Genomic DNA, 144,179 nt, shown 5'->3' on the forward strand with positions numbered 1-144,179 from the left:
ACTGTGCATTATAACCATAGCTTCCACTCCACAGACCACAAGGCTGGGCTGATCAGCTCTACATTCAGAAAAAATCAAATCACATTAACCTGTATGAAATCAGTGTGGTTCTACCTGCAAACTAGTAGCAGTTCAGCAGCTCATGGAAGCGTGGTTTTGGTGTTCATTGATGGAAAAATCACTTCTATGCTCGCTTGTGATTTTGTCCAGAATCATAGTGTACATACAGACGAAGGTCTGAGTTCAGAAACCTCTCCGGAAGAAACACAACTGTCCTGATTACGTTCTTCAAATGACACAAAACATTGCACCGCCAGTTATCAAGATCTTGTTTGCCCAGAGGAAAACAATGTATTTTCAAAATATACATAGTAACCAGGATGAGTGCTCTCGGAATTGAACGTGAGGGTTTTAATCCATGAAACGGTACCTAGGCTGCTCTGGACAGCTTACCTATAAATAGCAAACCAATTGTAGTAATTCCCTGTCACACAGCGCCAGCGGAAAAGTCTTGGGGAGCTCCATGATTTGGCTGAAACTGAGCATCAGTCCCCGAAACCTCACCAGGAGTGGGGAATCGGCTCTTGTCAGCAGGTGCTGAGGAGCCCCCCTGGCCAGTGGAGGTTTTTTAAAAAACTGAATTCTTTCACTTGTGCACATTTTCGTTGGTTCTACCGCATTTAAACAGCTAAAACTTTGGCAGGTGGTTTAAGTTTAGGAAGCACGAGCTGAGGCCGAACACAAACGTAACCCGCGGGACTTGTGGAAAGGAACGCGAGTCCGAAAGCACTAACGGGGAGAGAGGGTTCTCGCCAAGCCCGAGTTTCAAAACCTTGTTTTGCTTTGTCCCGGCGGGTTTCTCGCACCGGGGACGGGGCGCAGGGAGCAGAGGGCTTCCAGCCGTCCGTCGAGACGCGTGAGGGAGCGGCGGCGGGGGAGCGGCGGAGCCGGCCGAGCGCCGCGGACACCCCGGCGGGCGGCAGCGGGCGCTCGGGGCGCGGCAGAGCGAGATTTTCCTACAGACGAAGCGATCGGTTCCCCGCGAACAGAACCGGGCGGTGCCGGCTCCGAAATACCTCCGGGGGGGGGGTTTGGGGGAAGGGTGTGGGGGGTGTGGGGGGGTGTTAGCGGGCGGGTCCCCGCGGCCGGGCCTGAGGCGCCGCCGCCACCGCCCGCCCCGCCCCGCCATTGGCCGGGTTGCGGCGATGACGCCGCCGGGGCGCGGGCGCCCCCTAGAGGCGGCGCCGGGCCGGGCCCGCCATGCCGAAGCGCTCCTGCCCCTTCGGGGAGGCGGCCCCGCTCCAGCTGAAAACCCGCGTGGGGCTGCGTGAGCTCAGCCGCGGCGTGCGGGGCGAGGAGTACCGGCGGGAGGTCTGCGGTGAGGCGGCGGCAGGGACGGGGGCGGGGGGAGCGCCGGGGCCGCCGGCCCGCCGGGCCCGGCCTGTCCCCGCAGGCCTCTCCCCGCCGCCGCTGCCTTCCCCCCGGGCCTGGTGGCGGCGGGGCCTGAGGGGAAGCCGCCCCTAACTCTCCTCTCCTCTCCCGCCGGCAGAGAGGACCCGGCGGCTGCTCTTCAGGGGCGCCCAGGCGTACATGGGGGGTGCCTGGCCCGCCGGCCCCGCCGCCACCTGCGCGGTCGCCCGCTCGCCGGAGCCGGGCGGGGAGGCCCAGGACGGCAGCGCGGGGCGCCGCTGGAGCGGGCAGCTGCTCATCGGCCACGACGGGAAACTGCTGAGGCGCCCCGCCGCCGCCGCCGCCGCAGAGAAGGGTGAGTGGCCCCGCGGCGGGCGGGCGACTGGCGCTGCCCGGCGTTGTGGCGTGGGCCGAGCTGCGGATGCGGCTCTCCGCCCCCCCTCACCCGGGCTTCCAGGCAAACGTTGGGGCGGGGGGTGCCCCTCCGTAGTTCTTCCGTATTGCCTTTTTTTTTTTTAAAGAAAGTGTTAGATTTGAGCTTCACTGGCGGATTTAGAAACTCTTGCGCGTGTGGTCTGCGTGAGAATCTCCTAGTGGTCTTGCCGTCGAGCTGAAAAAGCACCAGCAAAGTTTCGAGCAGCGGGCCCCGCGCTGGTGCCGGCGAGTGTGTTCAGTGAAGTGCTGCCACCCGCGGCCGCAGCGCTGAGCGGGGATACCCCGCGCTGCCGCCCTTGGAGCTTCCAGGTGCTTTCTCTGTTTTGCTTTAAAGTACATCTCGTCTTAATTGCATCTTTCCCAAGCAGTTCCACCCGTGGGAGTTTCCAAAGCCTGCTCATCGTGTGTGAGAACTGCTGATGTCAAGGAAGTGTGTACACAGTGCGACCAGTTCGTCTGCCAGAACTGCAGCAAGCTCTGCAGCTGTTGTAACACAGTTACCTGCTCTTTGTGCTCCACTATTGAGTAAGTGCCTTTTGAATTTTTAAGATTATTTTAATTCTATGTGCTCTGGAAATTGGCTGTAGCAGGTGAAAAGCCAACAGATATCTAGCTTATCCATGTAAAGGACTTGGAACTTTTCTCATGTTGCGTTAGCAGCAGTAAAGCTGTCTGAAACATGGAAGACAAAATGCCTATGTGACATAGTCTAATCAATCTTAGTGCAAATCTAGTTTTGCTTCTCATTTAAATGTTCTAGGAGGCAAAAATTCCTCTTGCTTGCCCACCAGCAATAGAGTATGCTGGCCAGTGATGAATGGATGAACTCCCAAGGAGTAATCCTAAGCATTTGCCATCATTGTTAACAGTTCTACAATATAAAGAAATATTGAGTATGTTGTGTGGGAGTCCTGTGGTTACAGTTGATAAGGGAATAGGATGGCATTCTTTGTTATGTTCCAGAAACAGGTGACACACTGACTTTGTTTCTTTCGGTTTTCTTCTTTTTTTTTTTTTTTCCCTAGTTATGGTGATGTGGGAGAGCAAGTTCTCTGCAATGGTTGTTCAATATTTCAAGTCTGAAACTTGATGAAATAGCCTTTATGGCTAAGATGTCCATAAATTTCATGAAGTCTCCTCCTTACAGCTGGTCAGTTAATCCTTTTAGCATGTGAATTAATTATGGAATTTCTATGTTTTATATCTTTATATTGTACTTTTTAATATTGTAGCTAAATAAACTTTTATATTTTAAGGCTTTCTAGATTATTTTGAGTCAATTTTCTCTTTTTCCATAGTTGTGGTATGCCTATCTGAAAGGAGCCACCTCGTGCTCTTACCTGGTGTTCCTTATGTGATACAGAATTCAGAACATTCACTCAGTGTCTCTCCACTTGTTGCTCATGTTAGGACACACTTTTGCGGGATCAGAACAGAAATCAGTTGCTCCTTGTGTGCTTTCAGGTGAGTGCATCTATTCTGGACACACAACATTTTCTTTGTCAGCTAACTAGGAAAATCAGCCATGCCTGAAGGCTTTTCCATTAGAGAATTTGCTGATTTCTGGTTAAATTTTTTTTTTAAACTGTTACAAACATTTTAAGATTACTGACAGCTTAAATGGTTTTAATTGTTCTTTCCATGGTAACTTTGATAGAAAGAACAATGGTACACCAGGCTTGGAGCAGAAAAGTTTTTTCTTTTCAATAGTTAAGTGTCAAATACTAATTTTCCTGTACTCTCCTTGCAAGATCTTTCTTGGAAAGCAGCTTGTTTTTGTAAGTTGATCACTTACACTGTAAACTTCATATTGTCCTGAATACCCACTCAAAAATACCTCATGAAGTGGTCTGAAAAATGGTCAGCACTCAAGTGTACATCTCCATAAACTAGCTCATTCCTCATTTTCCTTTCCTTTCACTGCAGAGAACAGTTTGTTTAGTATTGTTTGTGCTGTAGGAGTGAGACTATCATTAAGTACTACTGGAAAAGTTCCTCATAGTAATTTTCTTTTTACTATTTTTGCTATGTTTTTAAAAATAAAAACACCAGACTTTTCATCTTGCAAACCAATCGTGTATAAGAAAACTAGTGTTCTTTACTTCAGGAAAATAATGACTTAAGGGGCTGATTTCAGACTATAGGAAAAAAGGAACAAATTTGAGAGAAAAAATAAGTTCTCATGGCACTCATAGCTAATGTTGTTTTCCAGATTATTTGCCCTGAATTCCCAAAGCAAAGTCTGCCACTCATGCTTCCCAGTCTTCTCAACTGTGATTAGTATGTTTTGTGTGGGGTAACTTTTTTTACCTCTTCCCTTCCACTCTAGACATTTCTATTTGAAGAAATTGCAAGGCCCTTTTGCCAATGCAAGTTGAGAGACTTACTTCTGTCTTGTGGGGACATCTTTATTTGACATGCTGTTGAAAGCATAGGGGATATTTTTTCATTTTGGAATACTGCAGCTAACTGAACAGAACAGTAACTGCTCTAGCAAAGGGTGGGCTGATAGCCATTGCTGAATAGCAGTACTTCGTCATAGCTGCACGTTGCGTGGCTTTGGATACATCTGCCACAATGAGGTGCAAGATAATGTTTTTTCTAGCCCCAGTGTAATACTTTGTATAACTATGCTGAGACACTTTAAAAGCATTTGTGCCCTTTAGGGTATCCTAGGGGTGGTCACTTCTCTGCTAGGTCAACCATCTGTGTGCTAGCCTAGTCTGGCTGGTGGATCCAGTTTGTTTGCCTGTTCTGCATGCTTTGTAGCCAGTTAAAATGGGAGAGTTTACTAGTTCTTGCCTCAGTCTTGATTTTGAGCAACTGTAAAATGTATCAAGAAACAAAAAAAAAAAAAGTCAAAGTCAGTCAGGTGAACTAGTAGTGATAGTATTAGTCAGGGTGCAGTAATTCCATAGTATTATTTATCTTTTAAAAACTGTAATAGATTAAGTCAGGATGACAGCAGATCTCTGGTGCAGTTCCCTGCTGTCTGGTATCATAGGGCAGATAAAAATGTTGTTCCTGTGGTGATCATCTTAAAAATTCTGAGCTTTATGAATGGGAAGAATCTGTGTTCTGCATGTTCTGCAACAAATGCAGAATCTGTTACTGCATTTGAATGCTAGTTCTAGGAAAGAATTTCAGAATTTGGGTCTGTTTCATTTGAAGCTTTAAGCAGTGAACAAAAATGTTTTTCAGTCAAGCATATTTTTCATACTGTCTGCTTTTTCTCATTCTCTCCTGAGGTTGAGAGACTGAAAATATTGTTTTGCTTCTAGGCTCCTGGAGAGATGAGACATGTTGTTTACAAATGATTTGTGTTCTGAAGTAGTTGATAGATACGTGGTTTTGGCTCATTTAGTCACAGCTGTATTTCATAGAAAGCTGTTCTCTGTAAACAATGACATGGATTTCATGGCTTAAAGTTCTTATTTGTTATCCTCTAGCCTGTCCCTTGAAAGATGGTTGTTCATTAAGGTAGATACCCGATGCGGAGTGAAGAGCTGGGAGAAGAAAGAAGCAGGAGGGCTGGAAAAGAAAGGTTAGAGGCTGGGAGGAGCAGGGCAGGAGGAGCACAGGACAGCGTGGTCAACTCTTGCATAGCGGGGGTGCATCATACACGTAAGAAATGTTTTTTTAGTGGTTACCAGCTCACTTGCTTCTCTGGAGTTGTGAAAAACTGCTTCTCATGTGCTTGCATCTCCCAAAAGACTCAAATATTATTGAGGGAAGTTCCTGCTCTAGTCCTGTGGTTCTTAGATGAACAATGGAAGGTAGGACTGGGGACTGGTTTTAAATCTTTATATGGCCTTCAGAAAAAAACTATGGGAAGGGAAGAATCATTGGGTGAGAGATCCCATGATTTTTCTCTTTGTCTAATTAACTCCTACTCACAAGGCCTGTCTGTTGGCACTGGTCATACAGCTGTACACTGCGTACCCCTAGGACTGCGTGGGAGAGCCAGAGAAATTGTCTGGTGTGCTAATTGAGCAGGAAAATGGTTTTTATACTGTGCTTTGTTGTTATTATCATATGTTCTTCCCCTCCTATTCCTTGCAAAGTGTCAAAAATCAAAGTTTGCCTGGTCTTCAGAGGGAAGGAGATCCTCTGAGGAGCCAGCATGTTGATGGGTGAAAATATCCTACAGTAATGATTTTACAGATGGATGAGAAACTTCTGAAGCCTGTATATCGTTAGTGGCGAAATAACTTTCAAAGAGCACAGTTTTATGTCTAAAGGGAAGTCAACTGATCTGATCAGGATGAAACAATTTCTTTTAAGCGTAATATGTGAGTAAATACTAGAAAAGTATGGTTTCAGAGATACCAGATACTCCTTTAAGGACAATCTAAGGTGGTAAATGACTTCAGTAGTATCCAGTATCTACAATCTGCATTAGAACAAAACCACAAAATATTATGAACTTCAATAAAAAGATCAAATACACTTGAGTTATTTCTTTCAATAGCATTTATCCATTACGTGCATCCCTCATAACAGTGTTGTGTTCTTGGTGGGTAGATCAGATCTGGTGGTCACAAATAACCTTAGTCCTGTGTTCACAGTGAGTAATTCCTATATGTTTTTCAGATCAGGTCAGAAGCCTGTTTGCTTTCAAAGAGAGAGGTGAGCCATTCCACAGATGATTTGGGCAACCTGGTCTAGTGGAAGATGTCCCTGCCCCATGGCAGGGGGGTCAGAACTAGATGATCTTTCAGGTTCCTTCCAGCCCAAACTATTCTGTGATTCAGTGATCCAGACAATCTCAAAAAAAAAAAATCTTAGCTCAGGACACAAATCTAACCAGTGCCATTGTGTGATTGGTGTGTCTTTTGTTTAATACAGCCAGCATGTAAGCCTCTTCCCCTCCTTTTGTTTTGGTGTCCTACCCATTTGGACCCTGACTTGTAGCTGATTCATAGCCCTTCTCTTTCTGGGCAGGTGATAATTAGATGCAGCTGTATTTTATTTCAGGACAGGGCACAAAACTCAAGTTATTTAGGTGTAAGAAAGTTTATGTCCTTTTTTTCTTTATGAATATGGTATTTCTTTGACATTTACGCTTCACTTCCGTGCTAAATTTGCTACCATCAACTGTGAGATACTAAGAAGTGGCAGCAATCTACAAATGGTTTAAATCTTTTCTGAAGAGGTGCAACCAAGAAGTAGAAATGGAAAGAGTACTTTTATCCCTCGGGTTGTTAGGTCTGGTTCTTTTGAAAATGCATGACTAGCCTCTAGGTGAATTGGTTAGACAACAGCAAATGCCAGCACTACGCAACTAATACATACTTCTCTCTTCCACTGTGCGGGACCCTACTAGTTGTTGCATGATGGTTTTGTCTTTTGCCAAGATCAGACTGGATTAAAAAATTGAATCCTAGCAAAATTTAACTGATACTAAACTCCCACCTATGCTGTATGTGTACAAACTTGCATATAGTGCTCCTTTGTAATTTTTGGTTAGTGGTAATATTGTTTCATCATGGCAGATGATGCAACTCTTAGCTATCTCTGCTGCCTTTACCTTCCATCTAGATTCCAGTAGTGCTGACTACCTAGACATGAAATCCTCAGTGCTGGGGGAAGCTCCAGTTGCTATTGAGCATGGCAGTATATCTCAACAGTTTATTTTGTATATGTCAAGTTTGTCCTCTGTTCTATGCAGTGGTTTACCATCAATTGTCAGACTAAGCTTAGATCCCAAGCTACTATAGAAATGTGTGGGGTTGTCCAAGCAGAGGGAGGAAAACCTCAAACCACCCAACAGAAACACTCTACAGATGGGCAGAACAAAACTGCTAGAGCAGCACAAAGCTTGTATAGCCAAACTTTGTAGCGTGACATTGGGTATTACAGCTTTGGAAATGTGAAATGAGGAAGTTGGTGGGAGGCTCTTCCAAGAGAGCATCTTTTTTCCAGCAGGCTTTTGCATAAGGACAGCTAAGTCTAAGAAAGACCACATGTATCCCAACATTGAGTTTCCTTGTGCTGCTTCTTTCATTCTCTTTAGGGTTTTTTGTTACTGAATCTTACAGGTGAAGGTAGCAAAGCTTTGAACACTGTGGGTTTTTTTGTATTGAAGCAAATTGGTTAACCTACTAAAAGTAGCCAAGAGGCTTCAGAAAATGTTAATGCTTCTTTAAAAAAATAAAGAGGAGTTATGTAATTCAAAGACCAACACTGCTTGTGGGTAGAAAATCAGAAGAAAATGATTCTAAATCTTACTTTCTCTTTTACATTAACAAAATTGCAATAGAGTGAAAGTGATCAGACATTGTATATTTTAATGATTATCACAGTTATATACATGACTTCTACCTTTTTCTTTTGTATAGATACTTTATTTCTGAAGGTATTGAAATACAATACTTCTTACAGTTGATTCCATTTTGAACTGCTACCATTGTAACACAAGTTTTAATGATATTTGCTAATGTTGTGTATTCTGGGATTTTGTTATTTTATTTTTTCGTTTAGGAAAAGCCTCAGCTGGAATCAAATTATTATAGTTTACACTTCTATTAAAAGTTTTTAGTTCTCGTGGTTGTGATTTCTATTAAAACCTAGTGATAGATGTATTAATTATCCCTTGCAGAGTTTATTATTGTAACTATTGTAACAGTTGAGATCATGATCCCCTTCTCATTCGTTCTTTTGTCACTTACTCTGTAGGACGTGGATGTTTTTCTGTTTCTTCTTTCCCTGACAAATACAGTTGTAGGTAGCGGGGCCAGATGTCTGCTTAACCTGCACAGCAATGTAAAAATCGACACAGTATCACCAGGTACTATCTTGATCTGTTCTACATACATATGCTCTTAAACGTGCACTGAAGTTCAGAAAACTGCCAGCTGCTCCTTGTGCAGAAGTTTGCTTTAATTTGATTGGAGACTTAAGATAAAAATCATAACTGTTTATCCTACCTTTTTGGTAGAAGTTTCATGTTATAGCCACAGGGTGGCATCACTATGTTAGTTTTGTGTAGATTTGTTACCCAAGTTCTGGGTTTTTTTTCTCGAGTCCTTGCAGTTTGGTTGATGCTGTTATAAAATTGGATTGCTAGTTTTGGGGAGGGGGGTTGTTTTGAAATATCCCCCTCATAAATCTGTAGGTCCAAAACAAATGTTTCCAGAACAGAATTTTTTTTTATTAAAAATACTTTGTACCATTCATACAGCCTGAAATTCAAAATGGACCATTTTGCTGTCTATAAAGACAAAAGGAATATGTAAATCATATGCATAAATGTAAACTGATCACATTTTTTTCTTTAAATTTTAAGGTGTAAGTATCATAAACAAGGGTATTTATATGACAGACAGTGTAAGTTATATCCCTCTTTTCTTAAAAAAACTGAATCCTAACAGCAACAAAAAAACCCAAACAGCCACATTCCACACTTTGTTGCGTTAAATTAACATATCGCACACAAGTTGCTTCTCATAAAGATGTGAAAGAGTACGGTGATGGCTGTGGCAAGACTAGGACTGTAAAGCTGGACTTTGAAATGTTTGGGAAGGTGCTGAGCAAGTGGGGTAACGTCCCTAGAAGGCTGTTGTCTGTCACCTTGGCATGGCAGTGGCAACCGGGGGGATGGTCCTGATGATTGAGCAAAGGTGGGGGTTATGCCATTCCCTGAAGAGAACAATTAGAGGAATTAAGGGCTGGTCAGTCTGACCTCAGTCTGCAGGAAGATTATAGTGTGAATCCTCACAAAATCTGTGTCCAGCATTTTTCATGTGTCATATCCAGGCACATGAAGGGCAAGAACATAATTTGGAACAGTCAACACGATTTATCAAGGGCAAATTATGTCTGACCAAGCTTAACTGCCTTTTTTGATGAGCGGCATCAGATGAGAGGAGAGAAATGATGTCATTCACCTTGACGTTAGCAAGGCTTTCAACAGAGTCCCCGACAGTACTGTTGTAGAAGCTCTGCGGGAGAGGTATGGTTTGGACAGGTGAACCGTAAGGTGGGTAGAAGCTTTGCTGGAGTGTCAGATACAAAGGGCTGTGGCAGGCAGGACAAACCCAACCAGCAGCAGATTAGCAGTAGTGTTGCTTGGGGGGTGTTAATGCAACTGATGCTATTAGATGTCTTTGCTAATGACCTGGATGATGGGACAGACCCTTACTCAGCCCCTGGCTGGGTGCCAGACTGACTAGAAAACAGCTTTGCAGAAAAGGACCTGGGTGTCCTGGGGCATGGGCTGCACCTGAGTCGGTGTGTCCGTGCCAAGGGACAGGCAAACTGTGCTGGGCTGTGTTGGCAAGAGCAGAGGCAGCAGCGTTCCCCTGTGCGTGACAGCCAGAGGCGTTACTGTTGCACACACAGGCTTTAGTTGTCCTGAGGACCCTACAGTGCAGAGAGACAACACTAAGGGACAGGAAGCCTGGCAACCTCCGGTTCACAGGTGGGGCATGTCTGTGGCCTTCAGAGTCTTATCAAAAGCACAAGTATTTTATGATTTTTCTTGAGATTGCAAGGGTGTGTATTCATGTATGGTGCTTTTGAATACATTAGGAATTTATAGTACTGTTGAAACTCTCGAGCACTCAGACCTGCTGCATTCTTCTTCTGTTCTCCTAAGCGTTGATTACTGCTTGCTGTCAGAAAGGAGGAACCGGTAGAAGGATATGTGGTCTGAATGTGTCCACTCTTACATCCTGTTTACTCTGCTAGAACTACTGATATGATGAAACTTACTCATGCCCTTAAGTGTTTCGGTGGGCTGTGGTGTAGAGTGCAGCACTTTGCAGAATATAGATTCCTGAGGCTAAAGAAAGAATTAAATTTTCAACCAAGTAGCTTACATACAAAAATGAATGCACTTTTGTGTATCTCGGTCCCAGCGAGTTTCGTTTTAGGAGCTTGATTCTCCCACGCTTTCTTGCACTGAGTAATACCTCGCTACATGAGTAATCTGATTGTTCTGATTTCTCTTTCCATGATAGCAACATTATTTACTGCCCCAAACTAGATTTTAAAATATTTTTAAGCTCAGTAAAAACAAGCTTAGAAACCTGAGACTGTAGTTACTTTGGAGGAACAGTATAAGGAATTATAGTAAAATGTAAGGCTGAAAATATATAGTCAATGTGCAAATTTTCACCATCTCCTCACAAAAATGTTAAGAAAGCCAGCTCAAATACTTCCTTCATACCTTGTTTCATCTTTTGCTGAGTGGTTTAACCCCAGTTTGTTGTGGAAGTCCTTGCTTCTCTGAAAATGAGAGAACTTGGTCAGTTGGGTGTAGTCCCATGATTGGTACTTACACAGCTGGTTTAAGATACCTGTGTATTTAGGTGGGTCAGATTTTCACATGAATGCAAGAGCTTTCTTATTCAGCCATCACATGGAGTAAAGTTGTATAGAAAACTGCTTCATTCATGTAAGTTCATATCAGCACTGTTGAACACAAGTATCTGTATATCCTGAAAGTATCTTTTGTTCCTCATCTATCCAATACTGGAGTGCGCTGTCTTAGTGAGACCAAGAACTAGAAGTTACTGTAAACCAAGTTAGAGGGACTTTTCCTCTTCACTGGTACAAGTCTTCCACTCTTTGTTTACTTCATGCACTTTCATATATCCACATATTTGTGTTTAGATCATTGCTATAACCTTTTTTCTTACGTCTTGTACTGACTTTGTCCCTTCTGTGCTGATGCTACCGATACAGGTACATCAAGAGTGTGTGCACTTCTGCTCACCTTAACGCTAATAAGTTTTCCATTTGTGGAAGTGTAGTGCTGTCCTTGCTCTGTTGAAGAGATCTTTGAAGCTCACGATGCTGTCCCTTCATTGCTGCTGGTGCTTGTAATCTACTGCAAAATGGCATGATTTGGGGTTATCTTTTCCTTAGTGCCAGGTATTGTCTTTTGTTGTGTTTTACATTGCAAGTATAGCATAATATGCAAGAGTTGTGGCTTTGAGCTGTATCTGAAATGTCTGTATTACTATTTTCACACATAGTGTCTTCTGCCCAAGTTAAATGAAAACTTTCATGAGTGCTTCAGAAACACTGTCCAAAATGAGACTACTCTTTAAAGTTGAGTGGCATACATCACTTGGACATTAAAACTAGTTCAAACCTCAACACTTGTTCTCTATTTTTCTCGAGAATTTCAGTTCTTGCGAGGCTTTTAACTTTATTCCTCCACTCCGAATATTTTCTTAGTTTGCTTAACTCATGCTACCATCTGTTGTTCAGTAACTACTCAGAGCCAAGACGGGCTGATGGAGATCTGAGTTCTCTTAGATCAGCACTTGGCACCGTGAGCTTTTTCACAACCCAACAAGCAGTTCCAACAGCTGCATGCATGAATCACTTAAGTTATAGTACCCTGCAGCACCCTGTAAGAATGGGTTTTGACAATCTGGTCAGATGCCACACAAGCAAAAGTGCTATGAACTGAGCTCCTTGGAAGGTGTGACATAAATTTAAGATCATTATTTTGATACTTAATGTAATGTGCTCTGAAGTTTCATTACTGTTCAGAAAGCTTTGGGAATACCTAGATAGCACATAAGAATTTACCATTAATTACCAAAAAAATTCAGTAGGCTGGGGGGGGATGTGTGTATGTTTATTTGTTACAGCAAGCTATTCTGACACATTCCCTATGGCATTTCATGTTACTGAGAGACAGTTTGCCCCAGCAGTAGAACTGCTCTTTGCATGCTTTTGAGTCAGTCTATATATAAACCTGTCTTCAGCAGTATTTTATTTCAGTTTTAAGTCTGGTTTGCTTAGCTGTGTATACATTCTTGATTATGCTGTGTGTCTATTGAAAGATTTGCTATCATAGAATCATAGAACTGTTTAGGTTGGAAAAGACCTTTGAGATCATCAAGTCCAACCATTCACCTGCCGCTGTCAAGTCCACCACTAAACCATGTCCCTAGGTGCCACATTTACACATCTTTTAAGTACCTCCAGAGATGGTGTCTCAACCCCTTCCCTGGGCAGCCTGTTCCAATGTTCATGTACTTCTTCTGCAAACACTACAAAACATCATTTCATTCAGAGTTTAGCAAGCTGCAAGAGCACTTCTTGAAGGTTTGCAAGAGGATAGCGTGGATTCCTTGTTGGTTTTGTAGCAGTTAGGCGATTGCACCAACACCAAGCCTGAAGGACTGGTGTAAATCAGCCTAGTGTCATTGGGCAAACTGGGCTACACAGCTGAGGATGTTGTCCTGCATGTAATTTGTGTTATGCTCTGGTGGTGTCATTATTTGTTTAATGATAACCATTGCTTTGGCTGAGTTTTTAACACAAGGCCATTCACAAAAGAATTTATGTAGTACATATGTTTGTATTTCACTGGGCTGCCTAAATAAAGGGGGGAGGGAGCAATGTGGAGGTTGTATTGTCTTGATTGTATATTGAAGCTGCATCTGCAGACTAGCTGGAGCCAAGCAGGGTAACTATAGGATGGGACAGTATCATCCAGGAATAGGGTGTTGAAACTTCTTAGCCAATTTCCACAGAGCTGCCTGGCAGGACTTCCCCCCAGTTCCTCTGAGCAAACTGCATCTGTGGGTACCCAGGGGATAATGAGGGATGGGTGCCAGAGATGGAAAGCCTCAGCGGTTCTGCAGAACTAGGATGGGAGAGGACATGGTAAGTTTTGTGTTCCAATTTTGTTGAGTTGGACTACAAGCCTTTCACACCACTAGAAAAGTGGATTACATAGGTCTCACAGGATGTACAAGCTGCAAACTGAGGCAGTGAACTTGAAGATGCTGAAGAAGGTTGGTGTTAGTTTCCCACATTTTAAAGAGTTGGTAAGAGTTTTAAAGAAAATATGTAAATGATTTTCATCAGCAATTTTCAGTTAATGTCTTGTCAGAGATTTAACTCTATAGAGAACTTTGGATAGGTTAAACTTGATAGTTCATACCACGATGAAAAGATAAGCTTAACAAAGAGCAGAAAAATGGTCTGTTTTGCTTTCCCTGAGTTTCTTACATTTATCAGCTGGAAAACCACACAAATGCAGGGATGTCCTGGAACAGAAATGGATCTGGCATGACCAGATTTTTTTTTTTTTTAAAGCAACTGACTCCCTTCTAACTCCATTAGAGAAATAAGAGTGGGTGACAAAAGGCCCCAGGCAATTATCTCCTTACCCTAGTGATTTCTAGTTGTGCTTTCGCAGCAGAATTGATTAAAAATATCAATAGGAAATCACTTTAAAACTCAATAGGACACATGTTCTTTTCTTTGGTTAGGCCAGTATTTCATGCCAAAATGCAGCAGTCTGGATTATACCAGAAACTTGAGGATGTAGGTTTATAGAGACCATATGAAGTGGTCCTATAGGTTTAGATCCGATGACAAAATTCAACTCACCCAGCTTCACTACAATGAACTGTAGTATCCAAAATAAGATTTCATTGATAGAGTACATCTCATACATCCACCCCTTAAGTCAAACACTTGGTCATCTTCAGTATTTTACATCTTCTAGGAAACTCACCACACCCAGACCAGTGGCAGGCACAGTCCTGACCCACCCCAGAGGCTGTGGCCAAGACTTTCTCCCAGTCCGTGTGCCATACCAGATAGTGCTGATGGGAGAAGGAAGGGCTACAGGCTTTAACTGCCATACCTCCTCCTGCTCATTAAATCCACACTTCTCCGAGAGACCAAGGAAAGAGGGTCTTTTACCAGTTAGAAGGGAGCTTAACTGTATATTCGGTCTCTGAAGTCTCCACAGCGACCCAAGGGGCATCCAGCATCAGGAGACTGCCCAAGAGAAAATTAAAAGTAAGAGACATTATGTCAGTTTGTAACACACCCTCTATAAGGGACTACAGAAGATTAGGCTAAGGCAGCATAAAAAAGAATGAGAGAAGGCAGGGGAGAAGAGGGGGAAGAAATCCTTTGTTTCTCGTCTGCTGGGAAGAGCCAGGGGATAGAGGAAGGTGTCGTAAGGCAAAAGACAGAGAACTGCAATTCAGCCGAAACTGACTAAAAACTGGGAGAGGGGACAGAATAGAGCAGCCTGGTCCCTACAGGTAACACCCAGCAATCTGCATCCAACCTCCCTGCAGCAGGGAAGTGAAAGCCCACCTCCATGTGCCAGCTTTTTTTCTGCTCCCAGGAGAGATCTGCTCTGCAGAAAAAAGACAGATGGCATCGCCATTGCCTGTGCTCCTGTGGGGGATTTTTCCATATGGGGAGTTGGAAGCTTCTTTGTGCTGCTACAGCCTTCCTCTCCAGCAGCCCTCAAATGCTTGGGGCCTCCACCAGTCTGCGTACCCGTATCATATGCTACTCAGACATGTGCACACATGCATCTCGGTACTGTGAACGTTTCAGCTGAACCCGTTAGAAAAATAGGTGTATTTATATCTAGGGTTTTCTTCATGTTTGAAAAGTATCCTTGTTGACCTTTCCTTTCTAGTCACATGTGCCTGTGTTTTTTCATTATCAAGAGATTGCTAATAAACGCTGAGTTACCAGCAGTGATCTGAGAAGAAAGTTGACACAACTGTTTTGCAGAGAGGAACCCCAGACAACACTGCATCACTCACACACCGACTTCAGTCAGTCTCAGTGCCTTCCTATACTCCTACCTCTGACAAAGTACAGGTGTGGCAAGTTTCTCAGTTACCTGGAAAACCACTGGGCAGCCTAGGAAGCATCACCCTCATCACAACTCAGTGAGCTGCTTACTAGAATTTAAAAAAAAAAAATCCATTTTAAGTAACAAGCAGCCACCTTTGATCTCCACTTCCTTAACAGCTGAGCACATGAGCCCAGGAAGTAAAACTTTGGAAAGGCAATGTGATTTCAAGTTTTACAATCAAGTAAAGGGAGATACTAAGTTTAATCCCTTTATCTTAGTTACACATTAAATTTACAACTTCACCTGTGTAAATAAGTACATTTTGTTCTGCTTTCTTATACTTCCCTTCCTCTGCAACTTTCCAGTCTGCAGTTACACCAAGTGACCTTGTTCTTTCCACTTTGTTTTTACTCAGTTTCATTTTATACTCATTACTGGACTGTCAGCAGGTATTCCTGTCTTCCTGTTTAGTTTCATTTCCCTCAATAATATCAGAATAAGGAACAATTGCAGGAGCTGAACATATTGTATGGAAAGCTTATTGTACGCTGCAACCATCTTAAGAATAGTATCACTCCATTTTTCATTATTAAAGTTCATTAAAGGGCTTATGTTTTGATCTTTCTGCACATCCATAAAGCCTTTCAAAATAATTGGAGCAATTTATCAAATACATTAGAAAAGTTCATTAGCTATTTAAAAAGAAAAGTCAAGCAAACGCTGTATCATCTCCAGGCCTGTATGTGGAAAAGGTGTTGCAACTGTTCTCCAAAGTCAGATCCGCACTTCACTGAATTAAGAACAAGCCAATTTCAAGGTAAGGAGCCTCTACAGCGCAGACCTTGCCCTCTGCCCTGCTGGGGCTCCTGACAGAGGCACTGCTGAGATGTGGCGAGCTGCTGGACTCAATTCTGTCAGGAGACTGAAGTCAAACTGGCATTTTTAACAGCAGTCAGCAATCTGGAAGCATATGCCAATCCACGGGGTACAGCTTTGCAGCTCCAGGTACAAGCCACCTTACAGGAGCTGGCAGCTCCAGCCTCCACTAGAAACAATTTCTGAGTGACTTGTGTCAGACAGGTGAAAAGAACATTAAAAGAATCCATTTTGGGCATGAAACTGGAAAGGAAGAGCTGCAACCACCAAAACCAACCAGATACGAAAGTGCCTGGTGGTGATGCTGTTAATGCATCACCAACAGTCAGAGGCTCCGGTTAAGAGTGCAAGTCCTAATGCAAAGCAGACATCATCATTTACCCGAAAGAGTAAATACCACTCAGGGTTTTCTCTTCTTGGCATGCCAGGAGGAAACCTAGAGTGTCCAGCCTGCCTGCACCCTCTCAAGCAATGCAAGGGCAAGTGTTGGTGTTCCTGCTTTAGACGAATGTGCTGACAACCTCCAGGTCAGTGACAATATGCTACAACACACCATGCTCTTCATATCCTAAGAAAATTACTTACAAAACTATAATGCAGTAAAACATGTATGAATTCAACAAAGATACGTACTTTGCTTAAAACGGTAACTGCAGGGAACTTGGGATGACCAGGGCCAATGACATAAAAGAAAATGAGAAAAATGCAGGATTTGTACTACTGGAAGCATCTCAAAACAAGGCTGGTGCCTACACCAAGGCTGGTGAAAGTCGTAGACAGGTTGTGTCAGTCTGGAAGTATAGAGATGATAGAAAAAAAAAAAACCAAAACAAACACGAAGTACATCCTTCACTAAAGCACATGCTCTCAAATCCAGGACCTAAATCATTAAATGGACTCACAGACTAGTTGAGCTTTGCAGGGATTTCTGGAGGTTGTCTAGCCCAGTGCCCCTGCTCCAAGCATGGTCAGCAAGGCTTCCCCCAAGGAGTCCAGTTTGTTCCTATTGCTGTACTTCAGTAAGATGAAGGAAGAATAGCATTACTGGTTTTGGTATTTTCAAAAACAATATAATGTTTAAGCATATATTTTATGATCATTTTAATCCAATCTTAGTTAATTCCCAGGCACTGTGCTGAAGATCACAATCATTATTTTTTGTTCTGATACAGGTTTTCCCAGTAATACAAAGCAGTTTTCTGGCTAGCAGCATCAATAGTGCAAGGAAACAGGTACAGTTGAGCTTACAAATAACTAAAGATCACAATATTTGGGGTAGGGATTGCGTCTCCTGTTTCTGCGAAGAATTTTCACTTTTGTACTCAGTTACAGTATCTTCTGTGGGGTGAAAGTTATGTATTATTTTAAAAATGTGCAGAATTAGAGAGACCCTCAGAATTCAGAAATTACAGCAACTGCTGTTGGTGTTATCATTATCTTCTTGAAACAAACTCTAAGACCTGATGAAGATGCAAAATACAAGCAGATACAGTCATATGACAGAAGACATGAAGAAACAGTGTGGAAAAATTAATAAAAATGGAATCTTAGCATAGACCAGGGTTACATTTAACACAGGAAGAAGTTCATAAAAGTCCATTCCTAGAGAAACAGGTAGTGAGCAGTAACAGGCAGACAACCACATGAAGCAGTGCTTCAGCGAAAGAGAAACTGAGAACTGAGCTACAAGCACGCTGAAAAACTATAGTGTTTTCACATACAAAGTCCTTGATCTGGTCCTCAAGAAAGAACCCACCATGCTCAAAAAACCAGGATGGTGATCAGCAGTTACAAAAATAAAAAAAAATTTTTTAAAAAAAGGAAAAAAGTGGCATGCAGGGACTACTGTAACAAAATGGTTTTGTTTAAAATTATTTCAGAGACAGAGCAACTAGTCATCACCTGATTAGAATGCAACATATGTTCCATTAGACAGAGCTACCAAACGTCTGTACACTCAGCTGCATTGGGGATAATAAGCTCCCATTTGCTATAGGCACTGTGTGTTCTTTTCGTTTTACTTCTAGTGGCAATTAACCTCCCTGTTATTAAGAAAATTGAGCTAAAAGTAGAAGACAAACACTCATTTGCAACACTGAAGAAACAAGATCCTTTTACATTCGCCCATTTCTTCAAATGTGTTTTTACCTCTGAAGCTCTTTTAGATACAGTAAAATAAATCAAACCTCCCCCCTAAATTACCATTTCCCCAACTTCTCAAGCAGAAAACCCATGCAGCTCCCAGGCGCTTCACGTGTCTGGGCTTCTCTTCTGCAACTCCATCTCGTTGGAGCTTCATTCCCACTATAGGTTGTGACCTCTAATTTGGGACCCCCATTCTAAACCCTGCTACTGCAGATAAAAATCTGACTTAGCATATGCTCTCTAAAATAAAAAAGGGTATTTTCTCTGACAGACATTTAAAATAATCCCCACAAACACTTAGTATGAATACAGTATTCTGGTACTGAGCATTTAAATGCATGTAAGCAATCCAAAGCAGCAGACAAGAAAATCCACCTCCGGTTAAAGCAAAGATCATCCAATTCAACCAAGGAAAGTTTTTACCCTCAAACCTGCAAAAACTATGGTACTTTGTTTCTCAGGTGGAAAACCATGCACAAATTCAAATAGCAGCCGAGATACTCGAGGCCTGCATGAGAGCAGTGTCGCAGCTGGAGAGCACGGGGAGGTACCTGCTGGAGGGGTGGGAAGAAAATGAAGAGCGAGCAGTTTATTTTATAGTGGGGGGTGAGAGAGCATAGTTTGTGCAGAGTTGGGAATGCTTTAAACCATGCCCCGTTTGAAGGGAGAACAGCCTGTCATATCCCAATGGGATTGTAGTGGATGTTTTTAACAAGAGAATATAAAATGGAATTCGCAGTTACCTGGCTTCTGCCAGTGTCTCTTAACCCCAAACAGCACAAGCATCAGTGTGTCTGTTTTGACCAGTGCTCAGCTGACCTCAGCTTCTGACTGCAGTCAGAGGCACGCGGAGAACTGCATGTTACTTACTTGCTCTTGCCAAAGGTGTGGTTTTTTTTTTTTTTCTATTTTTCTCCCAACCTGAGTTTACAACCAAGTTCCTGGGCTCTAACATACCTACACTACCAGTGTCCTGCATTTGGGATGCACCACCTTTGCTGCAATGTACAACACCAGAGCAAGAGGACATCTGTCAATGCCAGAAGGAAGAATGAGGAGGTTTTGGCTGTACAGATAGAAAAGTCTGGGGGGTTGAAATAAAAGAGTTAAAGGAATGTACAAGATTTAAGCAGTCTCTGCATATATGGCACAAAGGCAATCCAATGTGAACGGGTCAGGTCACAGACTTTTGTGATAGGATTTTCCGTGCTAAATCAAAATTTAAAGAACACATTTTATGTTTGCAGGGAGACAGCTGTAACACCAGTAATCATTCAATTATAGACAACAGGCAAGGCGTTTTGAATAATCACAGGCAAAATGAGGGAAAATAGCCAGAAGACTGTATTCAGGTGTGGCCCTCTCACAGCTCACTGTTGATAACAATAGTAAGATTCCCAGACTTTTTTGACAGCTTTTTTTAAGTTCCATTTTATATATGGGAATTAAAACAAAAAACCATTAGCAACAACTTGCAGAAAAATACTGTTCTGAGACAGAATCGGCCTCAACAGAACCCCCGGGTCCATGTCTGTTCCTGCATTTGAAAGACCAGCTTTTCCTGGGGCAGATTATGGTAACCTTTGCTCATTCGTGTTGCCTATATTTGGATGTACAGAGTGGGTTAGTTCAGTACTTGTCAGGGCTTGTGGACTTGCAGAAGAGTTCTTTGGACTTCGTCCCTGGGCTGGCTGGAAACTCAGATGAAGGCTTGGAAGCAAAGAAAGGAGAGCAGTTAGAATGAACAGGCTGTTCAGCATCAGTCCCTCCAGAGACACAGAGCCCTTCTTTCACCTTTCCTCCTTGCATAAAATGTGCAGTAAATTGTACTGGGAATTAGAGCTTATTTCCTTGAACCAAAAAATGTTTAGGATGTTTAAGGGCTTACTACAGTTGCAACTTCTGTGCTTAGTTTGAAGCATACTGCAGTTGTTCTTGGACATTTTTGTATTTTTCTCTGTATTCTTGTTTGGAAAAGGACATTCCAGCCTTGTAGAACTACCTCCTAAAAGCAATTAATATTAGTCCCTAGAAAGGAAACGCAATATTATATATTGTACGCTGGCCCAAGTGACTGGAATAGAAATACCTTTTAAGATTAGGGCCTCAGTAACACAATCTCACTGGCATCAGGAGGACAGGAAAAATGAGGCCTGTCCTCATTCACCTCAAGACAAACTATTTCTGGGACAGAGTGTATTTCTTGTAACAAACATATTCCAAAATTACCTTTGCATAATGATCAGCACAGAGATGAAACAACTGAGGAGGGGCAGAAAAGCCTAAATCCCTCAGTGATACACACATCAAACTCAAGAAACTGGAGCAGTTGTTGCATCTTTACAAATTCAGAAGGCTCCTACCACGAGAAATAAGAACCTAACTTGTTAAAGCAATTTTTATTTAAGTAGTTGGAGGGAAACTTTCATATAATGAGGAAAAATACTAGAGTTGAATGTTGTTAAAAAAAAAGTCCAGATGATGGGCTCTCTGTGCAAACACAGCAGTTTCTGATGGAAAGGGGAAGTGAGGGTTTTCATAACATACTCCCTTTCAAATAAAAAAATTAAATGCTAGTTAACTGCAGTACATGTCATCATTTTTTATACAGCCAAGAGAATGAAAAACAAAAAAAAGCAATTTAAGAGAACGCGACCTACAATGGAATAAATTCATTCGCAGCAGAGACAGAGTAAGACTGCTTTTATGAAAATTACAAAGAAACATGATACAACAAAAATAGGGTGTGGGGGATTTTCCACTAAGATTAAAAATGAAAACCAAAAAAAAATTCACTTTTGAACACCATTATTATTCAAACACATATGAAGATTCAACTTAGTTTTCTTCTTATACATGGGAAACACTGTTAAAGTGAATCTTCAAGAGTGAGAAGGCACCATGAACTGTTGGCTGATACCTTTAATGCACACTCAAGAAAGAAGAAATGATCTGGCATGATGCAAAAAATCATTAAGTGTTTATATATATTCATATATCTTTTCATAAAAAAAAGCGGCAACAAGTCATTACTTCAGTGCCAAAATGTACTTTTATCTGGCTGACTCACTCATTAAGATGATTTCTCACTTAGACCTGTACGGTATTTTTATACAGTGGTGAAAGTGGGTGATTTTGCATTGTTGCATTTCGTATTAGATTGGTAAATCAAGCGTTTTCTAGGTTCTGAGAAGCCAATCCTATGAAGTATTCCTAAACCCTATGGAAATGGAATAATTAAATGCACTGTCTAGAATGGAATACTCATCTGTATGACGTGGCAATTCCACTGGATTCATTTTGATATGTAATGTCTTGTAGCAGATGTTATAACAAAAATAACTTTTGCTTTTTGATTTACCTCACTGAGGCCATTAATGCTGTTCCTATAGTTGGTTTTCTGGAGTTGGATGACACTTCACTGCTGTCCAAAATGAGTTTGAACCTTAACCCTCCAGAGTTTGTTCACTTTGTTGCTTATATTATTGCACTAGCTACTAAAGTCTTATATCTTCCTATATAAATCTAATTGTTCAGAGTGCAGATTCTATATTTAGATAATGAACTGTATGAAATAAATAAAATAAGGGGATTTTCTGGTCAGAGTTGCTGATATGTTGAATACCTTAATTATTTCTAAAGTAAACAGTTTTGGTGTATATTCTTAAAAACCTATGGTCATTCAGCATAAAAGCCTTGACGTAATACTTTAAGAATGGATTTGTTTTCCTTCTCAAAAATGCATCAAAGAATTGTTTTAAATACAGAATCTGTGAGGCTTCCTACAAATTCATCTAAATCGTAATACAAACACAGTTTGTAATTCAGATAATATAGAAAGTTCTCTAGTGTCCATTGAAGTAAGGTCCCCAAAATGCAGTCTGTTTTGTTTCTGAATGGGAAAACATTGCAAAACGTTAAGCGGTTCCACTGGCTGAATAGGAGAACTGAGGAAAATGAGGTCTTCTCTCGTTATCTACACAATCCATGCTGTCATCTGAAAAATGAAAAAAAACAGTAGAAAACATTTGCTACATTTTTGATTTTTAGTAAGCAAACAACAAGATAATGCATGGTAAAGTTATTTCAGAAAATTTCACTGTTGCCTTTTTCTTCTACAACCAGGACAAAGAAACAGGAGGTCTTAAATCTCACCCCATTAAATGTTATCACAGAAGATCCTGATTGTTGGAGGGAAACAGTTGTTCAGATGTCCATTTAAAATTGCTAGGAGCTGCATTGCTTAAATTCACACTCAGTGTTCTGAATTTCTGGCAATTACTATTTCAGGGCATCAAATGTGCTCAGTTACCATGAAAATAAAATATATTTTGATTGAATATGGACATTAGTCCACACTCAGTTGACTGCTTGCACATACACAATGTGTGTGCAAATGTACACATGCAAAACTCACGAACAGAATTTTCTAGTGGGAATGTGCAGAGTTGGAAAAGACAACACTACAAATAATTTCACTGTCTTCTAAAACAGGTTTTTCATTTCCCAAACTAGAAAGACATGTGGAAAGTTTCACATCAATTTACCAACTTCTTGGTCAAATACATACATGGAAAACGAGCAAGTTTAAACCGATGTTTTTTCACATGGTCTGAAGAGACCAGATAACATTGCAGCAAATTATTTCTGGTGGTCTGGAGAACACAGTGGGAAACATTTAGGAAAACTTTACCTTGGTCAGGAGGAGTGATTGTTATCATCTGTGCTGTAAATTCTTCATCAAAGTATCTTGTATCTGTTTCAGATGTAACTTGTGGCTTAAACAGAGGTACAAGCTATGAAAAGCAAAAACAATACTGTCCATTTACAGGTTCTTGCAGTACTGCTTGAAACAGAATTCGAAATAGACTTATAAGCTATAAGCATGCCTTCTCCTACATTCCTAAAGTAAGTTTAAAAAACGCCAGTTCATAAAGAAGGAACCCTATACAGTAAAAAATACTTATGTAGGTGCGCACTTCCTACTTATGGGGAGTTTAAGACATTTTGTCTCTAGGATTTAATTGCACAAAGAAAAACCTAGACTCTTCAAGTAATAAATCACATGCATACAGAGGTTTAAAAGTTTAAACTGGTTCCCCACCGAATTATAGGGAAACAGTCAACTGCATCTAGTCAGATTTATGCTTGAGAAGGCTGAAAACGAGTAAGACACTTAGTGATACCAAACTGATCAGCTAGACCTGCCTATCGCCACAAGGGTTGAAACGTTCACAAAAAAATTTCAGCTGCAGAGCTACCATGCCCATGCAGCTCTGACTGCAACTGTGCTGTACGTCTGACCAGCCCAGGAGAATTTAGTCCAAGGCAGAACCAACATTAAGCTTTTATACTGCTGGTCCCCAAAAGCAGTTTGATACCAACTCTGAACTTAGAAAATCTGGAGTGCTTACAAAAAAACCGAGCACACTTAGCAGGGAGCATCCTCCTCTTGTTACACCATGAGTTGCACTATTTGGGTTTTATTCTTGACACTCGCTTGGGCAGACAGGCTAGAAATCATCCATGTGTACCTAGGCAAGCTCCAGCAAGAGGAACTCCAGATGGAGCGGAGCTGCTTGACTGGGGCTGGAGGAGAAGCGCGCCTGGGAAGCAGGGTGGTGGAGTTGGCTGCATACAGATGCACGGAGTTGGAACACATACAATTTTGGAGGGCAACGGAGCTGGGATTCAGACCTCGCTCACCTCCCCACTGCACGGTGCGGTAGAAACAGCATGTCAGCACTGTTCTTAGCCCTCCCACAGGGGACATGTAATAGCTCTCAGCGCTGGGCTTCAGTTCGCCCACCACTGGGGTTAAGCATGGCCATCTTTTAATAGCACAGAGCCACACCAGGCAACAATTTAGGAGCGTGATTGAGGAAGTACACAGCTTCCAACCTGAAACTGCAGGGAAAGGTTTACCCAGGCAAATGGTAAATTGCTCCAACTGGAATTAAGCAGTGACCCCAAGACTTGCACTTCTGCTCTGACAGAAATAAGACCGACACTGACAGAAATCACTACCTGGAAAACATCAGCAAATCATGAACGTACAAAATACTTCTTCCCCACCCCCTTCAGCTTAAATCTGAAGAATCATTTGCTTGGCAAGTTGGTAAATAAGAAAGCACTAGCTTCAAGCTCCCTATCGCCAGGATCATCTTTCTGATCTGTTTTGAGAGCACCTAATAGAGTGTTGTCCTGTCTTATAAACAGCAATCCAATAAAGCTCCCTCATCTTCAATGTAAAGATTTTAAGAAATGTCATCTACACATATGGTAGTATTTCCAAACACAAAGAAACATTTACTGTTTAAACATCAATGGTTAAAAATTAGGACATAAAAATTCTGTTTATTATAAGAGAGTACAATTATAGTATACTTTTTTTTTTTTAATTACTAATGATCCTCTATGCCCAAGGATGGCTTAAAGGAGCCTGGCAAATGTTACTGTCAAAAAAAATTAGATCCTTAAAAGTGGTCTTTATGTCCTGAATTTAAAAAGGAAAAGGAAACTGGATATCCCAAAGTCACAAGTCACTCTGACCCTTACCGTCCTCCTGAACTACTGAAGAGGGAATGCTTCACATTTTCATGTTAATAACACTATTTTCAATCAAGTCACACCAACATATTATACGTAAACACCCTGTTGAGGATGAACATTTTTTCTTTCACGTTTTAACTCTATTCTCTTTCTCCTTATAGCAGTTTTCTGCCTACTCCTTAAAGTGAACCTTGTTTGTTTTTGACAAGCTGTGTGTGCACGCGTGTCTGAAGTTCTATCTGTCCTTTTAAGCTAATGGTGGTTTTGGCACTCGCAACGCTCCCAGTTGCTCTAGCTCACTGTGCGCAGCACAGAGTGATTTAGGACTTGGGCATAGCAGCAGACACCTGAACTATGCACATCAGAGAGACTCGGAGCAGCAATCCTAAGTCAGAACACACGTGTAATGGGCTAGCGCTGCCTGTATCATTTTCCCTTTTATTTTAGTATCTGTTAAAAGCAATTTGAGACAGATTATGATGCACCCACAAGACAATTTCACCCCCCTCCCCCAGCTGTCAGATTCAGAATGTTAAGCTGGAAACAGAGGGGAAGCTGCAGAAAGCTATAACGCTGGCTTTACCAAGCAAATATGCTGCTTTACTGAAAAGCTGTCACTGCAATAGCTCTGCAGTTCAACTGGCAGAAAGGTGCCACCTGTAGCCTCCCACTGCTGCAGACCAGCATGATGCCCACAGGCTTATGTTGGTTTAAAAGACAAAAAAGACCAGAAAAGAAGATGTGATTAAAATGTCACTGCGTATGTTTCGCTTGTGGGTGGGCAAAATACTGCCAATTAAATCGCACCTTTCTTTGCACCAGAGACAAATAACAACACTCTTCCAGAAGAGTCTAATGAATATTTTAAATTCTTAGGACAACCCCAGTTATTCAAAACTCCTTATAATTCAAAGCAAGGCTATGTTTCCAAAAAGCTTAATTACAAAGTAAGTGTTCTCGATTACCCCAAGCCTATATTCATAAACATATTCACCGTTATCTGGAGATAGTAGGTAACCAAGCTTAGCATATAAACACCTCTAGGCAGCTGACAAAATTCAGCTTTTATCTGTGAGACTGCATTTCAGGTAAATGCTGCAAGATCCTCTTTGGACCACCCAGAACGTAGGCAGCAATTACTCAGAGGCTTTTTGAAATCTCTTCATCTGCACAGCATGGCTATTTCAGATGAACATGCTAATGGGTCAGGAGCAAACCAGAATCTAGCCTCCTTGGATATGCCAGGGTCAGAAATAGTCTCAATTAGCACGCTGTTTTCGCCAAAATATGTATCATTCGGAATTTCCTGGTAGTTTCCACAACAATCTAAGTCAGTACTACTATGGGACAATTTATGAAGGCTTTCTCAGTCCTATGGATAAATAAATTGCCTCCAGCTTGTGTGATTTGTCCTCCATTCAGGGAACAAGGACTACCATCAAATAACTTCACTGAAGACATTTGAACCCTGTTATCAACTTTTTACCTTAAAATACCAAAACCCAAAGTATTCAGCTTGTTAGCTGGCTGAAAATGGGGACAACCTCCTGTTTAGAACAGTAATTCAGATATACTTTTTACATTATATTGAATAAACTCCACTCAACTCCCTCCTGCTCGCATGACCACATGCAGCTCTCTCTCAAGGGATGCTTTGAAAGGACGGAGGTCTACACTCTATTTACACTTTCAAGGCACAAAAACTTATTTTATGATTTTTCAGTTCCCTTTAGCCACACCAATCTGTGAGGAAGTGAAAGAAGAAAAGGAAACAGAGCACTTTTTGTAACTGTATACAGGCACAGGACAATTCTCCCACTACGGTATGGAAACCAGGGGTGTAATGCTCCATTTTTTTTAGGAATACAAACATTGTTAATAGATCACTGTATTAAGTTTTACCAAAAGAATTCAAAGAATTAAAGCTCAGTTTCTGCTAAGTTTCTTACCTGCTCCCACCAACTGGAGGGAGAACTAAACTGTATTTAGAGATCAAATGAGATCTGATTATCACAGGTGGCTGCAGGGGGAAGGAGAGAAATCAGGAAAGGCTGGGATTGAGTGAGATCATGTGGCACCAGTAGATGGGCACCTTGAATCACCACTCCCATGTTCTAGTTAGCTGCATTTCACGTGAGTGTTACGGAAAACGTGTCTGGTGAGGATCAAATGGGAGAGGACAACAGCAGATTGCCCTGAGAGCATGAAGCAGGGCATCTTGGAGGAGTGGAGTAAGTTATTTGTGAACGAAGCAACAGTGAGGCAAAGACAACTGATGAAACACACTCATACGGAAAGGGCTGGGCTCTCTGACTTCAGTGGCCCCCACTGGAAAGCCTACAAACTCAGTGGGTCACAAGGAAAACCAATGAGAAATACCATTAAGTGCAGACACTTCACATCAGCCCTCTGTCACAAAGGAAAAAAAAAATAGTATTAGGCTGGGATTGATGTAAAAGCCTACACTTCTCTGCACTTGCCTATTCAGTCTAATTTCATCATTCAAGACAGGAAAAATGCAAAGGGAACAATCAGCCCATCTTCCACTACTGCTTCTAGGAAGTTTTGCTTCAGGTGCTCAGAAACCAACAATAACTCCTGGGCTTGCAAGGGGTATATCAGTTGACAGCAAGGAATGGCAACAAGAATTCACAGGAAAAGCCATTTTAAAAGCCTATATACTGTCTAAATTTGGAAGCAATTCTGGTTATATCCTATTTATTCAGACACAGAAACAAGTATCTCATTGAGAGATCCTCCTCTCAATGTGAAAAAAAGGCTTTGCTTCAGAAGTAATCTGATTACAGTATTTTAAGAAACATGCAGCAATTTAGCCTTGTTAAAAACAATTGCAAACCTCTTCGGTGGAGGGCTTCTGTGTACCTTACTGAGAGCAACAAAATTTGAAACATTCAGTATATCCACAGCTACAATTCACCTTGGGAGAACAGTTGTATAAGTACCTTTTTCTCGTATACATCTTGCCAAACAATGCCAGCAAAGAATTTGTGCTGCATAATCTCCTTGGCATCATCAGGACCGCCACCTAACCTGTTTGGGGCAAAATAAGTAATTAAATGTTTGAGTACAGTTATTTTTCTCATACAATTTTTATTAAACAGTAGTGAAGAAATTCTGAGTTTATATAATACGTTTGGGAGCAGTTCTAGCATTTGCTTTGTATTTGTTTTCTGTGCAAGGGCTACAGGATAGCTTATTTTAGGCTTTGACACAGTTCCACTAAAAGACTTGAAAGCATGCTAACAAACAGAATTAGAATAAAGGTCTCTCAAACAAACAAACAAGGAGGGGGGGGGGGGGGGGGGGGGGGGGGGGGAGACAAATTCAAAAGACCTGCCCTTCAGGAAAGATGCTGTTGTAGGGACGACAGCAGATCCTGCTAGTAAAAGGTCTGAGCCACACAGCCTTCTCTTTCTAAATTAAGAAGTGACTACCCCTTACAATTTTCTAGACCAGAGTGATGCCAGCAGTAAAACTGAATTTGATTTTGAAGTGTATGAGAGGCAAGGATTTTTAAGACAAACTGATTTATGCAACCTGATTTAAATTTCCATTAAAGCAAACAGTTGACAATTGAAGTGATAATATCGTGTTGTATGCAAATCTTTCCTCCTCAGCTTCATGAAAGCACAAAGACTGTTTTATTGACTTAAGGTATATCAAGATAAAGCACTATTATTCCAAAATAAAACTGTCCACACAGCTTATAGATGCAATCAGTTTAGTTGCAGTCTTGAGCTAACAGATGCTTAAATTTTGCTGTGGAGGTTAAAATGTTCTCTAAAAGGTTGAACCACATCTGCAAGCGAAGGCATGCACTGAGAAAACAAAACACACACTGAGTAATCAGCAGGAGACTTACTTTCAGGTAACAAGGTTAAGACGATGCTCAGGATTTTAAGTACAAGAGGTGTCACTATGTTCGTCCAGGCTGACCTCTAGTATCTGCCTGTTCTCTGATTCTTGGTGCCACTGGCAAACTGAGATATTATTCCTGTTTTATGAGCTTGGAACAATGGCTCCATGTGCCCAAGGCTAGAGCTATACTGCTACAGAAAAAAGGGCCAAGGACTGTTCTTTTAACCTGAAGACAAGCTGCCTGGTCAGGCCTCATCTGTGCTGCACAGCAGTTGGCCCTGAATCTCCTCTGCGCCACATGCAGCAACCCTGCAGCCTTAATACATGATTATTTGGGGAGAGAGGGGAGGGATTTTGGTTCAAAATATCAGAGGTAATGTGAAGGCTGTGCTAAAGCCCATTGAAGTGGTATTTTTACAGCTTCAGACTGCACTGCATACTCTGGGACGTAGCTTGAAGGCACGTTATTGGGACAGCATTGGATGATCGTTTAGCACGGAGAAGTGAAATACGGTGACACTTTGTCCATACTGCTGGCCGGGAATGAATCCTGGTGTGGGCAACCCTCAGCCATGCCCAAGCACTGTCTTCAGAGAATGAAAGCTGGCAGAGGCCACAGCTGTGAGACCAAGCAGCAGAGGTGCCTGGCAGTTCAGCATCCATGCCTGCTTCCCAGCCCTCTTCCATTTAGTGGCACAGCAACCTAAGGAGTTTGCTCCTTCACATTCCTTCAGGAAATGTGCAGTGTAACAGGGAACGGGTCCCCAGTCTTCCAGTAGCAAAGTGTTGAGTCATGTTCTCCTTCCCCAGGTAAGCTCTAAGACCAAGCCTAAGTTAACCTTAGAGCCCCACAGGCCAAGCCAAGCCAGATGATGGCTCTCCCATCTGCCCGGCAGCACATTATACAGCTGCAGAGCAGCCTGGAACAGAGACAAAACTCCAGTGCAGCCTGGGAAGAGACAAAGTCTGTGAGTAATCATCTCTCGGCTGGCTCCCCACAGGTCTAGAGGCTTTGCCAAGTCTCTACCAGGCTCCTTGCTTCCCCAGCACAGATGACGATGGCCAGTGAAGAGGAGGTTGGAGTCAATCCTCTTTATCCACAGATGTCAACAGACTGCACTTCTGCACAGAAGTTCAGGGGTAACTGTGAGCCAAGAAGAATCTGAATCGTGTTTTGCAGAAGCATATAAGAAGACTGGCTGGCTGCAGCCATGTACGAGTGCTTTGGAGAATACAGAATCTAGCAAGAGCCTTTGTTCCATGAAGGGCAAACACATACTCAAGGAAATGCCAAGAAAAAACCCAGATGTTTTACTTACCTTTAAAAAAATCTATACTATTAAACAAATCTATTCAAAGTGAATGGGAAAACAATAGAAAACTCATATTTTGGATATGGACTTTTCAGAATTATTATGAAAGGACCCTCTCAAGGAGAAGAAAATTAAATCAGCACCTAATGTAAAAATCATGGTTAAGCACCATTGAGCACTGAAAGAGCCACAGGTTTGTCTTTTGTAAGGACATGCAACAACTGAAGGAAAATATAGCAGGAAAAAAAGTCTTAAAAAGATTCTTGTACAATAAGAGTGAATTCTGTGCATTTAAGTCTTCAGACAGAACCAAAAATAGTATAAATAGGACTTAAAAAGAAAAAGTTACTGAGATTTACAGTATACAACGAAATATAACAGAAAGTGTAGAGGCCAAAAAGCAATTAAAAAACAAAAAAACAAAACAAAACAAAAAAAACCACCAAAAAAACCCTCAAAACACAAACTTCTGTCTAAATTGGTCTCCTCAGAAAATACCTCCCAAACAGTTCTGGTTATTCATTTAACTTCCATCTGTATTTGAGAGCCTTTGTTTCTGTATTTCAGCTAAATCCCAAGGAGAAAATGTATTAATAAAGTGCAACATCAATATTAAACTGAAACAATTTCCACATTTTTAATTTTTTATGAAACTGTGTACTGCTTGCAAGTTCCTTTAATCATTTAATGACAAATGTCTGTGCTCCACAAATCAAGGGCAATCAGCTATCATTCCACAGATAAATAATGTGCACATATTTTTAAAAATTTATTTACTGTAATTTTATATATATATATATATATATAAAATAAAAATATAGTGTATAAACACACAGTCAACAGTGAAAGTAGTATCACAGGCCAGAAGATTGCAATTATTGGATCAAGGGAAAAATATTGTTTCTCTAATTGTCCTTGTAAAAGTAACAGTGCTCAGCACCCAGGTCCTTTCCCAGCTCTTTAAGAAAAAACCCACAAACTTCTAGTTTTATAGTTAAAAAGTTTATGCAGTAAGGACAGCCAGACTCCAATACAGGAAAGCAGGCAGCAACCTCCTTCACTGCCCTGCCAAACAATACCCTTCATAAGCTCGCGCATCACCACATTAGGAGCCACAATACAGATTCTGAGTGTGGACAAATCCTCATCTGGAGAAACTGCCATACTTTTAGAGGTGACAGATTTCTGCTGTTTACAGATTTCTGCTGTTCACACACACCATTCTCATCTGAGGAAATGGCCACAGTTTTACGCACCACTTTACTGCCATTCTGTCTCCATATGAGTTCTCTGACTTCCCTCTGCCCCCAAACCTGGTTCTATAACAGTGCAAATATACCCACCAGGCTCAAGAAAATCAGCTCAGCAAAAATCGATTGGTGTTCACCAGCTCAGAGCACCAGACGCACATTTCTCCTTCTCTGATACCATCAGGATGGAGACTAGAAACTTATTTTACTATGGCCCTTACCTTCAGAGGCCTCTAAAAGCCACAGGAAGGATTTAGGGACTGCATCTACATCGCTTTCCTGTGACCAGCACTATCAGCATGGAGAGGTTCTGGCTGGCTTTGGGAACAGCACCATTTGATTACTCCAGATTTGGAAGGAAAAGGCCACATTCTTCCCAAAGCTGTATCTAAACACACAGTCTTTGGGGGTTTTCTTCTCAGAGATTAAGACTTTTGGAAAGCCTAATGCAACTCCTAGCTCTTGGCTGAGTTTTACTTCCCTACTTCTTCATTAACCACATGCATGAAACACAAACACACTGGATCCAGTAACACTGGAAAAGCTCCCACTCCCCAACATTAGTAACCACAGAGGAGTCATGTTTGAAGATGCTGAGGCTTGGGAAGTCTCTAAACTACCAATTTCTAGAAAGCTGGGAAAAAAAATCTCATTTAAATTTGCCTTTTATGTTTTCCTCAGCTTCAATTCAGATCTCTTATGGGTGAACTGCTTGAGTTTGTTCAAACTCATTCTGAATAGCTTTGGACTGAACCGATTTAGACTAAAATTATCATACACAACAGCTAAATCTCAGTCTACCTCAAAGCACTTGGTAAAGCATGTATGAATACTTGATGAGCACTCTGCAGTTCAAGTGATACCCAAGACACCAGAGTTGTCTGGAGATAGAAACACTTTTGTACTCAAGAGACACAAATTTCAGAGCAAACATAAGACACCTGTCATGTGTGGTTTCAAAACTCTGGACGCCCACAAGGCATGAAGTCTGCTGCCTAAGAGGACCAGCTATTCAAGGTTACCTCCTCCGACCTGCCACCAGTTAGCTGGGACCACCTCCAGGCCCCTGCAGTCCCCATGACTGTCACCTCTACCTCTTCCAACTCTAGCAGCGGCTGCGTGGGCTGCAGACCTAGCTGTGTCTGAGAGCAAGTTTGCTCAAGCCATCTACACTTCCAATAGCAGAGCACCACAGAGGACACAGACATACACTTTAACTACAAATCACCTCCTTTCACAAGGAAAAAAACCCAAGGAGCTGGTTTTCATGCAGATAAAGGCTTGATTGACGCTGATCCTGAGCATCTGCAGCCAAAGTTGCACTCTGGATGTGGAAAGAATCATCACCACTAGAAAGAACAAAGTGCCAGATCTCTGTGTGGCTGTAAGAACTGATCATCAGTTCCCTGTGACCACCTTGAGAACTCCAGAGCCACAACTACAACTCTATGAAGTCAGTAAATCTCTTAACAGGCATTTGTGAAATGCTGCATCTTCTTCCTCTCATTCTTGCTGAATGGCAAGGTCCAACAGCACCACAGAAGACAGAAGTAGATGAAGCAGCTTGTGACAAACCCCATCTGAAAGAGGCTGAACAACCCTGACCTACGACAGGGAGCACTAAGGCACGTAGTGAAAACACATGATCAAAATTCAGATGAAACCATCCTGAAGTTCTCTCAAGTTTAAAACCTGCCAAGATTCAGAGCTTGCAAGACACTCTGCTGATTACAAACCCACCCACCCATCTAAACTCAGCCCATTTACATGAAACGCTCTGATCCATGCCCTCTTTCACAGGTTGCAGTCTCCACAGCCAGAGAAAAAAAGTAATAAAAACTTTGCTGGTTTATGGGTGAAAAAATGCTGATTACCTCCTTCCATTTGATACATGTCACAAAGCAGCGAAGGAGAATTTCAGGTCACATTAAAATGAAATATTTGCAGAATAGATTTTTTCCTTCTTGGGAAAATTAGGGCTCACGTTACAAGATTAATAAACTTATATCAATCCCAAAAGAAACTTCAAAATTCCTTTTCTCTTACAAAATGGATTTTCTATGACCCAATTTAGGAAACAGCCATGATTAAAAGCAGAATGCAATTTATTGTTCTTCACATTTTCCCCATATGCATGGGAGTTTGAGATGGAACTGGTATTACCGAATGCAGAGAGCTAAGACTGCTTCTATAGATCCAGCTCAGGTACAACAGGTTATTTTTAAGATTTAATTCACTGATGCAGGTCACAATTCCCTAGCTCCTTGATATTTAACTTAAAATATCCTTGCCACTGAACTTCATTCTATCAACCTTTTTTGTTGTTGGGTTTTTCTGAGGATTTTACAGGAAGGGACAACATCTCCCAGTTTCCTTTTTCTCATGGTTTCAGCTGTCTCCTCCATCCCACTCTGAAGTTCATCAGCAGTTACTAAATGCTGCCAATTCTGATGTTTTCTGCCACAGACAACATTATGACAACACCAACTTCTGTCCACCACTGGGCTTTGTGGAAGGGGAGATTTCTGCTGAATTACACAGAGGTTCCTCAAAGCATCATCAAGGGGCTAATGTAAACCAAATTATCGCACACTATTTAACTTTTCCACTAAATGTATTTTTGTAGCTATCTGGCTGTTTTTCTTCAATATGGCTCAATGAACTCACTATGAGTCAACTACCAAGTATGCCAGGCGCCCACCCCAGCATGCAGACCACACAGGAAAAAGAACATAAAACTACAAGGCCAGGACTCAGGACTTCTACCACTAGTGCTTCCAGCTCAGTCCTTCACACTGCCTCAAACACTATGAAATGCAGGGGATTTGCAGAACCACAGCTTCAGTTAACAAGTTGGGTGAACGGTGATTGGTGAGAAACCAGTATTTAAGAATGGTCCATGATCCAAAAAGCCTGGGAAGCACCAGTGTAATTAGCAAGCTGCAGGCATGTGTGCAGGCTTGTCTAGTCTATAGTTATTGCTATCAGCAGCATGAAAAATCATCTGTCCAACAGATCAGAGCATCGTTGGTTCCAAGCCTGCAGAAGATACATGTGAAGAAGTGGCTATTTGTATAAAATGAGCATATTGTCGAGTAATTATTGGCATTGGGAAAACCTTATAATTAGAAACAAGTGGGCGTTCTTTGTTTGTAAACAAACTGCATTTTGGTTCATCAGAGATGCTCCTTTAAGAACAAATTACAGCAGATGCTGCTTGTGTTTCCCGTGATTGAAAGGCCCCACCTGAATAAGCTACAAAAGGGTCACAATTGTATTTAACCCAGCACTTTCCTGGACAGGAATCCTGTTGGCAGGGGCTGCAACCACACTCGCAAAGCACAGTGCCTGGGGGGCTGCTAATCACTTACACAACCTTCTCCTGGGGGTTCCCTTGCAGGCACCAGGTTCAGGAGGGGTGTGCAGCTGATGCCACCTAGTACAAGGCTGCCCATGTTCCTGACTACAACTGTTCCTGGTTCCTCATCTCACCACGAAGTTGAATCCTCCAGTAGTAAAAATTGTGGATTTGCATTACAAGACCTCTCAGCAGGATTTTCCATTAAAAATAGTGCTGGAAATAGCCTACAGTGATGACAAAAATCCTTGCTACAAGTATCCACGTACTGGCAAAACCCATTTTCCTGCTATGTGCATGCACACACACAGACTAAACAATCATCAGAAAGCAAACCGGAATACTCTGCTTCACCTCACATGAAAGATTTCCTATTTGGGGCCCATTTACAGTGGAAGGTTCAGGACAGGAGATCAGGGGCAGAGTCACAATACTATTTGTTTTAAAAATGTCTGGGTTGACAAGATGGCAAGTTTTTAAACTGATGTTTATCTTTGTGCAGAGGTCAACATCCTTTTTGGATCTTGTTCTGTTTTCTGTTTATTAGCCATTAAGGGCTGGGAGGTTTTTGTTTTGTTTCGCTTTTTCTGTTTTTAAATCAAGGGCTAGTTTTTAAATAATACAGCATAGCAAAAAAAAAAAAAAAAAAACCAAAAGAAGGAAATAGGAAAAGTAGATTAAACATGGTATAAACTCCACCACAAACACGGTACACACACCACCACCTACTGTCCAGAGCAAGATGCTAAATTACTGGCACAGATTTAAACAAAAATTCAGAAAACCGACAGCAACATGAACTGGGACAGAAGGTGAAAGCATTCAGTGTAGAGCATCTTAAAACCCACAAGAGCCATTGGATTTGTTATGGCTGGAGGTAGGGTTAACTTGCTTTGTCTCAGGCTATAGTTTTGCGTTAATGGCAGCCATCATATTCTGAAGTTCAGCCTTCTGATCACAGCTGCTTCATGTCATTATTTGTGGTGCCTGCTCATGTCAAAAGTTAAAACAAAAATGAGTAGGTCCACTTGCTCCATCTTGGTGGATGATCATTTTGAATGGATTAGAAACAAAACTACAATTTTGTCTGAAATACCTTCCTCAATTTTAAATAAAGAAAAATGGCTGGCATGCCTGCATGCAATACTGCACAAATAGCCATTTGTGCAATACCATTTTCAATTGTTTTCCAATGATGGTGATAATGGGCATTTCATACAGCAGCAAAGAAACAGTCACTTTTAAGTCACCTGTCTTGAACATAGTTCCCTTTCATAGATATGCCTCTGCATAGCACAGTTATTAACTTCTTTGTGAAGCCTTTAACAGAGTTTGTTTTCCTTTTGTAATTTTTTGGTATTTCTGAGGGCACGAATGCTTAAAAATGCAACTATTACACAACAGTCTCACCTTTGCTTAGGATCTTTCTTCAGCAAACCTGACAAGAGAGATTTTGCTTCAGGTGACAAAGTGCGTGGGAATCTAATCTCCTCCATAAGGATGAGTTCAAAGAGCTTTTCATGGTCCTGATTGTAGAAAGGGAGCCGGCCACACATCATTTCATACATCACAACTCCTAAACCCCACCAGTCCACTGCACGACCATAGTCATTATCTTCCAGCACCTGCAGAAATGTAAGGAAAAGGCTTTAGAAGACATTCCCAAACTAGGCATGAACACAGAACTTGAGAGGCAAAATTTACTCCAGCAAGGTCATCTTTTCACATGTCACAGCCACAGCGGAGTATTTGCAGAAGATCCATTTGAAAAGAACTGGCATCCACGTTCACCATGCTAGGTGAGCAGAAGGGGAAAAAGGAGGCAGTGGGTACATTACAGCAGCTCCCTTCTCTTCTTCCTCCCACCCTCCCTCACATTATGGTCATGATAAGCACAACCTTTGAAAACCCGAAGGCTGAGAACTGTTCTCACGTTACAGAGCCAGCTGTTAAATTCTCACTTATTCATCACAAACCATTCCAAATGGGATCCAATTTTTTAGAAAAACCCCAAACCACCAAGGTGCCAGTATGGGGAGAAAAGACCGTCAACCTGTTACTTCACAAGCGACAAGCCAAACATCCCCATCATCTTTCCATCAACCTGCGCCCCCCAAAGCGTGGCTCGGTGCAACCTGAAAGACCACCCACAAGTAATAAATGACTAATCTACATTAAACACTAAGAGCCAGAACACCACTCCTAACGTTTGACAGAGTTGTATGTAGGACCATAAAACGGCAGCCAAATTGTCTGGAAATGTTTCCTCTCCTCCCCTCTGCCTCTTTCCAAAGGCCTTGCTTATAGCTCTAACACTCCTGCCTCTGCTTGGGCTGCAAACCCAAGAATCGTCAGTGGGGTGGACTTCTGCCAGGTCTCACAGAGGAAGGAGTCCTGCACAGCTCATTTTTGCCTTGCCCTGGGCACTTCTACCTAACAAAGCCCCGGCTGGTGCAGGGACTGGGGACCCCAGCAGTGCCCTCCAGCTCTCCTGCATGCTCTGGAGAAGCCCTGTCATAGTGCATTTCTGATCTTGTGCACTGCACATTGTGAAGGGAGCTGGGAGTGTTTTGTGGCTTGTGGAGTGGATGTTACGAGGACTTCTCTAGACTTTATGTCTCCTACGCAGTTGTCTGTAGCTGACACCAACAGTCTCATGTTCCAGACCCTGTCCTCAGGTTTTAGACGTCATCTTTACTCTTTTCACGGGGCTGCACTGAACTGCTTACTCTGGCTAAGAGCACAAACCACGACCACACCACCATCATGTTTTCTTGTTGCATGGTGTCTGTGTGAGCTTTACATTGCTACAATTCAGAATACTTTACACTCAAAATTAAAAGGGTGAAAGAGCCAAACGAAGTCGCCACAAGTTTAACAAAAGCAGGACCTGAACCTCTTACAAACCTTGATAAAGGTTTTAGACATAAAAAAGAAGCATCGAGACACTCCACATAACAACTGTTTGCACTCTGCCTCTCTTTATTCACTAATTATTCCCCTTAATTATCTGAATGAGGGAAAGGGCCTGCAGTAAAAATCAAAAGGCTGCCAGGTATTAGATTACCCTGCATTGGTCTATTTACAGCATCCCCTGCCGTATGATTCACACCAAACGACAGCTGGCTGTGCAGCTGCCCCGTACATGTATACGGCCGACACAGCTGCCGGCCGGACAGGATTCCAGGAGCCGGCCCCGTCCTTCCCGAGGCATCGCAGCCCTGCAGCTCGCAGGAGATATTGTGTGACAATGCAGTTACCGCTCTCTGAGTCACCCCCGTTCAATAAGCACTTCCTGTTCGCACTCCCCTACACTTGAGTTACCTAAAATAAAACCATCGTGGGGCCTCCAATTTTCATTTTTATTTTTTAAACTGCTGCAAGAGATGCAATAGGAAAGACTAAAAGAAAACCACAAAGGCCCTTCTTGTGTATGTAATAAATGCTACACGTACTTTCAAAATGCAGAAAATATTTCAAATGTTACTTTAGTAAGCATATTAATACACTGTATTATAATCTAGATTCCTAACTACAACTCTTTCCTTCATCTCCATTAATTCTAAACAGAATATAAAATGCTTATTTCGTCAAAGTTTTTTATCACAACAAGCACTCCTATTAGTGATTGCACAAAACAGAGCAACAGCATTAGTATCAAAAATATACCACAACGAAAAAGGTATTGTACTCATCCATGATTTATTTCAACACTCAGGATAGCTGGGAGGCAGTAAAGTGACAAGGTCATTTCACTTAAATTAAAGAATCATCATTTCTTAACAAGAAGCTCTAGACTGCTGTGAGTTGGAATTTGAAAGAGAAGGCAGAACAGCTGTAAACATCACAGCCATCGATGCATCTGACACATCAAAGTTGACATGGTTCAGTCACTGTCATCCATGCACGAGATTCCAGTATGAACCTAAAACCAACGATGCAACAACTGTACAAACACGCTGCTATGCCGGATTCAAGTTACAAATGCAGACAAGAAGATTGAGACCCCTGCTTTTAAGGATGTATGACCTTAAACACACGGAATACCGCTCACGCACAGTTTCCAGATTTTTTGCATGCTATCGACCAGATGACAAAAGCCTCCAGAATTTAACACTCCAACTCACAGATGGGATTTGCAAGTAAGGGAGAGAGCTGGGTTAATCAAAAGGATCTCTCCTTCAGGGTTTTGGATGAGCCAACTCATCATAAATATTAAAAAGAAAAATAATAGCAAATAATATAACAGAAAGAACAACCTAACGCCTGCACAGGGAATCCCCACATTCCAAGTTAGGAAAAAACAAAACCAAAACAATAAATATTTTAGTCTCCTTGAGAAATTGAAGTTCGCCAATTGATTTTAAGAGGGAAGCTAAAATAAAAGCCATGTTTATGAATAATAAAAACTCTATTGTGCTGCTAATTACTCCCTCCATCAGTAAATCTCAAACTGAGGTGTATGGACCCCAATTTAGATTCACTGAAAACTCTGGTGATCCATGGAGAGCTGGCAGCTATTGTGAGACTGGCTCCACCTCCTTGCTGCAAGCTACTTTGACAGGTGCCCACGTTCTTCATTATTACAAAGAGACTGGAGGACCTTGAAAGCAGCTGGGAATTAAAAAAAACAAAAACAACCCACAACAAAAAACAAGAGCACACTGCCACCGCCACGCAAGAGGAGAGCGCAAAAGCACTGATCAGCAAAGACATCAGCTCTCGGTAGAAATATTCCTCCTCCACTTTGGTTTTCCACACTTTGTACTTCTGCATAATTCAACTCAAGAAGGGTTTGCGATGCTCAAGTCTCCCATCTCGGAGAAAGGCTACATTCCTGCCTGTGCCAACAATACACAACCTGCCGGCAGTCCCAGGCTTGCTTCTGCCTGTGCTCCAAGCTGGATGGAAGTCTTAACGCCACGGGTAGCAAAGCACCCACTGCAAGGCAAGCAGCCCTTCTGCAAGGCACACCACGTTAGCTCAGGCTCGGTGCCCTACTAATACAGCGAATCTGCTTCCAGACAGCTCAGAGCGTGGGCAGAGAAAACTAGCGTCTGTCTGCAAAATACCATGTATACATATATCCTCTATCACACAATTTCACTTTTGATCTGCCCGTAACTAACTCACAGCTATAACACCACCTGTGTTGCACAACTCAGAAGGAGTATTTCCAGGATGAAAAGTTGCAAGCACACATTTGCATTTTACTTTAAAAAAAAAAATAGTACTAAAAACTCCCAAAACATACAGTTTGGGGACTGAGATCCCCTACTTGGATTTAGTTCGTCTGAAACTTAAAAGTTCAAATTAATGTTGAGAAACATCTCGTGCTCTTAACAAAACAGTCGGCACTTTTAATGCATACCACACTAAATACTGCAGAAAAAGCTTGGTCTGTCCTGTTTCTGAAAACATGTCGCCTTATACTGCCTTCAAAGAGTAAAAGAATTGGACAATTCTTTTACTTCTTAAGTGAAGTCCTGTTGAGAGCTTTCAAACAGGCCAAGACACAGCAAAGAAATTGCAAAACAGCCACCAATCCACCACGTAGTATTTGAAGCGATTTAAAAGTGGGTTTTTTTAGTTAGATTTCTGACTCAAGAAGCGAGCACAGTTCCAGTAAAATGTAAATATTCCCTAAAGTGGAAGGAAGATACTATCCTCCTGAAAATTATCACATACCGTTATGCTAAAGATACATCCCAGAACATGATGAATAAAAGATTCTCAGTATGTGCTGTTATATAACAGTAGTTACTGTATGAACACATTATGGCACAGGAATTACTCTATATCACTACTGCTATCACGGATGGCATTTAAGAAGATAATTTAGTACAATAGCCAACATAAACATACCTCTGGTGCAAGATACTCTGGAGTGCCACAGAAAGTCTTCATTGTTGCTCCATCCTTGATGCCTTCTTTACATAGTCCAAAATCTGTTATTTTTATGTGTCCATCTTTATCTAGCATAAGATTTTCCAACTGAGAAGAAAATCCAAATGAAAGACATTATTACGTATAACGTACGTTGCTCCCGAGCAAGTCAATGAAAGACATGAATTTCTGCAGATCAGTTTTCAACCTCGTTCTCACTGGGGTCAGAACCACAGTAGCTGCCAAAGCACGTATGATGTAAATATACATTTATATCACTTTCCTTAGTTCTTTAGGGAACGTTAGGTAACTAATTTGTAGTCTTTGGGTAACTGATCACGTATACAGAAAAACACAGAATGCAGACACTGTATTTATGCTTCTACAACATTATCACCAACAGAACACCAGCTCTTTATTAAGTAAGTATTCCTCCTCACACAACTTCATCCCTGCTTTTACTCTAGGTGTTTTTATGAAAGATTCTGTACCAGTAAAAGATAGCAAATGAAACAAAAATCAAATGCAAGGCTAAGGAACCACTTCCAAAGAGACCCTTTACATGACAATCACTTTATACATTTACTCAGCACGTGGTATTCATCCCAGCCTGTGCCACTAAATTTTGAGAAAGCCATCCAGATTTTAGGACAGAGTTTCCACTGTGTATGAAATAAAGCACCTTCAAAGGAATCATGCTTATATGGGAGACAAAATCCCAGCAGGAATCCCAAAATGACTTTGACGTAGCCTGAAAACATTACACAGCGGGCTTCATTTTAGATTGCTCCTAAATGAACTACCAGTATCCTCTCATCCTCTCCTGAAAACACTTGTCAGGAAAAAAAAAAAAAAAAAAAGCTATTGTTGCATTTTCCTCAAGAATTTCCCAAGTTTGTTTGCTCTGAGATTTCTTGTTTGGTTGCGGTTTTTTTCCCTTCTGTGCTCACCAAACAAATAAGCAACGTGAAGCTTATCCAATTTTCTAACTCAAGCAGGTACTATGAAGATAGTGCTATGCAGCACATTGCGAGGAAGCACAACATCCACAAAGTTATGAATTTGCATCTATCTTGTAAGACCTGGGATGAAGAGCCCAGGATTATGTTCCACCATGCAGAAGAGCAGCAAGGTTTCTCTTGGAACATAAGCAGGCAAGTGAAAATGCAATCCAAGTACCTCTGTACCCCTTCATATTCTCTGAAACGCTGCCAGGGTCCTGATAAATGCATTATACAACCTCTTAGGCTATAAAAGTGTTTAGACATCCTGTAAAGTCAAGTCCAACAGCTGCAATAACTGTTATGTTAAAGTTCAGTCAGGAAAGGCTTTCTTATAGTTCAGGCTCATTTGCTTTTGTTACTAACAAATAAAAAGCCCAAACCCAAAAAGCCTTGAAATTATTTTTCTACATACCTTCAAATCTCTATAAACCACATTCTTCTCTGAATGCAGGTAATCCAGTGCTGAAACAATCTCAGCTCCATAAAACCGAGCCCGGTCTTCAGAAAAGACACGCTCTCTTGACAGATGGAAAAACAACTACAAGAACAATAATTTGTTACCGTTAGATTGCACATGTTTCTGAGTTATGTCTTGCAGTTCACAGGCCATCCTGCTTGGAATGCAATATTATCAAAGAGAAAACCCCTTCCCCATCCTCACCCAGCTGTGTTCCCAAATGTGTTAAAAAGCATCATTAATTAAATGATTAGACAATTATATCTCATATTCACAGATGCACACTGATAACCAGTTTGTGTGCTGCGTGTTCTTGTATGTACAGAAAATTATAAAAACTCATTTTGACTGAACTACAATTACATATTAAAACTACAGCTTAATGTAGGATTTAGAGATGTTAATATTCCAACTTTTCCTTGACTGTCTAACAGTGTTTTGCTGTTTCTAGTTCTCCCTCCCAAGTAATATGTGCTCACAATATTCATTAAAAAGTGTTAGAAGTTGTCTGAGGAGCAACTAGAAAGCAACCCTGCCTTCTTGAACTACATCAGATTACGATATGTTGCTGTCATGTAAAATATGAACCTACACCCAAAACCTCTATTCTCTAAAAACAGAGTTAAGAAAATTAAGAGTCTTAATTCTTAATATTAGTTAAACCTGGGACAACTTGGATTAATTAGAATTGCAAACATGGACCTTAACTAAACAATGTCAAGCAGAATTAGTAGTAGTACAGGAAAATCCTGAAGTATTAAACATTATTACATTTCCCTTACCTCCCCTCCATTAGCATACTCCATAACAAAACACAAGCGATCATGTGTCTGAAAGGAATACTTTAAAGCCTGAAAGAGATTTAAACCAAAACTTAGAAGACAGATCACACTGACAGTTATAAAAGCATTTTAAATGATTTTCAGAAACATAGACAGACATGAAATTGTCTATTTTAGTGGACTTTTTGGTCCTTGGATCTTATATAATACTTACACTTTCCTGTGGCAGCTGAGGACTGATCCACCGCCAACTTACTTCGTTAAATAGATTTAATAAAACATTAAAACAATCCCTTGCAGAAGCTATCAGTAACGCCTATAATGCTGTGAAACAAAGTCCTAGCCCATTAACAGTGATACAAAACATACCAATAGTGGCTCTGAAGTTTCCTCCCCAGGCCACAAGCTCCGACGGTTTCATCTCACAGACGAGAGGCCACAGTCAAACCCCAGAGCACAAAGTTTTACCACACTAGTTACAAGCCCTCTTATATGAAACACACATATATTTACCCCACACAGCCCCCTGGTCTCTGCCCTGCTGCCTACAACTGCTCCCTGTTGACAGCCTGCCAGAGGATTGAGCAATACTGTCAGTATCAATTTGTGAGCAATTCACAAAACCAGACTGGACAGAGGGTGTGATGGAGCGTCACAAAGTGCCTTTGTACAGTCCTGTCACGTGTATTCCTGTGGCAAGTGTAACATCAACTTGTTTGCCACAGTCTTAAGTTTTTTGGTCACAACCCAGTCTTGTAGCTGACTTCTCAAGACAACCTTTGTTTTGGATATTTGGGTTTATGAAAGCATTAAAAAGAAAATACCACATATGATGTCTTCATTACTAGGGGTGGCATTTTTAAACCAGTCATATTTTTGTAGAGAAAGGGAGGATCAGGTTTTAGACATGTCAACAAACATTTACTGATTATACCCAGTACAGCCAATATTTACTTCCAGAGGCCACGCTTAAAAGGTCTAAATTCCAGCTAAGCCCTTGTGCACCTGGACAAAGGAAAGAACCGGGATCCTACACAGGTCTCTTAGAGTGCTAAAGTGGTTGGAAAAAATTCAGAGCCAACTTGTAATAAATACTGGAAATAAAATCTTGAGGTGGAACTTGGGTATCTGAACTCAACCCTGAGAAACTGCTTGTGTTGGGAGATCTAAACTGAGAATATGGTTTGATTTTACAGCTAAGACAAGCTGAAAGGAAAGCAGCAGATAAAGCACGATCCTGTTCTTCCCTGTCCCATCCCACACGCTCCCACCAGTGTCCTTTGGCTGGCATTACCAGCACTCTGATTCCACAGTGAGCTGCTTCTGGGAGCTTAAAAAAACAACAGAGAGAGGCAAAATTAAAGGGTTTTTCCCCCACTATATCTTCCTGAACTTGTCTGTCACAAGATCAGGGTCACCCTGATCTCTGCTACAAAGAGGAGACCAAGCATTTGGAGGACAAGGAAAGCAGATACTTCTCTCAGAGATAGAAAGCCATTAAATGGGTGAGCCATAAAGTCGAACCACACCCTGAAACACTGTCTTCAAGAGGTACTGAGGACCTGCTCTGCAAGAATCAGAAGACTTAAAAAAGCATTTTAATTTATGCTTCCCAAAAATGGAAGGGTTCAAAAATACCCAGCCACTCCGAAAACACTGATCTCAGATGTATTATATAAATAACAAAAAATAAGGAAGGTCTTGGTTGTCACGATGTCAAGTTACACTCAGCAGAGAGAGAAATGCTTACTGTTAGGAATGGATGCCGCGAGTTCTGTAAAACACGGTTTTCTGTCAGCGTGTGCGCTACTTCATCCTGAAACACAAGCAGGAGGAAATCAGCAAAGTGATTCCCCAGATCAGGGGTCCATTTCAATCAGAAATCAATCAGAGCAATTCTTCACAAGTACTCAGAGAATCCTTGGTATGACTTTCCCGAATGCTGTATCACATTCCCAAGTTTCCCATCTACTCACCTTTGCTACAATAACTTCCTTCTTCAGAATTTTCATAGCATAATACCGTCCGGTTGCTTTTTCTTTAACTAAAATGACCTTTCCAAAAGTGCCTTTTCCCAGTAGTTTAAGGTATTCAAACTCATTCATGGTCTGTTAATGATACAGATAAACAAGAACTGAATTACATGAACTAACAAAAAGTATATCGTTCTCGGACTAGAATTTCTCATTCACGTGAGAATACATTGCATATGCCGTATACATGGGATTTTTAATCCTTTTGCTTAGTAGAATTCAGGAGCAGAAATGATTCTTTCATAAAAATGAATACCGGTGCACTCCCAAAGACAATCAATCAAACTATGAGGGAAAACCATAAGCTTTCAATTAACAGAACACTCTTTTACATGACTCAACACTCAACTGTGCAAATACCATTCAACATATTACTAATCCAGACATTTTGATCACTTTGTCAGTGCATTCATTAAAAGGCACATGTTGCTCTGATTTCAGGGATTAAACTCATACCTTTTTTCTCCTGTTTCCCACCTCTCTAGGGGACCAGCTTTCTTGTGCTTCACTGAACAGCACCAAAACCCACAGACAAAATGACAGCTTCACAAATTAGCCATTTGCTCTTATCTGTTTCACCATTAGGAAAAATCTTGGGAAAATCAGAATCTGTTGCAGACTGAGGATAGTCTCTGGACTCTCTTATCAATGACCATTGCCAACATGGCAACAGTGAGACTTATAGAGCGAAAAGCTACTGCAGCTTCAGTTGGGGAAAAATATTAAGATGCTCCCAACAGCAAATTTCTTCCATATTCTTCCGCAGGGCTGGCTGAGGAGGCTCTCTGCTAATTGTTCAATACAGTTGATGCCAGGACCCCCATCATCATTTTGGTTATCTTCCCTACCATGCTCAGAGACAGTCGCTGTCTCAGAAGAACATGTATATTTGACTAATGAGGTGGTTCTTGCATTTCTATGAAGAGCTGCTCAGCAAGAGAGGTACCTATTCAGTCAAGGACACAGAAGCCTAATGGTAGCTACAGTTCAGAGTGACATGTAAATAGCCACCCACATCAGTCTAAAACCACTGACATAACACAAGGCTGGCACACATACTTAGTGCTGACACTGGTGGATGGCTATCTTTTTTCTTTAAAAACTTCACTGGTCTTCCCAAAACTGAAACAAACTTATGAAAGTAAGTGGGGATAACAACGGTGAGATAAGGACACAAAGAAGTGCCTTGGTACAGTTCACAGACAGCATTTGCATGGGAGAAGGTTCTATCAATTCTTCCTTACAAGAGCAGGTGGGAACGCACTGGAAAATGGAAACCCAAACAGGAGACCATGAGGGGGTAGAAAGAAGTGAAGGCAGGTTGAAGATACATACTAAAAGAGCTCCAAAAGGCAAAGATCTCCTTTGGCACATACTCCTTTCATGGAAGGCCATTGCTGAGCTGGCCCTGTGCATTCAGACAATGCTGTGCCTGATGCAAAAACCTGAGCTCTAGGAACACTATGGACAGACACTGCAGTGGCTGTCTGGGAGTCAGCCTAAACCTTTAATACGGAGCAATTAAATCCACTGGACCCACCCTAAATCCTGCAAATCCACTGGACTATCTTTGCACCAGCCTGTAAAGAGTTTACACAGTCACACAGCCCAGCAGGAGCTATGATTTCAGGCTCTGTACCACAGGAAAATAAGCAAACCACATACAGACCTGAGCTGGCCTTGAAAGCCATCCAGTGAGGACATCTGAACTCAGAACTCCAGTGGACCCAGACAGGCTTTGCCTGGTACCTGCTCAGCTCAGACAATTGTTTCTTCCAGAAGCTGCATCTACAACCAACTGTGTAATTGTTATGGGAACAGATGTGTCTTGTTGGCTATTTCTTGTCTACATTCCAGAAGACCTATAAAAATATTGTTATTCCTGCTATGCTCACTTACCACTTTGTGTTTTGGCTTTGTCATAGAGACTTCCATTTCTTCAGCACCTGAATTATCACTAGGAGAGCCAGATCTAAAATCCATCATCTCTTCCTCTTGTTTCTTGAGGCTGTCTGCTACTGTTTGGATGGCTTTCGTCCATTCTTCCCTGGAAAAATAGAAGCAAAGACATCCGTTACTTGTGACTTTAGACTACCATCTGACATGGCAAGGGTGATCAAGGAATACAAAGCAACTAATGCTCTCTGATGGAACAATGCAACGTACAATGAATTATGTGCATTTTCATGTAAAAATGAGTTTTTAAGAGCACTCTTTAACATGTATCTTTATTAATCATACTAGAAACAAGAGACAACTGAAGTCCTCCCAGTCTAGATACAATATAAGGCTTTTCAGAAAACAGAATTTCTAATAGGCATTCAGTCAGCAGCTCAAGATATGACCTGGTGATACAGAGATTTACATAACAAAAAGAGACTTGCCAAAACCAAAAAGCAAATGGCTTCCATGCAGCACAAAGCAATTAAACACAGCTTCTCCATTCCTATGGTGCACTGAAAACACATATATCTAACTGCTGGGGGCACTATGCCACGTCTTCGCACACACATCCCAAATTTTAATGGCAAGGGGTGTTCTAGGAGAAAGTATTAAAGCCCAGGATACTTAGGTTATTCCTCTGTTGTAAAGATAATGATAGAAGTACAGCAATTCCTGTGTAAACTTTAGCAGAATGTCAGCAAAAGCAGTGGCATTTTATCTTAGGCACAGGTCTTGGTTACGATAGTTTCCACAGCTGTTACTGCAATGGGTACCCTAATACTGACCCCTTCAACTCCCACAGAGACCACTTCCACTCCGGCATCGTTTGGGAAATTTCACACTTTTGGTAACTACTGAAGTGAAAGTTCTTGGCCTTCACTTCATTTCACTGCAAATTTACTGAACACGAAGGATATAACTTGCAAGGGCTTACAGGGTTTTGGGACAGACTTTAAGGCATACAGGGGCTGAAGACATGTTCAGAGGACTGTGTGAATTTACCATGGTTTATTATCTTTTCTATCTGTAGGGAACTGGACATAGTGGTTTAGTTGATAGGCACCGGCTAAACGCTTCTTCCAAGGACATCCCAGGTAAAACACTTTGCTACTACGGCAGCAAGAGAGGTAGTCAATGCTGAACAACTCTACGCACAATCTGCAGTGAAACCATGACATCCTAATCAATGGCAAATTTTTCACTGGTTCTATGAAATTATTAAAAAAAACCCATATCTGAATATGTGAATTTCAGTTTGTGATGGATGGAAGAGGCAGATCATTCCCCAGAGGATGCAAAGTCCATGGGAAAAAGCACCCAACATAGAATTCTAACAAAAACTGCACCAATTACACATATGGTCTTTCCTGCCCTGTGCATTTTTTATTTTGGATTTTGTCTGAATGTGCAATGTCCAGCCCTGTCTGGGGCAGCAAGGTAATGCTAAAAATTCTGAACATTCTCCTTATACTCCCAGCACAGACTACTTCATTCACCATCACAAAGACATTCCTTTATTTACTAATCATTTTTTATATTCGGAATGATTACAAAAAGAACTTTTTCTTCTGTATTTTTATCTCTTCATCTCTCTCAAAAAACAAATGTTGGTTGGCAAAGGCACAGAGAAAGGTAAAGGCGTATCTACCTTCACATCTCTTTTAAGATCTGTTACTGACTTGGTTGAGATCTCAGCTCTCCTGAAGTGAGTAACTTTGATTTCTGGGAGACCAGAATTTCACCCTCAGCTTTTATGTCTCAAGCATACACAACAGAGGTGACTAACACTCTGAGCCCTGAAGTGTCACAAAGCTGACTTAATTGGCTAGGAGGGAACAAAACAAGACTGAAATACAATCTTCCCCCAAGTAGAAACTGTTATTCACTCCCTTTAGGGTCACTGACCACAAAGCTACTAAAAGAAACAAGGACTAGTTTCTTTTTCTTTGCTTTTAATTTGATATCACCTTCTTCTGATCACTGTAATAGAATCAAAAGCAATAAACAGGAACCTTCTTTAAATCAGTGCATACAAAGGCTATGAAAGAAAAAAGCAAAGAATATTAGGCAGAATTTGCTGATCTTAAAAATCAACATGTGCCAGTACCATACCTAGGGAGGACAATGGTTTTAAAATACCCCCTCCCCTAGGGCAATGGTACTCAAATAATTTAAGTTCAGTTCCTGAAGAGCAAGTAAATATTTAAATACTCTGTAGTTGTAGAATAGCTGTGCTGGAAAACTGTTCTCTCAGGAGGTAAGAGATCAATTCTCCAATGATGAGAGCACAGGATGCATGCTCTTAGCTTTGTTTCCTAACAGCTGAAACAGAAATCTGCACCTGCAGCAGATAACTATCACTTTTATTATCTAATTTGCATAAAACATTAGCAATCAGCAAATGATACAACTAACTTTTTTTCCCTTTAAAAACAAGGTGTCTAAAAAGACTTTAAAAGGTCAGTATGTTGATAGAACTCCATTTTGCCTGAATCTCTATTTCACTTGTGCTCATCCTTCCAGAAACTCCCAGGTCAGAAACCCTTCATTTCACATACCGCGACATTTCCATTGAGAAATGAACCTTAAGTTCCCAGAAATAACTACCTGTGTGCTGGTACACACCTGCACCTGTCCATTCTGGATACCCAACCTAGCAACACTTCATTTACAAATACCACTCAAAATCCACTCTCTGAAACCCCCTTTAAGGTACCTGTTATACTGGAACATGCACTAAAACTGAGGCACTCAAAAATTATTTGTTGCTTTTCAGTCTAGACGTACATCATCTGATAAATAAGAGCTTCAGCAAAGGACTTGCTATTAATGCTGAACACTTGCATCTGCTTTTGCAAGTAGTTTATGTATTAAATATGAATGAAACATACCGCTCCTCTGGAGTCTCCACATGAAATGTTCTTTCAATTACTGTGGTCCACTGGAGGCATCTAATGATAAATGTGTTTGGTTTAGGTCGTTCTGTCTTCATCAGCTGGCACTCTACCACAATCAAGGAAGAAAGAGTCATGGTACATAAGCAGGTTTAAATAATCATTTGTCTTTATTCTTATCTAGCAAACTGTTGTGATTAATCAGCCATAGAAATCTCTGTAAGTACTTCTTTAGGAGACTTGAGACAATTTACTGTGTTGATGAAACCAATAAATAGCTTGGGAGATAGCCATCTAAGCAGCACTGAAATCAAATTCTGCTTAGAAAGGCTCCACATTTGGTCTGCCCATAGAGGTAAGTAGAAATGTGATGACACAGAGGCTGCTCAGACTCAGGTCCTACACTCCAAAGGTCATCCAGAGCAGAACACACGGACAAAGTCAGCTGATAATGCAGCAATTACATCCACTGAAACTAAAGCCAAGCCCCCACATTCCCTCCCTTTGACTTTCCTGACACAAACCCCTGTCCTTGGCTTTCAAGGAGTTGCTAGAGAGCACGTTTGGTCATTTTGCAGCAACCTGATGAAGATTAGACTCAGCATTTCCAGCCCTCAAACACTAGAGGGAACATCAAACTGCAGTGGCACCCCCAGAAAAGACCCTGTTCAAAACGCCTTCGGGACAGCCGCTGCAGAGTCGGATGCTGTATGGACACGCAGCTAACAGTTTCCACCACTGCCAGTATCTAAACACAACCTTAAAAGGCTACAGAAGTATAGCTACATGCAAAACCACTGCTTCCTTCATAAAAATGCTCTCTTGAGAGCTGAGCGCTAAATTTTGGGTTTTTTTTTTTTGTTTTGTTTGTTTTGGTTTTTTTTTTAAATCGCACCTACTATTTTAAGCTTCATAGGATGTTATGAGTGTTTATCCTTCAAAATCTGGACCTGAAAATGCGCGTGATTAAGGGTACACTAGCTATACTAAAAGAGAGAATCTGAAAAACAAAATCAATGAAATAACAACAGAAGCCAAACCACCACATTTTTCAGATTTATATTAATAGAAAATGTAATGCTAGTTAAACAGCTTCTGTTAAAGGAAAATCAAATGAAGAAATCAAGTGATCAGAGGAGATGGGGGAGGAAAAAAAAGGGATAATTGGGGTTTTTTTCCTTAAACTCTTTTCCTTGCAGTTAATGAAACCATAAGCTTGCTATTATTTTATCTTCAGGTTCTCAATCAACTTCCAAGTAAATAAAAATACACTATGAAGACAAGAAGAAATTTCTGCTTACTGCTAGAGCTATGAACATCCTCCACCATCAGCAACGTGCAAGTCGAGGGCAGAATCCGGCCAGAATAACAGTGCACAGTACTAAAGCTACACTGGTATCGTTAGGTTAATTTTATTATTGTGAAAATTTAAAATGCTCAGTTTTAAATTCAAGCTCTTAATTAGCACCAAGATAAAATATTTACTGCCAGTGTTTTTGGGCGCCGTATTTTTGGCAATATATTTCATGCCTCATTTGCTACTGGAATTATAAGCTTTTCAATGAGTAACTCTGCATTTTTCATGACAAGAAAATCTAATTTTTCTTTAGCGGCACACTGAGGTTATACTGCATCCTACTAAAGCACTGCAATTAGATAAGAGAAAGTTTATTAATGAGTCATGAAAAGGTTTTAGTGTGATAAACGGCACTCCTTCATTCACTGAGATTAAAGAACTTCCACACAGCGACGCAGCCGTGCTTGCAGAGTGCTGTATTTAGCCTTCCAGCTAAGAGGAGGCATCCTCTTTCACAGAATGGCAATGAAAGCCGAACACAACTGCACGAACTGGCGCAGCCCAGTAAGCCCAGTTCAGCTCAAAAGATCTCATTCCTGCTCCCGCATCACCCACCTTAGCTTAGCTGCTCTTCTGGTTTTTTGTTGTTTGTTCTGTCTCCCATTTTTGTCTGCTTAATGTGATTGAGGCTGGGGTTGTCCTCTATGAGCCTGCACAATGCAGCCCTAACAGATACTGAATTTGGCTGAAGACTCAAAGAAGAAAATCAGGCTATTTCTAACCTCGTGCTAATCCAGAGCTGTTCCCCTATACTTATCCAGAAGTGCAACATTATGAAGTAGTAAACTAAAAGGCTTTGCTTACTTTTTTAAAACAGACTTTAGATTCACATTTAGTGCCTCAGATTAAGTATTCTGAAGTAGCAGCACAGATATTTAAACTAGCCATGAACTCTAAACTTTAACCATTTAATTTCAGCATCATAAAACATACAAGGCATTTTCTGTCATAGAAGGGGACCAATTAAACATCACCACTTTTCCCCTAAATCAGCACTGTCCATTGGTATTTGTTAAGCTTGCTGATCCAGCAATCTTTTAAGGCATACAGCAAGATGAATAATAGAGATTTGTCAGTTAATAACCACTATAATTCAAGTATGTCACATAGAAGTGTTTTGTTTCGTGAACAATATGCTGTCTAATTACCCTGCTCAATCATAACAGCACATATCAAGAAATACAGAAGGCTTTAAATTGCTTTACCAAAGTGCTGTACCATATAGGTTTCAGAAAGTTTGAAGCTAGCACTTAGTTCTCCCCATATACAACAATCACGTGGATTTTATCAATGAAACGACGAAGCAGTAGGTTTCTTCTTACTTTTAAAAACAGCTCTGTGCTGTTTACGGCAGCTGGCAAGCTAGGGAAGCACCAAACTTGACTTCTATAATCAGGTAATGCAACATGCACCACTACAGCAGAGCACAGATACAGATGCTGTATCATATTAGGTGTGATTCATGACATGTTTGGGGGTTCTGCTATAAAAACATTCACATTTCAAATATGGGCTGAGGGTCACTTACCCACTTTGAAGACAGTTTTTTCTGTCAAACAGGCCAACGTAATTATCCCCATTTGCAACAAAGTAAGTACTATAAACAGCAGCCTGTTAAAAATTATTTAAATTGCTCTAAAGAACCTCTTGATTCTTTCCTGGCTTTGGTCTTTTAAAGTAAGTAGGACAGAGAAATTGTTCCTAACAGGAATAGACACCAAGGCATTCAAATGTAAATTACCATTTTGTATTTGAAAGACACTTAGTATTATCCCAGTGACTTTCTAAAATGTCACAATATTTGCTTCCCCAGCACTTAAGCTAAAAGGCAGATTACTTGCGATGGAAGTGTCGAACTCTGCTCCCTATATAATGACATCACACTTAAAACAATCATGTCAAGGAAGAATCCTTCTTCCTGCTTTGGTTTCTTTAAGGAAGGGGATGGGGAAAAAAAAAAAAAAAAGGCAAATCAGGCAAGAAGAATGATGAATAAATAAAACTTTGGAAAGGCAAACAGGAATATTATGTTGAAGTGCTCCTTTTCTGCTAGCACCACCTGATAGATTCACCCCCAAACAGCTCAGCATGGCAAAAACGAGGAGCTGGGAGCCCCGTGCTACAGACCTGGACTAAGGTGGCCGCTAGTAACAGCAGACAAAAAATTTGTCCACTAATCTGGCCATCCTGAGGCCTCTGATAAATGCTTGACTGCAGACACGCAGTCCTGTCCCAGAAGGAACACACATATTGTTGAGCAATTATGTTTTCAGCTGTGTAACAAAACCACCACGGTCCACCCCCCTTTTTGACAGAGAAATAATCCCTTCTTTCTAACAGGAATAACCTCTCTCTCCATGTGGTTTTTCACAATATACTGCTCTTCTCAGCTATATGGTTTTAAAGGCTTATAACCTAATAGGCAGACATACATGATAATCCGAGATTACAATCGGTATGAAGGCTACTTATCTCACAGATTTACAACACAGGCTCTATTGGTTATTTATCTGCAGGGTCTCTGGAGCAGAACTATTTAAGTACAGGCTTTTTTTATTCCTTCTATCTTACTAGTAGTGAAGTACAGAACACGAATACAAATAGGACTCAAAAATCACAGCTAAATGCTCAAGCACCATCCTTCAGAGATTTTGCTTTGGTTTTTGTTGGGTTTTTTAAAATAAATCACCAATAGGTAATTTACAGGGAAAATAAACTCCTTAAGCATATAATTAAATTGCAAACATAGATATATAGATATTTTAAATGGAAAATTAGGTGGAGAAAGAGGTACTTAAATAAAAGTAAGCTTCTTTTTACCCATGGGGGGCCATAGAAGCAAGTTTTCAAAGATATATGATCAAAACCCTCATAGACTGAAAGGAAAAGGCTAGTATAGGAGAAAGAAGAGACTGTCAAGCACATAGAAAGCACACTATTTATTGCTAATATTTTCTTCACACCTGTTAAGGGAAAAGACAGATCATCATTAGACGTTATCTTCTTTCACTGTTTTCTCTTGAATTGAGTATTTCCTACCTCTCATAGGTTGACAGAATCACTTAATATGAATTTTACACTACAAATAAGAGTCCCCTAGTCATGAAAAAAAAAACTTTTACTTACAAAGATAAAAAAACCTACATTATTTTACAACAGAAGAGGGTAAAGATTTTAATCAGAAACATGGGACCACTTCCAAAGAACAGACTGACACAGACAGCCTGCCATCTCATTAAAAAAAAAAAAAAAACAACAAAAAAACCCAGTTCACTAATTAACAAAAAAGTCAGGGCTATCATGGTCTCTCGGAAAAAAAAAAAAAAAAAAAAGAAAAAAGTATGAATTTTTACAGAACATTTAAGCTATATTTTCTCCACCTTTCACTGGCAGGAGGTTTCTACAGGCTGTCTCTGCAGCGCAAGGCTGCCTTCTGGCCTGAGCCTTCCTCCAGAGGCAGCTCAAGTTCATTCACGCTAGCTCGACAAGTTAACCCAAATGAAAGTACCAGGCAAGCAGGTTCAAAGAGAAAACTTGTGGTGCAAAACACATCCAAACGATACAAATGTGGAGGGTACCCAGAAGGGAACCACACATCAGGTGCTGGCAGCACTGCATGCCAGTGCCTACATGAGAAATTAAATCCTGGTGGGGCAACAGCTGCTTCTGTGAGCCCAAAACCACAATAATGACTTCTAGCAAGGAGGCCCCCCCCCACTAATCATCAAGGCCTTCCCGACCTGCCACTGGTTCACCAGGCAAGAGCCACTGCTAGGAACATCCTTCCACCCACTACCCTCCTCACAATCCCTCTTATGGGGGCTACATATTACTCTGGAGGCATGTGTCATGTCTTTTTTGACAATGCTCCGATACTATGGTAACAAATTTGTTTATCTATAAATGCCAAGACTGATGGGCTCAATCTGCCAAAAAAAGTACCATATTCCTGTTGTGAAAACTGATTTAAGTTAACCCATTCTGAGGCCAACTTGGACAAAGAGAAGGCAACGGACACATCTTTTTTTACTCCTCAGCACTGAGCTGCAGTAAATAATTATCGTAAGTAATGCAGTTAGCAGCAACAGGATGGAAGTGCCCTGCAAAAAGTGCATTTGTTAACAGCCTCTGGCTACAGACCAAGTACTGAATTAATTTATGAATTAATGGCTTTCTGCTGCTTTTTTTTACCTTCTTGATCCATAAGGAGATACCAGTCTAAAGGGGAAAGTACCATGTCATTACCAAAATGAAAACACTACGACAATTCTCTCTCTAAAATGAGACAAAAACCCCCAAAGCACTCTTGGCATCCTGCAGAGAGGCACCAGGCAACAGCACGTCCATTATTTATACCCATCATCAGTCAGAACAGGTAGGTGTTATGTTGCTACTAGTGGAAAAAAATGAACATTTGCGTTAATTCCTAGTGCTGCCCAGTCCTCTTCTGGGCCCAGGGTGTTCCACAATAAATCTGTCTGCTTAAAGGTCAACTACAAAGATGAACCCCATATATTTCAAGCTACCATGTAATGAAAAGGGAAAGCCCCTACCCTTCTCTATGCAGAGCTCTGCTTCCACTAGACACCAGGAACAGATCGTTGTTAATAACAGGTGCCACAATGATCTATTTTTAAGTGGTGGAACGAGACACAGGCACATCATGGGACAGGAAAGAGTAAGAACAGGAGAAAATAAAAGCTGGAAGTATACAGCGAAAGGTTAAAAACACGAGCAAGAAAAGGAAATTCTCTTCAGAGTCTTCTATCGCATCCTGTGCTGCAGCACCTGAGCAAAGTCGGAAATGTTTGCATAGGACAGAGTGCAGAGGTTAGGAGATATTATTTCCAAACCCATTTGTTGGCTCTAATATAAGAAATATGGTTTTATGTTCAAAATTAAGAAAAACTGTGTGTGTTTCATTAAAACCAGTGCTCACTCTGCATTCTCTTACTCTACTAATCAATTAACTTTGACCTATGTCAATGCCACTTGAATCCAGATCTGGTGGCAGAACAAGAGTCTGAAATGTTTCGGCTGTGCCTACCTGCCAAGTATCAAGAGACGTGCCTGGGTTAATCTTCACTTTAAAGAAAGCTGATGACATGCAAAATTTTAACAGATAAACCCATTTTATTCTATAACCACTAACAGTAAATTAGTAGAAAACTGAAAAAAAAAAAAAAAAAAAAAAAGGCAGAACATCAAACCTCTACACCACAGTCATTCCTGAGAAACACAGTGGGATTTTACTGTCTCAAATAAACACATACATCATACCGGGCAGATTCAAATGTTACTGATACATCTTACCAGTGCTATGACTGCAAGAAGCCATCAACCCCCAAACTGGATGAGGGAGCAGGTAAAAACACTTACGAGCTACCGAGAAGTTATTTAAAGGTGATTCCCGCTGGTCAACATCCTGCGGTCGTTCCTTGTAGCCAATGAACGTGCCATCATTCTTTAAAAGAAAATACCGCGGCCTCCATGTTTTTATGTATTCTCCTGCAAAGAAAGGATGGGCAAAGGGAGAGAACATCAGAAAACAACCTGAAATACTGACTCGCCAATATTTTTTTTTTCATATTAGAACTATATGTCATCATGACATAGCAGCGGCTTTAAGAACATTCAGTTCATTCTGATACAAACAGTGGAAAAATACAGGCACTGAGTCAGATATTGCTAGTGATGTTAACCATAAAAATGGGACTTGATAAAAGGTAAACAGCCATGTTTTGTTCTTCCATCTACTCTGATTTCCATTCAAATTCTGCAACATCTGCCTTAAATGCATTTTAAATTTTAAAAAAATCAGAGCAGATGTCCTATGTATTATTTTTGCTATTGTCATTTTTCATACTGACAAGTGGAGAAATTTTTTTCATTTACATTTTGCAGCGCAAGTATTTTAAACAACAATGGGTAATTTACTAATTAGTCAACTCCTTTATCAAACCAACAGTCACTTTTAGAACACAAGAAGATAATTCTCTGCTTAAGTTACATAACATCACTCACTCCTCTCACAACATCTCAAGCATGAAACATGAGATGATATATCACAATATGAAAGGGAAAACACTGGATGATGTATAGCCACCAAAGAGGAAAAAAACCCCTCTATTCTGAAAGATATTCCACCTTTCTTTGCCAAAGAAAACACCCCTTTCTCACACCATGCTACTGCTCATCTGAGTAACCTGCACAGGTGACAGACGCATGACTGTGTTACAGCCACGTTCAAAATGTCCAGCAGTAAGAAGAGAGTTGATCAAAACCTGTTATTTACTGGGTTTATTCAGTTGGGTTTCGGGGAAGGAAGACGGGTTCCACCTGTGGCTCTTCTGGGTGACTGTCAATGTGCCCCAGTTTCCCCCTTTGCTCACTGTCCACGTTATGTTCTCCAGAACCTCAAATAGTTTTACATGGTGTCAAGCTGGCCCTCCAGGTCCTGCAAGGTCCTGCATTAATGTTTCTTTTTGGCTGAATCACAAAAGCCTCGCTCGAGGTACTATTCAAATCAGGGTACCAGCCACAATTTCCCAACTCTGCTCACCTCAACAACAACTGATTTAAAAAACATTTTAAAAGCAGTGGCCACTACAAAGCAGCCACAGCTGGGCAGCAGCTATAGCCTCCTCCCTCCAAAATAGTTTCTCACTTGTTTGTCGAACGACAGGGAGAGGACAAGGGAGCAGGCTAGCAGCCCAGCTTCTTTCTGGTCTGCTGCAGCAGGAGCACGCCTGCGCACCCTGCGATGCTGCCCCTGCAGCGGCTGGTACCCAGTGCCCACAGTTTCATCTGCTGGCGAGCTCCTCAAACAACCACCGAGAGTGGTGAGAAGAAAAGGCTCCCCAGATTTATTGGCTCTGGCAACCTTCTGCTGCTCTCCTGTTCTCCCAGGCTCTGCTCACACCCTCTCTTCCTGCTGCTCGGCTCTCTTCCACTGGTAATTTCTCTACCAGCGATGTGCATCCTGCCCCAGGAACTCCCCTGCAGCTGCTTTGCCTCCTTCCTCTCCACACAGACCTCCTCTCCTTCTGCGGTGCAGTTTCAACCTGCTTCAAGCACCAGCTGTGTCATTTCTTCTCCGTTCAGACTCATACTTTTCTATCCTGCGCACAGAAGCACAAGCAACCCCAATGCCCACACCACATGGCCATGGGTATGCACACCCTCAGCTGTTGCTTTCACCTGTTTAGCCTTCGTTAGGCTTTTAATTTTCTAATCTAAAGCAAAAAACTAAGAGTTACCAAACCAGTGGAGAGTGTCACACCTAACTACCTTTCCAACAGCAGCCATGTCTACAGAAAACATCCATTTGCACTGAAGAAACAGGAAACGGGGCAAGAAAGACAAGAGGAAAAGAAATGAGCACAAACCTTCTCAGTCTTTTCGAGACGTCTGTTACAACTGTAAGTGTTATACTAACCTGTAAGGGGTTTACAAAAATGTCATCGTTGCTTTAGGAGTTTCAGAAGAATTTGCCTATAGCTGTCATGGCTTAACATTTATAAGCAAGGCAGTAAATGTAGAAGGTTTTGTTGTCATCTTTTTAATTCTGACCTTAATTAAAAGCTGAAAACTTTCTGGGATCAGTAGGAGCTTATGAAGCCTTTCACATTTAAATTATCAGTCCAACTCAGCCCAGATCAGTGAGATTACTCCAATCTCATTACTATTACACCACAGATGTGACTACAGGACAAGAAGATACATGGCACACTCAGCCTAGCTCTTGATGAGAGGTTTCCCAGGTAAGCAGGTCGGGGAGGTGGCTGCCCAGACCATCAAGATTTTGGAACACACTGTTACATACCTGACTCGTTGGTATTTTCTTCTCTTGCATAAAGCACACGCAGGAGACCTAGGAACCATCACACACCCTTTATCATATCTGCATTTAGTACTAAATCCAGATTGGATGGGATGAAAAATACCTGAAGAGGGGCAAGACAGAGTTTCCATTTCCCTTACTCCCTAATCTATGCTACATGTCTTCCCCATTGGTATTTACTGAGGGCACATTTATTTTTTGCAGATTCTGAAATTACTATCTGGTTATTTGCAGTGAAGTGTGCATAATTTTACACAAAATTACACCGTACTGTCAAAAGAGACTCTTCCTCTTAGATTAGATGCTTATGTTTGGCTCTCATACTTTCTTACAGCTTTATTCCACCGATCTGTTTCTCTGTTAGAAACACATCATCTAACAGGATTAATCACATAGTCTTTAAAATGGTGTATTCCATACATATATAGCATCCTCCTCCACACTCAGTCTTTCTTCACTCTTTCTGGTGATTTCTGGATTTCATTACTGCCAGGCATTCTGCAAGGACTATTCTACTTGGAGCTTCCCTTACCCACTGCTTTAGCTGGTTCTGGTTCCTGATCCACCTTTTTAATTTGCAAATAAGTAACAGGATTTTAAACGTCTTTTTCCACATCTCTGAAGCTTAATGAATCCTGTAATATGGCAAGCATACATACTATTGATTATTGCTCTTGCCAAGGACAGTATGAGGCACACTGCAGCATCTGTGGTATAAATTTTATTATATAACATGCTGAGGTTATACTTCTGCATCTTGCAGCAAAGTGGCAAGACACTGCCTGGTATGCGACTTCCCAATCAGATAATCTGTAAGTATAATTTTACATTCAAGCCTGAGCAAACTATTGTTCCTCTACAGAAGTTCTGAAACACAGATTTACCAATGCAGTCATCAAGAAAATGTACAAAGTGTGTATTCTTAAGAAACGAGTTTATATTTTTATGATTAGCTAAAACACTATAAACTTCCTACAGCCTGTGAGGACTCCCATATTGATCACGACAGTAAATCTGAGTACTTCAGGCTGAAAAAGTGTGCATCAATACAGACAAAAAATAATTATGTGGAACCGCTGGGACAAAGCTGACTGAAAAACATTAACACCTTTTCCTTCCTCTGATATACTCAGTAAGCTGTCATGCCTGAAGAGTGAATTGAGCCGTTTCAATTTTTGCCCTGAGTTTTTTTGTTCCTATTGCAGCTTTGTTTTTAAGAATCATAAGCAGTAAGTTACTTGAAGTCACTAATATTAGTAGTTACGTAGTCACACTAGAAGAATTGTACCGAGCACAGTAAATGCACATATGTGTGGCAAATTCTATCAGACAACACTAAAAAAAATAATAATAATGATCCACCATGGAAAAGTGAACAATTTACAAAGCAAAACATTTTTTCCTCTGTGATTCATTGCTTGTGTAATGCCCTGGCAGAGCCTTCTTTGTTTTCAGTAACAGAATGCTAACACTGCAGAGAGAGGAAAGCAAAAGCATGGGTTATAAATCCTACATATAAAATCCTGGAACCAAACAGACTCCTCTGTAGCTTGCTAGCTTTATTATTTAAAATCTTTATGTACCATTCTGTTTACTCCAAGCAATTTCCAAATTGCAAAGATTCCCAAACTGTATATATCTGGAAGTATACATGAAGATTGTTATAGACCGATTTCCCTTTATTGCCTTGTGTCTGCCCCCACACGCTGCACATTAAAATACTTAACACACACTTAGAATGTAAATCCATCTCATGCCAGAAAAGCTTTTTCACAGTAACATGTACTGCAAAGCATGCTTACGCCTGAATATTTTAGAAAAAGTTAAACTCTCTTGGTTCATGAAAAGTTAATTCTACTGAGGATTTACAATAATGCAGGGTTAGGTTATTTTCCTCTCCTCCCCACAACAGTATCTCACCGAATCTGGAGCTGTCTACCACTGATAGAGTGTCTAACATCAGAAACAGCTGCCACTCCCTGGGAAGCTCACGGGGTAAGTGGAGAATAATGAGCAGCAAGCACCAGCAGAACAAAAGAAAATCCATCTTTATTTACCAACTGCTGCATGCTTGTTGCTGCATCAAGCTCATTCAAAGCCAACACCACACCCTTTAATTCAGAACAGACTATATTTAAGAAGTCTCTGCTTTTTTTTTTTTTAATCAACTCATACATACCAATGGTTTGAAAAAAAAATCATTAGGTTAACCAAGTCAGCATCCAATGATACCCTTGATATTTACAAAAGCACTGGACCAACTATTAACTTTCTTATGCCCCAAAGTAGCCAGAACAAGCCCAGGAGCACCGGCTGAAAACAAGGTCTCAGTTATATGAAATGCACTCAAGTGACTACCACAAATCTATGGATAAATAATGCATTAAACTTCCTGCTCTGAGCATCAGAAGTAGCACCATTAATTACAATTACGGTTAACACTCAAAATATTAGAGCTTTTCAGTTATGCAAGTCCTCTCTACGCTCCCTCACACTCTGAAGATGTACGACATTCCTTGATTGTACAGCTCTGAACCTTCCGAGGGAAACACCGAAGTTATGCGCCACCGGTCAAAGGCGGAATGACTCATTTCTGAGACTTCAATGGCCACGAGAAGTGGTCTGCATCCTGTCGGCCTAATAAGGCTTCAGCGAAACAGATGCCAGCTTCCTTAAAGACGTGAAGCTTTCAGGAGCTGCCACCTCCTGCGTGCTGAAGAGTGGGACAGGGATTTACAGCTAGCTTCTGCTGTTTGAGTAAATAGGGTAAGTGTCCACTCGCTTCAAAACCAGCTGAAATTAAAACAGATTTGGAAAAAGCAAGCAGGGCTTGAAAACTTGCCTTTGCATTTCTAAAGCACTCGGAAGCAAGTCCTTTCCAAAGACAGAGAGCTAATTCTGGATCTTAACGACTTGACACCAAACAATTAAGTCTAGGGTGACCCAAATGAAAACTCTCAGTTCAAATATGTATTTTTTTTTTTAAAAATAGCTGCACAGACACCCACCAGGCTGGTGCAGCACTCTTCCCTTCCCTCAACAAACTGTCAAAACAAGATATTTAAACACAGTGCCAGATTTTCGGTAGCTTGGGGAAAGGAAAAAGAAAAAGAGAAAAAAAAAAAGAGGTTATGCTAATGTCTTTCCCAACAGGCTAGCAGAGAGAGAAGGACCTCTGGTTTGTCTGCCTATTCAGAGGCGCAGCGAAGGGGGCCGGTTCTTTGATGATTTTTTTTTTTTGGCCCCTCTCTGGATGCCTCCTCGGCCGTCGCCCCCAGCGTACAGCTGCGGAGGCACTGCCTGTGCCCTGAATCTCAATGAGGCGGCCGGGCCTGACGCCGGGGCTGCTCCCCGGCAGGGAGGTCAGCCCATGGCCCACAGCTCGCCTGCGTCAGGCCAGCACTCCACAGCTCACAGCCCAGCTCCTCCACGCCTTTCACGGCCCTAACACGGGGTCCCACGGTCACAACAGGCTAATTCGGGGCACGGCAAATTCGCTCCCCGCTTTGTTGTTCCTCGGGCAGCTGGACGGTCTTGCGGTGTGGCAGCAGTCCGCATGGCCATGACTGACGTGACTACCAACAGGTTAAGAAGAAATGCCTCCTCCTCCAGCTCAGCTCCGGCTTTTCTAAACCTACAGCCGTTTCTCACGCTCACAGAAAGCTGCAATACAGGGCACCTGCTTCATTATCATATCTTGGGGGAATTTGGGGAGGGAGGGAAGGAAGAGGGGAGCCGGAGGTGGGGCGAAGGGGTATGGCTGAGCATTCTGGCCTTCGAGCGACAAAGGGAGCCCCTCAAGGACTGGTCCTGGTCACCTGGCACCCCACATCTGTAAATTAACTTCAGAAAGCAGCAGCCTTGGCTCAGCGCTTCCCACAAAGCTCTATGGGAGCGCTGTGTACAAAAATAAGTGTATTGGAAGCTACCCCTGTCTTTAGTTACAAAACAGCGCAGATAGGAAACACCTAATGAAGGCAAGGAATGGTGTTCTGATTCACAAAGCTAGACCATGGGAGAGATCAGAAGTCAGATTACGGAGAAAGAAAAACAGATTCTCACCCAATACTTTCTCCATGCAGGGGATGGACAACTACCACGTTCTCCGATTCCATCTCTGTCAAAAGGTTTGAGATCACCAGTCAACACCACCACTACAGAAGATGACACCTCTGTATTTTTTATCACTGTATTTCAACTGTATGGTTATGTAAAACTGAAACATGGATTTTTATTTTTTTTTTTTGCTGAGTTTCAGTTTAGAAGGTCAAAAATGTTGCCATATTGCTTACAGCAATCAATTTAAGCAATACCAGATATTCCCGAAGGAGCGAAAGAGAATTAATCAGCATGTAAAAAACTCCTTACTCCTACCTTTGGCACAGCTTAGTCAGGCTAGTCCTAACCTACAGCTGTCTCCAGTGGGAGAAGATGTAAATGAAGTTTCATTAAAAACAGCAGTTTTAAGGATAGCTACATAAATTACAGGAAAGTATAAAGCGTTTTCTTAAGCTACACTGAAAACAATTTCAGAGTGAACTGTGTCTCCACTACCTCATGGTGGGAGCGAGAGGACTAAAAACTACCACAAGGTGTCAAACACAATTAGAGAAATCTTTTCTGTAATATGCTCACAAGCAGCTACAGCATTTTAACAAAATAAAACGTCCCTGTAACAGAAAGTGCCACCACATATTCCTCTGCTTTTGACAGGTGCCCAACTCTCTCTCATTTTTATAAGTAAATAAAAGTGACAGAGGAGATGTCAGATTCACTGAACTGAATTACGCATGATTGGAACAATTATTTCTCCCCAAGTAATTTCTACCTTGACACCATGATGGAAAATAGCACAAGCAGCTAACATGGCACTTAAGCTAATAAGCCTCTGCAACTTTTTAAATACCTTCCTTTAGAGGAGGGAAGTACCCACAACTATTCCTCGAGCTCATTCTGAAGTTAATACAATCAGTATTTCTGAAAATCAGGCTCTTAAATACACTGCATGTATTTATATAAAGGGTGTGACTTAATCCTCCAAAGATTTTATGATCTCTACTAAAAATACAAAGAAAAAAAACCAAACCAAAAACACCACACGCCACACCCTGTGTATTTGAACAAGGAAGGGCTTTTCTAGACATCATTTAAAAGCTGATTTAATTATTTTACCTCTTAGCATAAGCATCCTTAGCCGTGACTCTTGTGCTTATCTGAACACATGCCTTATTTGAATATGACATACCCAGTTTTGTTCTTCAGTAAATCCTGTCTAGAGACTGACAGTGTAGAGACTGATGGTGTAAGAGGGGACAAAGCAAAGAAACGTATACAAACCAAAGCTCTTCCAGAGATGAAACAAAGTAAGTCCAAAAGCACAGTTGTAGCTTGTATTCCTAGGGCTGCCTACACAAGGAGGATGTTCAGGAAAAGAATCATTAATTGATTAGAAACTGATTCTAGGTCCTTTCCTCCACTCTGCCCCATTAAAAAAAGATTAGGAGAGCCAAAGACTCAGGTGAGAGTGATTTTTATGATACATTTATTTGCTCTGCAAACATTAAACCTGAGAAGTACTCAGCAGAAGCTCCCCATTAAAATCCCAAAGCTGGTGAAGCTCAGAGGTGAGCTGGTAACTTGGAGGGTGGGTGCACACAGGAAAGCAAGAGCAGGGGAGGAAAAAAGCAGGACACAGCCACACAGAAAACATCCACAGTGAGGACTCATGAGTCCCTGGCTCATTCTTCTAGGCTCCCATTACTAGATCATTGTGTCATTCACAGAGCGAATCAAAACCTCAGGGAATTGTAAAGAAATGGTGAAAAAAAGGCTAAGGGACATTAGGGGAGATTTATGGAAACAACAGCTTTTCTAAAACAGATGATACGGACCAACCTCAGAGGTGCTTCAAAATGGAAAGAAAAAGCTCTATTTGTAGAAACTAAGATGCAGAACATGGACTTTTATAAATAAGCAGTTTACGGAGGGTAAGAAATTAACACATCATATTGTTATCCTTTAGCTTCTGGGTTTGAGTCCTAATTTTCAACACAAATACAGAGTTGTTTTAGGCCACTTACAATAAAAGCTCTACCAGTAATTGTGTGATCATGCTGTGCATCAGGAAATTTCTTCAAAGTGCCAAGAAAAAAAATCAATGCAGAATTTTAAACATGTTTATACAAACAGTTTCTGGGTAAATATTTCATCGAAAGATGTATAAAAGTCAATATTTCAATGGCAAAAATAAGAAGCAACATTAAAAAAAAAGGGGTGTGCTGTTTATACGGCTGGGGCTACTTTGGATTTCCCTTCTTCATTTCGTCACTAGCAAGTCTGCAAAATCCTGGAGGAACACACAGAGACCATGTTAGTTCTAATAAAAAGTTTCGTTTATCTTGAGCCATTTAATGGCCATCAATGGAAAAATTACAAGCACTTCCCAGAAAGCAAGTTCTAATATTTGTTATCATGGCAACCTCCTGGTTACGCCTCCAAATTTAGTATTCCACAGATAACTTCTACTGAGTCACTACCCCAAACTCAGCAATGAAAGTCTCCTCCAGATAACAGGAATGCCTGCCTCAGTTCAGAAGAATTTTGCAAAGTAACTTAATTGCATACTGAAAATTTATTAAAGCAACTTCACCACTGGGTAACATGAGAGCAAACAGCCACTGTAGCTCTGGTGCTAAACTTAGCCGAGTAACACAGGCGTAAGAAACTTTGCCAAGGATTTCTGTGCCTTGGAGTGAGGTGTGTCGTCACCATGAAACAGAGCACAATCCACGCTGCTGCCTCAAGAGGGTCACAGGCTCAGCTACACACTTCTGTCACTTTAAAAGACTATTAAAATTAATTTATTTTTACAATACACAGTAAAAATATTGAGTCTCAGTATAGTCAAACAGCAAAATTCCTGCTGGATTTCAGTGGTACCACAATTTAGCCCTGTAATATCGAAATATATGTATGTACTACTAAAACCACATACATATAATCATGGCTATTATTTTTTGAACCCCAAAGTCATCTATTATAGTAAGCTCATCATACCTCTCCCTAACAGCTCCAAGCTCCAGGAGAGATGCATTCCAGCCAGTCACATGAAAATCTGTTTCTTACACAAGGAGGAATGAAATAAAGACTCACCTGAACAAGGACTGAATAAAGACCCACCTACCTTGATATTGTTACCGTGAATTGATTTTCATGTTGCAACAGCATCTTGGTATGTTAAAGCCACTTTTCATTTTTTAAAAAGCATGAAAAATGAAAGGTATACACCACACAGAAGCAAAAAGCAGATGGGCACAGGAAGATGGAAGCTTGAATTACACTTTCCAGCCTGCAGTGCCCTATACCGTCATTTTGAGAAGACATGGCAAAAATTCCAATCTCCTCTTTTAAAACTGCTCCTATTCCCAGGGGAAAACCAAACATCACCCTCTACCCCCAGCCAACCCTAAACTGACACTAGTTTCCATGGGCATCAAACCTGGTACTTGTCCCACAGGATCTGCAGAGGTCAGGGACTGCTGCATCAGCCACACCTTTCCTCTGCACCTGATTTTCCAAGCACAGAACAGCACACCACGCAACTGCTCCTCACCATGCACACCCCCTCTAACACCTCAGTCCTAAAAGCCCTGTCCCGTAACTGAGCACAGTCTGCTCTCTGTAGTTCATCTTCCCACTCTTACTAGCATGTCCCCAAAGAACAGAAGCAAAAGAAACACCAAAACACATCCCTTGCCTAGCTGGGTTACAGCTACCCTTCAGGTCTGTAGAACTTGCAACAACTACAGCAGCTGTCCAGGAGAGTTAGATTCCCACACTTTAGGCGTGAGAACATCAGAAAGCTATAAATAAAGCTTTAAACTCATATGAGTTGGTTTTTGCTGTTTATTAAAAAAAAAAAATAAAAAAAAAAAAGAGAAAAACCTACAGGTCACCTGGGGTAATGTTCCTGAAGAAGGTCACCTGGGGCCATGTTCATGCCTCAGGGACTTCTGCAAAGGAAGGTACATGCACACGTACAGAAAACCCTGCATGCAAAGCCTGCTTTGTGTTCAATGCTTAGCGCATGCTCTGGTTACAGCATTTTCTTCCACTGGTCCCTGATCTGATGCTATCAGCTCAGGCGGCAGCTGCTAGGGGCTCCTCTGCTGCCCCAGGGGTCAAACCAAGCCAGGCCACCCTGAAAACCCTGCTGCTGCTGGCAGCAAGGCAGGAGGGGAGCAGGAGGAGAAGGGGGGGAGGACAGAGGCACCTTGTGGAGGGGGAAGAGTGTGGCAGACAAGAGCCAAGATGTGGCTACCACAACTATTGCTTGAGTCTGCTGCATCAGAGAAGAGGATGCTGGCAAAGGGACAAGCCGGGGTGTGTCCCCAGTGCTGGGTCTCTGCTGGGCACACAGGGAAGGCACTGGGCTGCTGAGAGCACAGGCAGGGCAGGGAAAGGTGGCAGCCTGACCCTCACCCCAGGCCATGCCAGCTGGGCCTGTGGCCATCATCAGTCCTGGTCCTGGTCCTGGTCCCATCCCAGCAGCAACAGGGACACAGCTGGAAGGGCAGGTTGTACCCAGCACACAGGGAGAGCATTGCTCCCCATTCAGAACCTCATTCTTGAAACATGGCCAAATCTGAGCAAGTTCAAATAGCGAAGCTACATCCTTTAAATACACACACACACACGTACGTACGTTAAACAGAGCTAATGCAGAGCCTGGCTATCAGCACATGACATCGCTGCACTGACCCCGCTCCTTCACAGGCAGAGCCAACGCTCACAGTGAAATCTTCCAAAAGTCAGGCTGGCCATGAAACTCAGCCCACCCTCTGGTTTGGGGAAGCTATAAAGTTTAGATTATTCCCAAATTAATGCTTTCATGCATTTATTTCCCCCTCCCCCTCCATACTGTGAGAAAACCACTTTAACACTAGGATTACAGTTTCAGTATCAAGCTAACAGACAAAAAAAAGTTTCCAAAAAGCCATCACTGTGCACTTGCAGTGGCTAATCTGTAATTTTCATTTATCCACAGCATAATAAATGGATCTTTGCAGTGGGCAGACCTTGTCGCAAATTACAGTTTTCTAAAAACGAAGCCATGCTTGGGTATAGAAATTGGAAGTACAGGTAACACCCTCTCCTTTTTTAAAGAAAAAAAAGCGAGAACAAAGGACCCACATGAAAATTACCGTCCTGGCAATATATTTGGTAATAAAATTGCAGTTCAACTGCAACATTAACTAAGCACAAGTCCACTCCTGGGTCACCATCACTGGTTGGAGAATACGTTTTTCTACATACTTTTCTTCCCCTCACAAGAGAATCCAGATTTCCTAGTTTAATCATCTTCCCTTTTCCAAAAGAAATGGAGCCCTTTTTAAGCAATGAAGACATTTAGTTATTTACTCACAGGGGCAGTACAAGATTAAAATGGATTAGAGAAATGAATCCAAACTAAACGTCTCCATTATGATGAAGTTTCACAATGAACCGTAAATCAACAGGTTCCCAGTTTCAGGTATAAAATCTGATTGAAATTGCTGCTGTTTTGCAAAACTACCGCTTTCTCCTGCCTTTCCTTACTAAAAATTCAGTCCAAATTGCTATTTCCATAAAGAAGTATGTCCAATATTGACAGGAGTTCTATGAAAAATTCTTGATGGTCTGCAGGGATTCTTGTACTTAACCCAAGGTAAAGTTTACAGTAATTTATTACACAAAAATCAACTGCTCTGCAGATCTGAGCTCCTGTTCCATGCTGCAGTTAGAATTTCTACCAAACAGGGAAGGGGTAATTAAATAGCTTCATTCGCAGTCCTCAATTCTTTGCACATAATTCATGACAGCATACAGGATGGAGAGAAAGAGTTATGACACTCTATATACTTTGCACTTCATCAGGTATGCTTCCCGGTTTTAATTTTTAAAAGGGAAACTGTAAACAGTAAGCTGCAAAAAGGCTGATGATGGAACAGCAAAAGACAGACAGGGGTGGGGGAAATAAAATTTAAAAAATAGGATTTAGCGTCAGAAACATCAGTGCCTTTTAAAAACAACAGATCCATCCATATTTCCCCTTTCCTTTGTACTGAAGTTTAATAAACATTTTCTCCAACTTACCAATTTTGAGAAAATCGCTGGATAAACACTTGTGTTAACCCAGTTACATGGCTCAGTGCCAAATGTAATGCCAAACTTCCCAGTTGCAAAACGAGCTGTTTTTACACACCAAAGTAACCACGCAGCAGGCCTGCCGAGACTGAAGACAGCTGACAGAGATGACTGTTGCTGTCCCCCCATTGCACCGACATCCATCCAAATACCAACATCTGCTGTGCTACAATTTACTTTTTACACAACATTTAGCAAAACAGTGCCTCTGACTGCAACATCATTAAGGAAGTAACAACAAATAAATCGCAAAGTCCCATCAGACAATTGTAAAATTAAAGCATAGTTTGTCTTGCATACACTGAGCTTTAGTTCAGACGTATTGGACTTCAGAAATAATAAGCATTAGAATCTGTTTTCTTTTATTAAACACACAAGACAAAATTCTGTAAACCGTGACAGGCGTAATCCATCATTGCAGTTTTGAGGATATTGACTTGACTCAATAGGCAGAGCAGCAGATGCCTGTGAGGCAGCCTGACCTGCCCGGTACCGTCACAGCAACCCAGACTACTAACAGGACTACACTATGCCTGGAAGCATAAGAAGTGCACTGTCAATTCAGGGCCCACTCCTTTTCAAACACCCAGGGCACGTATTTTTGCTTGCAAAGTAAGGAATTAGTGTTCCTAAAAACTAAAGCACCATTTGCTTTAAAGGCAGGACTGAGCACTGGGGCCAAGACAGTCGGATGCCACCCCACTGAGGTGAGGTGGCGAGGCAGGCTCCAGTAGCGAGTCCTGTTACAAATTCAAACCAGAACTTAGGCTCCTAAGTGAAAGCCAGGTTTGGTTAGTGGTTCCACTGAACCGCCCAACACACTTCACGTCGCAGAAGGATCTGCCTGATCTGGTGTCCTCCAATTAGCTGTCTTTCACACCTGTGTCACCCAGGGTGCTGCAAGTCGAAACGGGGCAGCACTGCCACCCTGACACTGCCATGGGGCTCAGGCTTTCATCGGCACACAGGCAAAAGAGGAGGAAGAAAGGAGAATTTTAATCTTTAAAATTGTGACCAGTTTTCAAAACCAATTCTTCTTCCTGTCCTGCAGCAATTCTATGAATGCAAAAATAAGAAAAAAAAAATTCTCACTTTCTTTTGAAAAGCAGATGCTGAATGGAAAATTTTGTCAAGAAACAACTTGAATTCTGTTAGGCAACAATTAAGGGTTTTCCCTCAACCCTTCTGCTCCTCATCACCACCTTTAACACAACCTAAAAATCAGTGAAGTTCCAAAACATGATGTTTTTTTGTGGGAACAAACACTCCCCCCTGCATCTCCAGACATTGTGTCTGTCAGGAACAACAACATACCCAACACTCAGCTCAAGATACAAAAACTTGGCAGGCTGTATCTCAAAGCAGTTTCACCAAAACAATAGTTTCCCTCAAATTCCTATCAGCTTAATAGTGGAAGACAATAATATTTCAGATATCATAGGCAGCAAACATTTTGGTGAATTCAGTGGACATTCTTTATCCAATCCGCAGATAAAAAACAGTCAACACCCACAGCTAGATTAACAAAAGTGTTTAACTAATTTTGTGTTTAATTCATGCTAAAATCAAGAGGTTAAGTGCTAAAATACTTCTGAAGGTTTTGGCCAGTGTTGATTTGTGTCAGACTTTATGACAGTGTATATATATATATGCCCATCGTGGGACACAGGAGAAGCTGTGGAAAGTACAAGCCTGTGCGTAGATCCTCTCCCAACCTGGGATTTAGAGCGCAGTCTCCTCTGTGCTAGCTACTACATGTTTGCACAACAGGAGTCAAGGTCCATTGGAAATTTATCTGAAGAACTGCTCCTGCGCAAACTTTAGGTTCAACCTCTGAGTTCAGAACTGAAACACTATTTGTTTGTCCATTTATCCCCTGGCACGGTTGGCTTTTTGTCAGACAGATGTATGTATGCCACATGCAAGTCATTTCCCAACCTCTGCTCCACCTCCCTCCACGCACTCTGCACACACTCTGACCCCTCAGCAAATGTTGTAAGAGAGGAGGAAGTGTTTCTGACAGTTTGCATACTCTTCACAACAATTTTATTGCAGGTTATAAATGCTTTCTCCTGTCCTCCAACACTACTTGTAAGGAAACAAAGCAAAACAAACAAAAAATCCACCACTTCCCAAACAACTGAATGCCCTAAACCCAGCAGCAGGAAAGGGGAGGGAAGGGGTGGAGAGGAAAGGACAGAGAGGATGGATTACACTGAAGTTATTTTTGTCCTGTTCAAGTGGATGGGCAGAGACAACTAAATATAGAATTTATCAAAGCAGGTGAACAAGGAAGATGACATGAGCCACATGTTTCAAGGAGCAAGCAATAAACAAAGTACACTCCTACCTCCTGGCCCAAAAAGCTCCCCAAATACACACTTCAATTTGCATGAGCAAGATTTGATTGAACAAATATTCAACTCACAGCAGCCTTCCCTCTGGACATGTGACAATGTAAATGTAAAGCAGATAGGTTTCCTGTCTCTTACCTGGTTGTACTATATATAAACAAGTACTACGAAGCCCACGTTAAAACGGAAAGAGGTTTGCACTCTTCTGTGGTGTCTCTGGACAGAAATTCTTCCGAAGAAAGTATGTTTGCATGTACAGCTGGGTAATAAAGCACCGCTTGAAATCAAACGTTAAGGAATGTTATGTTGTCAGTGGCAACACAAAGGATGTGGTTTCTATGAAATTTAACCAGTTATGTCAAGGACAATTGCTTTCTTCTGGTCAGACTGCAGTCCACACACGGCTTGCTCAGAGTAACTGCTACAGTAGTTTGAATTTCGCAAGTGAAAATCCATTCATACGTATTTTTAACTCCTTCCAGGGTCTGAGTGAGTCTCTGAAATGCACTGGGTGGCTGTTGCCAGAAGCACATACTCCATTCAGTCACTGTGAGCAGCCCACGCTGGCAAACACAGGAGTAGCAAGTCTCACCCAGGCTCTTGGGCTCTCAGAGCCTGCAGCCAAGGATGCAAACAATAGCATTTAGCAAGGACGTTAAGTGCTTTGCTGGTATGCAGGCAGTAGAGAGCAAGGAAACATTCAGAGAAAAGACATGGCACCAGTCAAGCCATGACATCAGTGGAAGCCACACTCACATCAGAGCTGTAACCTACCACTGGGCTTAAAGAACAGAAAGCTTTTATGTGGAACATTTCCCTTCTTCCAACTGTGCTCCCAGTTACCACAGTATCCAAGAGCCCCACAGCCTGAGCTGCATTTGTCCTCACAACATCCCTGTGAAGTAGGGAAGTGCTGTTATCACCATTTTACAGATAGGGAACTGGGGCACAGAGAGATAAAAATAACCTTATCTGAGATGATCATATAGGAGGAAGTTTGTGGCAGAACAGGGGACGACTGGCTTCGATTCTCAGTTCCAGGACAGTACTCTAATACACCAGCCACCTCTTCAGCTTCTAGATGCTCTGCCTTCAGTTTGACTGACCTACCAATCTCTCTTGGGCAACAAGGATTGGGGAATGCCTACACCTTTTATTAACACCATCTCCAGCCCAGCAAAAGTGGAAGAGGGTATCAGATGGAGGCATTGTTTGCATTCAGAAGTCCAAATCTCAACAAAGAAAACAATTTCCAAAACAGTCAGCACTATCCTGGTACTGTGGGAAGAGGACAGAAGACATACCAAATTTTCAAAGTAGAAAAATTTTTAAAAATCCATGGCAGGTTGTAAGTACAATTTTAAAATAATTAGTGAAAGTTTTAATAGAAAGCTGGTATTAGACACGCATCCTGCAAGAATCCCTCTGGTTCTGGAGATTTGAGGTTATAAAACAGTAAGAAATTAAAAAATCCCTTTGGAACTACAGCTATCTTATTTCAGACACAGATCTAAACACAGATCTGATGTAGTTTCATATGGAGACCTTGGCTCCAGACTTCACACAACAGTCTCAGATAAAACAAATTCCAGAGGCTGGAGAATGCTCAAGGTTTCCCATTTCTGGCTGAGCCAGACTTCAACCCTGTCCTCAAAGGCTCTCTTTTCTAAGTGAAATGGCACATCAGGTCCAAAATTTACTCTGTCCTTTGGGACTCCAGTTGCAGCCATCCAGAGCACCAGTTGTGAAATAAGCTTCTACAACTTCAGGGCATTCATAAAGCAGCATTTAATGTCAACTATGTGAGCTGACTATTACCCTGGAACAAACAGCAGAGATCCATGACCCTACGGATAACCTGGTTTATCAAGTCTGACTCCAAAAGGTGGCTGCTCATCATAACGGCCAAAGGATGACAGACTGCTACTAAACCATCATGAACGGGCCTTGATGGAGGACACTGTCACTATACCAATTGGGACAAAGGAAGAAATTTGTGAGTTGGTGCTAGCTGAGGGCACCAGATCAGCCATGCGCAGCTTCCAGGTCACCTCTGCTATCAGTAGACTATCCGGTCAATCGCTGCTGATAAACTGGACCTTATGGCCCAGAACTCTGCTATTATAACAGGCTGTTGCTGTAAACTTCAGCCACCAGGAACACAATGTGAATCTAAAGCACACCTCTGCCACGGTCAGAGTCTCAAGGAGCTGTAGCCAAACAGCTATTGCTGAAGGTGACCATCAAAGCACCTAATTTAACTTCCATCAGTGACCAAAAAAAAATAACTGAAGCCTTGCTTGGAGAGGACCAGAAAGAACAGAGCTAGCCCCACCACACATCCTGCTACCCCTATTTCTCCCCCTTCTTTTACACCAGGACTACAAAAGGGTGAAGGAGAAAGGCTGGGATGAGGTTAGAAACTTTTCTACTTTCTGACAGCAAGCTTCACAGCAAGAACAGCCAACCAACCAAATGAAAGCAAAACTCCTGACATCTTCACAGCTACGTAGCAATCTTAGTAAACCAGACATTATAGTAATTAAAGCAAAAAGCAACTTTTGGTTCCAAAGCACAGACCCAGAACACTAACAAAAAGTAGTAAATTAGCGGGGCTTGTTTATTATTCCATGTTTTGAACCTTTTCCTTGAAAAATCCCAACTTCTGTATTTGAACAGATCAGCCAACACTGAAAAATTAAAAGGCCTGTTGACAACAGAGGAATTGCTATTTATTTTCTGTTTGACGGCCACCACAAGGAATATCAAAACTAAAACCAAACACCTCTACAAATGGGGTTGTTATTCTCCTTCAAAATCAGGCTGGACTTTACATGAGATTCCCAATATCAAACCAGTCAAGAATCACAGAATATGCTGAAAGGAGCCATTAGAGGTGATCTAGCCTAATCATCCACTCAAAGCAGGGCCATTCAAAATGCTACAAAAGAAATCCTAACACTAATAGTACATGTAGGTAATTCAGGAGAATTATAAAAATACAAAGGCAAAAAATAGAACAAATGCAACTTTATCAAACTGCAACTTTCAAATCAAATTCGAGGAACAAAACCAAGTCTGCTTGGCCATGTGCCCTCATTTTAATCTCCTTGCCTCCAGTAACTGGTTTGAGGACTGTAAGAGTCAGCAGAAAGGTGAATATCAATAAACATTCTGTGTGTGTACTGGTCATAAAAAGGAGAAATGAATTCTGTGTTTCTCCATGTTTTATTTCACCACATGAATGATGAGAGAAATAGCACAGGATTGTACATGGTCAAAAAGGTATGCATAGCCTCTGAAGCGTGAATGTGTATCTACAACCACACATCCTGTTGTGTGTTATTCCACTTCTAAAATGGTGCCTGAAAAGAGAAGAGTCTCCAGAAACATGAGGTTTTGCCATAAGCACACCCAGTCAAGTCACAGGAGTAAACAAACCTCTTCAAGACACCAACAAGAGCTGTTGTGAAGTAGCCCATTCCTAGCAGCCTGGAACAGCTGCTGAGAAGAAAGCTTTCCCCTGGAAAGGACTCCTTAAAATGGGTAGAAAACTTCATATATACTAATTTTTGCACATTCCTGACAGTAACCTGTCAGAGGATTCACACAAAAAACCCCACCAAAAAAAAAGCCTTAAAAATATATAAAACTTATAACAGTAAATCTGATCTCTTTTTTTTTCTTATTCTAGATACAGCTTTCTATAACATAATGATTTGTATTACTGCAGTACACTGCAACTTCAGATACACATCTGAGGCTCAGCCACCTGCTGAACAAATAAAACAATGAGACAGTCCCTGTTTTGCAGAGTTACTGTCACAGGAGAGGGAAAACAGAAAGTCAGACAGATAAACACACAAAAAAAGGGGGACCAATACTGGGCATCGCAGTGAACAGCAGTCTCAGTATACATGCACTGCAAGTTCATCAAGGCCTTTTATAAGCAACACAAGGAGCGAGAGCTTTTAAAAGAGGATAATAAAGCAGCTGTTTACAGGGACTATTTCCCAAGTGTGAAAGGGTAACACAAGAGAAAGCACAGAAGTGCTTGCTTGCCCCATGTTGTAGTCACAGTATAGAGACATGCTAGGCTAACTGGAGGCAGAAGTTAACATCTTAATAGCAAATTAGAGATGGTAAAAATAGGTATGAAAAGCAAAAGCAGCTGGTTTTGCAGCTCAATGCAACAGAGGAACTAATAGATAGCAACAAAGCAGCCGCCCAAAGAACGAGCTCTGCCCTGTTCAGAGCAGCACTCTGAATGGGACGAGGTTACATGCCAAGCATACAAAGATGCAAGATGATGCAAACCTTAGAAAAGTATATTCCCCCTCTCCATGTTTTGCTCTTGTTTTCCATTTTCATGAATAACAGTATACTCCAACAACTACAGCAACTTTGAAAACATCAACTTCTTCGAGGATCAAAAAATACAGTCTCTGCAGACAGTCTGGTTATATTGCTGTAGAGCTGAGACAAGGCACTATTTCAGAAAGAAATCTGGCCACCTGCTGCTCTAAGCAGAGAAGGCGCTATACATGTAAAATCATGCTTTTCTCCGAAATTACAACTGGTATTACCCAGGAAACACAGACTAGACTGGGAAAAAATGCATTAACTCCAAATGGTGCAGTTATGCTGAACTAAATTGTACACGGCTAGCTAGTAGTCTTCACTCAAGTTATCACAGGTTTGTTCATCTTAAAATCATTTTGTTGATTCCCAGTGAACTATCTACTACAGCCACTTTAGACCTCCGGCTTCCTTTCAAGTCAGAGAGTAGATATCAGTAAGGCTGGGACATCTCAAAACCTCAGGCATTAAAAAAAAAAAAAAAAAGTTACAGCAGTTATTATGGAAGGATGAAACACCTACAGTACAAAAGGTTCCTACTGCAGCAAGAACAGCATGTTCTAACCCAATAAAAGCAATCACCAAGTCTAGTCCTAGAGCTCGCTCAGGATCACATCAGTCTATGCCAATGACAAGGTGTAAGTTTTAAGCAACTGCTCTTAATGCAGCTGAGCCACCTTGGCTGAAAGGAAGCTGCTCCATTGCATCTGTCTTTAACAGGGATGTCCACTGTGTTCAAAATGCGAGGCCAAATTTGGCTGCTACACCTTTGCAACCCCACTGTGTAAAGGGGAAGAATTATCCCAGCTTGTAAAGGCAACTGTCCAGAGGAAAAATGCCTCGTTTTACCTGAACATGCTGAATCTGGCAAGAGCTGACAGTCAGGGAACACAGAGAACCCTTTAAAAATACACAACATCGTTTATTACACTGGGACGGTACTTCATGTTGCACAATCCAAGCTTTTGTTTCAAGCAAGAAAATGTTTTCTAAATATTTTGTCACCATGACAGTCTAGCCTTGGACTCAAATTGTGCCCTTGGTTACTCCAGAATACCCCTGTGAAGTCAACTGTGTTGTACTGCTCATCGCCACGTCCCAGGCCGCCGGGAAGGCTCACCTGGCAGTGTGGCTACCAGCGTCCTCTCGGCCCTCTGTGCTCTACATGGCCTTCTCATCCCAAGCTATTTTGCTTACCCACAAACTAAAACACTCATCTAAAATCCACGTGAAGAAACAACATCGTATGTAAGAGGAAGACAGTTCTGCAACTAAGGAATACTAAACATCTCCCCAACAGGTTCAGCTTTATCCGAGGAATACAGGCAAAACAAAAACCATTCCCGAGATAGCAGAATGAAATATTTTAAACACACAGAGAAAAAGACACATAGAAAAACATCCCAGCTTTGAGGGCCCTGTTCCAAGTAAAAACATTTCTTTCAGGGACATTAATTTGGCAAACTAAATCTGAGCAGATACAGGCTAAGTCCACAGTACAGCCCCAAAAAGAGCAGCGGAGCATTTCTGTATGACTCAGGAAGCCCAGCGAAGACTTCTGCAGAACAAGATCAACAGGGTGTTTATATACAGCCAGCAGCGTCATGCGAACAGTCGGTTTAGTTTGTGAAATGAATGTTTGCATTGTCATTAAAAAAAAAAAAAAACAAAACCCAACACCCTCTATTCCACACTTACAAGTTTCCAACATTAAAAACATAGCAGGGGAAGGAAGTACTCTAGCAGCCAAAATTTACAAATTCTTACCATAACTTTGGCACAGTAAACTTCTCCAGTGTCACAAAGGCCTATTCTTCAGGGGGCTCGGTCGCCTTTTTTTCAGAAAGACTAATCCACATGTGAACGCTATTAAAGAACACACAAAATGCCAACAGAAGCATAAACCTGTGTGTGTGTGTGTGTTTGTTTTTTTCAAAGTTTTATCTGTCTTTACTTACACAGAAAGATACCTAGGAACAGCCTGGAGGAAGGTATTTCTGCTTTCTCTTTTTACTAGTGAAGCTCAGTAAGATTTTTCCTTTCCCCTAAAAATGACAATGCTATTTTATTTTAATTCATTCCAGTGGGTGACAGAGATTCATCCTCATAGGTTGCATTCAGCAGTCAGGTTTCAAGAATTTAACAAAGAATTGAAATTTTAATACTGGGGAGTTGGGGGGCAGGGGGGGTTGGGGTTGGTTATTTTACTAGAAAAGAAATTCCTAACAGTAACGTTTTAATTGTTTGAGAGACACCTTACTAGAACCTCAAAGAAAATACTAATACTCTAACTTACACTCGGCATTTCTGCACTGCAAAAAAAATCCAAGCTCTGAAAGTCAGCACTTTTTCCTCTTATTATCTGAAGCTATATAAAAGCCCTAACATAGATTTGAAAGAAATACAACAGAAAATCCTGCCTGATCTAAATACATAGAGCTAAATTTATCTTTCAGTTTTCGAAACACCACTTAGAGATTGGGCATTTAGAGTTCTATTCATGGGCTAGAAAAAAGCCAAATGGTACATTTTAAAAAACTGACTTTGAAATATTGTTATGAGAACAGGGACAAGCTATGTAAACCCTAAAATTCAGTGGGTCTTTGTATTCACGATTATTGTCACAAACTAAAAGGCTCATATTCCCTACTAAGCAAACATTTACAATTAAATCCATTCTGCACAAGGCATTTGCATTTTGAGATAGAACAGTCAGTTGTTCAGCTGCTGTGATTTAGATGGATTGGTTCATTATTGCTGCAGTTCGTTTTCAGCTACACTGTATAACAAAGGGGTGCCAATGTAGTCTTGAATGGCTTTAAAGCTAAGTATGCTGGTATTCTTCCATGATGATGTAATTTAACTATCTTCCCATCTCTCAGATCAAGATATCTTGACTTTACAGGCTGAACTTCAGCGAAAACGACAGATACAAGCTGTCACAATAGTGTTCAATGGGCAATATCTCTGCAAGTCAGCTGAAGGATGTTGCTGGCAAGTTTGCAGTGATTTTCCACTTATGAAAAAGTAATTTTTCCCTAATTCTTTTTTTAGAATAAATACTTTTCCTATCATGCAAGTAACAAGGCAACTTTGACTTCCACACCCGGAGATACACCAGTTATATACCTTCAAATGTTCGTGCTATAGTAAAAATCTATCTGTAGCAGAAAAGACGACCTAGAACTACAATGATCTCTGATGCAAGGAAAATTTCAAGTTGAAAAAGTCAACTACTATCCTACTCCTTCACTGTCTGAAACATATCACCAGAGGCAGTATTAAAGCAGCAAAACCATTCTCCTATTAACAACCATGTAAAAAAAGCAAGATTTCTTTTTTTAAAAAAATTATTGATGAAAAAGCCATGATGATTAGTGGCATTTAACCTCCCAATCTAAAGCAGGGTCTTCTCAAGACACTGCCAGAGCAGCACAAAGAACATTTACCACAGAATAATTTGATTGCTGAATTTATAGTGGCAAAGGATTCATATCCTATGTCCAGAAATCCATTTCCACCTATAAAACTACTTCCAAGTCCCACAACCAGCACTGTCACCACAGATTATCAAAACTGGATTCTAGTCTGCTCCGTGTATAAATTTGCAGTGGAATAATAAACATATAATGTCGCTAAACCTATGTAACTACGCATTTAAGTCAAGTCTTGAATTAAGAAATAAATGCCTTCTCTTCTCTTAGTGTTCCCAAAATTTCATTTCTACTTACTGAGGATAGGAGAGGAAGGAGACTGCATGATCAAAAGTTAAAAATTAAAAAAACAAAAGCCCCAAACATCTGCACTACAGAGAAAACACTTTAATTTAGTTAACTGACTGCTACTTATAGATGGTTTACAGAAGACAGACAGGGGCAGGGATATGTATGACACACAAAAAAAGACTAGTCCAGACAATCTGTGCCTGGAAGCCCCTGAAAAACAACCAGCAAATGAAAGGTGGTATTCCCACTACCTTTCATTTGCAGCTATGAGGAGGCCTGACAATGGATTTTGAACTGCTTAACAGGTTTGTCCAAGGGTGTAACTTCTTACTGATACTCCAACTGTGAAGCTCCAACTTAGGCATAATGGCAAGAATATACAAAATAGCGTGCACCCTTGTATTTCAGTGCATAAACCCTACTTAGTGCAAATATTTTCCACACCACTGTAACTACATGATTCTGAACAAGGCAGCATTACACTGGCAGCCGTAATATGGCATGTACAAAGGCTCATATGGAAACACGTGGCAAAAATTTTAAATAAGTATTTTTTCTCTTAAATCTTGAGATTTAGTTTAACCGGAGTTTGATGGATAAAAAAGCATATAGTTTCAAATATAGTTTCATTTGTACGTTTCTATTAGCCATTAGACCCACTGAGCCTCTTGCAGAAAATACGGAAGTTATTCTTTCATATGGCTTGGTTTCTGAAGTGTAAATCAGGAGGTATTTCTTGATCCCCAGATCCTTTGACATGATTGCAGAAATATTAGGGTCTACTGCTAAGGCTAAGAGTTCAGAAAAATAAAAACCACACATTATAAATTATTTTAAATTCTCTATTTAATTACTTCCAATGAAAAATCTCAAACAGCCCTTTTTCTTCTCCTTAGTCTAAACTGTGAAGGCGGCACTCAGGTTACATTTTCCAGCTTTTCTTCTACATCATGAGGATCGGCAAGCTCCTCTGCTTCAGAAAAAGGGGCAAAACTTTCAAAATCTTGTGACTTCTACAGGTGGCAACTGATTTATAAAGCCACCACAAACACAAGGGCTGCATTTAAAATCTGACAATTAGCAGTGATTGCTAATGACCTCCATCATCACCTGAAGTCCACTCAAGTAACACCAGTGTCAGCCTCATGAGTTACACTTTCGTATCAGCATAATAATGCTTGTCTTGAAGATCTCTCCTATGAAGAAAGGCTGAGAGTTGGGGCTCTTCAGCCTTGAGAAGAGAAGGCTCCGGGAAGACCTTATTGCAGCCTTTCAATATATAAGGAGGCTTATAAGAAAGGCAGAGAGGGGCTTTTTACCAGGGCCTACAGTGACAGGACAAGGGGTAACAGTTTTAACCTATAGGAGAGTAGATTCAGACTACATATATGTAAGGAAAAAATTCTTTCCTATGAGGGTGGTGAAACACTGGAACACATTGCTTAGAGAAATTGTGGATGCCCCTTTCTTGGAAGTGTTCAAGGCCAGGTTGGATGGGGTCTTGAGCAATGTGATCCAGTGAAAGATGTCCCTGGCCAGGGCAAGAGGGGTTGACTAGATGATCTTTAAGGGTCCCTTCCAACAAACCATTTTAAGACTGGAGCTCCCTCTCAAAACACGTATCTCCTGTGAAGGCTATGTGGTTCATGACCAACACAAAACCCACTTCTCCAGCACACATGTTCTGTAGTCCTCATTAAGAGTACACTAGCAAAGCTCAAACAGAGGAGACTGATTTGATAGCCCCTGAACAATTCAGATGCTGCACTCAGCCTCAGTACTAGCACGAAATACCACTGCAGTCATGCACAGAACCACTGACTCCAAAGTGTATTTCTACATGCAGTTCACCAAAGGCCTGGGCTTTGGACAGCACTTCAAAACACGCTCTCCCGACTTACCCAAGAGACTCAGGAAAACAACTGACTTGCCCACAGTCTGTGATGAGTGTTTACCTCGGCTGTCCTCAAATATAACCACGCACTTTTGAATAAATTGACAAATTTCACAATATTGTTTGACCACCTATCTTTTTCACATTTTTGGCTCAACTTGAAGAGGTGGGAGAATAATTCCAGAGTTCTGTAACATGTTTTCCAACTGCACTCAAAGTCAGTCTTCATTATTTCCCCTTTCAGTTGCAGTAAATATTTCTCACAGAAGCACACTACTTCACACCTAATATGGTGCTATTCTTTCTCCATTCTTTTTCTTCCTCTTTCCTCACGTAGTTTCCTGGTTTTTGTTCCCCCTTTAAGAGGCACATTGTACCTGCAACACAATACATCTGAAAATAATTCCTCCTCTGTCTTCCCCCCCCCCCAAAAGATGACTTTTTAAATAAGATTTAACTCTTTTTTTCCCCCCTTAGTAAATCAGTTACTTCAATATATAAAAGGGGAAAAAACCCACAAGGCTGACAGTTGTTTATTTGTTTTTTACAATGCTCTGTCTTTTAAAATGCATTCAAATTAAATGTTCAAATGCCAAGCAAATCCCTCTTGCCAATACATATTAAGGTTTGTTTCCTAAATGAATCTGAGACCAACCCCCACCCTAATTTTTAAAACAATTATCAGTAACAGAAGTGGTGGATAAAAGGATATACACTACATGTCACCATGTACTACTCTATAAGCATCAAAGTCCTCACCAGCTTTTTCAGATGGTAAGAGCACTAACACAGAGCAAGTTTAGGCAGGGGAAGCCGTGGGCACAGGCAAGGAGTGCAACTGATGGTGCTTAGGCAGGGGGAGCACCAGCAGGGAATGATGGAAGCGAAGGAACCTTCTGGCATCCACAAAGGGGCTGCAGGGGAAAAGACATTTTCAAGTGAGGACAAGGCACCAAATTTAAAATGCATGGCACAGCACCTTGCCGAAAACCACTCCTGCAAGAACAACGCACAAGCTTTACTCTCTTGCTCTCTCTTTACCTCAAAATAGCACACTCAGTATTTCTTTCTTCCTAAATCCAAACCTGATGACTTCTCAATATGCCTACTGAGAGAAAAAAGAACAGAAAACCACATGGACAATTTTTTTTTCTTTTTTTTTTTTTTGCACAGGCCTACCTTTTCCTTCTCGAAAATGAAGGAACCATGAAAAAGAGGATCAAAGCCAATGCAGGCAGTTTCTGCATGACCCACTCTATCAAGCATTCCCAGACTCACTTCAACAGGGCTTGCAACATCCCAGATCCCTCACTCTCAAATCTCTTTTAACAACAAGTAACAGTAATTTATGATGCTACCCCACTTTCAGAGATAGAATTGAGACCTAGTTTGTTTCGCTTCTGATGTACAATGGAACAGAATATGAAAGTAAACTTCCAGATCTGACAAAAATAATGTGGACATCAACATCTGAGCTCTTCCTCTTTGCCATTCAAAGCGAGAGTGTGTTTGGTGCCACTCATACGCAAGTTCCAGACAGTCAGTTTACAAACACAGAGAAGAACATCTAACCTAGCATGACCTCTCTAAAGAACTGAAAGTATTTTGCAAAAAAGGTGGAGGAAAATGTTGGAATAGATTTTTTGGGAGTAATTTTTACTGAAAAAAGAAACATTTGGACTTCACCCCTCAAAAATGTGAAGCTGTGTTCTGGAAGAAAGACTCTTCTAAAAGGACACTGGAAAGTAACAAAGATGGTCAAAAACTTAGGCAGTCTGCTCAGTGCAAGGAAGATGAGCAATCTCTAGGCTACGCTAGCTCTTTCAAAGATGTAGTACAGTACAGTTACACTGTAGTAGGTAATTCTCAGCATCTGACTTCCCTGTCATCTAAATCAGACTTTTTACAGTACACTGGATCCAGCCTGTTTCCTATGATCTCTCCAGAAACAATTCCATCAGATGAGATTTACTCTCCAAAAGTCTAGCTGACTAGCCATTATCAGCTCATATTTCTCCAGATGTTTTGTGATCTCATCCTTTCTTAATGTCTCTAGCATCTTGCCTACCACCGAGGTCAGATTTATTGGTTGACAATTTCCTGGTTCCTCCCCAATCCCCTTTTCCCAGAACAGGGCAAGCAAAATGAAAGCAACCAAGAGCTAGCATTGCAAAACTATTGCCCCTTGTGTTGAAAAAGAGACACACAAGAAAAACCACAAACTGACACAGCTTATCTTTTGTTTCCAATAAGAAGAGCAACAGATTTCCCTATAAACCCAACCCTTCAGCTGTGGAAGTAGCATCAGCTTCCTTCCCTCTGTTACAAACTTTCCCCCTCCATTCTTTGTTCAGCCCCTATCTTGTTTCTTACCTTTCCTCTTGTCCCGTTTTTCCTCTGAAGCAGCTGTACCCTCTATAGCTGGCATCTTCAGAGTGCAGATGTGTCTTAGGATCCTTTGTATCAAGGATACAGCCACTCCTTTGAAATACCATTAAAGCCAGACCATCCATGAACTAAGCTGAAAAGCTTGAAGGTTCTGGCTACACAGGTCATCAAGAAAGTGCACCGCTACCTCCCAGGGAAGACAGAAGCCAAGGTAATAAATAAAACACACACACACATATACAAAAAGAGGTAGGGAACATGGTGAGAGCAGAAAAGAAGGAAGAAAGAAGAGGTGAGGAGAAACAGAACACAAGAGACTCACTGGCTTAAAAAAAAAGTTAACTTCTGGTCATACCTCATAAGATCCTGTTTTGATTCACACTAACAGAATACTGAAAGTATGAACCTGTGCTCAAAATAACAAAGCTAAAGTTCACAGTCTGTGCTATTCTGATAGAGAAAGTTAAAAGACCAACAATCAGCATTTAATTCCTGATTTGTATTTTACATACAGATCCTGCATTCATTTTATGCAATGAAGCTATAGGAAGACAAATCACAATGGACTACTGGTTATTTATTAGGACATCTGTATCACTCCATTACAGAAATAATTCTTTAACAAAAAAAAATTAGTTTTATTTCCATAAGTGGAGTAAGTATCTTTTGTACAATTTCTCATTTAAGGACCTCTAGTCATTTTGATCAGCTTGAAAGCCAGACTCCCAACCAGTCAAATAGTTTTACCTGCCTAAAGTCCACACAAATTGACATTTGGAGGACATGTTCTAGTTTTCATGGTTAAAATTACTGTGCAGTGTTTATATACCACTTAGAAATGAAAGCAAAAAGTAGCACCACATTTGCTGCTAAATATTAATGGCTGAATACGCAGGTCTCTCCTGCTGCTTATAATTGCTTCAGAGTTCTCAGAGTGAGAAATCAAGATTTCTATTTCCTTTTTTAAATGTCAGTGTACATTTTTCCCCTCCCCCCCTTTCCCTGCCTCCAAAAGACTCCTTTTTCCATATGAGTTTATGCCCTAATAAGAAAACCGGACATACTAGGGAAGACAGAGATGACAGAGTATCAAAACGCACAATCCCCCTTTTGTTAGCTTTGCAGAAAGACTTAAAAAAAAAAAAAAAAAAAAAAAAAAAGCAACCACAGGATGAAGACTGAAGACAATAGAAGAACCTTTATAAACAGGGACCAGAGCAGAAAGATGCAAGAAATCCAATAAGATCTTTAAAATGGATCAGTAAATAAAATACACTCAGGCATACGTCTTTTATCCAACAAGTTCCACAGCAAATGACCAAAATTAAGGATACTCGTGACATACATCCAGAAAACCTGTAATCTCAGAACTCAAAAAGTAGCAATTTGGGCAGATAATTTTCTCCTTCCCCCCTCATATCCAATCACAATTATAGCACCTCTGCATCAACCCACTTACCCCATCCTTTCCCACTAAAGAAACCTTCAATGTAACACAACCAGGGTCTACGTATTCTGGACATACACATACAATACACCAACCCCACGTTTGAGTTTCTTCCCATTTTCTGTGTGTGTGCTGGAACACTTCAGCCATGCAGCTATGCAAAAAGTGGTTAGTATTTTAACTACTGTTTCTGTCTTCACACAGAGTCCATCGCCTCACTATGATTAGAGCAAAAGCACCCAGTGCTGCCAATGGGGAAAAGGGGGGGGAAAAAGTTCATTCATGAATTCTTCTATTTCTGCCTGGTTGAGGTTAGACATGTCATGGAGATGGCTCTGGCCCCTGCACAAACAAACATCTGTGCTACTGGAAGTAGAGCTTCCTTCAAGCGACTGACTTACAGAACTGCCAAGAGCTCTCGGCCAGGCAGCAATGTTTAATTTCATTTCTCCATTTGTATTTTTAATCTTGGAAACAAAAACAGAAATGTAAAGCATGCTGACAGAAGAAAACAACCCCACAATTCTAGAAAGCCTTGCTATTTCCCTGCCAGGCCAAAACACCTGCTCCTGCTAATGACGGCTTTATGCTTATATACACCTGCCATCCAGAAGGGCTCCAGAGCACTTTGCAGCCTGATTTATACATACACAAATCATTAAAACCACCAAAATTAAGACACTGCTGGGGTGAGATGTAGCAACTCTTTTAACTGCACACAGCCATGCTGTTCAACTGCTCAGGACATGAACTAAGCAACACCATATCCAACCAAAGTTATGGAGGAACGTTAGGTAGAGAGAACATCATTGCCCAATCTGGAGTTCGGCCAGTCACTACTTAAAATATTTGCATGTGGAAAGCCCTAGGATCTTTAAAGAACACATGCAGTGCAACCTTCGGTTTTATAAATGATCCAAAAGACAAACAATATACATTTCCTATATCTAAAATCCTCCTTTAGCAGTCCCTCCCTGCAGTAATTACTGTTTATGCCTTAACTTCAGAAGCTCACAGTATCACACATCAGTTTTGGAAACATCCTGTGGTTGAAGCACTCGATCTTGCAGAGCCAGCAAACTGATAGGGTCTGGCAATAAATGTGGATGATTAAAAAAAAAACCCAAACCTCTACAAAATGCATGCACACACAAGTGGATCAGTTCCCTCCCACAGGCACCCCCAGCCAAAAGAACTGAATTTGTCAACTGATCCCAAAACAGCTACAAAAAACAAGAGAGTAACGGAGCTGACACACTGGCAAGCTGAGAAGGGGAGATAGCACTGCTTTCTCAAATCCTCCTCGCATGGACAACAAATTAACAGTTGCAAAGTCAATGAGGTAGAATGAAATAGGTGTCACCGCACATACCGAGAAGGGAAAAAGGCACTGGGGAACAGGTTAAAAAGATTAGGAAACCTGGCATCCAAAAAAAGTCAAGATACATTTAACACTTTGGGTGTTTGGGCACAAATTTGCAGTCTCAAATATGCACAACATGAGACTAACATTTTGGAAGTGGAAATGTGTTCAGCAGTTAATCTCATCATAATATTATCAGCAAACCATCAGAGATAATAATCTGTTTCTCTAAGGTAATTTTTAAAAAAAAAAAAAAAAGAAGAAAATCAGATCGGGGCGTCTTTTACTAAGACCTCCTCCAGAGGTCTTCTTCCTTGAAAGTAGCTTTATTGTAATCCTAGAAACAGCAAAAATTAAATTCTCAACAGTAAATACGGACAAGCTTGAAATACAACATGACTGTTTTAAAGTTTCAGACACACCTGCCTTTGAATCATCCTGACGATACAATTCTATTTTCATACTTTTTAAATGTTTCTCCCCCAGATTTCTGTACAGTGCTCGTCAAAATAGCAAAATAATTTTTTTTAAAGTTACAGGTAAGTGCAGAAAGAATTGTAACAATAGACAGTTAAAAAAAAACCCTCAGCCTAAAACCATAATTTAAAACTAAAAACATATCTCTGATTTGAAGAGTTTCTAGATTCATAAATGAGAATGGGAAGCATAATTCTGTGTTTCTTTCTCCTGCTTTATCCAAACACAGCATAATTCTCAAATACTTTACCAGAACAATGTAGTGTGGGTACACCAGAATTATTGAATAAATTATTTATGATGATGAGTGGAAAAGCATTTCTAACTGAAATAAACCAGAACAAAAAAAAAAAAAAGGAAAAAACTTTATCGAAACATTTTTACATCAAGTATCCAGCTGTTAGAAATATATGTTTCCACCCTTTTAAAAAACAGATTATCAACGTGTTTTCTGAATTCTTAGAAATTTCTTATGGTTGCAGAAGAACCATCAGCCTTCATCAAGGTTACAATAACGTATTTCTATTTTCTTCCAGAAATAATTATGCTACACCTCTGCACCTTCAGGCAAGTTGTTTCAAACCCTCCAGAAAAATCCTGAATCTGCAGAACCATGCAAGTTTCCCTACTGCTGGAGCACACACAATCTGTTTTTGGTCCAAAAAAATGATGATATTATGGAAAGTACCTAACACTGCTCTCTCCTTTCCAAGAAATGATAGTAGAATACAAAGAAACAGGTAAGTCAAGTACCTTATAGGAGCAACGCTGTAGTGCTTGAAAACAAACACCTCCTTACCCTCCCCAAAAAAACCCAAACCCACTGTTTTGGGGATAAAACACTTAAGAATGCAAAAAGCATAACAGTACACGTGACTATGTTATTTCAGTTTTGCCACCCAGTCAAGAATAAAGACTTTTTGTAAAAATCAAATGTCATTAGTGGTACAACGGAAATCCACAGAGTGCACAAACTCAAGGCTATTCTTCCTGTCTAGGACACTGGTACCAAGAGCAGTTCAGACACAAAACAGTACATTCTCTAGCAAGTCTCTGCAAAAGCACAGCACTGCTCGCAGAATACAGGCGTATTTTTCACTGTTCAAATGAGGATTCACGTCAAGACAATCCTACCTTCTAACACAAACAGAAAAGCTACAGACCTCCATATAAATCAAAATAATTTTCTACAGTTTAACCTTTAACACTCTTAAGTATCATCTCCTTCAGTTGCTATCTTTATTATCATTTTCAAAGCAGTTGACACAGTTTTCGGTGAACACACACACATGCACACACTCAAAGAAAACCCCTTATATGTGCGCTTCAAAAACTTGAGAGAAAGTCATGCACGCTCCTTATATGCCATTCCCTATTCGGGTGAACGGGAAAATAACAGACTATTGAAGATATGCTGCTAAAGGACAGATCACCACACAGACAAAGTCGGTCTACTGTCCTGGAGGGAAGAGACACTTACCTCGTTTGTGAAGCCACCCTTCCTTCACTATTGCTACTTCATTCATAATGGCGGGAATGTCTCTTGAAAAACCAGTTTATGCCAAAAGATCACTCTGTTGAAATTCCTGAACTTCCACAGAAGGCTCCACAAAAGGGTTGGGGCTTTTTTTTCTGGTTTTCTCCTTCTCAGTTATTTCTAAAAGGATCAAAAGAAGAGTGCACCATCATTTTGAAGCATGTCACATATGTACAGTAAGGGATACAGCAGGGAGTAGCTTTCATTGCTGGGTTGTTAGTTTGGGGTTTTTTTAACTATTATTACAAATCCTAAATGAGGGCTTAGCTCTTCACAAGGATTTTTATATCTCTGCAGGTGGAGAAACATGCTTGCTGAAGTCCTGCTTCTTCAGTGAGTAGGTGGATTGTGAGCAGACTGAACATCACCGGACACTGTCTGGATTAGAGGTGGATCCAAGACCTTGCCCAGCAGACCTCCATCTCTCCAACACCACCTCACTCTCCACAACAATAAAAATTCTGAGGTTTCACAAAGTCCGGTTTTAAATATTTCCTGGTAAGAAAACTTCCAGAACCTCTTCTGGAAGGCTTCTTTACAGCCTGATGTATAGCAGTCTACCAACTAGCACACAGTGCACCTTAGAGATAAACCTCTGACAGTAAAAGTTCCCAATACTCTGCTTCAAATTTTCCTACCTTCAGCATCATCCTGTTAATCCTACGCAGATCTCAACTCCCCAACCTCTGATATTTATAATTCCTACCTCTCAGAGGTATACAGAGAATTTCAGATAAGCTCACATACATTTCTGTTATTCTAAATCAGCCCTTATAGCACCCTGATCAATTTTATTGCTCTTCCCTGAACGCACTGCAGTTTGCTGCTGTCTTTCTCACAATGAAATACACCTAAGTACCACTTAGGATTTTTACCCCTCTGCTTTATGAGATGAAGTCCCTATCTAAATAGCTAAAAACTGCCGTATCTTATTGAAAACATGTCTAGTTCATGGCTGACTACCACAGAAACATTCTGTGCATTTCTCTTCCTCATTGAAGTATTGTCTTCCCAAATGCATTAGCTTTTTTTATTTTTCTAAATGGAATCTGATTATTTTTCTTCTGGTGGTACAAATGTTCTCTGTTTGTTTTTCTTTAATGACTTCTGTGCTCTCCAAAGTGTCCATATCACCATTCAATCTGGTATTACTTGAGTGATCAAAAAATGTAATTGGTGACAAATTCCCAGCAGTAATCAAGAAGTTCAATAAAACAAAACCCAGCAGCATTTGTAACCTGCCACCAAAGACCTGTTTTTTACTGGAGTGTCTCTCCAACCACAGAGACATCGCATTCCTCCCTAACAAATACACACCGTCTCTGCATGCATTTGGCACACATGCATCAATTATCTCTGAGCGTGCAGGTGATAGCCATCCATCAGAAACTAGATTAAAAAGCAACTAATTCCCCATAACTCACTAAGACACAACCCTGGATGGAAGAAACAGGTGGTAAGAACGAATCCAACTAGAACTGAAACCCCAGCAGGGACAGAGGGGTCTGTACTGTACGTCACCAGCACTCTGAAACGGGCAGCCAAAGCAAGGAGGTCAAATTTGAACAAGTTCCATCCACTGCCTGCAGAAATGGACTGGGACAAAGGAGGTCACTCCCCTGATACTTTGCCTATGAACTTTCACTGTTTGTCTCTATTCCTCAGCTTTTCCAATAACACTTTATTTTCTAGTTTTTCCCCAGAAACAAGGTGGGCTGTTTTTTTTTTTTTTTTTTTCAAATTACGTATCTGCCATATCTCACTGGTTATAATTATTAACTCCCAACAAACACGTAAGACATTTGCTTGAGGGAGGGAAAACACACGAAAAATTACACTGGAACAAGAGACATGTAAGAATTCCTTAATTTCATAAATAAATATGACAACACCATATACTGCAGAATAGAGACCAGTAACCCACAGCTGCCAGAGTTACCTTGGAACAAACTCCTTTAGCTCCAGAGCAATTAGGATAGAACCTGACAAACATGGCAGGCTTTCGTCCTTTCAAAACTTCATGCACAACAGCCATGCAAGCTAGAATGACTTGTTGATGTCAAGAGGAGACCAGACTTCATTTAGAGGCTTCGTTTAAGCATCGAGCAATTTGCAAAGTGTTGAGCAAAACCCCTAAGATTATAACAGCTTAGGCCTGGAAATGCAACACCCAGATGTGAAAATTAACACTTCTAACATTGTGCCAGAGAACGCAGGGACTGTGCGACCTATCTCTGCATCTTGAATTCAACAATTTAGCTGCACTGAACAATCAATATCCTTTTCAATAACCATACCTAAAAAAGTAAGCTACAAGCCAAACTAGTCTGTAGAAAGGACAATCCTATTATTAAAAACAGAAAAAGGTGCAAAGGCCCAAAATTCTGTAATCTGCACCTAACTTACTCCAGGTTTTTCTGGGTTAATGCTTGCCAAGATTACCACTTGGCAGCCTCCTGCTCTTCACCAGCTAAACTGTCATCTCATAATCTGAATTTGAATGACAATACAGCCCAAAAAAGCAGATCAACAAAGAAACCCTAAGTTCAGAGGAACTACTTTTTCTACTCTCTGTGGTGTTCAAAAAGTTTGGACTGCCTTTTCAATTTCTACCCAAGAAACACTCTTCACTTGCTACTGCAGCCCTGCTACTACCAATGTGTCTTCACCTGCCTGTCTCCTTTGAAGGGAGAGGGGTGGTGAAGGGGGTAGGGGGTCTTATAAAGGAGCCATGCACAGGAGATTGGGCAGCATGGCACAACAAAGTGGTAAAACATTAAATCCCTGACACCAAACTGCAGCATGGGCTCCACCTCAGTCCTTCAGTCAGCTATGCACAGCCTCTTATTTTATAAGGGGGAACTTAAGCTATCTTTTCTTCACGCTGCGAAGAGCTGGGGATCCCTTCTCACTGTCCAACAAGATGTCCACAGACACAGCTCCAACAGCAGCAAACCTCCTCTATCAGGTATATTTTAAAACACACATTCAAGCTGTGCCTAATATATCTATTTTAGTAAAAGACGCTATTGAAGACAGCAGCAGCAAGTAAGAGTAATTTCTCGGAATAGAAGAGCAAGTTAACTACAGGTCAACATACTACTGGAGATGCGTAAACCAGAGAAAGTTCCTTTTCCATAAAATCCTTGGAGGGAAAAAAAAAAAAAAAAAAAGATTACAGTCCTCATTTATGGCCATCTAGGAATGGTTCCCAGTGAACAGAGGGCATCTGAGGTAAGTATGACCTGGCTGCTCCAGCCTGTGTCTGCACATGACTGAATACTGTCAAAAGCTAAACAACTCCGTCTTTCTCCCAGCGTTCTGTTTGCCTGTTTTTCAATATGCATTTCTGTAATACTTTTTCGATACCAAAGTATTCCTCAAGCGGCTGAATTGCAGTAAATCATGAATGGCATGACACCAGCATCATATCATGGTGACGCTGGTTTTATGCATATATTAATTCCTTAAAGGTTATTAACTTTTTTATAAATAATAACTCACTTCCCTAGGCACTGCAGCAGCAAAACCTGCTTTAAGGAGTCAGTCCAACCAACTGTCCAACAGAAGGTGGAGCAGAACTGTCTTTTCCGTATTGGGAGAGTCGCATCAGAGTTCCTTCTCTTATTCTTTCATTTACTATGCTCACCTTCTTTTGTCTTCACAAAATCAAGAGATGAATCTGTTTACTTGTCCTCTCTCCAAGATGAAATTTTATATTCATTTCTACTCACACCCTAAAGCAGAGCAGGAAGAAAAGGAATTCCTCCCTAACACTGAAGCTGAAACCTAAGTTTATGGGATGCAGAAACATCTATGGTAATCACCTCATCTTCATGAGGGAGAGTAAGCAAGAGACTGAAGGAGGATCAGACCCACCAACCTCAGTCCTGCTGCTGCCTCACCTGGCACTTTAGACTGTGTAAATTAGTCCAGATCAGAGAGCAGGTTACAGCAAAGCATGCTCCTGGACTAACACTTCCACACCACCCATGACACCACCAGTTACCAACGCCCACTGCCCTGGTGTGGCATGGTCCTGATGCTCCCAGGACACCCTGAGCCCTAACATGCTATGCAGCCTTACATGTTCTTACAATCCGCAGCAGCAGGACCAGGCAAAAAAGGATCCAGCTGCCCCTATTTGCCTACCTTGGCCACATGACACTGTCATGAGAGCAGATGAGACACACAGGAACTGCAGGGGGGCAGAGGAGCGCGCGTCTGGACCCATTACATGGGGTATCGTGAGCAACCTAAGCTCTCCTGCTGCAGTAGATCCCAGCGTAAGCTCACAGCAGACAGCCAACTGTACCTGAACAGCACAGACACACAAAGCTGGGCTCCAGCCAATATTTCAAGTAGAATGTAGACATAGGTGTCCCCACCAGGCTTTGACCAGTGAAGTACATCTCCTGAGTTATGCAAATCCTGCCTGGTGTTCTGCAGGAGCAGCAGCGGTTCCAACGCGCTCAGGGCCCTCTAAGCCCGCAGTAGCTTTGCGCTGTGACCCAGTTACCAAATCTGGGCAGAGAGCTTTCAAAAAAGCTTAGAAGGACCAGGTTGTTCCAGCATCTTAGCTTACTTTACAAAAATGCATTGTGGGCCACGAGTTAGGTGTGGTCACCAGTATTTGCTACTCAATGTTCTGTGTTGAATGACACCACATCTAAACTGGTATTTCATGGCAGCAAGCTTATCACAAGCTTCAGAAAGGCTTCTCTGATTCTAAGCTATAGGGAAAATGGTAAGTGGAGAACAAAAATCTCTAAAGCCACATCCACTTTTCTTTCAATCTGTTAGCCTAATTTAGGTTTACAAAACTGTAATTTGAAATACTTGTGCTCTCCATGCCTTTGCTGATCAATAGACACAAGGTTAATATTGTTCAGGTGAGGGGCCAGAGTTACAACATCCAGCTGTCCAAGCTGCAAGCACAACTATAGTTTGATAGGACAAACTAAGCTTTTTCAAACTAAGCTATTTCAAAACTGAGTGATGGCAGAAAAGAGACTTCTTCATACCCTCTCTGTCAAAGACACAGCTCAGACAAAATCCTCTTTATGTTCCCCAACAAGAACAAGTCCTTTTACAGTTTATGCTCATATAATTTAAGAACTGTGCTGCTCAGAACTTCTGTACCACTTGAGATGCATTTAATCAAATTCTATTTTAAAGTATTTATAACAGAAGTTTTGTTCTGTCCCCAAACAAATCAAGTCAGTCATGAACCTATTTAATCCTTAATGTAATCACTTACAGGACATTTTTATAAGCCAGCAAGTGAATGCTGGAGCTACAAGTTACTTATGGACATTGAATCAATTCTTAAATGTGATTTACCACTGCTGCACACCGAAAACAGTTCTATAAACATCGCACGTAACAAAAACCCTCATATTTAAAAAATCAAAGGTAGTTCCACAGTGTCTTTGAATCTGTTAACTCAGACAAATGTTGTGGCTGTCATCAGGAAATTAACTACTACATAAAAGTAATTACTAGTCATGCAGTATGTCAAATTTATTTACCTGTAAACAAATATTCTTCTGAATTAAGTGTTAGTAACTCTTTATAACTGTATTTTGAAATGTACATCCCTCCTGTGCTATAAATAAAACAAACAAGAGCAAATCAGGGATTTGCTTCTTACATATTAGAGGTGGTAGGAAAACAAAGCAAAAAGAAAAACAGTTAAATACTTTCCCCGGGGGGGCAAGAAGAGGGGGGGGAGACCGACAAGGTACAAGCTGTATTAGCATCAACAGCGTACTGTCAGTAAAATACATAAAAAATCCCAGCACGTTCATGTACGTGATTATAATTATGTGCTTTACAAAGAAACAGAAGCAAAAGTCCTATAAGTCTCTAAGAACATTTCAGCAACTGCAGAATTTCACCTGGGGGGGCAGGGGGGCATCTGCAAACAGCTTCCTACAGCTCTGCAAAACACGACTGCAAAAAAAAAAAAAAAAAAAAATCCAGTCCACAAACGCTGCACAGCCACCTACACACGCCAAATGCCCACGGAGATAATCACACCCCCGTCGGCAAACACTTAGTGGTCCGCAAAGCGGAGCTGGGCTGAACAACGCGGCTACAGAGACAAGGGGAGAAAATGGGGGCGGGTAAGGTGGGAGGGGGGGCACTTGGCGACTTTATTTGCCACAGTTTTAGAAATACGCGCGCACACACACACACCCCCCGCCCCCCGGTTTCCCTGGGGGATGCTCGGGCAGGTCCCGGGCCGCCCCAGCCCCCGCCGGTGCTGGAGGGCCGCTGCTCCGAGGGGCTCGGGGCAGGCCCGAGGGCCGCCGGGGGAGCCCCCCGCCCCGCCGCCCTCTCACCCACCGCATCCCCGGGGAGCCAACAGCTTCCTGTCCGCCCCGGGCCCGCCGGCAGGACGCCGGCCGGGGGCCGCCCGCAGTCCGGCCCCCCTCACCCCCACCACCCCTCCCGGCCGCCCCGGGGGGGGGTCACAGCCCGGCCGTGCCTGGGGCGGGCGGAGGGGAGCGGCGGGGCAGCCCCCCACCCGCCGCCGCGGCCTAGGCGAGTCAGCGGCCGCCGCCCGGGGAAGGCGGAGGCCGGTCGCCCCCCTTCCCTTCCCCTCCCCTCCCGGCCCCGCACAATGCGGCGGGCACGGCGCGGCCGAGCGGAGCAGGCCCCGGCCCCGGCGCTTCCTTCCCCCAGCCCTTCCCAGCCGGGGGAGCGGGTCACTTACATGGCTGGAGCCCGGGGAGGAGGTGATGGGAGGGTGGCGGCGGCAAGGGAAAGCAGCCGGGGAGGGAGGCAGGGGAAGGGGAGGTAAGGGGGGAGCGAGCCAGCGAGCGAGCGGGGGGAAGGGGGAGGCTGGCGAGGCGGGCTCTCCGGCGGGTGCCGAGCGAAGGCCTCACTGGGCTCCCGGCAGCCGCCGCCTCCTCACCATCCCCGGGCGGCGGGCGGCTCCTCCTCCCCCTCTCGCAGGCGCTCGGCCCATGGGGCTCACACGCCCGCTCCGGCTGCCGCCGTGCCTTCCCCGCCGCTCCGCCTCGCCCCCGCCGCCGCCCTGCCTCCGGCCGGGAGGGGGAGGCCGCCCCTCGCCTCGCTCAGCAGCCCCCCCGCCGCCGCAGCCGCCTCCCCCCCGCGCCACCGGGCCGAGCTCCCGCAGCCGGGGCCGGGCTCGTCCCACACGCGTCTCCGCGGCGCTCGCTCACATCCTCCGGGGAGCGGCCGCCGGGTCCTACCGCCGCCGGGCCGCTTCCCACCCAGCCCCGCCGTGCCTAGGGGCCGCTCCGCTCCGCGCCGCTCCCCGGGGGCGGGGGGGGACACGCTTCGCCGCCGGGGCCTCGCCGCCCGGCCCCGCCTCGCCGCCCTCAGCGCTCCCCTCAGCGCGGCGGGGCAGCGCCCGCCGGCCCGGCCCGGCCCTCCTGCCGCCCCCCTCCGCCCACCCGCCAGGCCGGCCCCAGGCCCCGGGGGCGGCGTTTCCTGGCCCCGGGCGGCCCGGCGGCGGGGTGTCCCCCCACCCAGGGCCCTTGACCCGGGCGTTTGGGACGCCGTGCCCCGCGAGGTGATGTGGCCTCGCCTAACTCGGCCCTGCGGGAAGCCGCCAGCGTTAGGAGCCTGGTGCCCGGAGCGTGGACAATCCACCCCAAAAAACAGGGGCCCGACCCCGCAGTGGGGGAGAGCCCCGGGCAGCCCCTGGCACTTCAACCTCTGGGAAGGGTCAGGCCCCCGTGACCCCCCCGGGGTGCCACCAGCAAGCTTCCCCAAAAGCATGGGGTGCCAGTCCGCTTACCCCGCGCTCGGAGCTTTCCCTTGAGCCCGTGAAACAACCAGTTGATTAAATAATTCGGTCTGACGGTACCTTGGAGGATATTTCAATATCCCTTTCCGCAGCAGGCGGGCTGGGGGGGCGAGGAAAGGTCAAGCGATTGCCTGGGGAGTGGCGGTGGCGGAGGGGCCGGGGTGGCGAGCGTGGATGCTGCTCTCCCCGCTGCCTCGCTGCACTCGAGGCCGTCCTGCTCTCACAGCAGGAATGGCTCAAAACATCACAAATTACTTCAACTATTGCTTACAGCACCGCAATATTTTGTAAGATTTTTAAGAGCCGTTCAGCTCTGAAAAATGATGTGGTGGAAATGCCTTTGGCAGATTTATTATTTCTCCACACTTCCAGTACCAAAATTTGCCCTCTTTGGTCATTAAGGGATTTTGTTTATTTTCTAATCGACAGTGCCATAAACACTAACTGGAAGAACTGATCGGATTTCTTCTGAAACGTACGATCACTGATGATGGCATTTCTGCAGTCGGAAGCAAGCTGGAATCTAGGAAACAGCACATCTTCCCACAGCTTTGCACTAACAACATAAAGGTACGTAAAATGCATTTACAGCAGTAAAGATGAGGAGTACAACTGCCTTTACGCCGGTAGCAAACCTATTTGGTATAATAAAAGGCCTTTTTACCACATCATTTGAATGATTGTCCACATCTAGTGAAATTCACTTTCTTCTTCCATTTTGATCAACTAGGTCTGTCTAATTATATCTGTCACAAGGGTTCCTGAGCGTCAAATGGATCACTGGGTTTCGGATACATCAGCGTGTTAGAGGAGCCAACCATGAGACAGAGGAGGAAAGGCTTCACTCTTCTTCATGGTGGAGGGAGGAAGAGCAAAACCTCCCTTCCCACCAAGGAACAGACCAGTTCCTCCTGGCAGAGCTGCTACACCAGCGTGGTATTTTCTTTGGCTTTCCTTTAGGTTTACTGGAACATATTTCAGCACAGTTTTAAAAACGTACCATTCGGGCAACTTAGCGGAATAAGCAGATCCTTGTGGTACAGGTCCAGTCACCTAGTTTAGGGTCAGATCTTCACCTGCTGCAGTCAGTGGAAAGGTTTCTGTTGGTGTCAAGGCAGGCTGTGAGAACTCTCTAAGATGCAAAGGTAGTGGAAAGGAAAAGTCTGGGTTTGTGACCACATTTTGACCTACCGTGCATTATGTACAGGATATTTAGTGTAGATTAAATTGTAGGTAGCCGTTAAAGATATGTTTAAAATCAAATTAATCATCAGTGTGCAAAGCTTGCAGGCAGCTCAGAGGACATGTATCGAACTTAACAAAACCAAGAAAATTAATTTATGAACTAATTTTGAGTCTTCAGACTGCAGTCACACCTAGCATTAAAGAACATGCGTAAATACAGGCGTTCACTGGCTGTAAGACACTCTTGTCCAGGCAGGGGGATCTCTGGTAATAGATCTGATTGCAGGAGTGTTTTCTTGCCTTCCTGCCAAACCCTGTCCTGATTGATAAGCTCCCAGGCTGTGTGGTGAGCAAGGTCATTAGGACTTCCCCCTGCAAATGAAGCAGCAGTTTAAAAAATAAGGTCATAGAGTAAACAGTTTTCTGTCCTGAAGAAAAGAAAATAAACCTCCGTTGTTTGCTAAAAAGGAAGTACAATTAAAAAACCCCAAAATTTCAACACGAATAGATTGTTTAGATTTGCCGACTCTTGATTTACCATGATGAAAGACAGGCCCAAACTAGAAAGTTTGAATCTTGATCTGAATCTGCCATTCCCCAAATTTGAGGGGGAAGTGCTATTCAGAGTCTGGAGTAAGGGCTTATCTCTCAAACACAGCGAAGTACTGTGGATAAAAATACCCAGGTAAAGTAGGAAGTGCCTGGTCTGCAACAACAAGAGTGACTTTGTATCAACAATGAACAAAAGCAGCTTTTTTTTTCTTTGAGAACAATGAAATCACTCAAGAATTCTTATAAATGCAAACAAAGTGCGTTTTATCACTCAGTTATCATCAGTGGGATTATAGTCTATAAACCCTAATTTTCAGGGAAGTCCCTAGATTTCCCTGAGCGCTTCCTCAAATTTCACCTATGTTGACTCTAGTTTATTAAGTGCTTCAGGATAAGGTGCATCAACTGTTCCTTGGTATTATATTACCTGAAAATACTGAACATAGGGGTTAGTGGCAAAGAATGTTTGATTGCCAGACGGTGTATCAATACCACACCAGAAGAGCAGGCACTCCTGTTCTCATCCATTTTTAACACATATACAGGTAACATATAATTCAATGTGACTTTTAAACGTTATTTTAAAACATTGAAATTATGCAGCTTTGGATAAAAATGTTTTTTATCCAGTCAGGCATAAGAAGAAAGACTAGCATGGTAAGATAAAGTAGAATTATTGAGTTAGCCCCCAGTAGAACAAGTTCTGTTCCTTGACTGCAAGTAATGACAGCACTTTTATGTGCCAACAGTGAATTTGTTCCTCCCTTTTTAAAAAGTGGGCTGTACTCAAAGGAAGAGACTATACGACATCCTATTAGAATTACAGAGCTAGCATCTCAGTCTAGGCATTAACAGCTTTTAAACAAACAGGTTTGGTCTCAGACAAAAATCTCTCAATAAAAATACATTTCACGGTGCCAAATATAATAAATATAGTTGTGGCTCTAAAATTGAACAAATCCGATGTTTGAAGGTGTATTTCTCAATAACAAAACAATAGCAGGCTATCTGGAAAATAATAGTCATACTGAAATATTGTAGTTTTGCTTTTTAGAAATTAACCTTGTGAATAAATACATGTATGATTTAGTTTGTACTTTGATGAATTTCCTACAAGACTTAGTGTCAGCTAAACTGGTAGCATGAAGAGCAGCGAACTGGATGATGCCTGTCTGCTGAAGCATCTTTGGGAGCTCTTCCCAATGGCTCGCTAAAAGCCCTGGGAGAGGTGGGACAGGAGACCTAGGTTTGGTTTGAGCTTCTGTTCCTGGTTGCCAGGGTGCTAAAGCTGGACAGCCCTGGGATGGCAGTGTGCTTTCTCCAGCTGCAGCGGGATGAAGGAGGCATGCTTCACAAAGAGCTTTTCTGGCTGGGTCATGGAAGCTCTTGACAAACTCCAAAGTGAGAGCGGTACAGTCCTCTTCACCAGGAATAACGATAGCCGTGACAAGGGGCAGCAAACATGCTCTGGGGGATATGGTCTGTAAACAGGAACCGAATTGGTTTGCATAGAGAATGCGCTGGTTAGATATAGAATGTACAAAAATAGCAAATATATCAGTTCTGTCCCATACACCACCGCAGCTGCTTTTGTTGTTACACTAATAACCACAAGTCCTAGCCTGGACCAGGCACCATTAGGTGCTGTAGAGACACATCAGAAGACATGGTCTTTGATCTGAAGGGATTGAAATCTGCTTCAAACCACTGCTTTTCCCCTTTGCTTATAAAGTAACATGTCATGAGTTCTTAGTTCTGGGAAGATACCTGAAAATGCTGAAATTCCTATGATCTGTGTGAGGAAACATCACGATCTTAACTGTAGTCAGAAAGGCAGGTCCTCTGATGCTGAAATACTGAAGTTATAGACATGTATTAAAAGAGAAGTTAAAACTTTCAGGCTCCTATTGCATTCCCAACTCTCACACCCCCAAAGCTGACTATGCTCTTCACCTAAAATTACAGAGTTAAGCCCAATGTGGGCATATTAACTTGGGTGCAGTTTCAGTGGTTGATTACTCCTGCAGATCCTCACATGGACATGTGCAAGGAGCAGCAGCCGCACTGCTGGATGTGGGCACCGGTGCAGCAATGGGTTCTTGGAGCACTGGTTCTGGCTGCGTGGAGCTCCAGGTGAAGCCAGCGCAGAGCAGGTCAGGCTTCCTTGTGACATTTGCAGTTTCCTGAAGATCAAGAGCTGTAATCAAGCCGTTAAGGTTTTAGGTATTATGGTGACAGGGGCTTCCTAGATCCTTTAAAATCTATATGACATTTATTCAGTGGACCGGCAGGTTTTTTTCTTATTTATCTATTAATGCTGGAAGAGAAGGGATTGCTTTTCATTTCTTCAGTGCATTTTTAATGGCATCTGCATGCACGTGAAAATCTGCTACCCTTTGATTCACCTCCTCAAAATTGTATCATTTGGAAACTTGTAAGTGCAGAAGTGGCCATCTCAGCATCATTCTGGTCTGACCCTCTGGCTACTGCAGCCATAAAATTGCATTTAGTGATATCTGTATTCACACCTCATATGTAAAAGAGGTGACACTCCCATGAATAAAAGCAGGAAAAGATAGGAAAGATAAATTCCTATCTTTGGTGCTCTCTTTACTTCAGAGCCCTGCTGCTTGTTTCTGCAGTCATGCTGACCAGACACCAACCAAAAAAGCAATGGCTTATGGAGCAGTGAGAGAGAGGAGTTTCTGCTTTATTTATAATACAAGAAGCAGTCCTATGAAAGGAGAGCCCCAGTAATAACTTATACATTATATAAATATTTTTTTATATATTTAAAAATATATAAAGGTGTTTTTGCTGTTTTTTTTCCTGTAGTTCTTTGATGTCTAATGAGGTTTGAGCTCATGCTACCGCTTGCCCTCAGTGAAATCTCTGAGGTCTCCTTTTCTGCTTGACTTCTTATTGTCACAAAACTTTCGAGTGCTTTTACTAGCCTTTGGCTACACTTACGCTAGTTTTGTTAGCTGTGCCTACAGATAGGTTTGTGGCTGTTGCACCCTGTGGCCAGAGTGAGTTATTGTCCATCCTGCTTTGAGGGGCAGGGCTCCTCTCCAAGGCTGAACCCTCTTCCTCTCCCCCCAGCCTGAAGTTTCCTGTTGGCAGCAAGCTGAGACGCACTCAGGATGAGCAGCGGTGGTCCTGGAGGAGTGGTTTTCTGGAGTGATTCAGTTGGTGTTCCTCAACTGAAGGTGTTTCAGTGAAGTGGGGGTGCTTTGGGCTAGCTGTGAGGGGGTCCCATGGACTGCATGCCCAGTGGTGGCCAGAGTTCATGTGAACTGGTCTGGAGGATGTCACTGCTTTGGGTTCTCTGCAAGGGAGCCCAGTTCATGCATTCCCAGACTGGACCGTGATACAAACTGGAGCACAGTAAATTGGTATGATCAGGAGATTTGCTTCAAAAGCACACTCCTGTTTCAAACGTGCTAATGTAGACACAGGCATTGAAAACCTTGTTGCCACATGAGCTGATGGTATCTGGAAGTTGAGAAGTTATTAGGAAGAAGAATCAGGCACATGTACAAACACTGCAAAATTCAGGCTAAAAAACCCTGCGTGCGTGCTGATGTAGCAAGCACCTATTTGGTTGCCCTCCCCACCCCACCCCTCACCATACTCAGCACATAACATCAGTTTTCTTGGCCCTCAAGTTGCCAAATATTGCCTGTCTGCTGAACTTCCCAACCCAGCCTTGAACAGATTGGCTCACGCATTAAGCTGGGTTCACTAAGAGCCTGTGCGTAACAGAGCCATCCCTTCGGGGCTCTATGGGACAGGACGTACCTCTCGGCATGTCCGTGTTCCAGTGTCAAGCACAGGCTCTGCAGGAACTTCTTGGTGCTTGTCTAACATACACACTGAATATTAAAATAATAAAGGCAACTGTGAAAGAAATCAACCTGTTGACCTCCCTTGCAGTCTTCACTGTCCTCAGGCTTGTCATCTGCATTAGGCTGGAGAACTGGCTGCTCCTCAGCCAGATACTCGTTGCCAGCCTGGAGGGAATCAGACCCACTGTATTCTTCTGCCGCATCCAGCCTGGCTCTCACACAGCGTTCCCGCTGCAGCCCCTGAGCCTGCCAGGACAGGCTGGAAGTTGTAGAAAATGATGTCACTGAATGGGCAGGGCTTCTTTGCCCCCGATAACATCTCAGCAGATGTCCTCCAAATGTGCTCACGGTTCTTCCCATTATAGCATCTTTATTTTCCATTTACCTTTCACTGTCCCACCTTTTAAGTTAGCAAAGAGTATTTATGTGAAAGAATGGAAAAGCGCTTTGCTGCAATTGTTTTAAGTGGTTTTGATTTATTCTTGTGCAGGAAAACTTTGCAATTCAATAAAACACCAGTACTCAGACACTTCAAAGCATACAGGTACCAGACTCCCACTGAAAAAGTTTATGATTTTCCCTTGTTCATTTACCCTCTTCCAAAATAAAACAAGTGATCAACAAAGTAGCTACACTGCATCCCTTAGGCAGGCACCCCTGTGATCCTATTACCTATAATCTGTTCCCCATAAATCCTGTAGGTTTTATTCCCACCTACTGCATCTCATTCCTATTTAGAAAATCAGATCTACCCAGGGTATCCTTCTGGACGTGTAAAGTTCCACTGAAATCAGCGGGGATCTGTTTAAGGACATGCCTGCAGAGAGTATCTGTTACTCTATATTTACACAGTACCCAGCATAATAGGACATGAAACCTGATTAAAGCCTCCAAACGCTACTGCCATGGAAATCAGTCTTGTTATTGACTGATGACTCAACATGTCTGAATTTAGATGGAAGAGGGCTACTCTGAATTCCCAATTCTTTTATAGACTCTCTGCATAACCTAGCCAAGTCATTGAATCTCCATACCTCAGACACTCCTGTATTTAATGCAGAGAAAGTCAATCATTGATTAATTCCCTTCCCCCAGCCCCTTCTCCGGTTTTTGATTATAGGTGCTTTGGGGCAGACGTTGCCTCTTGTGAGGTGCCAGGACACGGCACAGCACTAGGGAGCTCTAGCAATCCTGTAAGTGATAAAATAACAATCATGTTCAGTAGCACAGAAACAGCTGTGATTGCCCTAATATTTGTCCTCATAGAGTCATTTTTAAATTGAAAGCACACCTGGGACAATTCAGTTCCAGAAGAGGCTCAGCATAATCCTGGGATGATGACAACCCCAGAGTAACCTGGGCTACAGCATTGCCTTTAACAAAGTAAGAAAAGGTAAAATGAAGAGAGTGATAGATATTTTACAAAATGTAAAGCAATATGGATGGATTCAAACCTTAAATAAAATAACAGCAGCCACACAGCTTTCCCTCTTCATGAGAACAGATGTGGAAAGCTATTATTATAATTTGCAAATAATGTTACCCCCCTTATGTGTGTCATTGGAGCTTTTTTATGACATGCCTTCAGCTAGACAGTTTCTTACATAACACTTACTCTGTTTTTATTTGAGACGTAGTTGTTAAGTGATGGTTTTCCACGTATAGGTTCTATTAATAAATAGCCAACAGTTACACAGCTAGTTATCTCTCAGAAAATTAGTATTTTGAAATTGTGAAGATATTTCCTAGGTTAGAATATTTGCCAAAAGTTAAGCCTGGGAGCAAGCACAGATCCCTGCAGGTATGCCATACAACTTGCACAGACGACCATTATTAATACAAATCACTTCAATTAAAATTGACATGCAAACTAATTAATAGTATGTTGATTGATAAACAAGACCTCGCTCATTTTATCCAGGCATTTGTTAATTATCTGCCTGACGTTGCAGCTGACCGGTGAGGACACACTCCTGCTCTAGGGACGTTGTGGGTTTTGTGTGCGTTCCAGTTTACTGGTGATTGGGCGTACCTTGAAAATAGCAGTATTTTTGAGCCATGGGATATAAAATTTTGTGTCTACCTGCATGACAGCTGAGATACAGTATGCATCAGTTCATGCACAATAAGGTAAATATTACCTGTCATGTGATTCTACAGTAAATTCTCACATTATTTGCTGACCGTATATTTTTTTTCTTCTCTCCCCTATTTCCCCCCCACATCTGACAGCACTGGCAGCCTCCACAGCGCTCTGTAACAGCGAGCACACTGCGACACTGTTGCAGGGGTTCCCTACAGCAGAGCCTTCCCAGTGCCATTGATCAAGCCACAAGCACTAGTTAAGTAATGCAAGGTTGCTCTAATTCCCTGACTCATCTCCTGTTCCCCCTGGAAATCCTAAACGTGGTGCTGGAAACCAAACTGCAGTCCTCTGACTGCAGCAGATTGAAGTAACTTTGATTGCTGAGTCACCACGTTGACCCACACAGCTCAAATTTCTGTTTATAGTTAGCAATAGTCGAAAACGCTCATTGTAATCTTATCACGGTCAAGGTACTAACTGCACATTCCTTGGAAATGCATTCAGCCTGGCTTTCGGCTCGGGGCTCAGATTCCCCGAATCACTATTTGCGTAATGTTTACAAAAACACGTTTCATTTTAAGTAGCCTTGAATTATTATATTCTTGGGGTCCTTTTTTTTATGCATATGTCATCTTAGAGCTAATCAGCATTCTGCTCTTGCATTTGCAACTGCTGAGAAAGTCAGATCTTAAAAAGCCATAACTCCCCGACAATTTCTGCCCATCAATAGCTCGTACAAGCTGTTTGGACGTAGTGAGTAGTGTGGAGGAAAACTGAAGATCAAATTATTCTCAGGTATGAATTGTATCTATTGCTTTGTAGCCACCAACACGTTTCCTTGCTCTGCATGATGAAATTCTCCTCATTATGTACTGCATGCTTTTACAAATGCTGCTATCCTTCTGAGCATGATATATGTTTCTCCGATATAAATCTGTGTTTTGCTACACTGGCATCACTGTGCAACACTTCTGATAATGTTAGCTATGAGTCCCACCATTTTTAGATGCAAGCCTTTTGTTCTGGTCTGCGATGTGACGTGGAATGTATTTGACGTGTGCCTGACTGCAGAGACAAATGGAAGAGTAGAAACACTTGTGTGCTACAGTTTGTTTCTAGAATTGATCTTGACCAGTCAGCATAAAATGCATCGTGTCAATGCGATTGCCATAATGTTCTTTCACTAGGAAAACTGATTCCTCTTGGACACAGGGCAAACAGGAGTTGAGTGGGGATGCCTCTGCCACCCCTTCAAACTGGCTAATAGAGAAAAGTCTGCTTGCAATTCAAAGCAAAATATGAAAAGAGATCAATGTAAATAAAGATGAAGGAAGAGCAGACTCACATCAGAGAAGACACAAATGAAAAGGCATGTGACCAGTTTAAAATACGAATGAGCTTCTGCTAAAAGAGCTCTCTTCAGTAACCTTCTTTCCTGCCATGTGACCAAATTCTTCAGTTAGGCACTGTAAAGGACTGCTAAAATTGTCTTTATTTTCAGATCTGGCCACATTAGCCTATACTTGCTGTATTCATTTATTGCCCAAATAATCTAACTTTCTGCCGAAGTCAAAGGGAGGGGGTTTTTTGTAACCCCTCTCCTGGCTCTGCTCTAGGCTGCAGCGGTGGTGCCTGCAACCTTTTACAATCCCAAGGGCCTGGGGCCAGCCAGATCCCTGACGTTATCAGGCCCATCTGGGAAGGGAGCAAGTGATTTTAAAGCCAGCAAGTGGAAGAAAGCTGGTGTCTCTGCAAGGTCCTGAGCTGAAGGGCAAACCTCTCTGAAAACATCCAGCCCCAGGGTGAGCAGAGGGACCCTCTCTTTGGAGTTTATATTTGACCAAGCCAAATGTCCTAAAACAGGCATGGAGAGGTAGAAAGGTGGCTACCTGCATCTATGCAGCCTCTTTAATTTATCAAAATCCCTGCTGAATCACAGACCCAGACCCGGAGGCAGCATTCACTTGGTTGCACCTGGTGCCAAATGCAGCAATATGGTAACTCCTTCTTCTCTATTCCCCCCACTTAGACTTCCAAGGATCACAGAAGAATTTCTGACGTGCTCCAACACTGAACAAAGCAATCTCTGATCTTAAGAGAAAAAAAAAAAAAAAAGGGTTCAGTTTAATACAGGCAACTGGCAAAGATTCAAATTGCATCTTATTTTAGCCAAAGCAGTTCACCAATCCTGAGGAGAGATGTTAATTTTCAGCTCCAGTCAGATGCCTAATTATTCATTTCTCCTTATCTTGCTTTCAAAATCTTGCCAAGGCTGCACCCATCCCTATATCTCTAGGCATTTGAATACCACTCAAGAAGCATCTGAACTCTTTGACAGTAGGCCTGTTTTCAAGGCACCACGTAATCTCTCAGAAACCCCTGCAGATGACGGTGTGCTGACAAAATGCACCTCGCACTGGAACGATGCTGCCTCTTACCTGTAGAGGTACCACTCCTTCCACCATACCTGGAAGGATCCCTGGGACTGTCAGCCTGGTCTCACCAGACAGGAGCATGCCCTTTTCTAGGGGATGTTTAAGCACAGCTACTGTCTGTGACAAATAGTATCATCTTTTTTGCTCTAGGCAGGGCCCAAGATTGAATCCTCAATCTGTTACTGACTACACAGTAGGGGCTTCCTCAAATTGCTGAGTCTAAAATAAAAGTGAACAGGAAAGAGGGTAAAACATGCAGGTTGTGCAGCATAAAATTAGACTTTTCAAAAATTCCAGTTTTGTTTTTCTCCCAGATTTGTTCCCCAACCAACTTCCTCATCTTCCATTCCCTCCCCACCCATGTTTTCTGCAAAGATCGCTTTCAGAGATGCACCAAACACTTGTTTTCTTCAGAAATTGATTTTGGTCTCACTGAAGGCCATGACAGTCCTGAAGAAGGACGTGAGAGGATCACATCTGAGCCCTGGAGGAAGGACACTTTGGCTTCTGGCAGGGCATCAGTTATAAAGCCAGAACAGATTTTTTTTTATGTGCCATTTGCAATTAGAGGAGTGACCTGAGTGATGGATAACTCTTATGCGGGCTTTCCCCAGGGGCCAGTTTCACCCAGATAAGGGTTAGCCCCACTAGGAGAGACTGATGGCATCTTGTATGGCCTGGGAGAAGTGCTGTACAAGCCACAGGGCAATTTCTTAGCCTATCATGTAAGAGGACGCTATGGTTTCCTGTATCATCTCCCACTTTTAGATCTGCTTATACTGTATCAATTATAAAAGTGATTATTGTTCATTACCTTTGGCTTCAAAAATGGCCACCTGCCATTTTGGAGTACAGGACATGTTGAGAATGAAATTTATTTCAGTTCCCTCTCTTTTATCAGCAGCTTTGTGCATGGACTTCAGGTTTGGGTGAGGAAAGTTTAAACAAAATTCAGATTGGCTAATGCAGAACCAAAGTGTCTTTTTTAACCTTAACAGGCCTTTCTAAAATGCAGCATTTTGTGTGATCCCTGGAGAGCATGTGACACCAAAGCCCCTCTCTGAAGAGCCTGACTGCATTTCTCTCACACTTTAGACAGAGCAGGCATCAGTGACATTGATACATAATTTAGTCACCACCTTCAGGGTACGTTAAATTAGCAAATTCTCTAATTTGCTAGGAATTCACATAGATGAATTGATGATTAAATAGGTGACTGAACTAAAGAACCCAAATGGAGCAGTTTGTTGCTAATTTAAATGCCACCTATGTCTAGACCACTCTCCTTGTTACATTCTAATTGACCTAATTATTTCCAAAACCACTCTTTTTGTCATATCTTTTGCATTTAGATCATTCTGTATGGGGGCTGGATGTGGGAGGAGGGATGTTCTGCTGTATTCCAACAGCAGAGCATATTTTAAGCAATTACTTTGGATATAGCAGCAGCAGGGACTGGTTACAGAGCTGGAAAGCTTGACATAAACCTGGGGAGAAGATCGTGGGCTACCTGTTTGAACTCCGCCACCATACAACCACATCCACTTTTACAACGTCTTAAGAATGAACACATCTCCGAAGAGGTTATTCCTATTTTCAGTGGAGTTTCAATATTAGCGCGCAGACATTCGATCGAGTTACTGCCATTTGACAAGCTAGTGCTTGTCAGCCCAACTGAGCTGGGCAACTGTTACTACTGTGTGCATGCTTCATCTCTTGTGAAGGCAGTGGAATGGCACTTCTTGTGGTGGGGAAAGCAAAACTGAAATAGCGCACAGTTGCTGTAGGGAGCTATTGTTATTGCTTGTAGGAGCAAGTACCCAGAGTTACCACATCTCAGCTGACATGAGGTAGCTTGTTCACTTGCAGTAACTGGATCGTGCATCTGAGCCCTGCAGAGACCTGGGTTTCCCTCACACAATAATACTATCTTTAATTTATGGTAGCGAGGACATCAGCTGTTGGATAAAGGAAAGCCAAATGTTTAAACACATTTCTAGTCCTCTAGAACCGCTGTCTTTAATGTCAGAAAAACTCCCAGACTGCCTGTAGATATTCTGTGGTGGAGAATCCGCCATGGTCACTGGTAAGCCATTGCAGTGGTTCATCATCTGCACTAAAAACATACTCTACACATTCAGGCTGAACTGAAAACATTTCATCTTCCAGCTCCTCATTCCGTTTTACCTTTGGCTGTTGGATAACCACCAAAACTTACATACAATCATTGATGGAGCCAGAATGGGTATAATTACATTTAACTCTTCTAGATGCACGGGCAGATATCAACATGTGTGACCAAAGCAGTCTCTTGTTTCCATCATTTAGAGAGAGAAACCGAGGTGAGGGAAAGAAAAATTACTTGGCCAGGGTCATACACAAAATCAGTGATAATACAAGTAGGGGAACCTGGATGGCCTGGTTCAGGGATTGTCTCATCAGGCAGGAACACTTTATCCAAAGTTCACACTATCTTTAGCCTGTCCTTCACTGATTTTGGCTGAATTACCCCTGGCTCAGGTCTCATGGCTGCAAGAAGAGAATGAGGCTTAAGATGCATTAAAATGCATTTTGTTATCCCTGGTGGCTGCTTTGATTTTTCTCAGCTTTCTGTAGCTGGAGACATGTCAGTCAGATGCTGTGCCAGATGTTTCTCACAAACTGTCACATAAATGAAATAGCTGGAGCGAGGTAGGAACGTACCCGATTGCCGACTGGCTGCCAGCACCCACTGACTACATTCAGCAAACTACAGCTCTGCTCTCCTTCCAGTCAACCTCAGAAGACCTGCCCATCCAAGAGCCCCCGAACAGGTGGTGATGGACTGGGAAAAGACAACCTAAGTGATCACCCTAGACCAGGCTGCCCCTTTCCCTCACTCCCAAACATTTGGGACTCCTTGGCAGGGGCTGGTTGGTGTGGGACTCGTTTAGTGACAGTTCTGAAGACCTGGGTGGAAGGGCAGTTGCACAACTGTGGACAAGAAATAGCCTGAAGCTTGTTGGTGTGAATGGTCCTGCTCCAAAAACCCTTCCAATAACTTCCCCGGTAAAGGTTACTTTCCAAATCCAGAGTGCCAGGTGGGTGTTTCCTTCAAATGGGACTACACCTGGATCGGGGGCTTTACAGGAGGTTTTCAGCTTACAAAGCACTGGATGTTTTCTGTCGCATCAGGCCATCAGAAATTTCAGTCATGTACTCATTTCTCAAATTAAGTGCATAAAAAGATGGTGCAGGCAGCCAAGTCTCACACAGATCCGGCTGCGTACTGCCAAATCTTTACACACTGCCAGTGACCGATGCAACCAGCAGCCAAAAGCAGCTTGGTAAGCCCAGCAACCTCCTCTGGAGCTGGTGCATGATGTGCAGATGCAGAACATCCCACCTCCCCTGTATACCACAGGCCAGAGGCTCCCCAGCCTGGCCCCTGATTTCCTGATCACACCACGCTACACTGATAGCAGGGGAACGGGTCTTTTCCCTTCTTCGAGACGGTCTCTCCCTTCCCACCCTTGGATCCCCCAGTTTTTGTGGATTTTGTCCAAGAAATAAACCCTTTTTTAGGGAATTCAGAGATAAAAATGGGTGTAACAGCAGTTCTGTCCTTCCAGTGCTTTGTGCATTATTATTTACCGCACCTTCAGATGCATCTTAGGAAGTTTGTGATTTAAGAAATCAACCATCACCTGAAACAATATCTTACATAAACCCTTTAATTGCATCAGTGATATCTCCTCTGCCCATCACAGACTCCCCTCCCTCTTCTGGTACTTCAGGGAGCTCTTTGGTCTTTTCCAGGTTTTCTGTATTAGTCCTCTGCTTGTTTGCTATGATCAATTTGCAGATAAATTCATGAGCATTTGCAGATAACTTTTTCTATTTTTTTTTTACTTATAGCATGATTTTTCACTTATGATTTTCCCAAAACCTGGGAACTAAAATTCTTTTTAGGTGTGCACAGTATTTTTCTCTGAACAATATTTCTGCATGCAATTAAAAAACCCTGATTCTGTACATTTTATAAATAAAGCCTCTAGACTTATATTTAGATTACAATGATCTCTTGGGCATGAACTGTCTTTCCAGTCTCTATTTATGAAGCACGCAACACAATAGTAACAATAAAAACAATGTCATCTAGTTGCATTCAGACAGTAAAGATCTATTATCAGCTATATCTGGATATCCTCCTTTCATCAGTGGCATGTGAAAAAAAATTTCCATATAAATTTCTTACTGAAAAAAAAAAATTTCTAACAAAGAGAAATATTCTTGGGAAATTTTAGTTTATTCATTTTGTTATTGTGTTTGTTGCAAAACTGGACACCTTAAATCCCTCACAAAAAGTTCTCTTCAAACAAAACTTAGAGGTTTGGCATGTTGAGGTAACAAAACCCATCATTTTTGGTTTCAGCCCAAAACTACCAACAACGGAGGATGTTTTTTAATTAAAAATCAAAAATTCCTCTTGCTATTCTTTTGTTTCTCAGCAAAAACTGCCGAACAACATTTTCTTGCCAACTCTAGTGCAAATAACCTCTCTTCTGGTTTTGACAACTTCCTTGGGATTATGTTGCTCTATTTCAAGTTCTTCCTTGTTTTCTTTCCTCTACCTTAATGCCAGCGTTGGCACTGAAGCTTCCCTTAATGATGACATATGTTCCTCACTCATTCAGAATATGATCTAACTCTTTATATAGAGCATCTGTTTATTTATCTGTGGGACATGTGGCTAGAACATAAACTTGAATGAGCTGTGGGAAAGGCCAATTTTAAATATGAAAATAGACTAACATTGGTGTACTTACAGACACTCGTAGCTCCCTAATTTGATTACTAGTCACAGAAAATGCTTAGACATTCTCATGACAATTAGTATAAACATTATTCTTTCCATTGGAAAAAAATATTATCATAGCTGGACAAATAAACTGACCCATAACTTGACAATGAATGTCATTTCAAAATTGCCTTTGAAGGCATAATTCAGTAGCGGTGCTTAATATTCTCAGCTGTCATCGACCATGCAGTAATTAGTTTCAGTTCTAATGAATATTTATTTATATGAACAAGGTATAAGCATTGCAAATATCGTATGTATTTACCACAGTTTATGATGATGACGTTGTATGATTGCATGTATGTATTCGTTATTATTACATGAATATTTCATAGATCCGTGTAAAATGTAATTACACCCTAGTATGTTTGCTTAATGTCAGTGTCAACAGTTTGATCGAGGTTAGCATAAGACTGAGTCATTTTCTCAGTACAGATCCAAGTTTCTCATCTCTGCTATCAGGATCAAGATTTTTGGGATCATAAATCATAGTAAGGTGCTCAGGGTACTTGACATTTTCCACAGCTTGAATTGCTTGATGGAAAACTTTTCCTCAACTCAAAGGCAAACATAGGAGAGGGGGGAAAATCATGTTTAGTTTCCTTGAATGTTTAATCCTAGAGGAAACAAAGAGACAGAGCATTTAGTTATTGAGTGTGATGCAAAGATCTGCAGTCCATTTAAAGACATTTATCCATCGTTCTTGCTAGTTTCAGGATAGTCCTAGATAAAAGAAACCTTTGTATCCTGCTGTCAGTATCATAAGATACTGTTTCATTGCATGATAACACCTAAACTCTCTATTACAGAATCACAGAATCACAGAATCATCTAGGTTGGAAAAGACCTTGAAGATCATCCAGTCCAACCATCAACCCAACATTAACAGTTCCCAACTACACCATATCCCTCAGCGCTATGTTGACCCTAAACACCTCCAGGGATGGGGATTCCACCACTGCCCTGGGCAGCCCATTCCAACACCTAACAACTCCTTCTGGAAAGAAATACTTCTTAATATCTAGTCTAAACCTTCCCTGGTGCAACTTGACGCCATCCCCTCTTGTTCTATTGCTTGTTACTTCCTTAAAGAGACTCATCCCCAGCTCTCTGCAACCTCCTTTCAGGTAGTTGTAGAGGGCGATGAGGTCTCCCCTCAGCCTCCTCTTCTCCAGACTAAACAACCCCAGTTCCCTCAGCCGCTCCTCGTACGACATGTGCTCCAGACCCTGCACCAGCTTCGTTGCCCTTCTCTGGACACGCTCGAGTAATTCAATGTCCTTTTTGTAGTGAGGGGCCCAAAACTGAACACAGGAATCGAGGTGCGGCCTCACCAGTGCCGAGTACAGGGGTAAGATCCCTTCCCTGTCCCTGCTGGCCACGCTTTTTCTGACACAAGCCTGGATGCCATTGGCCTTCTTGGCCACCTGGGCACACTGCTGGCTCATGTTCAGCCGGCTGTCAGTCAACACCCCCAGGTCCCTCTCTGACTGGCAGCTCTCCAGCCACTCCTCCCCAAGCCTGTAGCGCTGCTGGGGGTTGTTGTGGCCGAAGTGCAGCAGCCGGCATTTGGCCTTATTGAAACTCCTACAGTTGGCCTTAGCCCATCGCTCCAGCCTGTCCAGATCTCTCTGCAGAGCCTCCCTACCCTCGAGCAGATCAACACTCCCACCCAACTTGGTGTCATCTGCAAACTTACTGAGGGTGCGCTGTATCCCCTCATCTAGGTCATCAAAAAAGATGTTAAACAGGAGTGGCCCCAAAACCGAGCCCTGGGGGACACCACTCGTGACCAGCCGCCAACCAATTTTAACTCCGTTCACCACAACTCTTGTTTAAAAATTTCCCATTTGCCTGAAGTGTTGGAAGTTCTCTGTCATCACAAATATCCCCTAAAAATGAAAGATCAGAGAGAAAATAAAGCACTGCTTTCTATTTTTGCTGGTGTTTACTTTGTTCCATTGTTCACATGTCATACACGAAGCCATTTCAGTTTCCTCCATTGAGACAGTTTCTCTTGCAGTTTCAGTGTCTTTTTTGCAAAGCAAGACAGCAGAGAAAACATGTTTTAAAAATAGGAAAATGTGATTGTGAAACCACAAACTTGTGTTTTGTACAGAGGAGAGGTGAATATGGTCAGAGAGAGCTACTGCACAGAAATCCCTTTAATGTAAGTTTTGAATTGACAAAGTCTTACTAAAGTTGAAACTCTTCACTTTTATACTCATACCAGTCTTGGTATCAGAACCTGTGTACACTTGTGTGTGGGAGATGATTTCTCAGTATTATTCAGCTACATAATTTCCCTTTTTTCTTACGATTCCCCATTTTCAGCACCTTTCATTTGCTAGTACTGCTGGCCCAAATTGTTGATCATTTCTGAAATACTTTGCTGAGAGCCTAAATGATGTACATTTCTCTTGATTAATCCATCAGTGCTGCAATGCCAAGGCAGCACTGTGGGACTCACCTCAGGTGAATGGCTGGCTTAGTCTGTTTTGATGTTGCTCAGGGTTTGGGGGTTTTTGTAATGATGATGGGATGGAGGGGAGTGTGAGGTGTGAAAAAAACCCTTTCCATGGACAGGTTCAAAGACAACTTGTTGTTCTGAGCTTCTTTATTGTGAAGTGTGTGCTGACATTTTCTACTAGTTGCTCTTGACAATCTCTGAATGATGTATATGGTTTTGTTCAGGACTTGACATTTACTTGCCTCTGCTGTGTGTAGGGCAGAATCTCATGTGTTCTGCAAAGAGCATATTCCCACAAGTGAAACCTCCCAGTCCCATTCCTCTGAGCATTATGGATCCAGACCACACATGGATTTCACAAGAGGTGGGTGGCAGAGGCATGGGAAGGGCTTCTGAGGTTCAGGGTGCTGAGAAGCCCCATGGAGGCAGTCATCTCATGGTCAGAAATCTCTTCTGAGGCCATGAGTGATGTGATCTCTTCGAAGAACTGATGGATTTTCATTGCTTTTAGGAAATTATTTGGTTTGGAAAAGTTCTGGATTTATCTTTGCCTAAAGTCCTTCTAAGCCATGTTGGCTAATGAAGTTGAGATCATTCCCAGGTGTTTGGACCGAAACCACCAGCCAAGTTGACGGTACGCACACAGTTTGTCACAACATAATGTGTATAGTGCCTGCCACAGGCTTTGTAACACATCCAGTTATGTGGTAAGAGAGTGCCCAGACCCAGAGTCTCTGGTATTTCCCTCTAAAAGGCCACCAGCTGCCAAAGCCTTGAAGGGTGCTTGGCAGAGGGGTGACAAGAGCTACAAGCTTTCCAGACACTGCTGATTTTGGGGTTGTGTAGCATGTCATGTGGGCTGTTCTTCTTGGCGTGACAGGTTGATTTCAGCACTTTGCTACCTTGCTTCTATCAGCCATTCCCATAATGGCTGCATACCCAGCACCATTGTAACTTCAGCCGCTAAGCCTACAGATCTTCTTGGTTTTAATCTTCCTATCCTTTTCCCCATTTCAAATCACAAAGGTCCATCCTCACGAAGAAGAACGGTCCTTTTCTCATCGTGCTCCTGCTTGTTCTGCAGCTGAATCTTTCTCTGATGCTTCCCTGGTGCTTTGCATCTAAGGCACAACACAAAGACATGCAATGCAACGTGCTCCCGCTTTATTATTATAGACTGATGTTGAAAGGAGTGCTGCATGTAAGATTTTAATCAAGAAACTGCAGCAAGTTTATGAGCAATATATATCTCTCTTAATTTGGCCAGCAATGAAAATATGGTTGGCAGGGGGAAAAAAGAAAACTCCTTCTCTCTCACCAATGTACTTTCCAACATGAAAAAAAGGATTTTGAATAAAGTGGCAATATGGATGCATTTGAAACTGCGAAATGTGATTCTTAATTGCTCATGATTGTCTCTCCAACAACTGGTAGGTTAACCATGGCAGGCTGACAGCCTGTACTAACTGACAATCAATATTGTTGAAGCACAGAACCTTTGCCTGCGAGACACAAAAATATTTCATTTTCAAACACTACAGGACATCTGCTTCTGGAGAGAAAAAGTTGCTTCTTCTCGGCAATATGCACTGACTTGTAACTTATTTTTTCTCCTTGCTCGGAGGAAACAAAAGTCTTCTTTATACCATATCCTTTCCACTAATCTGGCAGCTATCCAGTGTGGGTTTAAACAGATGTTCTGGAAAAAAATATGGCATATACAAATGAGATGGAATCCAGCAACTCAGTCATGGATTATTACAGATATAAAATACGAAGGGCTAAATTCTTCCCAAATACACATTCTGTATAATATTTGGCACTAGATGTAAGAACAGCACACAAATAAATCATTAATACCCTCATTATAATAATTACTATATATTTAGCACAAAGACCCTAGGCTGGCTCAAACCCTTCGCATTAAATACTGTACAGATGCACGTTCAGACTGAGGAGTTTATTCAAATGGCTGCATGCACCAAAGACTTAGATATGTAAGTAACTTTATTTGTGCATGTTTACAGGATTAAGTCCACATGTGATTATATTATTGGCAACAATGGGCATTTCTTACTTTCCATGCTGCAGCCTTTGAATAAATCACACAATAATGCATGATTTGATATTAAAAGGAAAGAATTTGAGTCTTGCTGTGTGTAAGTCTACTAAGCCTTAGGTCTGCCACAGGGTTAGAAGCTTAGTGGTAGAAATCATATGGACACATGGTTCATAAATATATATTACACACAAGGCAATGAAACTGCGAAAATTATCTTTTTAAATGCTGAAATGCATCATATGGTCTCCTGATGTGAAGGGCAACAACCTAAGCCCTGAGCTCCAGTAACATTCCCAAGATGACCTGAAAAGCAGCTGGGAAGGAGAGCTTGTACCACGCGATGGGCCAACCGTGAGGTGGGAATGAGGGATGCCAGCAACTTTGGGAAAGGCACAAAGAAATTGCTTTCAGCTTTTACTGATATCGCTGAAAGTATATGGTCTGATGGGCAGAATAATATCTAAGAGCAAGTGTACCTGCATGGTCCATGGAGACCTGAGCCTTCCCACACTTCTTCGTGAATCCTTGTCTCCCATATTCAGCCTGAGCTCGTGGTGGCTGGGAGCATGCCTACCACAACCTGTTTTTCTCCAAAGCTTTTATTTTTAACTTTTCCCATTTTTCCCCTTCCCTCACCTTATTTCATCTGAATTTGAAATGAATTTGCCTCAGGCAACTCTTGCATTCTTTCAACTAAATGTGTGCTCCCAAAAAACAACCCCCATTTTTAATAGCCCTGAGAATGTATAGCAACAAAGCACAATACTTGTGGAAATAAACTGAAAAAAATCACTTTTTTGAGCATTCACAAAGGACATTTGATTACTTGATAAATAATTCTGTTTCCTACTGTTGTTATTGCTAAACAAAATAAAATGAAAGATGCTGGGGAGATGCCAGGGTGAGGAGTGGGAGGGATTCATCTGAACCCATTCTCCTGACTGCTTTTATTTTGAGTCTCTAACTTCTCATCATTTCACCAACTTTGGAAAAGTTACAGGGGAATGAACACAAACTTTAGCTTTTCTACCCCTGTACTTTTTGAAACAAGAGCTCACTTGATGGTTTGCAATGGAGGACTAATGAGAAAATGTAAATGGGGAAGACAAAGAACTGGGCAGGTTTCTTTTTTCCCCTGGAGCCAAGGTGAAACACTGAACATCGGAAACTTGTGAAATCTAAGGATATCAGAAAATTGCCATCTAAGAAATATCCCAAACACAACTGGAAAAGCTGCTCCTTTTGAAAGACCGTGAAAGAAAAACAACCCGCACTTTTCTTTCCAGGAGTGTGACAAGTCTGTTCTTTCCTTTCCCCACTGCTGCCCGTGGCTGCTATGTGTATATTTTGCCCGACTGCTGCAGAGGGCTGGGCTCACCCCGAGTGCAGCGCTGCTCATCGCTGGTGCCCTGTGCCAGGGGCAGATGTTCTGGAGTTGGGAAAGCAGAGGTTCTGGCACTGCCCGTGCCAGCCCACGTCGCGGCACCCACCCTCCTCGATCCTCACAGCCGCACAGACCCACCCAGCATCCACCCGTACTTCATGCCTCTGCAGAAGTGCTGGTGAACAGCCATGCAGAGATGGTTTCATTACATGCTCTTGAGCAATTTTAACTACAGAAGAAGGAGCTGGATGGTTCTGGTTGCAAGCTCAAGAAACCAAGTGAAATAAAGTGCGAAGCTTAGTATATCCTCTCTAAACCAATGAGTAAGTCAGACTTCGTGGGTTATTTGACTCTCCTTCTATATGAATAACATCTGCAAATACACTGAATCTCTTTGGAATGGTTTTTGGTTTAAAAGAATTTGGTTTTTAGAGCATTTCAATCAGTCACTCCCTGGCTTGCTGTTTTGGCCGGTCACAGTGTCACGTTTGAACCTTCCCATCCCCTGCCTCAAGAAACATCATTCTCATAATAATCAGGTGTTTGTTATAGAAGCCTCCAAAGACAACAGCAGAGAGTCCTGATACTATAAGCCTACTGCTGGGGGTTAGAAATGAGGATGGTGCCAAAGCAGGAAAAATTAAATGAAGAAAAAGATCCAGTTTCCAAAACTCCACTGGCTACATTTAGATTTCTCAGCAGCAGCAGTTCAGTGTTAGGCTAGTTCACGCATGCATCCTGCTCCGTGTGGGTGCATCCACCTGGCTGCTGTGGCAAGGCCAGTGACACCGGCAGCTTTAAGCATCCCAGCCATCCCGAAGGCTCTTCCTGAAAACGATGTCTTGTCTTTCTAGGAAAGAGCTCAGGCAGAACTGTTTGCCTGTTTCACACCAGTCAACTCACAGAAAGGAATTAGTAGGATGATGCTAGAAAAATCAGTGGCCACCACACCTACCTCCATCATCTCCACCATACATCTAGAGGGCTTTTGCAACTGCCACCAGTAAAAGGGGAAAGCAAGCTTTCTGCCCTGTCTCAAGACAGTAATACAAAAAGGCCATCCTGGGGCAGACCAAAGGTACATCTAGTCTAGTGTCTTCTCTCCAACAAAGAACAACAGTGATATTGGGGGTGAATGTAAGAACAGGGTGAGCAATCAGTGATGCCTTCCCAGAATATTCTTCACACTGTCAACACTGTGTGGCTTGCTAAGCCAAAATCAGTGCATTGCATTTAACACCTTTTGTTGAATTTATTGACCATGAAATTTTCTCATGGTTCTCCAAACCCATGCAGTCTTGGCACCCTGAAGGTGCTGTACCAAGGAGATCCATACCTTAACTATAATCCCATAAAGAAACATCACCTTTTATTCATCTTGAACCTGTCATCTTGCCAAGATTATCTTCTGTCCCTGGTTCTTACCCTGGAAGAAAGAGGGAAGGACTTGTCTCCCTATACTGATCTGATCCTCCAGGATCCTGCCATCCCTCCCTGAGTTGCCTCGTACCGAGGCTGCAAGAGCCATCCCTCTGCAATCACCCTGAGACTATGCGGGCATGTGGGTCAACATCCCACCAGCCTGGACAGCAAGCTTGGGACTGGGAATGGTCTCATACACAAGCTCAAAGACAGTCTCCTATCTGGTAAGATCTTAAGCCTCCCCCAGGCAGTGTGGCTGAATTCATCAGTGCCTTCAAGGAGTGTAGGTACACAAGTGTGAGGCACCACACAAGTGCCAGCAGCGTGGCAGCAGACAGATCAGCCTGCACCCCAGCCTCTGTATGCGTTTAGACAGACAGCAATGTTTTGCAATCATATTTTTTCCACAATTTGCCCAAACTTACCTCCTTTTTCCTTCCAGACTTTAAGGTAAGCAACCTTAAAAGCAGCTCCAGAAGTGGGCAGAGGCTAAGAAGAACATCCCAGAAAAGACATCTGGGCAGGGAGAGGTGGGAGGGAGGCACATGCCCGTACGCACCGTCTCCAGCCTGCCTGAGAACTAATATCATTTGTGTGGGATTTTCCTCCCCCTCCCACAGATCAAAAGGACAGCAGCAATGCAATCTGCTGTTTGTGTAGGAAATGTGTCAGAAGAGGGAAGGAGGGGATACACATGGGAACATCTGCTCTAAGACGCCACTTGAAAATTAACCATGTAGGTCCTGATCCAGGGAGCACCTGCCTAGCGTTAAGCCTCGACACAGGGGCTGTGCATGTTCACGGCACCTTCTGCGAAGTCCTGGAGGAGGATGAGGGCGATGAGCAATTCTTCCTCCAACTTATTCAGACTGGGCTTATGCTGGCAGAGTGGAGCCTTTCCTGGTGCTGCTGGGCAGGTACACACAAGGGTTGCTCCGATGGCTGCGTTGAAGATGTGGGAAGAGTTGTGCATGGCCAGAGTCACACATCTCCATCCAGGCATACCTGGACAAGTGCAAGATTTGCAGCTTGGCTCCCCAAGTCACTGGCGCCAAGAGCAGGGCACGGAGGAGATGGGACTTTTTATCTCATTTGTCTATCAGGCTTTAAGCACCTAAAACCTCCCTTCTCCCGCTCCACTCATTGGTCTCTCCTTCTTTCTTCATCAGCTGGACCTGACAGCCCGCAGCTGAAGAACCCATTGCAGAAGGTTAAAGGTGGGGGCAGCGCATCCTGGGTTTTCTCTTCTGTCTGTGACTATTACAGGTACCCTGGTCACTCACAGCCGCCTCTTGTGCCCTTTGCATGAAAACTTGTTGCCAGAATAAAGTATTTGCTGACCTGGCTTTGTAAGACTGCCACTCATGAAGATAAGTACAGTGGAGAAAAAGAAAAAGAAAAGAAAAAAAAAAAAGGTTGCATTCTTTCTTCCTTCTGCGTATAAAATTAAAAATCTCACATTGTCTCAGTTTAAGAGAGTCAAGCACAAAAGGGAAAAAACAGGCCCGTGTTGTTCTAGGCCAGGCGCCAAAACTTGTGTGAGTTTGTGCTGGCAGCGGTGTTCTCTGGCAGAGGGTCCGCGCTCGGCCGCAGCAGAGCCGTAACCACTGACCCTGCCTCCCATGCCACTGAGTCACCTTCCTGTTAGCCCTCTGCCACCCTGAACCTCCCACACACTTAGGCAAAGGGTTGGTTTTTTTATTTATTTGGTGCATCCTGCAAAATGTGTCCCATGATTGTCATTTACTACCTGGGGTGGCATATGAAAGACTGCTGTCTCTGTGAAAACATCAACCTTAACCCAGTTTTGGACATGGTCCAACAAATCCTTTACCCACAGAAATACTTTTACACAAGTATTTAAGTCAACAGGATTCCTTGCATGAGTAAGGGATTGTGGGATTTAGCCTTTACCCATCTTATTTTTCCAGTAAATAAAATGTACTTTTTTCAGCCTCTCTAGAGAACTTCATCATTTTTATCCTTTTGCTGCTCTTCAGGTTTTGCCTATTTCCCCAGAGTTCCCTATCACTTCAAACACCATTTAACTTGCAATTTCTTTCTTTCCAATCTCTCCTCTATATAAATCTCTCTACATTTGCCCTCCTTATCTGTAGATATGAGTTAAATCGGCAATCTGATCTAGTTAGGAGAGAGAGATTGTTTGGATTTCGGTTTCTGCATCAGAGCCGGTCTTCTCAGTACTGATTCTGCATCAGATGCAGCGCTGGAAGAGCTTGGAGAGTTCAGGTGTAACTCCCAATAACCAAACAAAAAAACTCCAAAAGTCCCAATAACCAAAAAAAAAAAAAAAAAAAAATCCAAATTTTTAATCATAACTGATCTGAAAAGGACCTCTGCTTTCCTTTTCTTTCCTTGCCTTCTTTAGTCTGGTCTAAATGCATGTAGTCACAAATCCTCCCCTGTATTGATCCCTAAGATGCAGCAGAGAGCCTGAGAGTAATCCCGATTACAAAAGTGTAGTTTGAACGTTGCTCTGGACTTGAGCTGGAGGCTATCTCTGCTTCACTCGGCTGAAAATAAGTACTTAGCCTTTTGGACTATGGAATTAAAGGCAGACAAGAGCAGCAGCACATCACTTGTGTACGTTGCTGGCTACACAAACTAAGGTCCTACAGTGACCGCAGCCAAATGGACCATCTAGGCACATCCTCAAGCCTGGGTCTTGAAGGTCAGCCAGACTAAAGGAGATGTAAAAAACACAGGGTTTTGGCCCACAGCTGCTTCTTACACAAATCTCTAGTCCATTTAGTGTTACTTTTAATTTAGTGCATTTCCACAACAGTGGTCCATTCTTCCCTTCCTGCTTTGACTGGGTGACATCCTACCAGTGACACTCACAGGTCCCCGGCAGGTGATTACCATTCCAGGTTGTTTCCTTTCACTTATTAACTGTTACAGGCTGACCTCCAGCTAAGTGTGGTGCTAAGGGTCTTTTGGAAGCCTTTTTTCCAAATGTTCTTTAATAAGTGTCACCAGATTCACCAGACAAGACTGGCACTTTGCAAAAGCATCAGGAGTACATCTTAATGAGCTGGCATTTTTTCCCAAGGTTTTGCACATTTTCTGACATCTCTACCATCCCATTTTGTTTCCAAGAGCAAACTCCTAAAAACCTTCTCCTCCATGGGTGCAGGTGGAGCTCAGGCTCTTTGCTGGGCTGCAGGAGGAACTCAGTAACGTGATAGCCTGGATCTCAAACTACAGCCTGAACCCCCAATGCTGTGAAGTCCGTCACTTCGTCGCACGGTGAAGCCGTGATGCAGGAGCAAAGTTTTCAGTACACAAGTACAAGCTCTGAAATCAAAACTCTTCCACAGGCAGAGGGGTCTACCTGCAGCTAAATTGAAACCTATGCCCTAGTTTCAGGGAGTCCCTTCCCCCTTACTACACCTTCACCTGGGTGCTAAGCGCTCGTCTCCCCATAGACCCAGCTGGGCGACCAGCTTTAAATATCCAACTCTACAACCATATTCTGAAGCTTAATGTTATTCATGTATTTCAGTGATTCATTAAAACAGGACTTACACTGAGAGTCTAATTAAGACCAAAGTTCCACATTCATTGCCAGAGCAGTAAAAGGCAAGTTATGTAAACTCACAGCAAGTACTTCTTCTTTTACCAGAAGAGCAAGATAAAAGCATAAAACGCATCCATAGGCAAAGCAGTAAAGGAGGGGAGCGAATGTTTTGGCAGACAGTACATAAGAGAAGGAAGTCTAGAAAGCTATTTTTATTTGCATTTCTTACATGACATTCTCTGGACTTCCCCTCCACCTGGAATACATCAAGGGAAGTGGAGCGACCTGTGTGATGGCTACTATACAGCCCTGAGATAACAGCAGCTCTTTTTGACTAGAAAAATGGTCTGTCTTGCTCTCCCCATCCCCAGCCCCCCATTTCTCTCCATCCCTGGGGGCTGGACTGCTCTCAGAGGCATGGGTTTGGCATCCAGGCTCCCAAAGGAGTCAAGCAGACACTGGGAGCATGCCGAGCCCAGCTTCTCTCTGTACAGAGCTCCCACCCTCACCCCAAAATCCTTCCTATCCAGTGCTGCTTCTCCCCAAATCCTCATCCCAGCTCCCCTGACTAGATTGAGGAGAACGACAGCAAAGAAAGGTTGAGGCATGGTAAACAGCAAGATAGATGCACCTGCTGAAGGGGCCTAATATGACAGGACAAAAACGACACAGGGATGAGGGCAGAAGAAAATGTCCAGGGAGGGTGGGGAATGGGGTTAGAAGATGATGCCAGTGTGAGCACTCCAAATCACAGAGGGTCTTGGAGGTGGGAGCAAGGGGCTTGATTTTGATTTAGTACCTGATAAAAGGATGAAGAAATAGTAGAGGTGATTGCTGCAGCTATCTGGATGGGTTTGAGAGGGCAAAAACGGGCATCACAAAGGCCAACAACAAACAGATTGTAGCAATGATGGTGTGAACTGTGTAGCACAGGAAGGTTTTAGTATGAGGAATGGAGAAAAGTAAGGTGTTTGGGATTGTATTATTTAACTGGCATCAGGGATGCTTATGCTTGTTTTTATTTGCTCAGGCTGGGTTGATTTGGAAACCCCACGGAAAACCAAAAATGAAGAGAAGACCGAGATTATATGCCACACACAGGAAAAGACAGTCTTTTATGCTCGGAGATTGCAGATTTATCTAATGAGGATCACAACACCTGTTCTAAGAATATGTTCAGCCAACCCCACAAGTCCCAAGAGAGGCTCTGGCTTAAGAGACCTTGGACAGACAGTGGGATAGGTATGCCAACTCTCTGCCTGACAAAGCTCAGGATAATAGTTGGAGGTAAAACTGATTTATCCTGGGACAAACATTTTCTGAAGAACTGCTGCTAAACTGGCACCAGAACATCGCTAGTATGAAGCCCTTTATTCTAGGTTATATTTTTGCTGAGCAAGTATTTCCATTGTGAGATTTCCCAGTCCTAATCTAGCAAAACACTTCTGCAGTATTTAGCTCTCTTCTTCTGGGAGTTACTAAAATAAAGTGCATTGTTAACACTGTGTATTATTTGCTTACAAGTAGAGCAACACCAATTAAGAACCTCTCCTTTAATAAGAGATTAGTAACTACACTGGACCCTACCAGTGCTGCTCAGCTTATCTGAGAATACATCAGCTTCTGATTTAAAGACTTTTGTCTGGGCCTGATAAATCTTATGCCTGGTACCAAAGCAGACACCAATTTTGCCACTTACTGTCCACTGGTATTTATGGCCTTTCACTGTCATTCTCTATATATCTTGCTACAAACTTCTACACACCTGCTAATTTATTACATGGGCTCTCAGAGTTCCTTCCTGGGGATGGATAAATAAATAAAACAAATATTAAAAAGGAAATAACATGCTTAATTGTACTAGGTTTTTTTTAAGTAAATGTATATTATATTCTGAATGTGCCAAAGAAAACCCAAGCAACATTAAAATATGGCTGCCAGGGTGATTAGCAAGGGTGAAAAAGGAAAAAAAAAGCCTCTCAAAGAGGAGAGTGTGCCTTATCAATGCCATGCAAATTACCTTTACCACTGCAAACCAAGAAGTGTGCTCCCTTTATGGAAAAAAACAATGGATTTTTAAAGGCTAAAAAAGTACCTTCCTTTACCATTTGTAGAAAGCCAGAACACAGCAGATTGTCGCAAAACCAATCAGAAGTTGAGAGTTAGGCAAGCTGAGTGAAACTATGGAAGATGAATAACTGAGAGGAAGCTCTCTCCCAGCTGCTGACAAGGGAGCTGAAGTACAGGCGTGATATTAAATGCCTGGCTGGTTTTGGACGGGGATGTTGCAAGCTCTTGCTGCGGAGTCAAACGTGACCTGTGCCAGCGGTACCTCTGCAGAGTCCTTTGTGCTCTTAATGCATGTCACTAGGTTGGTGTATCCCTACTGATAGTGTTACAGCAAATACAAGTTAATATGTAATTTATATATGCAGCTTAGTGCTATGAGCCTATCCATTTGGTAGGATGATTTGACAATGGCTCTAGCTGCTACAATATATACTCACAAATACTCCAGCGCACACAGGGTCTCGTTATCAGGGAGAAATCAGCAGGACAGCCATAAAACAAATACAACTCACATAAGCACACTGCTGAGGAGACTGTCTGCAATATATGTTCTGATTAATGTCTGGAATGGCAATAGTGCAAGTTAATGCTTCCTTGAGTCTTAGATGACGTGCTTGAAAAGATCTTTGGGAAGGTCATGCCCATTTTTATGACTTGACTGCAAAATGAGCAACCCCCTGAATGCTGACCTTGGATTTGACTGCAGGGTAAATGCTGGAGTAGATTGCTAATTGGGGAAGATCCATGGATGCCAATGGCAGCTCCTTCTCTTACTACCACGGGGCTCAGCAACCTTTGGGGTTAAATTCCTCCCTGTTTCAGAGGAGAAAATGAAGCATTCAGTCCTTCTAATGCCCACTGCTGACTGCAAGGGATAAACCAACCTCTGGAAAAGTTTGGAAGAACTTCTGCAAATAAACCTTGCTATGACCAATGCACTTAAAGTATCTTCAGTCCTGCAAGTATTAAACAATCTCAGGCCCTGACTCTCCCTCTGAAATGTGACTGGACTACCACAAAGAAGATGCCCTACAAAAAAAAAAAAAAAAAAAAAAAAAAGAACATAAAAGCACTGAAATCATGTAGAAACAAACACAAAGAGGCTTCTGCCCAATGCGGTGAGAGAGAAAATGATTAAATTGCACGAAAAACCTGTTGCTACCACTTCTGCATTTGGCCAACAAAGAGGGCTAGAGAGGCCCCACTCAGTAAATACATACTCTTGTTGGATCAAAGGGGTAAGAATGGAAGAGAGTCCTCAGGCTTTATGGACCTGATCCAGTTGGTTTTTCTACTAATTTCTGTGGGCTTTGGCTGGTGTCCAGGCAGCATAAACAACCAGGAGCGGGGCTAGCCTTGCTTGGCAAGTAAAAGCCTTGCCAGCACCACTGATTTTCAGTCTCTCTGCCCTAAACCTGTGCTTTCTGCTCAACTCTAGAAGGCTCCATAAGCAGCAAAAGGCTTGCTGGTGCCCAGGAGGGTTTTAGCCAGACCCAGGAACGTGGGCAGCTGCACAAGGATGCTGAACATGGTGGCTCCCAACGTCTTCCATCAGTCCCAGTTCACGTTCAGCTGTCCTCATGTTGGGCAGCGCGATGGTCGTGATTTCCCCTGAGCACGGACGCTGGACGGAGACTTCGGTATCGGCCGAGCAGCTGCTGCCTGGCTCCGTTCCCTCAAGGAAGGACTGAAAATGGAGCCTCTTCTGGGCTTCATGGTAGGGGAGCCTTCAGCCTGCAAAGGGCTCAGGGGCCAGGGAGATGAAAGCAGATGGTTTGCTTACCATGCCATGCTTTCACAAGGGCCTTCAAAAACACAGGAATAAAGTTTCTGGGGCAGTTCTTCCTGTTGCATGCCTCCAGTAATGACTTCAGGCTTGTTTACATTAGAGAGTTGTACTACCAGTATTTTGTACAACCGTAGTTAAATCAGTACAACACCCGTATTGTAACTATCGTTGCCTTGGTGTGAAGGTGAGTGTAGTATTTCTGAGCCCTGAAAAAGCAAGCCAACAACACGCAAAATGGATACCTGCTGCTGTGTTTTCTGACATTTCAAACTCGGCAATGACCACAAACTTACTGTGAAATTGTAACTGGTTTACTAAAAATAAGACACTGTTAGATTGTAGACAATTATTCCTAGCTTACAGCACCCAAACAGGAATAAAACCTTGGTTCTTTTTTTATCTTATTTTTTCTCTCATTATTGCTAAAGGGGAGAGGGAAAAATGAACAATGAAGTACACAAAATAAGGGATTTCTGCCAAGCAGCACAATTCATAGGAATACAAGAGACTGCCTAATATTTCCAATGTATAATGACAAAGAAACTCTACAAGTTGACAAATCCACAGAGTAACTTAATGGGAACTGCACTTGCACTTTGGGGAAGAAATTGCTCCACTTTTGGTAGAGTGTGTATTATGAGGCTGCGACTGCGGGATAATACCGTCTTTAAAAGGACGGAGAGCTCCCGTTCCCTGATCGTGTCTGCCATCATGGACAGATAAAGCTCTGGGCTTTACTGAACGGTGACAGATTCAACCCCAGGACCTTTAACTCTTTCACTGGAGCTGGGCACCTCCACGTTCTGGGCTGGAACTTCCCAATTTGAACGGTATGGATGATAGCATTGCCAAATATCTCAGAAGAGCTTTGTGAGGACACAGTCATTAATGCTCGAAAACCACCCAAATATCCTGGCATTTGCTGCCAATGGAGTTAAATAGTTGAGGTCTGTGAGAGAAAAGTGGTGTTGGCAATGCAGACCCTTCTTCTGTGACAAAGAGCCTAAAGATAAAATATCAAAGAACGGGATTAGATTAGTTAACAAATATACCAATCAATAAACCTGGTGTTTTAAGGTGCTGATGCTACCATTGTGCATCGGAAAAGCCACGCATTAAAAAAAAAAAAAAAAAGTTACTATCCTGCGGATATTCTAATCTAGACAAGGCAAGCTAGAGGAAGGAAGAGAAAGGAGTTTCCCTGCTTTACTTGTTGGAGGCTAAAGCACAGGCTGGAGACTCCGACTGGCACCACGCAGGGTGTTCGCAGGGAAGCTCTGAAGGGACCCCGGGGCTCCGCTCCCCCAAACCCACCAGCACGCTCAGACTCAGCCCTTTTTCTTTCGAAGGGCAGCAAAACCCTCAACATCCACCTCGACCCGGAGCCTCAACCCATCGCTTCGCGTCCGCGGCCACCTCCGTGCCCCCGGGGCTGCTGCAGCCCGGGGGCTCCGGGGACACCCCACGGCAACGGCATTCCGCCCCCCCGCCAGCCCCGGCGGGGCGAGGGAGGCTCCCGGGGCTCCGGCAGCCGGACTTGCGCGGCGGGTGCTGGCGGCGGCCGGGTCTGACCCCGGGCGCTGCGGCGGGGACCTGCGGCCGGTCCCCGGCCCCCCCCGGCCCCGCACCTCCGCGCACCCTCCCGCTGAAGGCGCTCACTTTTGATGGGATTACGGCTAATTAAAATTTAAAATTCAAATCAACCATCGGAAAGGTCATCTTGAAAAATCCGTAGGCATCTGGTATTTATCAGCTGACGCGCAACTCAAGATAAAGCCTGGGGAGCGCCACGACTCTCGCCCCATCCCCGCCGCGGGGCAAGCGCCGCGCAACTCCCGCTACCGCGCTTCCCCCCGGCCCTCCGCGGGCGCGGAGGCGGCCCCTGCTCTGCGCCGGGCAGCCCCGCTCTCCGCCCTCCGCGGCACGTCGGGCTGCAGCGGACGGGCGTGCGCGCCCTCTCCGCGGCGGCGCAGCGGAGTTGGGAGCGGGACGGCCGCGCTGCCAATGCAGCGGCCGGGAGGGGAGGGGAGGAGGAGGAGGAAGGGGGAGGGAGGAGGAGAAGGAGGAGGAGAGGGGGGGAGGGCGCAGCCGGCAGCGCACACCGGCCGCCGCCGGCGGGGCTGGCCGGGGCGGCGGGGGCTATTGTGTGCACCAGACGGGGACACACGCACACACACACTCACACTCACACACACTCACACACCCGCGGCTCGGAGGGAAAGTATCGCGAGAGCGGCCGGCTAACAACCTGCTCCACAACACCGCCGCGCCGCCGGCCCCGCGCCGCACCCGCGGAGCGCCGCGCACATGCGGACGCTGAGCCCCGCCGCCGCCGCACGCCGGTGAGTACGCGGTGAGCCGGCCGGGAGGGCGAAACCCACCCCCCCACCCCGCCAAGGGAAAGTCCTCCCTGCAAAGTTGGGGAGCGCGGCTGCAAAAGGGGAGGGGGGGCGGGCTCCGAAAAGCGGCTCCGCGGTGCCTCCCCTCCCCCCCCGCGCTGCGCGGAACGGGGCGCTGGCGAAGGTCACGGCGGGAGGGCTGCGGGGAGCAACTTTGCGGAGGGGGGGGGGGGGCGGGGGTCCGGGGTGGGGGGGGGAGTATGGAAGGGGGGGCGGGCTCGGGGCAAGTTTGTGGGATTTAATCGCGGGCTATAAATGGGGCTGCTGGAACTTTAAAAGGCAGCAAGCTGTGGTTGGCTGGTAGCGAGATTTGGAGTAACATATGGCATTAAAAGGCGCACAGCTGGAGGTAGCATTTCCATCGCAGTGAAGTCAGAGCAGCTGACTCTCCAGCTTGCGGTGTAATTAGCAAACCGAGCACTCCTCCTTCCCTCCCTCCCTCCCTCCCTCCCGCCTCCCTCCCTCCCGCCGCGCCTCGCTCGCACTCGCGCACGCACCGCGCCCGCGCTTCCTCCTGCCCGCCCGGCTCCGCGCCCGCGGCCGGCTCCGCCGCGTCCCGCGGGAAGGTAAGCGCCCGGCCGCGGCAGGTAGCCGGCTGCAGCCCCAGCCCTGCTCTCTCGCTGTCCTTACGCCGCTTATTTTCTTCCTCGGCTTTTAATAACTTCAAGGGAAACTTTTTTCCTTTATCCCACCCCCCCACCCCCCCCGCCCCTTTCCGCATGCGGGTGCCGGGGCTGCTTCTCCCCGCCCGCCCTCCCCACCCCGCTCCCTCCCTGCAAAAACGCCGCTTCTCCAGCGCCAGCCGCGACTGTTTTGTTGTGTTTCGGTGCATAACGACTGAGGATAAAGTTTAAATGTGCGTGTGTGTATGTGCGTGACGTGGGTAATATGCTTTAGTAAAAGATGCCCCGAGTTAGCGTTGCTGGGAAGACGGCCTGGGAGTTTATGCTTTTATTTTTTTTTAATGTGTATGTGCTTTCCTCCTCTTAATTTTATTAAAGTGCTTAGTGGGAGAAACAAAGGTTGGAGGGGCTGCTGCTTTACTAGCTTTTGTTTACTTACAATCAAGTTTTTCCTGTTCGGAGCAGGTGCGAAAGGATGAGAAGCATGTTGTGTTGGGTTTTTTTTCTCTCTCTTCCCCCCCCCCCACCCCCCGCCGCCCCCCCTTAATAAAACTATTACAGACAATTAACAGTAAACGTTATCTCCAAGGCTGTTTCTTTGGCTTGTGTTACCAAAAAGCCGATCTGTTTGTTACAGCTGCTAGGAGGCTTTAGTTTACAGTAGCATTCAAGTTTTTCCTGTTTTGAACAGGTTATGAAGGAAGAATGGAGTTTCCAGACCATAGCCGCCAGTTGCTGCAGTGTCTGAGTCAGCAGCGTCACCAGGGCTTCCTGTGTGACTGTACTGTTTTAGTTGGAGAAGCTCAATTCAGAGCTCACAGAGCCGTTCTTGCCTCTTGCAGTATGTACTTCCATCTTTTCTACAGGGACCAGTTAGACAAAAGGGATATTGTGCATCTGAACAGTGACATTGTCACAGCCCCTGCCTTCAGCCTGCTGCTCGAATTCATGTACGAGGGAAAGCTGGAATTCAACAGTCTCCCGGTCGAAGATGTGCTGGCTGCGGCTAGCTACCTTCACATGTATGACATTGTGAAAGTCTGCAAGGGCAAGTTGAAAGATAAAGAATTATGTTCGGAAGAGAAGATTAATGATGAGGTGGCTAGTTTGGAGAAAGCGGAGCATTTTCTAGACGCTGGAGTGCCCCTGGTCCACGAGTTTGACCCAGGAAACAAACAAAAATTCAGCGTTGCAGAATACGAGAGAGCAGCAGGCAAAGAAAAGGTCAGCAGTCACCCCGCCTGGTCCTCTGATCATATAAGTGTCAGCTCTGTGCCGACAGAGGCAGAACCGTGCGCCGCAGCAGCTGGAAAAACAAAGGCTAATGTCAATAGTTCCACAGGACCTTTGTCCCAAAGGTCTGTTAACCATCCCCTGGCTTCGAGTGATGTGGACTGCGCGCTGGATTTGTCTTTCAAGCCTGTGCCGGGGAGAGATTCCTTACACCCCTCCTATGTCTTTGGACAGCTGGCTTCCGACAGCCAGCAGCAGGGTACCGAGCCACTTGTTAAAGATGAACAAGACTTGCTGTCAGATCAGGAGGACGGCGAAGCCAGGAGTCCGGAGAGTCAGCATTTTGGGAATTCAGCCAAAAGCCTAGTGACAGGGTTAGGACACATGTTCGCGGGGAATGGCAGCTCTCATGCCCGAGAGGAGGATATAGATCAAGAGCGAGACGAAAGCGAGGACGACATGGATTCGTCAGACATCTCTTCCTCGGGCGTCCTCGTGCCTCCCGGGCATATCTGCATTTGCCCCCTCTGTAGCAAGGTGTTCCCGAGCCCCCACATCCTTCAGCTGCACCTGAGCTCTCACTTCCGCGACAAGGACGGCTCCCGGACCCGCCTGTCCCCCGACGGGTCAGTCCCCACTTGTACCCTCTGCGGAAAGACTTTCTCTTGCATGTACACGTTAAAGAGGCACGAGAGGACTCACTCGGGGGAGAAGCCCTACACCTGCGGCCAGTGCGGAAAGAGCTTCCAGTATTCCCACAACCTCAGCCGCCATGCAGTCGTGCACACCAGGGAGAAGCCCCACGGGTGCAAGTGGTGCGAGAGACGGTTCACGCAGTCTGGAGATTTGTACAGACATATCCGCAAATTTCATTGTGGCCTTGTAAAGTCCTTGGTTGTTTGAGACGTGTGATTTTTATTTTTTTTTAAATTTTTTATTTTCTTCCCCCCCACCTCCCTTAAAACAAAACAGGAAAAAAAGGCAGCAACTGAATTGTTCCCCCCCCCCCCCCCCCTTTATTTTATTTTGGTGATATTCACTTCAGGTATATGATCTCTAAAAGATGCAGAGGTATACACTCCAGAGGCCTTTTAATGCAATCCTTCCACCCCTCCAGCTCCCCCCTTCTCCTGCCACCCTCCCTTCTCAGCACTGTCCTTTAGGTCTTCTCTTGCGCACCCATGTTACATTATTAATGTGAAATGATCTAAGTAATTCTGCAATGATTTAGCATCTGTTTTCATGCTGGAAGTACTTGCTTCGTGGTCAGGGTTTTTTGGTTTGGTGTTTTTTTTTTTTTTTTTTTAGTTTGAAAAAAGATTATCAGCAAATTCCGGACAAAAATTTTGGATTCCATTAAGCTCCCCTAATGCTCTCTGCATGTCGCATAGAAACATCTGAAGAGATGAACTATGATTTAAATACATTTCAGTGTAGAGAAACTTGTCTGCATATCGCAGAGTAAGCAGACGTACTCTTATTTTATAGAGCTAGATGAGACCTTAAATTGGCCCAAATCATAAAGGGGGGTGAGGATTCCTGGCTGTGTCTTTGGTACTGGTCATTTTTTATTCTCTTTATTGTATTAGAATAGTTCTGCAACTGGTCCTAAAATCTGAATGAGAAGTTTTTGCCTCGGGACTTGACTTAAATTTTCCCCTCCCACCCATCCTCCTCCCTGGGCTGACTTACTGAAAAGCTGCTTTTGAGCATAAAACATGGATGGAAAAACTCTTTCTGTCTGCAGCATATTCACTCCTAAAATGCTGAAGGATGCACACTAGGACATACACAAAAAAAAAATCACATGATATGTGAATGTTTTCATTCCCATACTGACACCCAGGGGCTGATCCTCTCCCCTTTGGGGGTGACAGCAGCCCCAAAGTGGCTAAATAACCCCTCTTGATATCAGGCTCCGGGGGTGTGTCTTAATTCAAGGTAACTCATACCATGTGTGTTAGGAGATGCCTTGCTATCTTGTCCGAAAAGTTTGCTGCAATGCTAAAATCAGCAGCTTGGGATTATGTTTTATTTTTTAAGAAGTTGGTGATTCCCTGTGGGCCAAATTCTGTGCAATTGCCAGCATTTTGAAGGGGCAGTATGAAGATTAACTGCTGGAGGAAAAATATGGCCCAACTTTTTCCCCCATGTCCCACCTTTTCAGGGGAGGTTTTTGGGGTATTTTTAGGTGGGTGGTTTGTTTTTTTTTTTTAGTTTGTTTGTAAACTGAGGCTGCCTGTAACTAACCAGTTTTACTCCAAATAACACAATTACTTGCCTAATAGATCATCCTTTGGTCTGTGCATGTCAGTCAATATAAGATTATTTCCTTCCAGTCAGATTACCCATTCAAGGTACATGGGACTGAAATATAATAATAATAATATCTGAGGGTTTTGAATGTCATTCTGCTGCGTTAGCGTTGCTTCACCAGCTTTCCTGACACTCCTGGAGTTTTTTTGTGAAACTTAAGCGTTTATTTTAAAATGCATTTGAAGCACTGAGTTAGGTTATTTTAAAAAGTTGTGCTTAAAATACTGTATTTCATCTTATGAAGAAAATATAACCCAATGCCTTCCCCTTCTGGTCCAAAAACTGAGCACTACCTACATAAATAATATGGGATTGGTTATTTTTTTTATTTTTACTTTTTAAAATAAGTACTTCCTCTTTTAAAGAAAATCAGGATATTGTTACAGCCTCCTCTTATTATTCATCTCTTAAACTATGAATGTACATGTAATGTGAAATTTTGCTTCTATTTATAGTTTTGGGTTTTGTTTTCAGTCTAATTTCTTGACTGTAAAATATTTTTGCTGAACCTGTTACATATGAAAGTTGTGGGAGAGTACTGTATCTTGAACATAAGTGGCTTTGGTACTGTGGTCTTATTCTACTTAATCATTTTTTTTCTCTTTTTTTTTTCCTTTTTGCTGTGATTGGAAATAGCACTGAACAAAATTACTAAAATTAAGTTATTTTTCTTTCTACTAAAATTAAGTTATTTTTTTCTCCTGAAGATACTTGATATAGTATTTATTAGATTTTTTTTTGAAGTGGAATTATTACTGTTAATCTATTTCAAAACTAGTTAATTTACACTTCACTTTAAATTTTATAACAATGGGTTTTGCATGTTGAACAACATGTAAAGAGTTTAATGTAGAGTCAGCATTACTGAAGCTGGTAATCTTAATTTTGCATTCTTGTGACACTTTTTTTGCATTTCAGTCTTCAATTACTGTTTTGGTTTGTGGTTTTTTTTTTTTTTTTTTAGAAGATCATAAAATAGGACGTGCCATAAGAACATCGTTAGCGTATGGAGCAGGGAAAAGTTGAAACAAGTTTGTGTCTGATCTTAGTATAGAAATAATTCATTAAACTGATGCTGTGAGCATGCTCTGTACTGCAGTGATTATGGGGCAAAAGGTTTTTTTTTAAAAAAAAAAAAGACTTTCTCATTCTTGACTACATCATGAACACTCTGTTCTCATAGTCTGGTATTTGTGTTCCCACTCCTCATAGCTTGAATTTTTAAAGTAAAAAAATGTTTGCACTTATTTTTGTTCTTAAGGTGACTTTTTTTCTCTGTGTGTGTGTCTCATTTTTAAGTTGCAATAGCTCGGAGCATGTTTTCAAAATGGTTCATGACTCTACAGAGAAGTACTAAAAACATGGCACACTTACACTTGTCTGTTCATAAACTGTTTCACTGTGGGGTGGTTACTGTCTCTGTAGGGAGTAGTCCTGCTCCGCATTTTAAACACTGGATTTGTCTTCTACTACAAACAAATACTGTGAAGTTAATGTAAAAAAAAAAAAAAAATCATTGATATTTTTAATTGTTTTTAATCTTGGTGCAGTTCAGATTAAATATGTATATTTAAAGACACTAATTTTTGTGGGAGAGTTTTATAGTATACAGTATGTAGAGAAGCTATTGGAATGGAATATATTTTATAAAAACGTTCTATCACTGTTTTATAGTGAACTATTTTTTCTTCAGTGTTAGCGTAATACTGTTAGTCTAGATACGACAATCGCAGGAAGAGTGATTCAAGCTACTGTTAACGCTTAGTTTTGCGTGGAGTTCTGTTTGCAACTGTATTGGTATGTGCTGTACAATGTGACAATCGTGACTAGGATTGTTGTCTTTATAAATTTACACAAAATAAAACGTGCTAGAGTTGTAAGCTTGAGCCTCCTCCTCCTCTTCCCCCCCCTTTAGCGGAAAGTGTGTGGTGTTTGGGTTTATTATTATTTATTAATTGATTTTTATTTTATTTAATATTAATTATTTACAGGTGGCTGTACTGCTTTTTTTATTATTATGTACTCTTAATATTTATTTCTTTTTCAGGGCCATGTGGAATTCTAGGCATGTGAGGAGCTGCTGTATCTCAGTCAGAGCCTGACTGAGCGTTTCCTTAGTCACTGGGCCGAACTAAAGCCAGCACCACTTCTGCATTTTAACCAGAGTATGAGGGAGGTTTGAGTGGGCTCAACTCTCCCTCCAATGCCCTGAGGAAGCTCTGGAGCAGCCCTGCCCCAAGTGTTGCTGCTTCACAGCCACAGGCGGGTGCTGGGAACCAGGTGACAAGCCTGTGGATGCTGAAGGGATTCAGTGTGCATGGACAGCCCAGCAAAGAGCACCAGTGCCTGCTGGCATCCCAACACCATTGGGCTGACTGAAGCCACGTTGGTTAACTTGCTTGAAGGGCTTCTCCTAAAGCGCTGAAAATTTCTCCCAGGCTTGAGGGAGCTGGGGTCTGACCCAGCTTCTGGTAATGTCCACCTGAAAACTTGGGTTGACTTTAGCAGAAGCTGGGATTAGGAGGAAGAAGACATGAGTTGTCTGTGCCAGCTGCTGCTCAGGGGAGGGAAATAAGCTGTTGGGTAGGTTTGCACCTGTACTACATGCGCTGCATCTTGTGTTTCTTAATTATTTGGAGGCAAAGGATCCTGGCAGAATCAGGCTGCCCTGAAATGGTGCTGGTTGAGGGGACGGGCAAATTAGAGTTAATGCTGGTGTGGAGGCGCAGCTCTCTCTCCCCTCCTGCTATCATGTAGCTGCTTCTTTGCAATCATCTCAAAATAGGTAGGTATTTCTTGCATTCAAGCATGCGTCCTGCCTTGCAGAGCTTGTGCCTCCATCCCTGTCTGCAGGGAAGGCAGAAAGCTGCTGGAGATGCACAGCAGTCCTGCATCCTCCAGCTCTGATGTGGTGAAGTGTTAGAAACTATAAATTCTTTTTTTTAATTTCTGCCCTTGTGGGGTGGGTGTCCCTGCAGCTGTTTATTTGTGGCACTCTCCACTTTTTTCTGCTGTTGTGAATGTTTGGAAGAAGATTCAAAGGTGTTTTATCCCCCTTGCCCCAGAAAATGAACTAAATGCTCCCAAATCTGGGTGCTGTGCTAGGGAAGGGGGAGGCAAAAGTGTTTTCTCTGAAGGAGAAGGGTGCTCAGAAAGAAGCAAGCTTGAAGCTAAACCTGGGAGGTGGATGGCTTGCAAACAGGCTATAAATAACCGTGAGTAGATTGAGGAGAGCAGCCCACATCTACTTTGGCATGGGCATGCTGTGCCCATTTTCTTTGTTGATAGCAATTGCTAATGTGAATTCTGGCACTCCAAATCCTGATGCCTGTTGTTCTGATAACATAATTAAATCTTAGGAATGTGAAATATAAAAAGCTTTGAGAAGAAACCAGGCCACTAAGTGGGTACTGGAAAGGGGGGGGTTGGGGTGTGTACATACTGAATAAGCAATGGGATCCCTCTAGGCAGGGTTCCCTGCCTGCCAGCTCACAGGTATGCTGGGAGTGATCCTGCCCTTTCCTATGGAAAAGGGGGTGACCCCCCAGGGCATCTGCTGTCCTAACCATGGCAAGGGCCGTCATCTTCCAGGATTGCAGCATGTAACGGGCTCCTTAAGTTGGCAAGGGTCAGTCCTACCAATGTCAGCAGCTTGGGTTCCTGCTGCCCTTGCAAAGCCCAGTTCTCCTTGGGGTGAGTGTTGTGAAATGTTTTTATTTATTTTTAGCTTTTGTTTTGAAGTGCTAAGTACCTTCTGAAGGTGGTCTGGCCTTGGTATGTACAGAGATGACTGTGGATGTCTGGGTACATCTGGCCATGTGTGACCCAATGCCACCACGCAGCTGGAGACAATGGGGGAATGGCTTTTTTCTAGCTTGGGTGGTGGGGTGTGGGTTTGGACCGAGTGCCTCCCAACCACTGAGGAGAGGTCATGCTGACCCATGGACATGTCGCCAGGTGAGGTCCCTGGTGCTGTTGGATCCTACATTGTGGTAAGCACTGTGTGGAGGGACCGTATTTATTGCTTAAATTAGATTCTTGCAGGTGAAATACGCCTCCAAGCATGTTAATGAGGGAGCTCCCCCATAAGAATTAGTTGGGGTGGAGGGGTAGAGGGATCTTTGTATTGCCCAGCTTGTTGGTAATACCATTACCATGCAGCTTCTACTGTGCTCAGGGTCGGATTGTGACACCCTGAGCTTCACTTGCCCGCAAGTATTTTTCTGTGCTGTTTTGCTGAGAAAGGCACACAGCAGAACATGAAACAGCAGCTGTTATCTGAAGAAATCAATGGCAGGTGTGACCCAGCAAAAACAGCCTATGTAGGACAAAGCTGGGCTCAAGTGAAATGGAGTCGAGCCTACGGTGCAGTTGGTGTGTGAAAACGCCTTGTCCTGGGAGGAGGAGGAGGAGGAATCGTGAACAGGGCTGCGAGCGACCTGCCTAGAGAACATTTTGTCTCAAATGACTTGGTGTTTTGTGCTGGGGAGCACCTGGCTGGAAGTACCACAGATTGAGCACCTTTGTGCAGCAAGGTGTCTTTCATAACAACTGGACCAAGGGATCCTGGTAGCCCTCTGTTCCCTTCCTGACTATCTCTTTTCATCCCAGTTAAAAAAAAAGGAGAGGGGAAAAAAAAAAAAAAAATTGCTAATGCTGTTTAACAGGAGGAGAGCGCGCAAACATGTTGGTTATTGTTACCTGTTTCCTGTTTGTTGTTCCCTCTCGTACAGCTGCACACTTCTGTGCACAGCTGGCTCCTCTGCCCTTTCAAAATGATCTGTTGCAGAAAAGTAAAATACTTGCCAACCTGGCTTTAAAAAAAAAAAACCCAAACAAAAACAAACCCTCAAAAGCCCCCCAAACCCCTGTTAATATTCCTGGGCCTTGTTTGTGCCCTACCCCAGCAAGAGGAGTTTGGCACAGGCAGGGATGAAGGCTGGTGCTGCTGCCAGCCAAAGCAGCCTGTGCCGGGCAGTGCTGCCAGCGTTTTCCAGCGGCAGAGGGTAGGATCTGGCATCCCAAGGGGTTTTGAAGGCTTTTCCCCAAGGGCTTTTGAAGCAAGATATATTGTAGACCTCAGGACAGAATTGCTAGGAAAGGGATGTTATCAGTCCTAATAACATAGGAATTCGGGGAAACAAAAGTTCAAATGACGACCTTATCCACAGGTTACTTCTCCCTGGGGATAACTCAGCCCACACACTAGGTACTCTCTGTTCCCCAACCTTCCTTATCTCTTTTTTTCTGTGCTATCCAGGTGGTGCTATGAACCATCTGCTGCAGTGATTCAGCAGAATCCATTTAGTGCTTTCCCAGAGAGGCCAGCATCTGCCAGGCAAGGGAGAGACCGTGGGGAAGCCCGGCACATCTGCTGCCGTGTCTGCGAGCGAGGTCTGGGGTCAGCCCCTAACCTCCTCCCGGCCACCCCACGGGGTGTGGGTTGCATGGGGGAGCACAGTGATCTTCGCCTTCATCATTGTGGCTTGTCTGGCTCGATCCGGGTGGTTAATTATCAAATGGCTGTTTTGGCTTCGGCCGCGGAAGAACCTCCCTTGCACTCTGCGATGTTTTGCGGTGTCTGGCTGGCGCTTGGCAGGCGCTGGGCTTCCTGGCTGGCACAAGATGGGAACGAGACAGTGCCATCTTCGTTCCCAAGGTCATACTGAGAGAGCTTGGACTCAAAAGCAAAAGTGTAAAAATACAGTGTCTCCAAAGCGGGGGAAATAAGGTAGGTCCAGTCCAGCAGGATTTTGCAGAACAAATGTGGGGCTCTGCAAGAGGGGCTCAGACAGGGCAATGCCAGTTCTGCCTTGGTTATCACAAATTCCAGCCATTCTCCTTGGGTAGGTCCTTCAGTGTGAGAATCAATTGAATTTTGCTTCAGGATGGGAGGAGGATGATCGTTCAGATAATATGAAGAATTTCATTAGCAGTACTGACTTGCCAACTTATTGGTAAGATTCAAGCTAATGCTTGGCAGCAACTGCAGGCAAATACTGAGTCTGTATAAAAAGTAACTGCCTGGCAAGGTGTTTTGAAAGCCTGTATGCATTTGAGCCTCTGGCAGGAAGCATAATAGATCTTGTGTTCAAAAATCCATCACATCTGTGCAATAGGTTATGGCAATGAGCATTGAGCAAGGACCAGGAATGGGTCGTGACATTTCTCATGTACCAGAAGCTATCTTTATTTTATGGAGGGCCAGTGACATTTGGAGGAGCTTCAATCTCCCTTACTTTATAAATTAAATGAAAATATCTTAGTTTTGGTAGACCAGAAGTAGTTGCAGTGACTAGGATTTCAACCCTTCTGATGTCTTATCAGCTGTCAGAAGAAGGTGGTTTTCTTTTAATAATTTCCTTAGAGATGCTCTTACACATATAGCAGTTTTGTTTCTGAAAATGTTTTGTAAGCAAACCCTTTCACCCTGCTGCTGTCAAAGTTGAACAGGCATAAAATCCCTGAAAGAGGATGGGAAGAGACTCCGTCTGGGCATCTGGTCTGTCCTGTTCCTGGGCAGGGAGAATGCAGCATTAGTTTTACCTGACAAATATATGTCTAACCTGTTTGTGGGAACCTTCTCAGACAATCTGTCACAGTGCCCACCTGTCCCTTAGCCTGGAAAGCTCTTTTCTCCCCCTGATGTCTAGCCCAGGTCATATGCTCTGATGCTTTTGTCTTTCCATGTCAGTAAGGAGGGTGGCTCTACTGGCAGTGTGATGACTGAGCTGTAAAAATGGGCTTATGTGGTGAACTGACCCAACTTATAAACTAGACTGGGATGCAGAGTCTTGAGCAAAGCAGCCAAACTGCAGAACAGGCTTATTCTAAAGCCCCCTGGATGTTTTATTTCATGGCCGGTAAAGATACAGGAGGCCCCAGGGTGTAAGGTGCTGTCTGGGCAGCATGAGAAATGGGCCATTGGGTCAACACATGCAGAAGCGACTTCTGTAAAATGTGCAAGGTTAAGACCTCGGTGCTATGTTTGTTCTTCAGGAAAATTTTCATCTTCTTGGTCAAAAGTAGTTCTCGGCTTTTGCTTAAGAGTCTTTAATGAGCATCACTGAAATTTTTAGGGGAAAAACCCTAAATGTGGTTGCCTTCCCTTTCTTGTAGCCTTCAAAATGAACCTCCAGTTCTGACTTAGAAATAACCCAATTAGGCTCTTGCTAATGAAACTAATTTTTCTTGTGTTAGATTGAAAGGTGGATATTCGGATACATCATGCTAGGAAAAGGGAGCCAAGGCCTAGGCTACAGCAAGGCTTACTGTGGGACCCATTAGACTGGAGCTGGACCAGTGCAGGACAGTGTAGAGAGTGGTGGTGTTGGTAAGTGAATGAGGTAGTGAACATGACAGTCCTTCCTGCATTCTGCCCTGTGAGGTCTAAGTGCTTCAGCTGATGTTGAGAGTATGGTGGAGAAACCCACTGCTGGAGGGGAAAGGGTTCAGTGCTGCTGGGCGGCTCCTGGGAAACAGTTGGTCTGTGAGACCTGTGCTGCAGGTGCCCGTATCTCTGCTCTGGGCTGATGGAAGGGTGGAGCGGGGTTAATGCCTGCTCACTGTCATCCCCTGGTCTGGACAGTGATTTGTCTCCTGGTGCTTCTCCTACACCTGGGAGACAAACTTTCAGCTCCATGCCTCTGAGGGAAGGTGGAAAGTTTGTTTAAGCTCAAATTTACCCAGGGGGTTGAGTTGTGCTCTAGCTGGGGAACAGGTCTGAGGAAGCTCTGCTGAGCTGCTCAGCTGCCACCCAGGCCTAGTTTCAATGCCATGAAACTGGAGCACTGAAAGCTGTTCAGCTCCACATATCCAGAGGTGGTACAGTCTCAGGCACCTGATATTGTCTCATCAGGACCTTCTCAAAGATGGGGAAGGAGAGGAGCTGGAGTCAGTGATGCCGTTTGGTGCAATAACTCAGGGGTGGCAGGGCTTGCCCAGGAGGGATGCAGGCAGAGCTTCAGGCCTTTCACAGCCTTTTGTGACCTTGAACTTGCTGTTTCCAGCCTTGACTAGTGCCCCATTGCCTAGAGTGCAGCCAGCAGTGCCTGCAGGTGGTTCTCCACCCCCTTCTGCAAGGGCAAGACTCATCTGAAGAGACAATGAAGATGAGAGCCAGGCTCTGCACCCAGCAGATAAGGACAGTTTTGGAGAGGGAGGAATCTGGGGTTTCAGACTTGAATACAAAAGGGGCAATTGGTTTTTGGAGCAAAGTACAAGGCGCTGGGCATGACCTCACCCTAAAATGATGGTGATAGCGCTGCTGCTTCTTGTTGCTGGTGCTAAGGGGGCCAAGGTGCCCTGGATCCCAGGAGCATCAAGTTCCAGCGAGACAGAGAAACTGCCTCCTGAGCGCTACGTTTAACTCCTCAGCATGAGCAGAATCAGAAACTCTTGTTACCTCTAAAATTAGGCTAAAAAGTCACCTGAGACTTTCAACAGCAAAAGCCACCTGTTTTATTAGGCTCAGGTTTTTTAAGCCTTGCTGCTTGTAAAACTAGAATTTAAAAGATCAGATGACACTTTGTTCTACAGTATTTGCAAACATCAAAAGATGCCAAAACTTACTGAACACCGCTCTGAAGAGCAGTATGAGCACAGTGACTTTCTTGCGGTGTTTCCCTGTGCTTCCAGTAACATACTGGCAAGTTCTTGCAATGCTTTATTATTCACCTTCAAAATCAGAAGTTCTGTCTTTTCATTTCATTTATTTCAAACCCAGCAAAAAATGTCAACTGCTTTCAGAATACGGAAGCGTAGGAGATTTATCTTGGAAAATGATTTTTCAAAATATGCCTTTTTGTGTGTGTTTTTATCTGTTTACTGTGTCTTCAGCGTATGCAATGCGGCTGTGTGCAGTTGATGTAGCACAGGGGAGTGTGGGGAGGTATCAGGAATGTAACTACAAAACTTAAATTTGTCCCCCAGGATGATCTCATGCACAGTCATGATATCTGGATCTCTTAATTCTACTCTCAAGTTGACATATCTAAAAGCCTTGTTGCTAAAATGTCGGTGCCGGGAGTTTCCCTGGGAGAGCCTGTCTCCACATCATGACCTGGCACAAACTCCCTTAGTTTTTACAACTGCATGGTGTTAAAGGGTTCTGTGGAAGAAAAATAGATGTAGTGAGAGCTCTTACTGCATTGCTGGCTTTTGGCACTGCAGCCAAAGCTGACTGATTCAGTGGGTTTTAAAATATGAGTTTAAAAGATTATTTTTTTTAAAGATTTTTTTTTTTTTTTAGTCTGCTAAGGAAAGTATTAGATTTGCAGCCTTTCAGGTAAAAGTCTTCAGGTTTGCCATCCCCATAGATTTTCATGTGTGGAGATACCAAATTGCAGAAAATATCATGCACTTTCTGTAGAAAGTATGTAGTTGGTTGGCCATATCCTGCAAAGCTCTGCCCCGGTGGGGCAAACTCCAGTGCAGTGGTATAGACTTTTGCCCATGTAAAGGCTTTTGAACAGGCTCTGATGTTGCACAACTTCCAAGCGGGCACAACAGCGTCAGCTACCTGCGAGCCTCTCCCTCTTCCTTGTGTACTTTGAAACCCCGAGGGAGGGAGAGCAGAGAATGAGTAAGACATTGGGAACAGATGTTGCACAGTAGCAGCGAAACAAATATTTTGTGTTTATGCTACTTCCATTCAAGGGTAATGTTAACACCAATGTGTCTGTGTTAACTTGCCCTTTCCTCACCATAATCCTGCTGCAGAGCCATTGGAGCTGGTTACTAATGAAAGTCTGCTTGGAGAGGGGAGAGCACCGAGCTCCTGAATATATGCAGTTTGGTTCCTAATTCTGCAAAGCACTCTGCTTTATTCCTTGGTTATGTGTCATTTCTTCCCCTGCGTGACCTGTTTGCTATCCCCCAGCTGCAAGTGGAGGTTTGCTTTGCATAAGGAGGAAAGACGCTACCCAGAAGGACTTCAAATTTTTTTACAGCTTTCTTTTGTTTTTTTTCCCCCAAAGGAGTTTCTGGGTAAGAAGCAAATTCCCTTTTTTTTTAATTTTCTTCTTTTTTTTTTTTTTTTTTTTTTTTCCAGAGAGACCTATGCCTCTCTCCAGGCTTTTTCTTACAGACATGATGGGTTTGGGGTGCACAGCTGTGCCTCCATCCCCTTGTCCTCAACTCGGTAGGCTGAGAAGCACTCAGTTCCCCAGCCCTGAAGGATATTATCCCCGTGGCAGCATCTGGCTCTTGGCAGGCTCTGCGGGCAGCCGCGCTGGCAGGGTTTGGAGTTCCCTTTTAGCTTTGTCGTGTGGTAATCTGTCAGTTGGCTCTTCAGGCTCCCTTGTTCTCCTGCATGCTTTTTCTTCTCGGCAAACCTCTTAATTCGGAGTTGGTCAATGAGAGCTTTGAGAATGCTCCTTGGAATTGCTCTCTACAAGGCATTTCTTTTGCTTTCCTCCAAAGAGGGACTTTTTCAAATCTTTATTTTATTATGATAGTAGCAAGAGGGAAAAAAAGGCTGATCAAGTTCCTAGTAGCTCGGTGGAGTCTGTTAGTGTCAGTGAACAGGATAATTTACTCAGATGATTGTTTTGGCTCTGATTATTTACAGTAACCCTAAAAGCATTGCCTCCCTCCCCAGAAAGGAAGCGCTGGTGGTTTTAAACAGCAAGAAAAGACTTTAAACAAACCAAGAGCAAAATATGAAATGCCAGCTCTGCTCCTCTTGAAAACAAGCGGCTTTTGGGGACAGATCCTCAGCTGAAGTAAATGCCGTCTGTCCCTGGGATTGTGTCACTGTGCACCGTTTCAAAACTGTCCCCCAAGGATATTACTATTCTTTCTCCGTGTATGAATAAGCCACTTATAGTAATATAGCAGTTATGCACTGTTTCCTAAGAGGTGCTGGCATCTGGAGAGATTACATTCCACTGGCCCCTGGGATGGAAAGAATGAGTTCAAGAACAAAGAATGAAATCCTCACTTCTGCACTCAGAAATCCGATATTTGCCAAAGGGTAGGGGCAAGCTGGTAGCTGGACCTCGACATTGACAGTGTTTGGTGCAACCCTCCCCTTTTCTGCCAAAAATTGGGCTGCAGTGAACCATCCATAAAATGAAACTTAATACCACTCAGGCTGAACATGGTGGGTGGGGGGGAAAAAAAAAAAAAATCTCACCAGTGAACTTTGCGACACCAAAATGTGTAGGATTAACAGCTCTGCGATCCGGCGTCTATTTGCAGGACTGGCACGGTTCGCACCATGGTCTTGGCAGCCGTTGCGCAGCCCCGGCACCTTGCTCTGCAGAGACACCTTTCTGGGTGGGAGGAGGATGTTGAACGCCTGGCTGCCTGCCAGCTAGCGTTGAACCGCCACGCAAATTGCAGTGTAGCTGCAAAAAATTGAGATCGCCCACTCCTAGCAGTCTGTGCCATCGGCTGTCTGGC

The 144,179-nt window shown here is 42.9% G+C and overlaps 3 protein-coding genes and 1 long non-coding RNA gene across 11 annotated transcripts; 3 read left to right on the plus strand and 1 right to left on the minus strand.

Annotated features, from left to right (window-relative positions):
• The first annotated feature begins 1,237 nt into the window (after window positions 1–1,237).
• On the plus strand, window positions 1,238–3,918 carry SIVA1 (SIVA1 apoptosis inducing factor). 3 transcript variants are annotated; one of them, XR_012628982.1, is made up of 5 exons: window positions 1,238–1,378; window positions 1,550–1,765; window positions 2,214–2,370; window positions 2,871–2,995; window positions 3,256–3,918. XR_012628982.1 is itself a non-coding variant. In XM_074868962.1 (4 exons), exons 1-4 carry the CDS (start codon window positions 1,261–1,263, stop codon window positions 2,926–2,928), a joined length of 549 nt encoding a protein of 182 aa, XP_074725063.1. In that variant the 5' UTR covers window positions 1,238–1,260; the 3' UTR covers window positions 2,929–3,109. The 3 variants fall into 3 exon arrangements, 1 of the variants encoding a protein (XP_074725063.1); XR_012628983.1 differs by lacking the exon at window positions 3,256–3,918 and adding an exon at window positions 3,144–3,249; XM_074868962.1 differs by lacking the exon at window positions 3,256–3,918 and having other exon boundaries at window positions 2,871–3,109.
• Window positions 3,919–19,775: 15,857 nt separating this feature from the next.
• AKT1 (AKT serine/threonine kinase 1) lies at window positions 19,776–96,099 on the minus strand. Of its 5 annotated transcripts, none has more exons than XM_074868960.1 (15): window positions 95,929–96,099; window positions 94,550–94,690; window positions 88,679–88,855; window positions 56,543–56,671; window positions 49,804–49,915; window positions 46,868–47,015; window positions 44,912–45,043; window positions 44,686–44,751; window positions 42,936–43,004; window positions 42,109–42,234; window positions 40,672–40,800; window positions 36,217–36,431; window positions 27,970–28,057; window positions 23,148–23,250; window positions 19,776–22,451 (listed from the first exon to the last, which is right to left on the minus strand). In XM_074868960.1, exons 3-15 carry the CDS (start codon window positions 88,722–88,724, stop codon window positions 22,372–22,374), a joined length of 1,443 nt encoding a protein of 480 aa, XP_074725061.1. In that variant the 5' UTR covers window positions 88,725–88,855; window positions 94,550–94,690; window positions 95,929–96,099; the 3' UTR covers window positions 19,776–22,371. The 5 variants fall into 5 exon arrangements, with proteins under 5 accessions (XP_074725061.1, XP_074725059.1, XP_074725060.1 ...); XM_074868958.1 differs by lacking the exon at window positions 95,929–96,099 and adding an exon at window positions 95,457–95,867 and having other exon boundaries at window positions 94,636–94,690; XM_074868959.1 differs by lacking the exon at window positions 95,929–96,099 and adding an exon at window positions 95,457–95,867.
• Window positions 95,359–99,315, plus strand: LOC141943506 (uncharacterized). Of its 2 annotated transcripts, none has more exons than XR_012628984.1 (3): window positions 95,359–95,478; window positions 96,948–97,088; window positions 97,249–99,315. It is a non-coding gene; the product is annotated as an uncharacterized LOC141943506 (long non-coding RNA). The 2 variants fall into 2 exon arrangements; XR_012628985.1 differs by having other exon boundaries at window positions 97,275–99,315.
• A 29,092-nt stretch (window positions 99,316–128,407) lies between these two features.
• ZBTB42 (zinc finger and BTB domain containing 42) lies at window positions 128,408–131,395 on the plus strand. The gene is made up of 2 exons (XM_074865247.1): window positions 128,408–128,544; window positions 129,916–131,395. Exon 2 carries the CDS (start codon window positions 129,930–129,932, stop codon window positions 131,358–131,360), a length of 1,431 nt encoding a protein of 476 aa, XP_074721348.1. The 5' UTR covers window positions 128,408–128,544; window positions 129,916–129,929; the 3' UTR covers window positions 131,361–131,395.
• Window positions 131,396–144,179: the final 12,784 nt, after the last annotated feature.

This window comes from Strix uralensis, chromosome 4, assembly GCF_047716275.1.
Source record: "Strix uralensis isolate ZFMK-TIS-50842 chromosome 4, bStrUra1, whole genome shotgun sequence".
Classification (NCBI taxonomy): Eukaryota; Metazoa; Chordata; class Aves; order Strigiformes; family Strigidae; genus Strix; species Strix uralensis.

What these genes read in the sequence shown, in the direction of transcription:
- AKT1 (XM_074868961.1), bottom strand. Translation starts at nt 88,724, where the DNA reads ATGAATGAAGTAGCAATAGTGAAGGAAGGGTGGCTTCACAAACGAG. An exon ending in AAGAAAGATCCTAAGCAAAG is followed by an intron (nt 28,058 to 36,216) that starts GTGAGACTGTTG and finishes TGCCCCAAACAG; the next exon opens with GTTAGGTGGCGGTCCTGATG. An exon ending in AAGATGTATACGAGAAAAAG is followed by an intron (nt 23,251 to 27,969) that starts GTACTTATACAA and finishes TGCTTTTCATAG; the next exon opens with CTTGTACCTCTGTTTAAGCC.
- SIVA1 (XM_074868962.1), top strand. Translation starts at nt 1,261, where the DNA reads ATGCCGAAGCGCTCCTGCCCCTTCGGGGAGGCGGCCCCGCTCCAGCTG. An exon ending in GTACCGGCGGGAGGTCTGCG is followed by an intron (nt 1,379 to 1,549) that starts GTGAGGCGGCGG and finishes TCCCGCCGGCAG; the next exon opens with AGAGGACCCGGCGGCTGCTC. An exon ending in TCTTTGTGCTCCACTATTGA is followed by an intron (nt 2,371 to 2,870) that starts GTAAGTGCCTTT and finishes TTTTTTCCCTAG; the next exon opens with TTATGGTGATGTGGGAGAGC.
- ZBTB42 (XM_074865247.1), top strand. Translation starts at nt 129,930, where the DNA reads ATGGAGTTTCCAGACCATAGCCGCCAGTTGCTGCAGTGTCTGAGTCAG.